Here is a 144,179-nt window from a genome sequence, read left to right as displayed (position 1 = left end):
GCAAAAACAACATTTTTGATGGACAAGCCAGTCTGTTAATATGCATCTTGAGCAGCTTTAATGCTGCTTTGAAGCCGCTCAGTCTTCCTTTCATTATTTCCCCTCTAAACAATACTCATGACTGGGCCTTCACAATCCAACACTTCAATTGCTCCATGGCGTGCATGTTGTGACATAAGTCACAATCTTTATTGTAACACCAGCACAAAGGAAACTAAAGAGGATAGCAACCGTCAAAACACAACGAAAGCTTGGAAACGATTGAGGTTTTTACATAGCGTTGCTTCCTACTGAGAGGAGAAGGAGGGCAGAACTACCCCAACTGTTCAGCGAGTCACACGCAAGGAGATTCTGATGGTGAATAAGGAGCATACCATAAAGGTAACAAGAGTAGGGAGGGCAGAGCAATACAATACATTTATATAGCGCTTTTCACATTGGGAGGACGTCTCAAGGCACTATGATAGTCCTACCTTGGCACCCGAACTGGGAATTGGAGCCAAATGGAGTGGGGAAGGGAAACATAACAAAGGCTTGGATAAGGAAGTAGAAAGTTGATAAAGACCTTGAAAGAGATGAGGAAGAGGAATGTGAGTTGGAGGAACACTGCTTGCCCGTCGATTGTAGGGTAGAAAGAAATTGACAGAAAGAGGCATAGATCATTGCAAAAAAAGAAAGGCAGGTCACTTGGCTGAACTTACAATGGGTGGTGGGGGAGGAGAAAGTTAAGTCACAACCACCTGATCCAATGAAGCACGTTCAAAATACTGTGAGTAATTACAGGTAAAGTGTAGATTATCAACAACTTGAACTTAATCACACCTAACAAGCAGGAAAAAAGCAGGATAGGTTAATGTACTGTCCTATATAAGTCTTTTTAAAATGTATAACCATGCGGCTCTTTGGTTTTAAGATAACTATGTGTTTTTTTAAATAAAAGGTTGGGATTGTTGCATTACCCCCTGCAGGTGACAAGGCATTCATTGTATATCAGCCAGCCATTGGGGCGTGGGTGACAGTGATTGCTATCCACCTGCTTTTTGTATAATCATTGGCTTGTGGTCGCCATCACCCGCGCACTCCATCACACAATCTGCTAGACAAACTGAAACCACTTTCCTACCTGTTCTGAGGACTTTAATTTTACCAGGCTCAAACAGCTGGGTGCATCAAAGGATAACAGATGTGGGTGAAACAGGGTTTGCACTAGGCTGGTTTGTCTGATCCTGAGTGTGCGTGTGTTCTCCTTCTCCAGTTCCCACCGGCTCCTGTGAAAGAGGCACGATTCCCCACACAGAACTGTTGCACGTGAATAGAGTTATGTTGTGAGTTTCTTTTCTTACAAGACCCAGGCATTGATGCCCTCCACTTACTTTTCAATGGAGCCACTCAGTCCAGATTTCCTGACCTGCAGCCACTCGTTTCAAAACATCACTCCGACTTACCAACTCCTTCTGCAAAGTTTCAAGCCCAGAAATTAAATGGAAACAAAAGTAACTTCTCCATACGACTTACCGATCCAGCACCCAAGCTGATTGTTCCTCCTCAGCTGTCAAACTGGATAAACAGGTTGCGTCAGTCGAGTTGCACCGGCGTCCATCCACCTGTAGCTTCTTAAAGGGGACGTGCCACACACCAACCACCTCGCTAAAGGTGCAAGCAGCACAAACACACCTGGCAAAGCTGAGTCCTACTACTTTCTCGTCACAGTTCTGGTTCAAAATTCTAGTGCCCTTAAAAATACACAAACATACATATACAACAATAACAAATTTACATTTGTACAGCGCCTTTCATGTCGGGAGGACATCCCAAGGGGCTGGACCAGTCAGTATTTCGGACCCGAGCTGGGGGTATTGAATGGGGAGGGTGAAGGCCATGGGGTGAAGGAGGGTGATATCGAAAGCACGGTCGAAGAGGAGGGTCTTGAGATGGGTCTTGAAGGAGACAGGGGAGGGGGAGAGGCAGAGGGACTGCGGGATGAAGTTCCAGAGGGTGGAGGCAGAGTGTCAGAAGGCCTGACCACCAATGGTGGGGCGGGAGAGGCGGGGGAGCATGAAGCAGGCCGGAGCCTGCTGAGCGGAGGGAGTGTGCAAGATGGTAGGGGGTTAGGAGAACACATGGAGGTGAGGACTCTATCCTCTGTGTGATGGGAAACCAGTGGAGTTGGGCGGGAATGGGGTTGATAGGATCACATAGCCTGGTGCGGGAGAGGACATGGCTGCAGAATTCTGGATGATCTGCAGCCTATGGAGGGAGAGAGATTTTTATACAGTATAAATATCTTAATAACATTTTTTTGAGTATAAATTTCTATGTGCATTTAAATTTATATACACAAATATCAAATATACACATGACTCAAAATATAGAAATACATATATAATATAAATATATTATATACATGTAAATAGATATATATGTCACAGTAAAGTTATGTAACCAGAGATTTTGTGACATTTTCAGTAAACTTGTGAAACCATTAAATCACTGAAATTATGAGTCAAAAGTGACATTTCATTCACCAATAAGACAAATGTTCATTTATTAACACAGGTGAGGGTCCTATGACACCGGGAGTTACATTTTTGCTTTGCTGTGAAACATTTACAACTCTGCTCACCATTCAGGAATAAATTGCTCCTCTTATGTTGCTATGTTTTGCAATGAGAATTGTATTAAATTCCCCTGGTACATCAGCCACCTCCGATGTCTCAAGGCACAAGTGTGTGCCACGGAACACACCTAGACCAAATCAAACCTAACAGTCCATTGGCAGATCTGGCTAGACCATAGCAAGGCCTACCACTCTGCCCTCGCCTCCGCTAAATCATCTTTCTACTCCAAGATAACCTTGGAGATCAAGGACAACCCCAGGCTTCTCTACTCCACCACTAGCCGGCTCTTCGCCCATCCTCTCCTCCAACTGCGAGGAGATGTTGGACTTACTCTAGTTCAACATCAAAGGGGTTCATCTGAATATCTCTTCTCCATATACCACTACCCCCTCCCTACCTACCCCTCACACTCTGGCCACTACCCGTCCTTCCCTCCGCAACTGCATCCTTGTCTTCCACTCTGCCCTCACCTCCATCATCTTATAAATGAAGACCACTACCTGCTCCCTTGACCCCATCCCCACCCCTCTCTTTACCTCCCAGCTCCACTTCCTGGCCCCTCTCGTTATCCACTGGCACTGTTCCCACCCCTCTAAAAACACCCCTCTTTCACCCCATTTCCAACCTCCCTTTTCTCTCCAAAGCCCTGGAAAGAGTCATCGCGTCCCAGCTTCGCTCTTTCCTCTCCTGCCATTCCCTCCAATTGGATTTTGGGCAGTACGGAAACAGTCCTAATCAAAGTCACTAACAAAATTCTGTCCTTCTGCAATCAGGGCTCGCTCTGGCTCCTTGTTCTCCTTGCCCTCTATGCTGCCTTCGACACTTTGAACCATTCTATTCTCCTCTGCCGCCTCTCTTATCTGCTCAACTCGTATTGACCTGCCCTTCCCTGGTTCAAATCCTACCTTTCCCATCATTTCCACTTTGTTTCCACTAATGGCTTCTCCTCCATGCACCGTCACATGCGGTTTCCTTCAGGGCTCTGTCCTTAGTCCTCTCCTTTTCAAACATTTATATGCTCTCCCTTGGTGACATCATCCGTAGACATGGGGTCAACTTCCTAGTATATGTGGATGACACTCAATCTACCTCTCCGTCTCCACCCTCGACCACAGTTCTGGATGAGAGCTAACTTTCTCCAGTTGAATATCAACAGGACTGATGTCCTGCTGTTTGGCTACCGTCAGCACCTCTAGAACTGACAGCATCACCTTTCATGACCACATTCACGGAGCCAATACAGAACCTTGGGGTCCTGTAAGTGCTCTGGGATGCTATCCTGCGTGAGGGGTGCTATATAAATGCAAGATGTTGTTCGACCCTCAACTATCCTTCACCCCCCGACATCCGTGCCGTGACCCGCTCTATCTTTCCCCACTTCCGCAACATTGCCAGGATCCATCACTGTTTCTCACCGCAGGCCGCCGGGATCCTCATCCATGCTTTCATCACATCAACAACAACAATAACAGCACGTTTCTATAGTGCCATTCACATTGGGAGGACATCCCAAGGCACTGGACAGATAGAGTTTCGGATCTGAGCTGGAGGTCGGGGAGGATGGAGGGCAGGGTGATAGGAAACCAGTGGAGTCGGGTGAGGATGGGGGTGATAGGTTTGCAGAGACTAGTGCGGGAGAGGATGTGGGCTGCAGAGTTCTAGATGATCTGCAGCCTATGGAGGGAGGAGTTGGGGATGCCGACAAGCAATGAGTTTGCATAGTCAAACCTCAATGTAATAATTGCATGTATGAGGGTTTCGGTGGCCTGTGGTGTGAAATAGTGGCGGAACCGGGCAATGTTGCTGAGGTGGGGGAAGGCAGTGGGTCATGGCGCAGATTTGGTGTAGAAAGGATACTGAGGGTTAAACAAGATGTCAAAGTTCTGGACTGACTTAGCAAGGTGGAGTGTGTATCCATGAACGGTGATGCTGTCAGCACCTGAGGTGTGGAGGCGCTGACAGGAGCCAATCAGGAAGGCCTCAGTCTTGTTGACATTCAACTGGAGAAAATTAGCTCTCATTAAGAACTTGATGTCCGACAGACATTCTGTCAGGACAGCAGTGGTCCTGGAGTCAAGGGTAGAGGCAGAGAGTTAGAGTTGGGTGTCATCCTCATAGATGTGGAAGTTGACCCCATGTCTACGGATGATGTCACCAAGTGGGAGGCATATAGATATTGAAGAGGAAGGGACCAAGGACAAAGTCCTGAGAACACTGCATAAGATGGTGTGGGGGCTAGAGGAAAAGCCATTTGTGGAGATGAAGCGAGGCAGTGTGAAATCTGAACCAGTGAAGGACAGAGCCATGAAGGTTGAGGTGAGAGGAGAGGCGGTGGATGAGGATAAAGTGATTGATGGTGTTAAAGGCAGCAGAGAGGTCAAGGAGGACAAGAAGGCAAAGGGAGCTCTGGTTGCAGGTGGGCAGAATATCATTTGTCACTTGTCACCAGTGCTGTTTCTGTGCTGTGGGTGGCACGGAAACTCGATTGGAGGGGTTTGTGAAGAGAGTGGTGGGAGAGAAAGGAGCGAAGCTGAGAAGCAACAACTCATTCCAAGACTTTGGAGAGGAAAGGGAGGTTGGAGATGGGGTGGTAGTTTGGAAGTAGAGATGGGTCCAGCGAGGGTATTTTAAGGATAGGAGTGATGATGGCAGTTTTTAATGGGGTGGGAACAGTACCAGAGGACAGGGAAAGGTTTATGATGTCAGTGAGTAGAGGAGCAAGGAGGTGGAGCTGGGAGGTAAGGATGGAGTTGAGGGAGCAGGTGATCGGTTTCATGCGGGTTATGATGGTGATTAGAAAGGAGGGGAAGACAAGTTCGAAGGTGTGGAGGGAGGGATGGGTAGGGGCATGGGTAGGAGGGGGAGATGGGGAGGAGGCAGCAGATGAAGTGGCAGAGGAAGCTGAGTGGATTCCCTCAACTTCGAGGAAGTCCAGCATCACCTCGCAGTTGGCATTTGAGGTGAGGATGGGTGAGACATGGGAGGAGCTAGTTCATGTTGGAGAAGTGGAGCCTAGGGTTGTCCTAAGCCTCCAAGATTGTCTTGCAGTGGAATGACAATTTACGAAGGCTAGAGCGGAGTGTTAGGATTTGATATGGTTCAGCCAGCTCTGCCAATGGACTGTTAAGTTTGATTTAAGCCAAGTGTGCTCAGCGGCATGCACCTGTTCTTTAAGGGAGCAGAGGTGGCTGGTGTACCATGGTGACTTACTTGAATAGGAGATGGTTTGGGAAGAGAGGGGAGCAAGGGAATCGAGCATGGAGAAGAGTAACCGAGGAGGATAGGTCATTACAGGAGGAAGCCCAGAGGGGAACGAGTTCAGTGACTCCAAGGCAGCCGAGAGGGAGGGGGGGAAGATTTTTTTTCCAGGGGCGGGAGGAGATGGAGGTGAGTTGAGTGGGGGTGGGAGAGGGATTAAATAGTTAACTAACTGTCCATCGGCAAATTTGGTTTCACCACATCAAGACCTACCACTGCACTCTTGCCTCTGCCAAATCCTCCTACTCCAAGGTTATCTTGGAGGTAAAGGACAACCCCAGGCTTCTCCTTTCCACCACAAACTATCTCCTCCATCCACCCTCCCATGCCTTGCCCATCCTCTTCACAAACTCCATCTGTGAGGAGATGCTGGACCTCCTCAAATCCAAAATCGAGGGGATACATTCAGCCACTTCAGCCCCGTTTATAGCCACCCCCACATCATCTCTCGCTCATGACCTACCCCCACCTATCCCCCCCTATACTCCTTCGATCCTATCTCTCCCTCCTCCCTCGTGACGTCTGTCCGCAAACTCAAACCCACCACCTGCTCCTCGATCCCATCCCCACCTCACTCCTCATCTCCCAACTCCATCTTCTGCCCCTCTCCTATCCAATGTCATCAACCTCTCCTTGTCCACTGATTCAGTTCCCACACCCCCTAAAAATAGCCGTCCTCACCCCCATCTTGAAAAATCCTTCCCTGGAACCATTCCTCCTCTCCAGCTACCACCCTATCTCTAACCTTCCATTCCTCTCCAAGGTCCTGGAACAAGTTGTTGCGTCCCAGCTCCCTCCTTTCTTTCTCGCCATTCCCTCTTTGAACCCCTCCAATCCAGCTTCCTCAGCACGGAAACAGCCCTGGTCAAAGTCACTAATGACATTCTGAACATCTGTGATCAGGGCTCCCTCTGCCTCCTTGTCCTCCTCGATCTCTCTGCCGTTTTCGACATTGTCGACCACTCCATCCTCACACACCGCCTCTCCTCTTTACTTAAATCTTCACGGATTTTCCCTTGCCTGGTTCAATTCCTATGTTTCTCACCGTCTCCACTTTGTTGCATTTAACATCTAACCTCCATGGTTGTACACTACAACTCACCAAGCCAGTCAGGAACCTAGGTGTTTTGTTCGACCCTCATCTGTATTTTCTTCCCCACAGCCAAGACATGACCCGCTCTGCCTTCCCTCACCTCCATAACATTGCCCGACTCCGCTACTACTTCACCCCTCAGGCCGCTGAAACTCTTTTTCATGCCTTCATCACCTTCAGGCTCGACTACATAAATGCCCTGCTGTCGGCCTTCCCAACTCCTCCCTCCACAGGCTGCAGATAATCCAGAACTCTGCCCATGTCCTCTCCGGCATAAAACTCTGTGACCCCATCTCCCCCACTCTTGCCTGACTCCATTGGCTCCCTATCCTTCAGAGGATCCAGATCAAGATCCTGGTCCTGACCTACAAAGCCCTCCATGCCCTCACCCCACCCTACCTCTGCGACCTCCTAACCCCCCACCAACCCACCCGTTCCCTCCGCTCAGCTGGCTCTGGCCTGCTCCACATCCCCCAAACCACCCGCCCCACCATTGACGGGAGAGCCTTCAGCCACTCTGTCCCCAACCTCTAGAATTGCATCCCCCAGTCACTCCGCCTCGCCCTCTCCTTAGACTCCTTCAAGTCCCACCTCAAGATCCTCCTCTTCGACCATGCCATTGGCCATCCCTCTTCCCCTTCTCTCCCTTCTCCCCCTTGACCCCAGCTCGGGTCTGAAATGCTGTACACTGTCCAGCGCCTTGGACGTCCTCCCGCTATACAAATGTAATCTTGTTGTTGTTGTTAAGGGAGATGAAGTGATGGTCTGAGATGGCTTTGTCGGTGATGGTGAGGTCCGAGATAATGAAGGCCCAATCACCAGGTCTAGGGGCTGACCATGTACGTGGGTGGTGGAGTGGATGTGGAGGGAGAAATTGAGGGAGCTGATAAAGGAGAAAAAGTCAGCAGAGGTAGAGCAGGAGGGGGTGAAGTGAAGGTTGAAGTCGCCTAGGATGAGGAGACGTTCAGAGTAGAGGGAGAGGGACCACAGGAGGGTGGAGATATCGGGAAATAAGTTGGGGGAGGGCTTGGGGTTGATAGATAAGGAGAATTTTAAGAGAAAGGTTGGAGGTGCGATGAAGGGTAAAGTGCTCAAAGGAGGGGAAGGTTCCAGAGGAGTAAGGGATAGGTTGAGTGGGGACCGGCAGATGAGAGCCACCATGGCAGATAGGTCGTCTACGCAAACTCCCTGCTTGTCGGCGTACCTGACTTCTCCATCTACAGGCTGCAGATCATGCAGAACTCTGCTGGCTTCCCTTCACTCAGAGGATACAGTTCAAGATCCTGGTCCTCATATTCAAAGCCTTCCACGACCATGCTCTTCTCTACCTCTGTAACTTTTAAGCCCTCCTGCCAACCTGTCCGCTCCCTCCACTCAACGGGCTCCGGCCTGCCTCAGTTCCCCACATTGTCTGTCCCACCATTGGCGGGCAGGCCTTTAGCCTCTCTGACCCCACCTGGAACTCCATTTCACAGTCCCTTCGCCTTGCCCCCTCCCTTGCCGCCTTCAAGACCTGTCTCAAGACCCTCATCTTTGACCGTGCCTTTGGTCACCCTCCTACCCCTACTCTCCCTGGCTTCCACCCCTCCTGATCCCAACAACCAGCTCGGGTGCGGATCTCAGACTGGCCAGCGCCTTGGGACCACCTCCTATCGTGAAAGGCGCTATACAAAAATAATTTATTGTTGTTGTTGCGTTGGCCTAACATCTTCATCACTGGCAATAGATGATTTCCACAATGGAAAATGAGCTTGATCTCCTGGCTGTTCTTGCTGGTATGGGGCCAGAAGATATACCAACTGACCTTCTGTGAAGCGCTTTGAGACGTTTAGAAGACGTGAGAAGCACTATATCATATGCAAGGATTACTATTATAATATTATTTATTATTATCAAGTAACTCCGCCACAGAAGCTTTGATCTCACCACTGAGTATGGGGCTAGAACCCACCCCTTTATCATCTGGTACTTCTGCGAGACAACCCGGTCCAATCGACGTCATCGAGACAGACACCCAATACCAGTGCATCTGTTTCCCCAGTTTCTAGTGCCACAGATCCACCACAGCTTAGACCTGTTGTCTCCATGTCCTCAACATAGAGTTGTCCAGTGATCATCCTGTACAGACTCCTATTTCACATATGACCCAGATCAGAAAGTGAAGAGCTGCTGCATAAATGGCAGAGTGGGTGGTAAAGCGGAGTCGGTTGGATCTCCAAGCTGTTACACCTGGAGACAACATGGCTGTCCCCCTCCCAGCAGTGGACAGGGGTAGAGGTGATCCCAGGAATATCCCCGGAATATCCTTGTGTTATCAATAATAAAGATTTAGACACTGACCACTACAGGATAGCAGTGACGGCTGGTATTCTGAGGAGATCTCTATACCAGGAACCAATTTAATTTCCACCCACAACGATTGTTAACAGAGACCTGCATCAACACCAGGAGACACCAGTGTCGCTTTGTGAAGTTGTCATTGCAGTCTGTTTTATGATGGGCAAGGCTTTCTGAAGTGTAACTGCAGGCAGAAGAAATGCCAGAGCCAACTACTGTAAATGTTTCAAAGCAAAGCAAAATTGTAACTCCTGGTGTCATTGAAGCCTCACTTGTGTTAATAAATGAACATTTGACTCATCAGTGAATGAAATGTCACTTTTTGACTTCTCATTTCAGTGATTTAAAATTTCAGGAATTTTACAAAATCCGTGGTTACTTTACTTTATTGTAACATATACATACTGGATATACGTACAAAAATATAAATTTTGTGAAAATACTTGGAAAATCTCCAGATATCTAAAAATATCTGGAACCATCCTGCGATGAACTGGTCAATCCAGTCCTCAACTGAGGGCCTTTGGCAAATAGACGTGCACCATGAAGCCAGATCTGCCTCCAGCAACAGGTCAGTGCAGGTCGGAGCCTTCTTTCGCTCTCTGTAGCCACTTCCGGTGTTTATCAAAAATCTACCTTACTGCTTATTCCGGGACTGCTTGGACACAGATCTTGTACTCCACAAGCTATACTGCATTGGGACCTTGCTGACCTTGAAGAGTGATGAGAATGATCAGAATATCCTTTGCCACTTCTCTGCACAGTTCCTTAGCACAGTCTCCAAGCAAAGGAAGGTGTCCGCCACAACCCCAAGTTACCGATACAAGAGTTTAAGTGGGATGTTAGAGGATTTTACCTTCATTCAGAGGATTAGCAGAATATAGGATGCTTTGCCATAAGTGGCAACTGAGATGAACAGCAGAATATTTAAAGAGAAAACAGCATCAACATTTTAAGAGGTAGAATATGGGAAGGATTGGTAAGGAGCAGTGAATTGGGATTAGACGAGTGTTGATTGCAAGTGGGTCAATCTTACATTACATTTACTTTAAATAAATTCCTTGAAGTTTAACCATTTATGTTTTAAGATTGTGGACACCAAGATAATCAAGCTCACAGATTCAGGTAGTCCTTTGACAACCAATTTTATTAAATAAATCTTTTATTTTTATTTCTTTCCTTTCCACCCATTCTCTTTTCGAACCCCTTCAGTCAGGTTTCCGTGCTGCCCATAGCACAGAAACTGCCCTGGTCAAGGTCACCAATGATATCCTGACCATCTGTGACCAGGGCTCCCTCTGTCTCCTCGTCCTCCTCGACCTATCGGCAGCATTCGATACGGTCGACCACGCTATCCTACTCCACCGCTTGTCCTCCCACCTCAACCTTCAAGGCACTGTCCTTGAATGGTTTAGGTCGTACCTTTCTCACCGCCTTCACTTTGTCTCGACGAATGGCTTCTCCTCCACCCCCCGTACTGTCTCATGTGGTGTCCCTCAGGGCTCTGTCCTTGGTCCCCTCCTCTTCACCCTCTATATGCTCCCCCTTGGTGACATCATCCGCAGACATGGAGTTAACTTCCACATGTATGCGGATGACACCCAACTCTACCTTTCCTCCTCTACTCTCAACTCCACGACCACCGATGTCCTGACAGCTGCCTGTCCGACATCGAGTCCTGGACGAGAGACAACTTTCTTCAGCTCAACGTGCGAAAAACCGAGGCCCTCCTGATTGGCTCACGTCAGCGCCTCCGCACCTCAGGCGCTGACACCATCAGCATCCAAGGCTGCACTCTCCACCTCTCAAAGCCAGTCAGGAACCTCGGCGTTTTGTTCGACCCTGAGCTGTCCTTTCTCCCTCACATCCGCACCACAACTGGCACCGCCTTCCATCACCTCCGGAACATCGCCAGACTACGGCATTACCTCACCCCTCACGCTGCTGAAACCCTGGTTCACGCCTTTGTCACCTCAAGGCTGGACTATGGGAACTCTCTCCTCGCCGGCCTTCCCGCCACCTCCCTCCACAAGCTGCAGGTCATTCAGAACTCTGCAGCTCGTGTACTGTCCCGCACCAGGCTTCGCGACCACATCACTCCCACCCTCGCTCGCCTCCACTGGCTCCCAATCCCCCAGAGGATTGATTTCAAGATCCTCATCCTCACCTACAAGGCCATTCACGGCCTTGCTCCCTCCTACCTCTCTGACCTACTATCCCCCTACCTACCTGCCCGTACCCTCCGTTCCTCTGGCTCCGGTCTGCTCCACGTCCCCCGCCCCAACCGCCCTACCATCGGTGGTCGGGCCTTCAGCCTCTCAGCCCCCAGGCTCTGGAACTCCATCCCCCAGTGCCTTCGCCTTGCTTCCTCCCTTTCCTCCTTCAAGGCCGGTCTCAAAACCTTTCTCTTTGACCGTGCCTTCAGCTCCCCTCTCGACTCTCTTCCCCCTCCTCGCTCCCTCCCTTCCCTCCCCTCACCCTGACCATTTCCCCCCTCCTTGCTCCCTCCCTTCCCTCCCCTCACCCTGACCATTTCCCCCCTCCTCGCTCCCTCCCTTCCCTCCCCTCACCCTGACCATTTCCCCCCTCCTTGCTCCCTCCCTTCCCTCCCCTCACCCTGACCATTTCCCCCTCCTCGCTCCCTCCCTTCCCTCCCCTCACCCTGACCATTTCCCCCCTGCTCGGGTCATGACCCAACTGTGCAGCGCCTTGGGACGTCCTCCTGACGTGAAAGGCGCTTTATAAATGGAATCTTGTTGTTGTTGTTTTATATTGCAAGCTAAATTACAATCTAGGAAACTGTTTGTTCTCACCATTCTTCCCTCCAGAGGCTGTTTGTTAATTAATCTATGACCAATACTTATTTTCCTGATCTTGTGCTTACCCCTCCCCTTTCTAGTCATGTCACAATAGCCACATTTCTCCTAAAGCAGCTATTTTTCATCAAATGTTGGCCTTCGTCCTTATCACAGGCTTTGCTTTATTTCTGACAATTTCTCAGAATTTTGAGACCGGCCCTCCAACACTCGCAAAAGTGCATGTCAATTAGGAGTAGGGAGAGTTCTCCCTCGTCATGAGATAAGGACGCTCAATTTTCTTCAATAATGATCCTAAAGTCATCAGTACCAGGCATTGCAATGACAAAGATAGAGGAATGACTGTGTCAGTTTCTTCGCAAAGTTACAGAGCAGTATAACAGTACAAATGTTTAAAAAAAATTCCATTTTATACAAAATTCATAATAAAATAGTAATCAGATTAAACAGAATATCAAAAGGGTTAAAATATTAAAATGACTACAACTATAGTTCATACCAGAAAATCTTAGCAAAAGCATATATACATATGCTATGACGCATCATTCTTATGTCAGATTAATTCCAGAATGCTTTAGGAGTTAGCTCCAGTGGATGACTTAGCTCCAATTTGGGTTTGATGGACTGAAAGGCCTTTTCCTCTGCTGTAATTTCTATGATGCCCGAAGTTCATGGTGGTTAAACAACAGCAGCCATGTATGTCATCAACAGATCCTTTATGTTTTAAATATGATGGAATTACACAAGACATTCCATAAGTGGTTGTTGTGAATAAATGCAAATGTATATTCTATATGTTTGCATATATTATAAACATATATAAAAACATGTTTATACCTTTGCTTCCAGAGAGCAGGACAGAATAAATAAATCTGCTCTCTTGAACTCCATCCCACAGCCCATCCAACTCTCTCACCTCATTCAAAGTCCATCTTAAGATATAATAATAATCCTTGCATTTGATATAGCGTTTTTCACATCGGGAGGACGTCCCAAAGCGCTTCACAGAACACATTGTAAAGTGAATTGACTGTATATTTATGGGCGAACGCGGTAGCCAATTGCGCACAAAGAGTCGTAGATTGAAAATGACCAACTTATTATTGTTTTTGGTTTTGGAGGGATTATTATTAGGCTCTGTGTGGAGTAAGGAAACTTGCCCAAGGTTTCGCTCTGCCTGGAATTGAACTCCGGTCTCTTGCTTGTAAAACGAGTGCTCTAACCAATGAGCTACAGGACTCCACAATATACCTCTTATCCCATGCTTTTGGTCATCTTTCTCCTCCTTGCCACACCCTTGCGGCTTCCACCCATGCTAAGGTGTTCAGCCAGCAGTGTTAAGCACTTTGAGATGTCTTCCAAAGACTTTGAGACGGGTCGAAATCCTTGAACGGTCCAGTGGGACACTCTCCCAAGATGAAAGGCGCTACACAAATATAATTTGTTGTCTTCCCAACACAAATGATGCTGTATGAACGTAAATTATGTTGCATAGCCCTTTGCAAATGAAACTGCATGAGAGCTGCAAAAAGGGAAGCTGGTGAAGTTGGGGACCGCCATGAATGAGTACCTTTCCAGTACCCAAAGCTGACCTTTACTGATTTTAAAAGGCAAATAAAATGCCACATTGTCACATCATAGCCCACATTGTGTCAGCTCACAAACTGCGATTTATTTCAACAACAAGATTATATTTGTACAGTGTCTTTCACCTCAGGAGGACTTCCCAAGGGCTGGACAGTGTGCAGCATTTCAGACCGAAGCTGGGGTCAGGGAGGGAGAAGGGAGGGGAGATTTTAGTCTGTAATTGACAGCAAGATACACAAAAGATACAAAAATAAATTATCAGTTTATACATTCGGCAAAGTCACAGGGAAGGGACTCAGAATTTTGAGTTAATTGTGAAACAATTGATACCATTTATACCAAAAGGTGCCCTGTCACAGTAAATATATTTGTCCCTCTCAACAGCCCTTTGAAACAGCACTGATCAGACCTCACTTCGAGTATAATGTATACTGTTGGGCACCCAAACTTAGAAAGTATATAGCCTTGGAACTTCTTCCCGATATGAAAGGTGCTATACAAATGTAATTTTGTTGTTGTTTTTAGGCTTATAGTGATAATTCATTAGCTGTGATATGAGGTTGTTTACACTGCAGTTATCTGGCTAACCTATGGAGTTAGACAGCGCTCCAAGATTTTGTACTGCATGAAGGATACGATAAACGTTGCATATTCTTTAGAGCACAAGTGATAGTTGTCAAATTTAAAACCATACAAAATTACGTCTTGATTCGGAAATGGGGTCAGACATGAAACCGAGATCTTGTTCGTCTGGTCAGATGGATGTTAAAGATCTCGTGGCAATCGTCCAAAAGAGATGGCAGTTCCTCATGGTACCCTGGTCAAGAATCCTCCAGATAAACTGCAGCATTCAGTTATAAATAGTCACTACACCTTACAAAAAACCAATATGAAACTCATTGAAATGATTCAATCTTAAAGGCACTGTATCAAATGCAAGTAATATTTATGATTGCTGTTGTGGCTATCAATGACAAAGTATATGTGAAAAGGTAAATCAAAAGCATGAAAGACTCAAACATTCCCACTAATGCAACATTTACCATACTGTTGTACATAATTCACCAAATCCACTGCAACTGATGAGTAGCTACATACCACCACTTCCACATTTTCCACTCAAAATTACTTTATTAATCAAAATAGTTTGAGGTCAAAGAGCATCCAAAAGATTCAATGTTAAGATTCACAGTGATATTTCTGCAGTTTGGATTTAGATTTTGTGGGAACAGACAACGGTTTCAAACTGGAGGTTTATTCATCTGGATTTCCATCCAGAATGGTTTTAAAAGAGAATGGGTTAAACTTGTAGCCAGTTCCACTGTAGAACTTGTTCTGAAACTCAACCCTATATGATGGAGAAACACAGAACAAATTAATGTCTTGCTGAATGTACACTGAACCATCTCACAAGCATTTGTTTGAGGAGAAATAACTGCAATGACGCACAAGATTTGTCAACTGATACAAACTCACCCCATGCAAAGATGGTTTGTGAGGGCCCAGTTAAACGTAAGTGGTACTTTTCTCCATATGAGAGGGTCACCTTGCCATCAGATAAAGTTTGGCTTAAAGACAGACAAACCACAGGCACTTGAAGCCGCACTTTTAACATACAAGGCTGGAATTCAGTTTCTCATTTACTCAGTGAAGCTGTCTCAGCAAATTATTGAAGGACAATGTACATCATAAAGCCTGGATGATGTAAACTACAACCCATGGTGAAAATCAGGTCCATCCACAAGTAAGAGAAATTAAATACCTGAGAGTGAAGACACTCTGGGTTCAAAAGAGGAAAAAGAACTTAAATTGTCCAAACCCAACAACGATGTGTTGCTCTTTCTTAACTTACCAGTGAAGCCGCAGAGCGTGCAAGAAAGCAGACAGTCCTTCCATAACCAACAGGATGGCGACCGTTAGCACAGCAAATATGGCAAAGATAATGAAGACGCCAATGAGCCCAGCCCACGAAGCACTGGACAGTCCGATATGCATTACCATAGTCCACAGGACTTCGGAGAGTTCTGAGGATAAAAGGCACACCACAGATGGAGGACAATTACAATAGATATTAAACAGGGACAGACTTACTGCTTCACATTCTGAAATCATTTTGAATTTTCTATTTAGAATTTTAGCTGTATTTTTCCTTGATTGAGTGAATCATTGACATTTTGCTAAAATAAATACTGCCTGGAGATAAAAGGGTTTATCATATGTAGGGCGTACACAGGAATACTCATTTTACATTTCATCACAGAACAGACAATCCCATTATTAATCTATTTCCCATTGCAAAGGTGTGGTGAGAAGATAGTTATTTTTAGACATCAACACTAATGGAATATTTTATTGGGGTGGAGAAGTATTTAATAGCACCTCCAATGCCCAAATATCTCCAAGTGCTTTACAGTAATTCCTATCATATTGAACACTTGCCTGCGTGGGCCAGGCTGAGAGCCCAGAGGCGAAGGTAGGAGGCAGTGTTGGAGATGCTGCCTAGGCAGAACTCAATGGTGTGGATCGCTTGGTGCACAAAGATATCACCAAAGTTGAACTAAAGTAAGAACAAGGAAACAAATGTTCACTTATAAAGCTAATACACAAAGTGTACAACTTGACTTCTCACCATGCAGCGCAATATGTAGGATTAATAATAATAATAATCCTTGCATTTGATATAGCGCTTTTCACGTCGGGAGGACGTCCCAAAGCGCTTCACAGAACACACTGTAAAGTGAATTGACTGTATATTTGTGGGCGAACGCGGCAGCCAATTGCGCACAGCAATGTCCCACAAACAGTCGTAGATTGAAAATGACCAATTTATTATTGTTTTTTGTTTTTGGAGGGATTATTATTGGGCGTGTGGAGTAAGGAAACTTGCCCAAGGTTTCGCCCTGCCTGGAATTGAACTCAGGTCTCTCGCTTGCAAAGCGAGTGCTCTAACCACTGAGCTACAGGACTCCGCTGTGGGTTCAAGCCTCAAGTTGGGACTTGAGGACTTAAGAATTTGCTAGGCGAAAGAAAACCAAGTTCCATCCAGTTCGCCTTCTACCATCCTGGTAGCCACTTGCCATATCATATCCCAAACTATATATTGGATCCCGAGATATTATTTTCTAACATAAATCCATCTAATTTGTTCTTGAAGGAATCAACACTTCCTGCTTCCACAGTCTCCCTAGGAAGCTTGTTCCATATGTTTACTACTCAATCACTGAAGTAGTATTTCTGAATTTAACCTACAATCATGGTCTACATCATCCACCCACCCACCCACCCACCCAGCCACCCAGCCAGCCAGCCAGCTATCTATCTATCTATCTATCTATCTATCTATCTATCTATCTATCTATCTATCTATCTATCTATCTATCTATCTATCTATCTATCTATCTATCTATCTATCTATCTATCTATCTATCTATCTATCTATCTATCTATCTATCTATCTATCTATTCAATGCACTCAGAAAGTCCAAGCTGGCACTCCAAAGCATTGCTGAGAATGTCTTAATAAAATCACTCTGTACAGGTAATGATGATTAATATCACTGCCAAGTTACATATAAATGGAGGTTTCTTTTATTAGTTTGTTTGAACTCCATAGGATATACTGTAAAGAGCAGTGACTGTGCATTTTATGGGTGAACATGACAGCCATTTCGCTGAGGACGCTACACCGCATGAAGGGCACGATATGAATGCAAGTTGTTGCAGCCAATTTGCAAACAGCAATGTCCCACAGATGGCCATGAAATGAATGGTCAATATTATTTGGGAGATTGTTGGCCAGGATACCAGGATAAAGAAACTCCCTTCTTTTTTCCAATTGTGTCATTGGATCATTAACATCCAGGTGAATATGAACAGACATACTGACTCAGAGACGAGTGTGCTACCAACTGAGACAGGTTGACACTTCATGTTTTGCATTAATATCATAACAATGGTTTGAGGCACCATGAACAACTTAAATAAGAGGGGCACTTCTTGACGTGAAAGGTCCTTTATAAATGTAAGTTATTACATCAAGTCATCAAGTCCTGGATGAGGGCAAATTTCCTAAAGTTGAATGTGAACAAGACTGATGCTGTCCTGATTGGCTCGCGCCAGCGCCTCAGCGCCTCAGGCTGTGGCAGCATCAACCTCCATGGTTGTACACTTCAACTCACCAAGCCAGTCAGGAACCTGGGTGTCTTGTTCGACCCTCAACTGTCTTTTGTTTCCCACATCCAAGCCATGACCCGCTCTACCTTCCCTCACCTCCGTAACGTCACCCGACTCCGCCACTACCTCACCCCTTAGGCCGCTGAAACTCTCGTTCATGCCTTCATCCTCTCCAGGCTCGACTATGCAAATGCCTTGCTTGTCAGCCTTCCCAACTCCTCCCTCCACAGGTTGCAGATAATCCAGAACTCTGCAGCCCGTGTCCTCTCCCACACCAATTCCATGACCCCATCTCCCCAATTCTCGCCCGACTCCATTGGCTCCCTGTCCTTCAGAGGATCCTTTCAAGATCCTGGTCCTCACCTACAAAGCCTTCCACGGCCTTGCTCCACCCTACCTCTGTGACTTCCAAACCCCCACCAACCCGCCCGCTCCCTCCGCTTAGCCAGCTCCAGCCTGCTCCACATCCCCCGACCCACCCGCCCCACCATTGGGAGAGCCTTCAGCCACTCTGCCTCTGGAATTCCATCCCTGAATCACTCCGCCTCGCCCCCTCCTTGGGACATCTTCCCGACGTGAAAGGCGCTATACAATGTAATCTTATTATTGTTGTTTTATTCCCTGAGACTTCAGGATTCCGTAGAGAGGACACTACCTCTTCATCGTGTTCATCCCTATGGCTCTCAGCACTCATCTGGTTGGGCTGCAGAATCTCGACCTCAATATCATCAGAGATAGTGCTGTTGTGTGGAGTAGACTGTAACTGAAGAGGTTGAAGAAAAAGGTAATCAATACTAAAGATGAGGAGGTCACACTCACCTCCCACTGTCAACTGCCAAAATAGTTATAAGTAAATGTAATTAGTTGGATAACAAGTCAACAAGAGAGGTTTGGATGAATAAAGCTCTTCAGCCCATCCTTCCAGAGGCCACTCAACTCCCTCAATCTATGCTGGTGTTAAGATCACACAAGTTTCCATCTACCTTTCTCTTGACTTCTTTATTGTTAAGTGAATTACTTATTCCTACTTTAAATGTCTTACAAGTCTTCTACAAGTCTTCCTGCATTCTTTTGCTCTTCTCTTCACTATTTATCACCCTCCTCCACAGTTTGGTGTTATCTGCAGATTTTGTTACTACACCTCCTATACCTGAATCCAAATCATTATGCATTGACATCGATCTCTGCTGAACACCACTTTTTTCCTCTTGCCAGTCTAAAAAGATGCCTTTAGGAGGTCCTACTCTTTGTTTTCAGTTTTCTAAGTATTCTTTAATCAATTCTGTTACCTCTCCCATGTTTAATTGTACGTTGCGCTCATTCTATATGGAGTGAAGTTCTGAAAGATAGAGGCAGAAGTTTCAATAGAAATGGGAATTGGAATGGCGCAAATTGCAGAGTGGTCAGTGCTGACAATGATCTACTGTGAGGATTTGAAACAGCAAAGGATAAAAAAGTGTTGAGAGAGGGGGAAAGTGAGGACAGAAAAAAAAAAAAGTGACAAATATGGTTATCAGATTTGTGATCATAAAAAGGAAGCAAAATGGATTGAAAATCTTCACTTTATGAAAGTAGCAAAGCTCAATGTAAAGATGTAAGATGTAGAGCAAACTGATTTTGAATTTGAGCTGCACAAGAGGAGCGTCTCCTTATATCATTATCTTACCCTAAGTTGAGCTTTCCTGTGGTTTGAGAGTAAAATGAAGGGTTTGAATAGAAGCATCCAGGGCACAGCGATGAGAGCCAATATCACCAGAAGGCTCTGAACTTCTTTCTGAATAGGGATTTAAAAAGAACCAATGTCAACTATCTCTCGCAAATCATGGAACATGAATATATGTGCCCTTTCACCCACTACTTCAAAAACACTTGAATTCCACTGGGTGTTGAAACCGAGCCTGTAAATTGCATTGAATGAGGAATGGACAGATATAAATAAAAGTAACATTTATTCAACATTGCACCCATCAACGAAACTTTCTTATAGTGCTTCAAGTTGTAAATGAGAAATCATTGTTGGAGCATCTGGTCAATGGTAGTTTATGGATCTGGGGGCAAATGCAGAGCCCATTTTGCACGGAGCAGCAGCTCATAAACAGCTAGGTGTTGGCCTGGGATAAATGGCATTCTCTTTCTGGTCTAAATGTCCTTCTCACAGTCCAGGCTGATACTCTAATACAGTGGGGAGCCCTGCTTTGTCAGAAGTAGGGCCTTCATAGGCACATTCAATGGAGGAACTGCCTGGATGTTGAAGATTCCATAACTCTATTCTCTCCCTGTCTTCTAACCCTCTTTAAAGTCATACATCTTGGAGATATTATGTGAAATGACCATAATGTGAAATAAATAATGTGAAATAAATAAATGACCATTATGTGAAATAAACAAGACATTCTATAGAAGTATAAGTTGTTGATCCCACAATCTCTTAATATTATTTTCTAGTCAACATGATCGTGGAGTCCTGTAGCTCAGTGGTTAGAGCACTCGTTTTGCAAGTGAGAGACCTGAGTTCAATTCCAGACAGGGCGAAACCTTGGGCAAGTTTCCTTACTCCACACGTCTAATAATAATCCCTCCAAAACCAAAAAAAAAATAATAAATTGGTCATTTTCAATCTACGACTGTTTGTGGGACATTGCTGTGCGCAATTGGCTGCCACGTTCGCCCACAAATATACAGTCAATTCATTTTACAGTGTGTTCTGTGAAGCGCTTTGGGACGTCCTCCCGACGTGAAAAGCGCTATATCAATAATAATAATAATAATCCTTGCATTTGATATAGCGCTTTTTCAATTGGAAGGCTGACAAGCAAGGCATTTGCATAGTCGAGCCTGGAGAGGATGAAGGCATGACCGAGAGTTTCAGCGGCCTAAGGGGTGAGTTGAATTGAACTCAGGTCTCTCGCTTGCAAAGCGAGTGCTCTAACCACTGAGCTACAGGACTCCAACAAATGCAAGGATTATTATTATTATTATAAGCAATGGAGCAAGCAGATTCTCATTTATAACAGATTTTTGTTGTTGGCATTTCCATTTAACCTGCACCTGAACTCTCTGGGATGAAGTAACTTTTCTGGGAAAAGATAGTGTGCATTCCGTACAAACACACAGAACCCATATGTACATTTTAGTTTGGAAATTCTCAAACGTGGTGCTTGCATGCTTGCTTACTGAACAAAGTAATAAAATGGCCAATGAACACATGCATTTCATGTCTTGTGAAGTGGTTTCCCTGCAAATTTCTTTTCCTATGCCGAAGACACAAGAAACTTGCCTGATGCTCATATAAAGGTTCAATTGAAGAATCGCTATAATTAAAGAGGAACATATTGATGAAGTGGATCAAAATGCTTGGGGCAAACCGGGAAGTGTGAACGGTGTAGTGGCACCACTTGTAAATAATCATGAAGACCAGGTATCCAAACAAGCACAGGATGAAAATCATCTCAGGTACAAACTGCAGCAGAATATTCATGGTGTTCTTAAAGTAGCTGTAAGACAGAAGCAAAGCAAGACGAGAATGGAATGAAATGGCAAATTGATGTATTTTAATAGCTCCTTTAAAACCAAAGCGCTTCACAGTAATTGCTGTTATGTATTATGGCTTTTTGTTGGCAAATACAGCAACCACAAACAGCCATGAGGTGAATGAATTGGTTCAATGTTCTGTAGTGCCTTTAATGGCGGTATCTGAATACTTACTGCTTTCTTTGTAGCAATGTGCCACCTCCTGGTTTCTTTGGTACATTGCAGAAACACTGGTTCATTCAACTAACAGGTAACAAGTGAGACACGACTTGCATATTTAATTATATCATATTGAAATAGCTCAGATTCTGTTTACAGTAATTACTATCAAATGCATTGATCATTTCTTTGTAGGAAAATATAGCAACAAGGTCAATTAGAAACTAGGTGTGTTAACCTGGTGCATTGGTAGCATTCACCTCTGAGTCATAAGGTTGTGGGTTCAAACCCTACGTTGGGACTTAGAATCACATAGTCTAAGCTGACACTTCAAGGCAGTGGTGGGCTTATGTCAGGGGTGCTGTGCTTTAGATGAGATGTTAAACTAATATCCCGTCTTCAGGTGGGCATTATAGACCCCACGGTACTATTCAAAAAGAGAAAGGAGTTTCTCTCTCCAGTTGGCAAACAATCCCCGAAATAAAACTGGCCATTCATTCTATGGCTGTCTTGAGGGACATTGATGTGTGCAAATTGGTTGCCACAATCACCAAAAATATACAGTCAATCAAATTCACAGTAAATTCTGTAAAGTACTTTGGGACATCCTCCCGATATGAAAGATCCTTCTTATTATCTTATGAGGTTGGTGATCAAATCTAGGATTTGGGCCTGGACTGAGAGAAACTCTGTTCTCTTCTTTTTTGCAAAACACCATTTTGGGCCAATCTGAAACCCATTACCATGCTTAAGAGTATCCAAACCAAGCTGAGATTTCCATGCTTTCCACCTAAAATTGGAAATCCCAGAAATAGATTGTTGGAGAGATACATCCTAATTCCAGAAATTATTGGGCGCAGGTTGGCAAGAGCCAAGGCTTGAGGACTTCAGATTGTGTGTTGCGGTACTGCTGGAGTCTGACCAGCTAAAACCGCATAGTTTGCCTTTGATATTGCTGTCTGGCAAGCTTTCTTTCTACTTGTCCAGCTAGGACCACCCTACCTGGCCTTCCAGATCCTGCAGATGAGCTAGGCTGGCTGTGCTGTCATCAGCAGAGCCCTGCAATACAGCGGACCTGCTTGGCCCAGAAACTGTACTACCAAGATCGCCAAAGAGTGCTCGATTCTGAGATTCCATTGCCCGACATGTCACCTTGGAGCCAAGGAGACCCCATTAACTGAAAGGCTATCCATGAAGGATAGTCACTAGTTGGTAACCTTTCAACAAGCTGTAAGTTGAATCAAACTGAGTCACTCACCATTCCGTGGCCCAGACCAAAGTGTCAATTCTAGGAAGACGCTATCTTCCTGCGATTCTCTTTTAGATAAGACACCCCAATTGTAGTTGACAATTCTGGCCATTCTATGTATACTAGAGAACTATTGAAATGGATGGAGATATCGCCATCTCCTGGTTGTAGAGTGACAATACAAGGGATACAAGAACATCAGCAGACTGGACCTGAGCTGGTTTGACGCTCCAGTGCATTGCTGGCAAAGCGCTAAATTGTCAGAGTTAAGCTGAGATCCCATCAGCCTGTTTAGTTGGGTGGCAAAAATCCTATGACACTATTGTAAAAGAGAAGGGAGTTCCTCCCAGTGTCCTGGCAGACCATCCCCCAGATAAAACTGATCATTCACTTCGCTTCAAGGCTGGTTATGAAACTGGATAAATTGGCTGCCCACGTTCACCTGCAAAAACACAGTGCTTGTACCTGAGAGCAATTCCACAAGAACTATAAAAATAATAACATAATAACAATATAATGAATGCCACGTTTCGCCCACAAAATATGCAGTCAATTCACTTTACAGTATATTCTGTGAAGCACTTTGAGACATATAGAAGTCGTGAAAATGCTATATCAAATTCAAGGATTAATAATATTAATAACATAAGAAATGCTAGACTAAAAAAGACCAGGATCCATCTAGTTTGCCTTGTACCTTCTTGGCTGTCACATGCACATATGTCCCAAACCACCTATGTACTATATCCCATAATGTTATTTCCTAAAAGAAAACTATCTAATCTGTGTTTGAAAGAACCAACACTTCCTACTACAACTGTCACCCTATTCGCTCACTGAAATAGTGTTTGCGTAGATCTGTTCTGAATTTAACCCCCTTCAATCGCAGGCCGTCTCCTCTGGTTTTACTATTCTGTTCTCTGTGAGATACTTTGAGACTCTGACATTCTTGGCACAACATCACACTGCAGATTGTTCTATTATTATGATAAGATTATCATTAGTAAGCACTGTGTGAACTTACATATGATTGAAAAGGCTGAGGGTGATACCAAATGTCATCTGTGTGATGCCTAGAATGACAGACATCTTCATCTTGTAAGAGTTCAGGAAGGTCAGCTTGTTCGATGCAATGTTCCAAATCTTTAAATGAACAATCAAAACAGGGAGTAAACAACAACAACTTGCATTTATATCGCGCCCTTCACGCAAGGTTGCGTCCCGGAGAGTTCGGCAGTGGCGAAGTCTATAGTCACTGGAGTGCTAATGGGGCCATATCATATTTCGCCACAAATACAGTCAATTCACTTTATAATATATTTGAGACATCCAGAAGACGTGAAAAGCGCTATATCAAATGCAACGTTTATTATTTATTATTTATCATATGCAAAATTCAGCCAGGGTTGGAGATAATGTCAGCAGGGCAGGTGATGCTATTTTTGTAAAAAGTATTCCACACGTGTCTGACTCATGGCAACTTATCACCATGCTTCAAGTACCCAAACCAAACTGAGAGTTCCTTACACCTGGAAATTTTGCTGTGTCTGGAATGGAATGCGCACTCTCTCCCTGGAAGGATGCACCCTGCTTACCTAATTCTGAAATGTGCTAGGCAGAGGTTGGCAAGAACCAAGACTTGGGAACCCCAAAGTGTACTTTGGTAACTGCTGGAGTTTAAAAAAAAGCTAAAACCACAAAGTTTTCATTGAGTGTGAGGACTAGCTAGCTTCCTACTGCTTGCCGAGCTAAGACCAGTCTACCCATTAGGGCGATGGCTTGCTGAGGAGGATTTTCAAGCTTCAAGCAAGGTGGAAAAAAAACACCAGTACAGCCTTCAAGCACAGAATAGCCTGATGCAGGGTTGAATCTTGTAGAATTCCAGGAGTCAACAAGTGTGGTTCTCCCCTTTAATGGGAAGTTACTGTAGTCTCTTGCTGCTGAGGCCAACTTTTCATGCTAAAGGAAAGAGGTGCTGCAGACTCCATATGCCTTTTACCAGCTGACATCTACTCCAGCTGCTGCCATGTGCTTAAGTCACCTTCAGATTTTTACCAATTGCACACAGTTCAGTACAGTTCAATTGAAATGCAGAACAGTCTTCCACCAGGTTTTATGCTGAAACTAATCGACTGCAAACAGCCCCTTTGAATCCTTACCGGATCAATGCCGAATGGATACGGATTTCCAGAAAATACTCCAGGCACTGCTGGATCTAACTGCAGCAAAACATTGTTTTCGAGAACATGAGCGCTGTGAAAAAAGCAATAAGAAATTTTAGAAAATCAGAAAACAGCGATGTTTTCACTGATAATATGGCGCCTGTAAAATCAAAAAGAATCTCAAAGAAATTTACAGTAATTATAAAAACAATAATAATGTGAATTTGATATAATACCTTATCATGCCATCAAGACGTCTCAAAGTACTTCATACTATTTATTTTGAAAGTGAGGTAACTGCATATTTTGTAACAGAATGCCGCAACTAATTTGAGCATAGCAATCAACAAGAGACTGTGAAAACATTCAACTCAGCAACAGATGCTGAGCTGAATGTTTGCACAGCCTCTCACTGTTCCACCACAGTTGGATTAGAATGGTGCAAAGTGGTTACAAGAATACTCCTTACATTTGATTGAGTGCCTTATGTCAAAATGTCTCAAAGCATTCAGTGTAGTGACTCTGTCCTCAGTGATTGTAGGCTAACGCAGAAGCCAATTTTTGCAAAGCAATATCCACAAACAGCCATGAAGATAATGACCAATATTCTGGTGGATTGTCAGCCAGGACACTGAGAAAAACTCCTTCTTTTTTCAAATAGTGTCATGAGATCTTTAACATCCACTTGAACAGGCCACAGGATTTTTAATATCCACTTGAAAAAGCAAACAGGACCACCGCTTAACATTTTTCAAAGGATGGACCTTTAATGAGTTCAAATGCATCTCATCCCAGTGAACAAAAATCGACAGGATGTTTCAAAAGGGAAATAGATACATCTTGGAAAAGCGAAAAGGGATATTGAGAAAGGGTGGAGAAATCAGCCAAATATAATCTTTCATGATCTAACAATATGGTAGGGCAGGTTTGACAGGCCAGATACCGTCTTCTTGTTTCTAATTTCCTCACAGCAAAGCTCACAGAATTTGCATAATTGTTACAGAACATAGACATATAGACGGACAACGGAGATGGAGAAAGGAAAGGAAAGCAACTGAACCACGCTGACATAAGATGGACTTGTTTGATTAATGTTACTCACTCCCAGGTTCCGTTGTGAAACATGGCGTGGACGTGCCATGATGATCCAAATATGTTGAAGGCCTTGGCAAAGCAATCATTGTAAATGAAGCCGGTATAAATGGAAAAGATGCTCATCAAGAGGGTAAGGTACCGCCCATTGAAGAATGTATCCCAAATCTAAAATGGGAGGAACATAAAAGCTTTTAGGTATAATATGTGGCTTTTGGCAAAACAAAGCACTGCCAACCTGCAGAACAGGAACAGGAAGTGACCTAGATACGATCTGAGGTATTCAGAGAATAGAGGAGGAAGAGGCACAAGAGACAGAGGAGAGAAGGAACCAAGGCATTGGTATTGATGAGAGGAAGAGGTAAGTTGCTTGAGAGGGTTTGCATAGTAGTGAGGAGACGAAGTATTGAGGAGAGAAGTGGAGAAGTTAGAGTCCGGTCACTGAGAGGAGGAGGCAAGCTTTGAGGAGAGGTGGAGGAGCCAACGTATTCCAGGAGGTATTGAGAAGCCAAGAAGCCAAAGCAATTTTAAAAATGGTGGTAATACTGCACATGAGTTCACAATCATTTATTTTAAGATAAATGCAGAATGATTTTTTTTATTAATATCCTCTCCATATTAGCATTCAACAACATGGGTTGGAGTTGTAAATGACTAGAGAATGTTCACCCACCTCATTACTTCCTCTTTGGGCACCAAGGTTCTTCTCATGAATGATCATATACAGCGAGAAGCCAAGCAAAATCGCTCCATGACCACAATCCCCAAACATGACGGCGAACAGGAATGGAAAGGTGATGATCGTGTAAGGAGCTGGATCGTGTGAGAAATTAGAAAGGAACATTCTCTGCATCAAGTCTGCTCCTTCAACTGATAATAATAATAATCCTTGCATTTGATATCGTGCTTTTGATGTCTTCTAGATGTCTCAAAGTGCTTCACAGAATATACTGTAAAGTGAATTGACTGTATATTTGTGGGCGAAATGCGGCAGCCAAATTGCGCACAGCAGTGTTTCACAAACAGTCATGGATTGAAGTGACCAATTTATTATTGTTTTTTCTTGAAGGATTATTATCAGGCGTGTGGAATAAGGAAACTTGCCCAAGGTTTCGCCCTGCCGAGAATCGAACTCAGGTCTCTCGTTTGAGAGGCAAGTGCTCTAACCAATGACCTACAGGACTCCACATAGGGAGGAATCAGTAGATGCGATGCATTTGGATTTCCAGAAGGCATTTGACAAGGTGCCACATAAAAGGCCGTTGCATAAGATTAGAGCCCATGGAATTGAAGGTAATATATTAGCATGGATTGGAGAGTGGCTAACAGGAAGAAAACTGAGAGTAGGGATAAACGGGTCCTTCTCGGATTGGCAGGATGTGCTGAAACACAGCAAAGTACTATTGTATGTCTCAGACTTCAGAACTGACCACAAGATTTTTCTTGGGACGAACCCGCAGACGCACAACTCGAGTTCACATCCGTTCTGCACAATAATTATGTCCTACTAGCTATTCATTTGCTATCCTCCTGAACTTACACAAGCAGGTCGTATCTCAGTTTAATGTCTCAGCTAAACAAGGCCATGTGAAACTGTTATGTTATCAGAGGTTGATGTTACTATGAACTGTCCTGGCTATGTATCTAGTCTAAGCACCATTTCTTGTGATTCCATTTATTGAAAGAAACTATCTGAAACTAGAAACTGATCTGATTTTTTTTTATAATTTCATTTAACAGTATAAACATTGACAGTTACTGATTGTGTGCTCCATCACACAGATTTATCCAAGCCAGCGTTCCCATCGAGTGCCCCCAGTGCTCAGTATATAGACAATGCTCTTGAGATTCCTCAAGCAGAGAGTTTACCGGGATTGACTTCCCTGTACGCCCCAACGCCATACGCATCTACAATGTTCTGGAAGCCTGCCGTGAACCGGTTTGTTCGATTGAAGGTGGGGGGAGCCATGTTAGTCTGCACCATGGTCATGATGGGAGCGACGCTGGAACCACTTCTCTCCTAAAAGGGTGAAAAGGATTGCATTTTCTTCATTGAACTCACAACTTTTAAAATTCAATTAAAATTACACCCACTGTCTGCAAGGCAAATTCACCACAGCTAATCTAGTTCAGACAACAACTTTGCAGTACTGAGAGCAATGCTGATCTTTCATGTTCTTTATTTTTGTTCTTCAGTTAGCGGCGCTGAAGGAATTTGCTTCTCGATAAGACTAAACCATTGGAAGCTGCAGCCTTGCATGGCTGTGAGCTACAGGGGTCAGACCTTGCCTTTCTTCCTTTCCCATTATAAACGGCAAATTTTCAATGAAGATCAAAGCAACCGGCAAGCTGACTGCAGAGATCTGAAATTTCATGGTATGTGTTTTTTAAAAATATATATTTTAATATAATACAGCCAGTAGTAGATCTAATAGGGAGATCAGGAAGAACTTCTTCACACAGAGTGTGGAATTCACTACTGGAAACTGTGGTTGAAACTAAATTTATTTAAGAAAAAAAGTTGATGTAGAAGAGGGCAATGCAGGGGTGTAGGAGAGAATAGAGGAGTATAGGAGAGCAGAAGAGAGGAGTTCGGGAGAGGGGAAGAGAAGTATATTCTATGCCGTATCTCTCTATGTAATTATTTTCCATGCCATATCACTCTTTATCATTTAAGGCAAGATTTGCCATCTTGGTGTTGCTCAGTATTTTAGCACGGGAGAGATCTTCATGGAACTCCAATAGGAAAGTGAGTTTAAAACATTGACTTAACAGGTTGATGATTTGATTAGTTTTGTTGAGGGAGAAAGCAGCAGAAGTGTCACACTCTAAGCAGTGTTTCTTGCTGAGCTCACCAAGAACAATATGATTTCCCAGCACAGCTCTCAATGCTTGCTTGACCGCTCACCTTTCCTCGGTTGAGTGCCTTCTTGATCCTGCCTACATCAGCCACGGGACACCACATCTCTGCAATGAGGCACTGCTGTGTCACATCAATATTGCACAGATTCAGAGTGTGATAGATGGCTTTTATTTTCTTCACCTTCACCTGCCAGTTCCTCAGGTTCTTGGCTGCTTCCTGCAGAACCCGACGGCGATGGCTTTCCGTCTGGTTCAATACCTGGCAACGAAAGTCAATTTGATTGGAGCCTGAAGGAAAAATCTATCATAAGTGGGTGGTGTTTCTTTTAAAATAAGGAAACAAATCAAGTTTAGATCCATGGAAGAAATGCTCACAGCGTAATATGCTCTGGTCAGGCTGCATTTGAACACGGTGTACAATCCTGTTCATCTCAAAGGGACCCAGAGGAAATGCGGTGGAGAGCAACAAGGTTGATCCTCAGTATAAGAGGAATGAGCTGTGATAACTGATTAGGGCACATCTGATGATAGACCAGCCACCCTGGCTCATGAGCAGGGCTTGGGGCAGACTGGGGGGCTTCACACTCAGATCCTGTTGACCCTCCTGAGCTAAACAAGCAATTGGAAGCAGTGTTTTCAATAGCAAGGCTACGATATGGTTTTAACTGGTTAAAGTCCAACAGTACCTCAATGCACACTCTAGGGTCCCTTGCTTGGATCATGATAATCTGCACCTTATACTCTGGGATTAGGTAAGCGAGGTGTGTCCCTTCAGGGAGAGAATGCACATTTCATTCCAGACACAGAAATTTTAATGTGCTGGTGACATGCATGGAACTCTCAGTCTAGTTTGCTTATTTTTCAGCAAGGTGATGGTTGCTACATGTAGATTACACCTGATCGACCCAAAAATACATCAGTCTCGAAAGGAGACATCACACAGGGGATCTTACAAATCTGTACAAGATTCTAAATCGAGCTGAGAAAATATAACCAGAACAATTCTCTCAGATGCACAAAAGGACACAGGTTCAGGATTGTAAAGGGGAATTTTAGCAGAAATAACAGGAAATATTTCTTTACCCAGAGGATAATCAATGACTGGAACTGGTTTCAAGGAAGAGTGTTTGAAGATATGCTACCTCCACCCAGCTTGGTGTCGTGCTCCACCACTGTCAAGCGCTCTGGGATGCTACCCTGGATGAGGGGCACTATATAAATGAAAGTTGTTTTTAAGATGTTGGGCTCGTTTGAAAAACAGCTTGATATTCTAATATGAGTAGAGTGAGGAATCTTGAAAGATGAGATGAAATGGGCAAAAGAGCTTTCATCCGATCCAAATTTGCGTGATACACTGTAAAAAGTATTTTAGTTTTAGCATCATAGTCTTGAAATTTTAGTTTCTGATGAATACTGGAAAATTCAAATATTTAATTCTTAAGGTTCAGGCTGAGAAATTTCTGACTTCAAATTCCACCGTAAGATATTTTTTACAACCAACATCTAAAGCAAAGTGAAACAAATTTGCTTTTTTAAAAAAAACAATGCAACATCTTCCCCAAGACTTTGAATCATTTGGAGATACACCGTGCCCTGAATCAACCCAGCAGAACTTCAGTTGTTGAGATGGTAGGATTCCTCAGCAACAGAAATCAGTCATTGGCACAGTATTCTTCCCGGAAAAAGTATTTACCGTAGTTAGATCATCGATGCGTGACTTTACAACAGCTTCCATTTCACGTCGCTCGACAGCAGATTCAGGGCAGGGGTACATTGTGGCGTGGAACCTGAGGTGAAGCACATTTTAGCTGCTGTTCTAAAAAAGTACCAATTTCCTTAACGTCAAGCACAGAATTGATTTAATTTCACCTAAAAGTGTTAAGTGGATAAGCTGTGAGAAACGACTGATAAAACACGGCTCTTGAAAACAGATACAGTTCAGCTAACCTAATGCTAAATAAAGATTTACGAAGGCATTTAGCAAACTGTTACATGTACACTGTGAGGCGAGAGACAAGGAATCAGAAACAGGTAGAGAAGAGAAATTCTGACAAAAAAAGAAAAAGACAGAAATGGAGAAAGTCAGAAAGGGCTCACTGTCAATCATGACAGTATAACTCGAGATTGACAAAGTTTTGGTTGGCACTCTAGCCAATTTATGTTTTATAATAATAATAATAATAATAATCCTTGCATTTGGTATAGCGCTTTTCACGTCGGGAGGACGTCCCAAAGCGCTTCACAGAACACACTGTAAAGTGAATTGACTGTATATTTGTGGGCGAACGCGGCAGCCAATTGCGCACAGCAATGTCCCACAAACAGTCGTAGATTGAAAATGACCAATTTATTATTGTTTTGTTTTGGAGGGATTATTATTCCTGATGCATGGTTTCCTTATAATAATTGGATCTTTAACTGAACAGCAAGCAGCAGGAAGATAGGGCACAGAATTGAGGGGGCAATTTCAGGAGGGACACCAGGAAGTATTTCTTCACATCATAGTGAGATTGATCAACAAGGTGGAACAGATTATCATGAAGTAGAGAACAAGATTCTGGGCACATTAAAGAAACAGCTTGATGCTGTCAAGGAAATACAGTAGGATTTGCATTCTGGAACAGAAGGTCCAATGGCCAAATAACCTTTTCATTTGAATTGGTCATATGATTGTGTGTGGAGATAAGGAGAAATGAGGGGATGGGGTGGAAGGGAGAAGACATGCTACTTGGTGTTTGCATAAATTCAAGAGGTCCAGGGCTGAATGTACAAGTGCATCCAGTTGAGTTTATGGTCCAAGCGCTCGTGTTTAGATGACAGGCACTGGTTCATGGACGCTTTCAGGAAGATGTCTCAAAGCTCTATATAAATCCTCAATTGTATTATTGTAATTGAGCATCAAAGTCAATGTTCTGCTTAGCTGTTTTTATGTGCTGCTGCAGAATTTGTTTGAGGTTAGTTTCACTCTGTCAAAGCAAATTCATCCAAGAATTTCCCAGTGAAGAACTTTTAGAAGAACTACATGTGCGAGAACTGCCCAGTGCATCTGTGGCCTCCTCGGGTCAGCCCTCAAGAGCTACTTGCATATTCAAGGCATTAATGAGAACGTGCTGACACAAACTCCCCTCACTATCTAAGGGACAGCATCAGGAATATAGGTCAGAAATATGTGTACCTTGCACTTAACTTTGCTGCTTCCGTGTATATGAAAATTTAGTGCGGCTTCTTATAATAAAATCCAGTCGAACCTATATGATAATGCATTCATAGAATTGAAACAATCAGCTCACCCGTTACATATCTTCTTCACCTTGTGTCTCAGTTGCTCCCCTTGGAAGAAGACAATGAACATACTCTTCTGAACGGGCTCAAGCTGTGAAACAGTCATGCATTAACATCCGATGTACAGGCTCATCGCTGTCACTCTATTGCAAGATATTCTCCAAGCTGTTCTGATTGAGGAATTACATCCATTTAGTTAGACTTGTAGGGGTGAGTGCCAAATTAGAATGAAAAACAACAAATTGCAATAATAATCCTTGCATTTGATACAGTGCCTTATCACGCCTTAGACTTCCCAAAGAGTTTCCCAGAATATTTTGTAAAGTGGATTACTGTATATTTTTGTGTGGGAAACTCGGTCACCAATTGCACGTAGCAGTGTCCTAAAAACAGTCGTGGATTGAATGATCCAATTTTTTTTGAGGGATTATTACCCCCAGAAAGTGATCCACCAATCGACCAACAACCCATTCCTACTTACTGCTAGGTAAACAGAGGCATATGGAGTAAGAAAACGTGCCTAATGTTTCACCCCGCCCGGTAATCGAACCCGGGTCCACTCACTTATGAAGCGAGTGTGCTAACCACTATGCTACGAGATTACATGTAATGCAATTGTAACATTACCCAATTATATGCAATTATAATCATGTCGCTTGCAATTATAAACACTCCCAGCTCGGGAGGAAACCTTAGAGTGTCCAGCGTTTTGGGATGTCCTTTCCAACATGAAAGGTGTGTATTTTATGGTCCTTTTTGCGATAATGAACATCTTTAAAACTACAGCAGTCATTGAGGAACTGAACAAACACTGAGTAGCAGGAAAGGAGGGAATTTGAAGGGATTAACCAATGGCATGGGTAATCATCTGAGATTTTGCAGGAAGAGAGAAAAGGCGTAAAGAGATTTTGGGTGAGTTGAAGAGAGGTGGATCATTCCTTGGCCACGAATGGTGGGATGAAAGAAGTAAGGGAAAAGCAGCTGATGGGAGTAAGAAGAATACAGCCAGGAAGAAAGAGCTGGGAGAGATTACTCCAGTCACAATTACACACTAGTGTAGAAGTCACAGAACATTCCATTTTATCTGTCCCTTCAGAAAGTATCTCAATGATTCAGACAGAGTTTTTGAGTTTACATGTGCATTGGACAGTTGATTCATACCACTTGTTAACAGCTGTCTGAACCAACACTACAGGCTGGCAAACCTTAGTTTAATAGCAAAGCTGAACAATGCCCATGTGACATTGCTAAGTTATCAGAAGCTAAAGATTCATCATCGAATCTTCCAGCTGTGGATAGGAAACATGGTCGAGGCAGTTTGTTACATTTTTCCGAAAGCTAGGTGAAAGCAGCTGAAGCAAGAAGCAGATAGATCTTGGGGAGAATAAGAAATGTTTGACATGCAGTCAATGAATCAATCGGTGATTCACCGAGCTGGAAGGAGAAGATTCCACATCAAGGGTTAGAAATTAATGTGTACATCCCTTGCTAAATAAAGAATTCCTTACAGTGGTTGGATCTTCCAGCAGTACATCCATGTCCGACTGCTTCATGTACACATTTCCTCTGCAGGCTCTCCACAGCAATCGCTCAAAGGCAGCTATTCTCTCCCTTCGAATCACACCAGCTATAAACCTGAAACAACCAGACAAACAGATAACTTGCATATCTTTCAATGCAGCATCAGAGCTGGGCCACACAAGATTTTCAATCTTGTGTGCAGTTTTTAAGGGCGCTGCTGATGCAATTTGCCTGCTGCATTTGTCCACTTGTTCACCTCATTCTATGAAGCTTTACGAGATTTTCCTTTAAGTGTGAAGCGAGACAACAAAAACAAAATTACATTTGTATAGCACCTTTCACGTCAGGAGGACATTCCAAGGTGCTACACAGTCAGAGTTTCCGGCCTGAGCTGGGGGTCGGGATCGGGGAGGGTGGAGGGCAGTGGGGGTGAAGTAGGGTGATTGAAAGTACGGTCAAAGAGGAGAATCTTGAGATGGGTCTTGAAGGAGGCAAGGGAGGGGGCGAGGTAGAGGGTCTGCGGGATGAAGTAGGGGCAAAGTGACCTATGGTGGGGAGAGCGAGGCTGGGGACGTAAAGCAGGCCGGAACCCGCTGAATGGAGGGAGCGGGCAGGATATTAGGAGGTCGCAGAGATGGGGGAAGCAAGTCCATGGAGAACTTTGAAGGTGAGAACCAGGATCTTGAACTGTATCCTCTGTGTGATGGGAAGCCGATGGAATCGGGCAAGGATGGGGGTGATAGGACCACAGAGCCTGGTGCGGGAGAGGACATGGGCTGCAGAGTTCTGGATGATCTGCAACCTATGGAGGGAGGAGTTGGGGAGGCCAACAAGCAAGGAGTTTGCATAGCCAAGCCTTGATGTAATGAAAGTATGTATGAGGGTTTCAGCGGTCTGCGGTGTGAGACAGTGGCAGAGCCGTGTGATGTTGTGGAGATGGGAGAAGGCAGAGTGGGTCATGGCACAGATGTGGGTAAACAGAACTGTAATATGATTCAGTTTCTGCCTTTATCATTTAGTAGTGATACTCTGTATTTATAATCATTAACAAAGCAACCGTTTGAGTTGAATTCAGTGTCTTCTCAACATGCCCCCATTTAATAGAACTTAGATAGCTCTGCGTGAGGTGACTGTGAAGCTCTCTTACACTCAAGGCTCCCATCTGTCCACATGGAACAGCATACAGCAAGTTTTGCTGGTGCATTTGTGGTCAGATCTTTGAGATAACATGAACCCAAAGAACTGAGGGATGAATTTTATTGTGAGACAGCAACAGTGGAAATACTGCATTATTTGCTAATTATTTGTTGCTTCCTCCCTTTCCTCCTTCAAGGCTGGTCTCAAGACCTTTCTCTTCGACCGTGCCTTCAGCGCCCCTCTCGACTCTCTACCCCCTCCTCACTCCCTCCCTTCCCTCCCCTCACCTTGACCATTTGCCCCCTGCTCGGGTCCCGATCCAACTGTCCAGCGCCTTGGGACGTCCTCCCGACGTGAAAGGCGCTCTATAAATGAAATCTTGCTGTTGTTGTTGTTAGGATGAGGGAAACAGGTTGGTTCCAAGCAAGCTAGGCTTGAGCGGAGCACAAAAATGTGAAGTAAACTGGCATCAGGATTGACAACCTATTTCGCTCCTTCAAACTTAAATACATGATAACACCAGCTTCATTTCTAAATAATCTCATTCTATAAAGCGTTTCAAGGTGTCTGCTTTGTGGATAAAATACAACAACCACAAAATTACATTTGAATAGTGCCTTTCCATTGCGAAGCTGTCCCAAGGCGCTGGGCAGTCAGGATTTGAACCCGAGCAGGGGGTTAGGATCGGGAGATATGGGGCAGGTAGGAGTTGGAGGGTGACTGAAAGAGTGGTCGAAGAGGAGGATCTTGAGACAGGTCTTTGAAGTTTCAAAGGGTAGGTGCAGAAGGGATGAAGGCCTGACTGACATTGATGGGGTTGGCCGGGTGGGAGATGTGCAGCAGGCCGGATCCCGCTGAGTGGAGGAAGTGGTTAGATGTGTATGCAGTTAGCAGGTCACAGAGGTAGGAGGGAGGAAGAGCATGGAGGGCTTTGAAAGCAAGCACAATAATTTTGAACGCTCTCCCCTGGGGAATGGGGAGTCAGTGGAGCCGGGCGAGAGTAGGGGTGGTGGGGTCACAGAGCCTGGTGCGGTATAGCGAGCTGCAGAGTTTTGAATGATCTGCAACTTGTGGAGGGAAGAGTTGTGAATTAGCATAGTTAAGCCTGTATGCAATGAATGTATGAATGAGGATCTCAGCAGCCTGAGGGGAGAAGCAGTGGCGGAGCCAGGCGATGTTGCAGAGTTGGGGGAAGGCAGAGAGGGTCATGGCACGGACGTGGGGTAGAAAGGACAGTTGAGAATCAAACAAGATGCCTAGGTTCCATAATGGTTCAGAGAGGTGAAGAGCGCATCCATGGATCGTGATGCTGCCAGCGTCCGAGGTGTTGAGGCACCGATAGGAGCCAAGCAGGAGGGCCTCAGAATTATTATCGGATGTAGCTTTTGTCTTGTTCCTCATCAATAAGAAATATTTATCAACCTTGAATAAGTGGAATGTCACAGATCTAGAGCAAAAAGGATGTGATGGATGAGGCTTACCCGAGTCTGCCAGGAGCGATGGCTACAGTCTCGTGCTGCAGTTCCAGCAGATGTACGGTATCTTCACTGAAGAAATCATTGGATACATTTGCTCCTGTCTGTGGAGTACAAACCCTTTGACACTCAGGGCAAATCTAATCTCAAACAAATGCTGCAGCAATTCATAACAGTTCCACGGAAAGACCTTTAATGAGCTGGCTCCTTCACTGGCTGTTTCACTGATCAAGGTTAGAACCAAAAGGATGAACACAGATCCTTCTCAATTCTAGCAGACTTTTCTGCAGCTACAACAAAATTACAGTTAATACACATCAATAGAAGAGACAACTTGAACAGGCAGCCATTGTAGCACTTGGTTTGAACCTGATTGTGTTCCACAGTGTACACTATATGGCTTGGTAGCAGTGAGCATATCCTACTGACAATGAGCACTTTTCTATATCCACGGATGATAAAGAGCTTACCAAGGGGGAAGCTGAAAGAGATTTAGGGGCGTCACCAACACGAACAATAAAATTAAATTTATGTGACATCTTTCATAAAGATGTCCCAAGGCACCTGACAGTTAAGGGTTTGCACCTGAGTTGGGGTTTGGAATCAAGACGGATATAGGGTAGGGTGGATGGGAGGGTGGCCAAAGGCACAGTCATAGAGGAAGGTCATAGAGGAAGGCCTTTATCACTTCAAGGCTAGGCTATGGGAACTCTCTCCTCGCCGGCCTTCCCGGCACCTCCCTCCACAAGCTGCAGGTCATTCAGTACTCTGCAGCTCGTGTACTGTCCCACACCAGGCTTCGCGACCACATCACTCCCACCCTCGCTCGCCTCCACTGGCTCCCCATCCCCCAGAGGATCGAATTCAAGATCCTCATCCTCACCTACAAGGCCCTTCACGGCCTTGCTCCCTCCTACCTACTATCCCCCTACCTACTTGCCCTACCCTCCGTTCCTCTGGCTCCGGTCTGCTCCACATCCCCCGCCCAACCGCCCTACCATCGGTGGCCGGGCCTTCAGCCTCTCAGCCCCTAGGCTCTGGAACTTTATCCCCCAGTGCCTTCGCCGCTTCCTCCCTTTCCTCCTTCAAGGCCGGTCTCAAGACCTTTCTCTTTGACCGTGCCTTCAGCTCCCCTCTCGACTCTCTACCCCCTCCTCGCTCCCTCCGTTCCCTCCCCTCACCCTGACTATTTCCCCCCTGCTCGGGTCCTGACCCAACTGTACAGCGCCTTGGGACGTCCTCCCGACGTGAAAGGCGCTCTATAAATTGAATCTTGTTATTGCTGTTGTTGTTTAGCTGAGCGTTGAAGGAAGCAAGGGGCAGACATTTCGGGATGGAGTTCCAGATGGGAGGGAGGTGGGGGGAGAGGGGTAGAAAAGGTGAAGGTCTGACCACCAAGCTTCTCTTCATAGAAACAGAAGTAGGCTATTTAGCCCCTCAAGTCTGTTCTGTCATTATATAAGATCAAGGCTGATCTGTACATCAAGTCAGTTACCCGCCTTTGCTCCATATCCCTTAATACCCTGACCAAACAAATATCTATCTACTTCCATCTTGAAAATGTGAATGGATCCAGCATCTACAGTCTTTTGTGGAAGAGACTTACTCTTTGGGTGAAAAACTGCTCCTAATTTCACTCCTAAATGGCGTAGCTCTAATTTTAAGATTATTCCCCCTGTTCTGGATTCCCCTTACCAGAGGAAATAGTTTCTCTGTATCTACCCCATCGAAATCCTTTATTATTAGTTTAAAGCCCTCAATCAGATCCCCCTCAACCTTCTAAACTCAAGCTTTATGTTCATGTCCCTTTTCACTGAGACACAGGTTACCTGAAAGAAGTCCTGGGTTTTCTTCAGCAAGTGCTTGAGTTCGCTGAACTCCAAAAAGTTCTGTTTGAGTGTTTTCTGGTTCCGATTCACCTCATTCAGGTCATTTTCCAGCTTCTCCAGAACCACCTGTATGCAGATGGCACAACATTGTATGAATACCTCATCCATAAGACCAATCTCCTTGCAGATCGAGTTCAGGATCCTTGTTACTATACTTAAATCCCTTCAAGGTCTTGCCCCACCTTACGTGTGTAACCTCCTTCAACATCATCCTGCCAACCGTTCGTATCGTGAGCAATAACCTGCTTCATGTGCCCCATCTGTGCCAACATCTCCAGAGCAACATTCAGACATCCACCCTTGCTAACTGGAACTCCATCCCAGAATCCCACTGACGAGCTCCCCACCACCCTCTCCTTGTTTAAGGGATGTCTCAAAACGTATCTCTCTGACCAGCCCGGACTGTGAAGTCCTCAGCAGAAAGAGGAGGTTTTCATCTATCATCTTAGACTAGATTAAAATAAACATCTCAACTGTTCCCTGAAAAGTCTACTTTCCGATTCCCCATCGCTTTGGGACGTCCTCCTGACGTGAAAGGCGCTCTATAAATATAATTTTGTTGTTATTGTTGCCTTCCCATCACTCAGAGGATTGAGTTCAAGATCCCTCTCCTCACTTCAACAAGTCTGATATTTCCTTATTGTCCATTAGTCTCTCCTACATCTGTCTTTAATGGGCCCACGTTCCCCTTTACTACTCTCTTTCTCTTAATATATTTATAAAAACGTTTACTGTTGCCCTTGATATCCCTTGCAGATATTTTTTCACATTTCTTTTTGCACCTCTTTGTAACTGTTTGTTGCTTTTTATAAGTCTTCCAGTGTGCTGGATTTCCACTGTTTCTTGCATTAGTGTAAGCCTTTTCTTTTAGTTTGATGCTGCCTCTTACCTCATTTGTTGACCATGATTGTTACATGGAGCTTTTGTGTTTTAGGGGTATGTACTCGATTTGCATTGCACCAGTTTTTTTTTTGAATACTTACCATTGTATGTCTGTGGGTTTACGCATTAACAGTTCGGCCCAGTTTAGCGTAGTTAATTTATTACTCATCCCTTTGATTTGTCTTGCTTAAATTTAAAACCTTGGTCTGTAACTCTCCCTTCTCCCTTTCAAACCTTATATCAAATTCAATCATATTATGGTCATTATTTGCAAGATGATCCCTTACCATCAGATTGTTAACTAATTCCGGATCGTTAATCATCGTTAACCAAATCGAGTATGGCATGTTCGGTTGTCGGCTCTAAAACATATTGCTCCAGAAAACTGTCCTGAATACATTCCAGAAATTTGTTGCCTTGCTTATTTGAGCTATTCTATTTCTGCCAATCTATGTGATATTGCTTCTCCCAGTCTCACTATTAAAGCCCGCTACATTCATGCCCAACCCTACCTCCATGACCTTCCTAAACCCGACCAGCCCACCTGGTCCCTTTCCCCTGGCACACACTGGCCTGCTTTATTTGCTCCACCCTGCCCGACCCAGGATCAGTGGTCAGAGGTTTGACCCATGTGCCCCCACTCCCTGGAACTCAATCCCAGAGTCCCTTCACCTTGCTCCTTCCTTCACCTCCTCCATCTCAAGCCCTTCCACCTTGACCACGCTTTCAATCATCTTTCCCTCCCCTATCCCCCACCCTTTGGCCCATACGCCCCGAATCTAACCCCCAACTCAGGTACAAACCCTCGACTGTCCAGCAACTTGGGCGTCCTCCCGACGTGAAAGGCATTGTTGTTCCACTCTCAATCCCTTTATTTATTTCTGAGCTGTTCCTCTTACCTCCAGGTCAATCATATTCTTTGGAAGAGGAGCTGGGCAATTTTCCCCATTATCCTGGACTACAATGTCAGCCTTCTCCATTTCAGTCTCGAGAAAGCCTGTCAAACAAGCAGAAATTAATATAAGTAAAAGGATTTGGCAGTCACTTGTCAATAGCTCAGGCTCTGCACTTCTGCAGTAAATCCGAACCAGAATAATTTGGGGGGAATAAAACACTGTCCTGAATAACACATTGACCTGCGGAAATTCCCTGACACAACTGACATTCAGAGGATAGAACAAGGAACGTGAATAAGGAAGGGAGCTTCTCTGTCAGATACCATAGTGGTGAATGGAAGCTCTCAAGTGCTTGTCCTTGGCAGGATTTTGGTTCATATCCCTTGATTGAGCCACTCCACAGTGCACACAACACACATCTCCAAACCATAGCTGGTATTCTTGGCTTTCGCACCACTGCTGTACAGGGGAAGAATTGAATTACTGATGAGATGAGAAACAGGTAACTATCTGCCTGTTCAGGTATAAGTCAAAGATTCCAAGACAAGATGTGTCAGGCGAAAGGAGTTTCTTCTGGTATCTTGGCCAACACACTTCAAGAAAAATTAGTTGTTCGCTTGATAGCTCTATGTGCTTTGTTATAAGGTAGCACCTCCAACTATTGAGCATCACTATAAATCTTATCCAATTTCATATACTTTAATTGGAAATACACCCATCATATACAATCACACCACACACAAATACAACCGGAATCTATGTAATGACCTTCATGCAGGATAGCGTCTCAGAATGCTGATACCAAATAATAATAAAGACGCAAATATTGCAGATGTTGGAAATCTGAAAGAAAAACAGAAGTCGCTGGGAACACTCATCAGGTCGGGAAGCATCTGTGGAGAAAGGAAAGTGAGTCAACGTTTTGGGTCCACGACCCTTCGTCAGAACTGCATTTGTGTTTGCATTTGATATAGCCCCTTATCACATCTTCGGACATCTCACAGCGCTTCACAGAAATACTGTAAAGTGAACTGATTGTATATTCTGTGGGCGAAACGTGGCAGCCAATTGTGCAAAGCAGTGTCTCACAAACAGTCGTGGTTTGAAGTGACCAATTTATTATTGTACTTTTTTTGAAGGAATTATTACCTCCGGAACAGCGATCCGCTGCCAATCGACTAACAACTGGGTTCCTACTTACTGCTAGGTAAACAGAGGCATGTGGAGTAAGGAAACTTGCCCAACATTTCGTCCTACCGGGGATCAAACCCAGGTTACTCGTTTGCGAGGCGAGTGCTCTAACCACTGAGCTACAGGACTCCACATAAATAACACACATTCCACATTGTTACATAATTGCTAAATTGAAAATAAACATTACATCACTGTTGATCAAATGCAGTTTTCAGACACTTACGAAGAATCCTCTCCATCACTTCGCACCGTCTAATTTCATTCACAAATTTCCGTAGGAAGGAGCTGACACTTTGATTCAACTGAAATGACAGAAAATTCAACTTATTTTATTCTCCTGGCACTTTTTACAAAATATTAGGACTGCAACACTGATGTATATCTAGTAGTTGCTGCTCAATACTGCCCTCCAACTGGTTGAACCATCGCTCAATGGGTAGGGATGCATGTCCAAGCTTTGAACTGGAGGATGGTGGCAAGATGCGTGATTTTAGCTGGTTAAACACCAACAGCTCTACAACACACACTCTGTGGTGCCTGCCCTTGCTCTTGCCAAGCTACACCTAATACTTCGTAGAAGTAGGTAAGCAGGGCGCTTCCGTCTTGCAAAAAAGTGCATATTGAAGAGAAGGTTTAGAAGGGACCTGATAGAGGTACACAATGTTATGAGGGGTTTTGACAGGTTAACAGGGTGAAGCTATTTTCACTGGTCAGGGAGTGAGTGACTAAGATAATCACTGGAAGAGCTAAAGGAGACACTTTTTTCAAGGCTGTTTGGATGTTGAATCAGGCAAGTAAGGTGGGTATCAAAAGGGAAGCGGACAAGTCTATGAAGGATAGAGGATTGAAGAGATATGAGAATAGGGCAGGGCAGTGGGATTAAATGAGTAGCTTGCTCTGAGAATGGCCTCCTTCTGAGCTGTAAATGTGTACGATTTGCGAGTGAACAGTGACAGACTTACATCTCGAAGCTGCACAAGGCCAAGCTCTCCCAGCTCAGCGATGCAGCAATAGGCAGCCTCCACCTGCAGAAACAGCTGCGTCAGGCACATTTCCTCACTTCGGAAGAGCGACGCCATCCTCCCTCGCTGAACAGAAACGTTAAAGGATATCACTATCTTCAGGTTAATAAAGGTTAATAGATGTCATTTCAGAGCAACACAATACAACAGAGCTTATTTACAGCAAACATTTCTTGTCTTTGGTTCAGGTACCCACTTTCTACTTATTTTATTCTCCTGGCACTTTTTACAAAATATTAGGACTTCAACATGAATGTATATACAGTAGCTGCTTCTCAATACTGCCCTCCACTATTGGTGGAACCATCACTCAATGGGTAGGGATGCATGTCTAAGCTTTGGACTGGAGGATGGTAGCAAGATGCATGAACTTAGCTGGTAAATAATACTATCATTGCCTTTAAAGGTAATAATAAAATAATCGTTAAATTTGATATAGCGTCTTATCACATCAAGATGTCTAAGCGCTTCACAATATACTGTAAAATGTAGTGACTGCGTGTTTTGTGGACTGTGTTACCTTTAACTAAGCCTCATTGAGGACATCCTTCAGTCAATACCGCCTGAAAATAAAGGCTACACCAGGCGACTCTTAGTGTTCTTCAGTTTCAGCACATTTTTCATACAGAGGGAAGAATATTCATGAACCAGTGTGCCCTGAAGGAGATGAACGATTTATCTGGACTTGTTGGCTAGGGTGTACCGAGGGCATGGGGTGTGGTGGGGCGGTAGGGGCAAGAGGCACCCTAGAGCGCGAGAGGTAGGGGGGAAAAAGAAATACATCGAGGGCACAAAATTGTTGCACTGCACTTGAACTAAACTATACACCTGAAGTGCTCACACCATTAAACATGCGCAGTGTTAACCTCACTCTCACCTCTCGTGAAGAACTCACTACCTCACACAGTTAAAACTCAAATATGCTGAAAGATACCTGTCCTTACCTCACAAAACCTTAACCAGCCGCAGCCACAAATATGCTACAAGTTACAAAATTCCTGTGAAGCTGTTCTGATGATACGAAAAGCTGAGCAACTGCAAATGATTGAAAAGTAAGCTTCTAAAGAAAACGTATACTTGTTAGGACTTACTGTTGTGAAGAGGGTCTTTTAGTTCAGTTTGCCTGTAACCATCGGCAATAAGAGGAAGCTGCACTGTTTGTTGGCTACAAAGCGCTTGGAACGAGCTCAGGCGAGTGGAGTGCGGAGTTAATAGTGAGCAGAGGTGCAACGAGTCAGCAAGAGGGAGCTGGAGATGCCTGCCTGGTACCAAGGTTCTGTGTGCTCCCATTCAAATGAGATTGCTATGCTGGGCATGATCACTGTTTTGCCTTATTTCGTTTGCTTCCACACACATCTACTTGACAGCCACACCTCCCTGATCTGTAAGGAAGGGACTTGTGAAATGCAGAGTTAACCTTTTGACTGCTGGAATCATCACACTAGTCACAGAAAGTGTTAATCATATTGGAATCTGTTTGCGAGATCTGCAAAGGGAAGTGCAAAGAGGACAAAAGAGGGGTTGGACTGAGAGTTCAAGAAGAACACTGAGTGATGCAGTGAGGGTGTGAGATAGATGCACTGAGGTTAAGTGATCGGTAAATTGGGGTGAGAAGATATGCATAGAGTTCAAGAAGAGAATATACTAGAATACAATAAATGCATTGAGGGTACGAGAGAGGTGCATTTAGGGTATGGGAGAGATCACTGAGGGTATGAGAAAGGTCACTGAGGGTATTGGTATTCTACCTGATCCCTATCTTGACTCCTCCCAACTACAATTTTAACTGTGTTTTGGCCTGATCTTAACTCTTCTCCAACCTCGGCATTAACATAGTCTGGGCCGGATCTTAACCTCGCCTGAACTACAATCCTAACTGCTTGTAATTTGATCTGATCTCTGATTTGACACAATGGCATTGAGGCACCAGAATTAATTGCATGGCTCAGCACTGCCAATCCGCTCACACAAGACAAAAGCAAAGGTTGACTGAACATTTGTGAGGCCATGATGGTTCAGGCAGTATTTTTCTCCCTTCACAACAATAAATTACATTTGCAGAGTGCCTTTCATGTCAGGAGGATGTCCAAAGGCGCCAGACACTTAGGGATCCACACCCGAACTGGTGGTTTGGAATCAAGAGGGATGCAGGGTGGGGAGGGTAGGGGTAGGAGGATGATCGAAGGCATGGTCAAAGAGGGAGGTCTTGGGATAGACCTTGAAGGATGCAAGGGAGGGGGCGAGGCAGAGGGACTGTGAGATTGAGTTTCAGAGGATGGGGGCAGAGAGCTGAAGGCCTGTCTGCCAATGGGTGAGCAAGGACATGAAGCAGGCTGGAGCCCGCTGAGCAGAGGGAGCAGATAGGTTCGTGGTGGGGGGGCGGGGGGTTGTTCATAGGAAGTCACAGAGGTAGGGAGGAGCAAGGGCGTTGAGGGCTTTGAAGGTGAGAATCAGGATCTTGAACTGTATCCTCTGAGTGATGGGGAGCCAGCAGAGTTCTGGATGATCTTCAGCCATGGAGGGAGAAGTTGGGGAGGCTGACAAGCATGGAGTTTGTGTAGTGAAGCCTAGATGTGATGAACATGAGAATGAGCGTCTCGGCAGCCTGTGAGAGTAAGTGGCGGAGCCAGGCAATGTTGTGGAGGTGGGGAAAAGCAGAGCAGGTCATGGCATGGATGTGGGGTGTGAAAGTCATTTGAGGGTCCAACTGGATGCCAAGGGACCATATTGGCTCTGTGAGACGTAGAGTGCATTCATGGAGGGCGATGCTGTCAACACCTGAGGAGGCACTGATGGGAGCCAAGCAAGAGGGCCTCAGTCTTGTTAATATTCAACTGGAGAAAGTTAGCTCTCATCCAAGATTTGATGTCTGACGGGCAGTCTGTGAGGAGAGCTCCTGAAGTAGAGGGTGGCAGCAGAGAGGTAGAGTTGGGTGTCATCCACATACACGTGGAAGTTGATCCCATGTCTATGGATGATGTCACCAAGGAGGAGCATGCAGATATTGAAAAGGAGAGGACCAAGGACAGAGCCCTGAGAGACACGACACAATGGTGTGGGGCTGGAGGAGAAAGAAGCCTTTAGTGGAAACAAAAGTGGAGACAAAAGTGGAGACGGTGGGAGAGGTAAGATTTGAACCAGACAAGGGCAGATCCGTGAAGGTTGAGCTGAGAGGAGAGGTGATGGAATAGGATAGAATGATCAACATGTCGAAGGCAGCAGAGAGGTCGAGGAGGAGAGAGAATCATGGTCGCAGATGGACAGAATTTGTTTAGTGACTTTGACCAGGACTGTTTCTGTGCTGTGGGTAACACGGAAACCTAATTAGAGGTTTCCGTGTTCACAGGAAACTATGGTTAATCTTTTGCAGTTATTCAGCTTTATTGAATCACGTTTCCTCTCTCGGTTTCCCTTTTTAGGTTTGCTCCATAAAACTGAAGTTGACCAAATACAAACCTTATTAACATATTTCATACAAAAACACAAATGCTTGATTATACTTGTATGATACAGTATAAATCATTCCAAACAATAATAATTCGTGCATTTGATATTGCATCTTTCACACTGTCTCAGGATTTTAATGCAGTGAATGAGTATTTTTGTAGCCAAATGTGCCAACTGATATCCTACAAACAGCCATGAAGTGAATGACCAATTTTATTTGAGAGATTGTTGGTTAGGACACCAATAGGAGAGCTACCTAAAAGTGCTTCCTCCTGCCCAAGGGAAATAAGAATCGGTAACCCTGACAAAGAACACAGTGCTTATCTGATATTTTGTAAACCACAGAGTATAAATACTCACTGTGAGGTGTGTGGGAGGTGAAGTTGCAACATGCACACGATAAAGAACCACATTCTTTCAGAATTCCCTTGGCTAGCACGTTTGCCTACAAAATACAGTTACATTTACAATATGTATTGTGAAACACTTTTGAGACATTCTCCTAACAGGAAAGGCACTATAAATCAAACGTAAAGAATATTACTTAAGACTCAAATGAGAAAGGCCACATTTAACAAAGAACAAAGTAACGCTTTCATCATGAAACTGAAGGGAAACTCTATACTACAGATTGTTGTCATGGTATCATGATATTTTGTAAACTACAGTGTATAAACACTGACTGTGAGGAATTTGGGAGGTGAGGTTGAGACTTTCACAAGATGGTAAAGCACCACATTATTTCAGAATTCCCTTTGTCCTGAACACTGCTTGTATTATTAGTAGTATTAAAGCAACCTGGATGATTAAACAAGAATGAATCTGGATTAGTAAAAGTAAACTTGCCTAATCATTATTGACTTTTCCAAGATTGAGCAATTCTGAAGTTTCTCGCCATTTCCCTGTATTCAATTTGCTCACACTGAGCGTGATGTGAACATTCAGAAGGGAGTTTATCAACTTAGTGTGTCTAATGCCTGGCAGAGTCACACACCAATGGTCATCACATTAAGGGCAAGAGAAGTCATTCAGCAGAACATTACAAAACACAATAAATATTCACTGAGATGTTCTCTTTTGATAGTGTGTGTCCCCCCCAAGGCTCTTTCACTCTTTGACAATGACATTTCAGTGGTGATGGGATGTGAAAGACAATTTTAGGACAGAGGACAGAAGTATTTCTTTACCCTAAGGGCAATCAAGAGTGGGACTGGCTAATCTGGCAGCGGTGTTGGAGCCAGGATGCTGGACTCACTTAACCGCACAGGATTATAAAATTAGTTTGGTTAAAGAGGGCACTTTGGTCCATCTAATCTCATCCTTCCAGAACATCCATCCTACAGCTTGGCTATCGTGTGTCAGCTTGGCTCAGTGTAGCCAGAACGTTGTGTGAATGGTTATAGAAGAGGTGGAGGAGGGAGGCAAAGCTGAGAGAAGATAGGAGCTTCGGACCTTAAAAACAGTTCCCATCTTCTTAGCCTCCCCCCACCCTCCCCCTCTTCTATTACCATTCACACATCCTCTGTGTCTTAGATGCATCTTTCCTTTCTATAATCTCCCACTATTGCCTTTTTTTGTCTTGCACCATCAACACCTCTGATCTCATCATCTTCTGTCCTCCACCTAAATATTTCCTTTGTCTTTCTCACCTGTCCCCTTCTCTGCTTGTCCCTATAATCTGGTCTCTTCCAACATCCCCCAGTTCTGATGAAAGGTCCTCAACCTGAAACATTAACAACTCTCCTCTCTCCACGTGGATGTAGTGCACACAGGGGCTATTCCCGATTCTCTTAAAGGGAGCATCCCCGTGTATGCATCCTGTGTGCTATCCACACTCCCCACTAAGAAGGGTGAGGAAAGGGAGGGGGGTACAACACCCCATTTGTAACTGCATTCTACAAAGGGTGCAGAACCCCGCGGCGGGGAAGCCTAGATCCCTTCATCATAGTGGAGTGTGCAGAGGCAACCCCCCCTGCCACAAGGGGCCGGGTCTGTTGCATCCTGTAATGGGATAATAACATGTTGTTTTTGTCTGTAACAGGTTTGATACTGTCTGAGATGAGCCTAAATATATATCAACAAATAAATGTATATTTTGTAAAAAAAAAAATCCTCTCTCTATAGATGCTGCCTGACCTGCTGCGTGATCCCAGCGACTTCTGTTTTTATTTCAGATTTTCAGGATTTTCCCTTTTTTATCCAAAAATAAAATTGGGTCATTCACTCCCAGGCTGTTTGTGCTGCAATGAGAAATCTGTTTAGCAGGGGAAACTGGAAGGAATACTGGTAAGAAACTGGACAATAGAATTCTGAAATAAATAGACTATACAATTGCAACACCACAAGTTGTGGGTTTTTGACCAGCAGTTCAATCACTGGGTGCTGGTGACTGGGTTCAGTGTCACACCACAGGTAATTTGTCAGATGCAGCCAGGCCAGGCCCAGACAATGAGAAATTTCTTTTCTAAACAGACATAAACAGCTGCTGCAAATGTGTTGTGTGAGCATGGCCACACATGTGTGTTTGTGTGTGTCGGCAAATCAGCAGCCATGTTCACAAGTATGAAATCTGCAGCTTTACCGATAAATAAAACGGAAAGAGAATGAACTTGCAGAATTGAACTCTCAAAATATCTGAAGCTGGAAAAGAAAGCAGCAGAGAGTCAGTGGACAAATCAGAATTAAGACACTGATATTTTAGCAGTGTGTGTGTGTGTGTATATATACCCAGCGTTCTGCAGTGGCCATTATGGCTGGAAGATATTTGGAGGACATTGTTTTTCAAAATAATCATAGTTAGGTGTAAATCTGTGGAATTTCAATGTTCATTTTTCTGAGTCTGAAGGTTGGGGGTTCAAATACCCACTTCGTAACTTGGAATCACAAAGTCTGTTAATGCTCCAAAGCAGTGCTGGGGGTGGGATGTTGCATTACTGGAGGTGCCGTCCTTTGCATGAGACATTAAAACTGAGGTCCTATTTGCCTGTTCCGGTGGATGTTAAAGATCTCACGGGACTATTCGAAAAAAGAAGGGAGTTTCCCCACCCAGTTTCCTGGTCAACAATCCACCAAAATAAAAAATTGGTCACTCACTCCATAGTTGTTTGTGGGATATTGCTGTGCGCAACTGGCTGCCCCCTACCTACCCGCCCGTACCATCCGTTCCTCTGGCTCCGGTCTGCTCCATATCCCCCGCCCAACCGCCCTACCATCGGTGGCCGGGCCTTCAGCCTCTCAGCCCTTAGGCTCTGGAACTCCATCCCCCAATGCCTTCGCCGCCTCCTCCCTTTCCTCCTTCAAGGCCGGTCTCAAGACCTTTCTCTTTGACCGTACCTTCAGCTCCCCTCTTGACTCTCTACCCCCTCCTCGCTCCCTCCCTTCCCTCCCCTCACCCTGACCATTTCCCCCCTCCTCGTTCCCTCCCTTCCCTCCCCTCACCCTGACCATTTTCCCCCCAAGGCTCGGGTCCTGACCCAACTGTACAGCGCCTTGGGACGTCCTCCCGACGTGAAAGGCACTCTATAAATGGAATCTTGTTGTTGTTGTGTTTCGCTCACAAAGTACACAGTCAGTCCACTTTACAGTATATTCTGTGAAGCGCTTTGAGATGTCTCAACAACATGATAAGACGCTATATCAAATGCAAGGATTATTATTATTTCTACTACATTTTGCTCACAAAACACTTAAGGTTACAATTTTGAACAAGAACACAACAGAGCGTCATTTGGACAAACAGCTCCTCTGGATATTTGTAATGCGTGGGTACCCTTGATCTGCAATAACCTCTGACACGCCTGAATGATCAGCTAATTCATTTCCACTCTGTGGCTGGGCATGGAAACGGCTCCTGGAGGCAAGTTTAAAGGAGGAGTCAAATATGAACTTTTTAAAGAAATGGTGTGAAGGGCAGGACACTGGAAAGTCAGACCTGAAGCAGTGCTTTGGACTCCTCCACACCATGATTCTCAGACCTGCCTGCAACATGCTCGCAGTTGCTTGGCTGTTGATTTGCCTGCGCCTGGATTCTGCTTGTGCTGGTAAGTGCACGGACACTCTCACAAACCACGTTTTAATCAGTTCTCAAACACGTCTCAGGAAATTGAAGGAATTTCTAATTATTTACAGAACCTGTCTCTGTATCTGATCTTCAATCCACCTCAACAGAGTCCAGTCACCGCAGCCAAGATCTCTGTCAGCAATGTGAGTACATCCACTAATCATATCAGAAGATCTTCCTTAAATACTTTATCATAGATAATTATTTGTGGAGGACAAGTTTACAGGGCTAAGGGGAGAGAGCGGGGGAGTGGGAATGATTTGGAAGCTCAGCTGGCACAGACACGATGGGCCGAATGGCCTCCTTCTGCACTGTATAATTCCATGATTCTAAGCAATTAGATTTCTCTGAATAGTGCTTGTCTTGATCAATTACTGTGAGCTTTGTGCTTCTGGAATGACAAGAGCTGCCAGACAGCGATGAGGGTGTGTGCTGGGTGGAAACGAAGAGGGATATGGATGGGCCTCACCCTCCACAGGTTAAGGTTTATCTGTACATCTCATGCCAATATTCACGCAAATAATAAGGACATGCACAGGCTCAACAAACTAGCTGTTCCCAATGGGACATCACAGCCCAAACCTGCCCTCACCCTCTGCACATCTTCCAGCAATTGGAGAGAGCCATTTACCTGGGGAAGATTCCACTTGTAACCCCAGTGGCCACTACTTACATATGATGCTTGAGAACAAGTCATGCTATAGAATTGGGGGGAACGACAGCTCGATTTTATCCTCATACCATGTCCACATTGGAGCATGTTGAAGTGGGGGAGGGGATCTATGGAGAGTGAGCAGCTGGTCAATAGAAAAGTATGGCTGGAATTTTTCTGCGGAATCCACCACAAACACCCCCATCCGCTACAAACCTATAAATACAGTGAGCTCGGCCCCGGGCCTCTGCACGCTGTTGATGGCTGTTTGTTCGACGCCGATTCTGTGAGTTATTGACGCTTATGCGCAATGCGAGCAGGGAAATGGGCTTCGCTCATCCCGAGGCCTCTCTGTTGAGATTGTCTGTGTGTCTTCCTCTCTCCTCTGTATTTTGTGAGTCTCTCTCTGTCTGTTAGTGTCTGAATGTGTCTTGTGAGTGAGCGAATCTGTGTGTGTGTCTCTCTCTGTGAGTGTGTGTCTGCGAGTGAGTGTGTGTCTCACCCTCTGTCTAGGAGTGTGTGTGTGTCTCACCCTCAGTCTGGGAGTCTGTGTGGTGTCTCACCCTCTATCTGGGAGTGTGTGTGTGTGTCTCACCCTCTGTCTGGGAGTGTGTATGTATGTGTCTCTGTCTGTGAGACACAGACAGCTGGGTCTCCTCCTCCAGCTGCAACTCCAGGTCCACCAATTCTGTCAGACATCAGTGCCTGGAATGAGCGCAAACTTCTTACAACTAAATATTGACAAGATGGAAGCCATACTTCTTGGCTCCCATGAACATCTTCTATCCTGCGGCTCTGACCTCCTCAACCACCCCAACCTATCCATCAGGCTAACTGAGGTGCGCCACCTAGGCGGCGGGTTCGAACCGTTCCTTCCCCCAACATCCAGTCCCCTGACTAGGACCTCCTTCCTCCACCTCTGCCACATTGCCTGCGGTTGATCGTATCTTACACCAGATGCAGCCGAAACACTCAACCATCTTTCGTCACCTCCCAACTTGACTTTTCAAATGCCGTCTTCACTGGTCTCCCCAGCTCCATGCACTGGATCCACCTAAAACTCCACCGCCCTCACACTCACCCATGCTAAACTCCGTACCTCCATCAACCAGTTCTTGCCAGGCTCCACTGGCTCCCTGTTGCCAAACGGATCGATTTCAAGATCCTCACACTTTTCAAATCCTTTCATGCCCTGGCATCTCACTACCTCTCCGATCTGCTTACTCCCCAACCCACTACCCGCTGCCTCAGCTATGGCCTTCTGCATGTCCCTTGTGCCTTCTGTCCCATAGGTAGCCGCACTTTCAGAAGACTCTTCCTCTATCCCTCTGCCTTGCCCTTTCCAATCTTCAGGTCGCACCTGAAGACCTTCGTCTTCGACCGTGCCACATCCCCCTACGCCCAGTTAGGTGTTGTGCTCCACCACTGTCAAAGCACTCGGGGATGCTATCCTGCTTAAGGGGGTGTTGTTTAAATGCTAGTTGTTTTCTTGGGTCTTGGTTGTCTCTCTGTCTGTGAATGTATGCGCGTGTGTGTCTGTGTATCTGTCTGTAAGTGAATAGCGGTGTGTTTATGTATGTCTCTCTGTCTGTGAGTGTATACATTTGTGTGTGCGTGGAAATGGATCATTCAGCCCTTCGGGATCCACTGAGACCTAAACTGCTGTGTGGGTGAGCTCAGCTATCACAGCACAGACCTGCAACTGGCACCTTTACTCATGCAGTTTCCCTTCCTTTGATTGAGCTGGTCTGAGTCATGTAAGTGCTCATTCTTTCATAGAATCATAGAATCATAGAATGTTACGGCACAGAAGGAGGCCATTCGGCCCCTCGAGTCTGTGCCGGCTCTTTGACAGAGCAACTGACTTTTATTAACCCCACTCACCAGCTTTCTCCCCATAACCCTGCAAACCTGTCTTCTCCAGATACCTACTCAGTTCTCTCTTAAAAGCTGTTATGGAATCGGACTTCACTGCCCTTTCAGGCAGATCATTCCAAATTCTAACAACTCGCTGAGTGAAAAAAATTCTTCGAACCTCCCCTCTGCTCCTCTTGGTAGATATCTTAAGACTGTGACCACGAATCACAGACACACCTACTAGCGGAAACAGCGTTTCCTTATCTAGCCTGTCGAAACTTTTAATGATCTTGAAGACCTCTATCAGGTGCCTGCGTAACCTTCTCTGCTCTAATGGGAAAAGTCCTAACTTTTCCAGCCTGTCCTCATAGCTAAGCTTCCCCATTCCTGGTATCATTCTCATGAATCTCCTGTGCACACTTTCCAGTGCCTTAATATCCTTCCTGAGGTAAGGTGCCCAGAACTGACGCAGTACTCCAGCTGAGGACTAACCAGTGTTTTGTACAGATTAAGCATAACCTCCCTACTCTTATACTCTATGCCCCTACTAATGAAGCTCAGTATACCAAATGCCCTTTTTACTGCCCTATCTACCGGCTCTGCCACCTTCAATGAATCGCTTACTTGAACGCCCAGATCTCTCTGTACGTTCACCCCCCTAAGATTGAGCTACCAAGCCTATATTGCCTCCTATCATTTTTCCTACCTAAGTGTATCACCTCGCACTTATCTACATTGAAATCCATCTGCCACATGTCGGCCCATTCCACCATTCTGTTATGTCTGCTTGCAGTCCATCACAATCTTCTTCACTATTTACTACCCTACTTAACTTGGTATCACTTTAGAATGAGTTGCCATGGAACAGGTGCCCTTCTCTTGGACTGATCTGGCCTAAGATTTGCAGATACTCTTCTCTTGGAGTGACAGTAGAAATAAGGCAAATTGTCTACCTCGTCCCCTCACCAACATGCACTTCATAGATAAAATCCAAAACTCATATAGAACATACATTGCAATGCACAGTGACAATTAATTGTTCATCCCCACATCTAGCTCTGTTGGTAACTCATCACAGTTGATTGTATGACTCAGTCACATACAAAAATATACAGCGACTGGATTATATACCAAAACATACAGTGACTGGATTAACACTGCTATTAAGTTTTAGACACAATGCTAGATGTGCTCATGTGCGCAGTACGACACCAGTTATACTGTTGGCAAGTCACTCTGGCAGTGAGGATGGGGTAGAGACTTGTGCAGGATGGAGTTCTGTGTAGTGTATAGCATCTATCATGTTGAAACATCACAAAGTGCTTCACAGATAAATACTGCGAGAAAATACAGCCAGTTTGCACACAGCAAGGTTTCACAATATCCCTGAAGCGAATGACAATTTCAGCAGGATTGTTGGCTAGTGTAGGCCATGGATCTCTGACATCACTTGATAATGTGGCATTCCATCAATAATAATAATTATACTTGCATTTGATATGACGCCTTATTACATTGTGAGACATCTCAAAGCGCTTCACAGAATATATTGTAAAGTGGATTGACCGTGCATTTCGTGGGCAAAACGTGCAATACTGAAAGTGAAATACTGCACTGAAGTGTGGTATTCACTTACAGGGCTCCAGCACACATCTGTTGACGCATGCTTTTACCTCTAAGAAAGTTTGCAAATCATTTACTGGAAACATTTCAAGTAGCAGAGCACGTAAGTTCATTTTGAAATGCTTGGTGGGAGTATTTCAGTGTATTGGTTGTTTTGTTCACTACAATTTTGAAATAATGTAAATTTACGGGAAATGTCACAGAAATATGTGTGCATGAATTCTTTATCACAATGTTCTTAACCAAAGGAAAAGGCAGTTACTAACCTACTCCTAAAGTTGTTTTAACAAAAAGGATTATTTTTACAATGCTACCCATTTATCTCAAACCTATTTATATCGACAACCTACGTAAGTCGACAAAAAATTGCATTTTTTTCCAAGTCGTCAACAATTTTTTCCATGATGGAATGGATTCCTGAATCTTATTGCTCTCTGCCAGAATAAATTCAACCTTGTTTCAGCTAATTCTCTCCCCAGGTCATACTAAACCTAACCCGTCATCAATCTTCAGTCTGCCTTCCCCATGCTGGAAAATAGACACTCCCTCAACACCCTATCTTACAAAAATTCCCCAAACTCATCTCCAGTTTGAATGTAACAACTTTCCTCGATAGACAACATTTTCCCCCACATACCCACACCAACATACAAGATTAGCTTCCCCCGCTTGCCAAGATTTTCCTGAAAGGAGAATTTTGTAAAAAGAGGAGAGAAAAAAATTGAACTAGAATCAATATGAACGTCAGTCTATCAAACTGTCAATCTCATATTGATTCTAGTTCAATTTTTTTTTGATCCAGCTCCTGGCTTTCTCTCCTCAAATGGTCCAAAGACTTCACTCAGTTTTTCCATTTACCTGTCCCATCGACTCAAGACAGACGTGGCATAATTTGAGACATGAAAAAAACACACACTCTGAACAGCCTCCATCCACTAGTTGAGATGTATCCTTTCCATTATAGACACAGAATTTTAAAGCAATCTTTTGCTGAAGGGCCTAAAAGACAAACAGCATTATGAAATAATCAGTGGTTATTATGTTGGCATGTTCATCGTACTGAACATCTTCTTCCTCCCCTCCCCACATAAAATAAATCAGCATAAATTCACAAATCCTCTTTGACCATAACTTGTTTTCAGTGGCAGCAGTGTCACTTCAACCTCTTGGGAAAAAATGGGAAATGGATTGTAACAATGCAGTAAGCCTCTGTTCTTTGGACATATATTAATAGTTTATAGATTGGGACTGAATAAAATGCTTCTGTGCTACCGAATTCTGTGGTTAAAAAGTCTCAATGTGGATCAGTCAATATTCACCTAAATTCAATCATATTGAACTGCTTTAATAAGGGAAGCTATAATTACATTTCCTTCTGCTCAGATGCTGAGAATGGTCTGGACATGTGCACGAGGGCACACTTCTGCTGCCAGTCAGGGATGGATGAAAATGGTTGGATCCTCGCTGCTATTGGTTGGAGCCTCTGGTTCCTCACACTTATTCTCATCTGTGCGAATAAAGTATCGAAACTGAAACCTGAGGACAGAGAGAAGCAGATCCCATCTTGAGACACAGAACACAAGAGAGAAACGACAAAGTGGGAGGGAGTAAAAGATGCCAATCCATGATTAAAGTCAGGGGGTTCAGACCGCCACCCACATCCTCAGCTCTCTTGCCTGTATTACAACAGAGCAGCGATTTGAGTGGTCACAGGCAACAGAAACTAAGTGAAATAGAACCACGACAAGAACAGTTTCTTGAAATACAACAGAAAAATGGGTGGCAGATTTTCAGCATTCCTATGCTTGCTTACCTTCAAACCGGACAGTGCATATTACGGGGAAGGTCACCAAATAGTAATTAATAATTAAATGATGCCCTATTGTTATGAACATTCCTACAAGTGCCAATAATGTAAATGCTTTTGCTATTGTACCCATTCATACTTTTTAACACCTTAATCAGGTCTCCTCTCATCTCCATGGTCTGTCCATCATGGACAAGGCCATCTCTGACCACTTCTTTATCTCCTTCTCCTCCCATATCCTCCTGCCCTCCCCCAAGCCCTATTCCATCTTTTTCTGACCATGGAAAAAGCTTCCGCCCGAGTCCCTCACAAATGCCCTCTCATCTTCAGATCTTCTCTCCCGCTGGCCTTCCACTCACAGCGATCCTGATGCAGCCGTCAAGTTCCTAAACGATTGCCTCTCCTAATTCCTTTGTTCCCCTGAAATCCAGAATCATCTTCAAACCTACCCACTCCCCCGGTACAATAGTCATCTCCGTTCCCTCAAATCCTATTCTCCACCACCAACCACCTCCTCCACGCTCCCCATCAAGCATGCTCAATCCTAACATCTAATGCCAAGTGCAAAGAGGTCTTGAATTTCTTTATCTCGAAGATAGACAACATCCACCTGACCACTTCCTCCTCCTGCCCCATATCCCCCCAGCCCCCCACCCACTTTCCTTCCCCATCACACTTCTGCTCCCACGGCTCCTACAAAGGCCTATCTCTCTTTCCTCCCTCTCATCCTCCATCACCCACATGAAATCCATCATCTGCTGCCATGACCCCCACCCCACCCAGCTGCTGCCCCAACTCCCCTCCTCTGCCCACTGCTGACAGACACGATAAATTAGCCTCTCCTCAGGCTCAGGCCCACTCCCTCTCAAAACAACTGTCATCACACCCTTCAAAAAAGCAACTCTCGATCTCTTCAACCTCGTGCACTACCGTCCCATTTCAAACCTGCCCTTCCTGGCCAAAGCCCACACTTCGCTCACACCTCGCCCTCCACTCCCTACTTGAACCCCTCCAGTCCAGTTACTGCCCAGCACACAGCACAGAGACAGCGCACGTCAAAGTAACAAATAATGTCCTCTGTCTGTGAGCAGGACTCCCTCTGCCTCCTTGTCCTCCTGGACTTCTCCGTTTCGTTCGATACAGTCCTCCACCACCTCTCCTCCCTCCTCCACCTTAGTGGGACCGCACTCGCATTGCTGTGTCCAACTTAACCAACCGCCAGCAATTCATCTCAGCCAATGATTTTTCCTCTCATCCCTGCCTGGTGACCTGCGGTGCATCCCAACTCTATCCTTGGCCCCCTTCTTTTCTTCATCTACATGCTCCTCTCAGCCAAGTCATCCACAGACATGGAGTCAACTTCCATATGAATGCGAATGATACCCAAATCTACTTATCTTCCTCCAGCTGTGACTCCCAATCCGCTGATGGTCTGTCATCCTATCTGACAGGCATCAAGTCCTGGATTAGTGCAAACTTCCTTCGGCTGAATGTTGACAAGACGAAAGCCATACTGTTTGGCCCTCGTCAACATCTTCTCTCGGTTCAGACCTCCTCACCCTCCCCTATCGCTCCCTAACTCAGACCGCCTCGCCCTCCCTGATCCCCAGCTATCCTTCATGCCTCACAACCAGTCCGTGGCCAGGACCTGCACTCCCAGCTCCACCACATTGCCCTGGCCAGGACCTCCACCACTTTGCCCTGGTCAGGACCTCCGCTGCCACTACATTTCCCTGGTCAGCACTGGTTTCCTCCACCTCTGCCAAATTGCCTGTCTACGTCCGTAACTCAAACGCTTCCGAAATCCTCATACACACCTTTGGCACCTCCCACCTCAACTACTCAAATGCCCTCCTCATTGGTCTCCCCTGCTCCACTATTCACAAATTTCAACTAATTCAAAACTCTACCGCCCACATTCTCACAACGCAATGAACTCCGTAGCTCCATTACCCCCAGTCCTTTTCCAACTCCATTGGTCCTGTCACAGAGCAGATTTATTTTAAGATCCTCACATTTGTATATAAATCCCTCCACATCCTGGCAAATAGAGTTCAGGACTCGGTTTGTATTTTTAATAGCTTTATCCATATTTACGATTATTATATGCAACAATCATTCTCCCTATAAATTTTAATGTTGGCAATAAAAGATGTAAATGCTTTGGCTTGACTGGTTATCTTTAGTTGCTTAGATTCAGTCCTCAAAACTGCATTCATTTAATTTAGTCCAGTTCTCATTGTTATTTCAGTCTGAAAGCGAGCTCCACATCGTTCCTTTTAAACTTCACCTGTTGTCCACTGCTTCCTCACTGATCCTTACAGCTGTTCCTGTACATCCATCTGCAGCTCTCCCAACACCATATCTATGTGCATTGATAACGCTCTGAGTGAAGGAATTTCACTCACAATCTTTCTGCTGACAAACCTATGACTGTGCCACCAAACACAGAAAACGAAGAACTGATTTAGCAATGTTGTAGAATTGTAGACGCCAGGGATTTATTTGGTATATTGTAGAATTTAGTGTAGTGGAAAAATAGTGCAACTATCCAGCCAATGTCACGGTAAACTAAAAATGATTTTTAAAAATTTGGTTTGTACAAAAAGTCTGTTCGGAATCTTACTCTTTGTTCTTCCCCTTGAAACTCTTGAAATTTAGGTGCCAAAGGATTTGTGTCGTGGTCACAATCATCTATATTGTACCATACACATATAATTTTCCACTCCATAATAGCCTCACCTAATCAGTAGTACCCATCTCAACCCATTGGCTCAGTACTCAAGCCTCAGACTGCCACACTATCTCCAATAAATCTCCTGATGAAAGTGTGTCACTCTCCTTGGTATGATCAAGCATTACTATAACCGGGGGTTGGGAAGTGAATGGGTTGGTGTTATCTGCTTCTTTCACCAATCCTGTGAGCTGCGTCATCAAAAAATCCCACTCCTGGCACCAACATTACAGGACGTGGTGTTGTGGGAAAACAGTAGCATTATCAAACATATGGGAAACACCAACAATAAGGGATGTGCAGATCCAAATCTGTTCCATTTAAATTCTAATCTAAGCCCATGGAATTTAGTCCTGATGCTCACTCGCCAGCAGGACAGCTGATACACAGTCCTTGTCAGACTCCACTGGCTCCCAATTACCTAACAGATTGATTTCAAGATCCTCTAACTCGTTTTCAAATCACTTAATACCCTCGCACCTCCTTATCTATCCAATCTGCTTACACCCCACTCCACCACCCATTGCCTCTAGCCTATTTGTCCCTCGTCCCCTCCGTTCTACCATCAGTAGCCATGCCTTCAGCCACTATGCTCCAAAACTCTGGAACTCTCTCCCTCAATCATTCTGCCTATATAAATGTAATCTTGTTGTTGTTGCCCCTTCACTCCCCACCTTCAAATCCTGTCTAAAGACTTTCCTTTCTTGATCGTGCTGACGGTCACCTCCGCCCCTTCCTCTCCCCCTGGCTCGCCAGACTCCGTCACTGTGAAGCTTTACAGGACATTAGCCTGTGTGAAGGACACTATATAAATGCAATTTGTTGTTGTCTTCAACTTCCTTGTGGGGGGGCTACTTGATTGAGCCACTGTTGGGGAGATGTTGCTTCTGGCCACGGTGCTGGAAGGCATCCCTGCTCCTCGACAACAACAACTTGGACTTATATAGTGCCTTCCACTCCGGAAGGCGTCTCAAGAGCGCTTTACAGTAATGGATCCTGGGACCGAGCCAGGGGGACGGGGAGATATGTGACCAAAGGCGCGGTCGAAAAGAAAGGTCTTCAGTAGAGATCTGAAAATGGGAAGGGAGTGAGTGAGGTAGTTCCAGAGCCTCGGGGCATAGTGGCTGAAGGCACGGCCGCCGAGGGTGGAGCGGAGGACTCGGGAGATAAGGAGGCCAGACCCGGAGGAACGAAGGCAACGGGTACTGTTTTGAGGAGAGAGATCAGAGAGGTAGGGGGGTACAGAAGAGTGCAGGGACTTGAATACAAGGGTGAGGATCTTGAAATCGATCCTCTCTGGGACAGGCAGCCAGTGCAGTCTGGCAAGGACTGGGGTGATCGGGGAGCGGAGTTTCGTACGGGTGAAAATGCAGGCAGCAGAGTTTTGAATGATTTGGATTTTATTGATGGTAGTGGATGGGAGACTGGTGAGCAGGGCGTTAGAGAAGTCCAGCCGAGAGGTGACAAAGGCATGGATCAGTGTTTCAGCAGCTTTTGGGGAGAGGTATTGGCGGAGACGGGCGATGCGTTGGAGGTGGAAGAAAGCGGTGCTGGTGAGGGACCGGATGTGGGGGAGGAAGGATAATGGGGGTCGAACCTGATGCCGAGGTTGCGTAGGGGTTCGGAGTTTTAGGGAGAGGTCGGGTAGGTGGAGGAGGTGAGAGCCATGAGATTTTAGACGTTGACGAGAGCCAAAGAGTATGGCTTCCATCTCGTCAACGTTCAGCTGAAGGAAGTTTGCGCTCATCCAGCCCCTGAGATCTGACAGGCAGACTGACAGAACATCAGGGGACTGAGGGTGCACTCCTCGCCCTTGGTAAGGCCACTGCTTATTTAAAGCTCTCTCCACCCCAGCTCCCCACATCTTGTTAGGATTGTACTCCCCCAATGGGCGCAGACCCCATGTGTCAAACTATATACCATGGAAAAATTTATATTTCTCACAAAGTAAAACAAGACAGGACCATGGTACAAAAAGACAGCTCCCTTTTTATTTCACAATTTAATAAATTCTGAAATCACAAAGATGAAATAACAAGTTTATCACAAAAATGGAAGCATTTTCATTGTCAGAAAATGCAAATACACACTCAGATCAGCATAAAAAATAATGCCTGTGTAAAATACAAAATCATTTATATCACTGTCATTTCTCGTCAGAATCAACTGCATTAATTCGAGAAGTAGCTCAGATCTGACAGAACAATGAAGGGATGCACAAGTTAAAGAAAGCTGCTGCATGGTATCCCACCTTATCCCCAACAAAGTTGCTCACCTTAACCTGCAGCTTGCCCCCTTGCTTGATGTGTACTTTGTTGAAAGTCAACTACACTTACACAGCACACTTTATTGCTAGATGAACAGTGAGGACTGATCTGATAATCTTTTGGGATATTCATCTTTATCAGTGATGGAAGTCTACAATCACCACCTTTCCGAGTTTCTGTGGATTCCATGATCTCCGCTAAGTCCAGTATAAAAGCTTCATCATTACACTGGATATGATGATGTGGTGGCTGGCAATAGTGAGGTGTGCAGGGTGGATTAGTGGAGAAAAGAGAGCTCCACGATCACCAAAACCTTTCACTTCCCTTTCCATCAATTGTCAATTCAAAAGTCTTGAGCAACAGCACTGACACAACCACCTCCACAATAAAACAAGAAACAGCTGCAAATGAACATAGAGTCAGCCCAAAATGTGATGTGTTGATTTGTTTGTATTAATCCGCTTTGGGGATCCCTTCATTCTCTATATAAAAACATAGAAAATTTCATATCCTGTAGATTAACTAAAGTATTTTAAAAAACAAAATCTACGTTGGTGAAAGGTACTTGTAGGATGAGGTCGTTGGCACATTGATCCTACTTCACTTGCTGATGTGAAATTTAAATTCAGTTATCCAAATCACCGAGTTCTTGCTCAACCGGGCAGTATAAAGCTACAGAATATGCAAATGACCTTTCTGATCAACAAAAAAACTCTCCTTGTAAAAGGATCTGTGATTCTAAAATTCGTATCTGCTTGTACAAACAGTATTTGGTGTGAAAATATTTTGGCCAAAAGATCAACTTAATAGGCAATTATTTCACCAAAAGATGTTTCTCGCTGTCCACAATCCCTTCTTTAATCATGGCTATGGTAGTCGTAGCTGCTGCCTTGCCTGGTTCCCTGGTTCAAATTACAGGCAAGAGGTGATAAGCCCTACCTTTGGACAGATCCTGCAAACCTTGATTCAATCTGCCTCCCCAAGGCAGCACTTCAACCCATCTCTTGAAAGCCTTTGCAACTTCCGCTCCCCTCCAAGTGAAGTCGTACTCTTCGCTGTTACACATACTCAAGAGGTTAATAGCAATGCATAATTTAAGGATTCACACATTTCACACTGACATAATCATCTGGTCAGTGTTCTGACTTAGCTGCAGGCAGTTACAGTACATGCTCTTTAAAACGCTGCTTCTTTGGATAATGTGTAGCCCTGTGGTCCATTTTCAAAGGAGACCTATTCATAACAAGCCAGAAGGCATGGCATTGTTGCTACAAATTTAATTTGGGATATTCCACAAAATGACTGCCACACTCGACTGTAAAATAGTCACAACACTTTTTCAGTAAATCTTGTGAAGCACTTTGAAATGTTCACCCAACGTTGACAGACATTATAACAAATGCAAGGATTCTTATTTCCTCACAATGTAAGGGTGCAACACCGGGCGGGAAAGTCAATTCACTTTACAGCATATTCTGTGAAGCAATTTGAGACGTCTAGAAGACGTGAAAAGCGCTAAATCAAATGCAAGGATTATTATTATTATTTAGGATTCTGAGCAAGCTTTTAAACGTTTACATCTTCTGTTTAAAAAGTTGAGTGCCACGTCTATAAATCGATCAATAAAAAAAGCAGCCATTTTATGTTACGTGTTAAAACCTGCCGTGATCTAATTTCAGTGCAGCGCAATACAACTTCCAGTAAATAAAATGAATTCAAAAATTGTTCTTTTTACCGGTTACAATGGTGTGTTTTTGCAGTCTGGTAAAACTGCAGGAGTCACTAAGTTATTGTGACAGTTCACAAGGATTGTAGTGCAGAGCACCATAGTTGGGAAAAGTAGTAAAGAGCATGGGAGTAACAGAGAAGTAGTGTTCTTCAAACTCAGATTCTGAAAGCCTTGACTGTAAAGAGGAGTTTGACAATATTTACTTTCTGGATATTAAAGAGTTAAGAGAAGAGAGGAAGAGTGCATTAAAGTTTGATATCAATGCAGAGGGAAAAGAAGGCATGAGGGATGTCTTATTTGGCATTGAGGAGCAATAGAATTGCTTATTATTTTTTTAAAATAATTTTTTCAGAGTGTTGAAAGCTCATTCTACAGTCAGGAGAACTGTGTGGCAGACAAATGTTTCTAAAAATGAATTCAACAACATTTTTGTTTGGTGTGAATTCTAAACATGCATTGGCTGAAAGATGGGGGGGAAGAGAGGAGTACTTGTGTCTTCCAGTTTGCACTCGAAAGTCCAAGTTAATGCTTATATCAACATAGACCTGTGTCACGTCTGCTACCTTTTTATCTCTAGGCTGTTGTTTGGTGACCAGAATTACAACTCATGTTTGTTTTGGAATTCATTACCACAAGTGGCTGTCGAGACCGGATCAGAAGCTTGTTCAAAAAACAACTGGACAAGCAACAGAGCACCAAAAATATTAAGGGATATGGGGAAATGGAAAATGGGATTAATTTAAAAACAGGTAGGTATGGCATAGATACAATGGGCCAAATGGCCCCCTTCTGAAGAGGCAATTTCCATCTCCTTGTAATTAAAGTCATAGAGGGAGGCCATTGGATTCATAGAAATGTAAGAAAATGGAGGACAAGCCCATTCAGCCCACTGAGGCCTTTCGCCATACCCTTAAGACTTCTGCTATCCAAGCCTCGTCTAACTTTATTTTAAACAACCCCTTTGATTCTGCCTCTACAGCTTTCTGGGGCAAAGTGTTCTATATCTTCCCAATCCTGTGTATGAAGAAATAGTTTCCGACCTTATTTCTAATTATCTTTGTTCTAAATTTGCAGCTTATGCGTTGTTATGGATTCTTCTGCCAAACAACCATCCAAACAAATCACCTCCTAAATTACTCCTGTCATTTTGCACTAAACTCTACAGTGTAATCCATTCAAGATAAGATGTCCAAAACTGTAGAAAATGTTCCAAATGTTCCTTTACCAACAATGACTGGTCAATGCAATACAATACCTTTGGATATATCTAAGATAAACTTTACCCCATTGATGTTTTGGATTGAATTAAATGGACGATTAATCTCTTTTTGGTGAGCCAAAATCCCATCTCCATGCTTAAGAATTTCCATACAAGTGAGAGATTCACAAACCTATGGAAATTTCTGTTTGTCTGATATGGAATATGTACTCTGCACCAAGGAAGCACCATGCTCATAAATTCTGGAGAGTTTTGGTGTACGTTGGCAAGAACCAAGGCTTGGGGATCATAGTGTTCATTGATCTAAAGATCAGGATAAGTCTTGGCAGACTAGAAGGAAACATTTAAGAAAGGTAACAGCCTTTCCTAGAAACTGCAGACCCATGAGTCTGACCTCTAATCGTTGGAAAACTATTAAAAAGCATTTGTTTGAAGTGGAAGGTTACCTTTATGAAAATAACCTAATAAATGACAATGAACACTAGGAATTAGGAATAAGACATGGACATAGATTTGTAACTGCTAGAGGGAAGAAAACTGAAGATCTTTGTGACTGGGTCAAAATGAAAGAGAAGGCACTGAGTTGGGTGCCTTGGGGATAGATCACACTGACACAGACAAATGATTAATGCCCTGGATTCACTGCCTCAACTGGTATAGTTGCTAAATGCATGTTACCAGTTGTGGAAACTAGAGGTAGCAGTTCAGAAATAACACAGAAAACACAACAGAGTATTACATGGATTAATGACTGGTAAATTAAAGTTATATACTTACAAATCAACGTTCTTCACATGAGAAGTAAAAATAAAAGGCAAGGCACTCCATGGAATGGATAGAACCTGCAAAGGGGAAGGGGAAAGAGACCAACAAATGTTTTCCTAAAGGGACTTGAGTACAAAGTACAAAGTTATTAAATGTTTAGCAAGTCCACTGCATTGGAGATGAGGGACAAGTTGAATGCTTGTCTCAAAACCGACTCTTTTTGAATTGCAACAGAAGAGAGCACCGGATTGGTACTGCAAGAACTCGATTCAGTCCTAATGTTATAAAAAATACAAATCTGCATTTAAAGTGAACCTTTCAGGTTGGGAGGACGTTCCATAGGACTTAACAGAACATCGTAAGCAGAAAGAGCTCAGGCTGCTGCATTCTATTCTTTCCTAAAAATATTTGCAGAATTTTGGAGATGTGGAGTTGAAATCTGTAGTAGAGCAATGTATCCATTGATCGTGACAAAGAAGCCCAAAGCAAGTGATAACATGAAATTCACAAGGTGCTGTGTTAAAACGATGGTATCCAAAGGCCAAAGAAGGAAAAAGATCACAAGAGGTTTGGATGAGAAGATGCCATTCAGCTCATTTGACATTACCCTTTGAGAACATCTACGCTTTGAGAACTGTCCTCCCATTACAGTCTCAAACTGCTTTTTCAATGAGTCCAGAATCCTGGCTTCAACCAACCTTTCTGGTAACATGTTCCAATTGTTAATTACCATCTGGGTAAAAAAATTCCTAATTTCTCTCCTGAAAATGCAGCGTTGCACCCCTGAATCTGTGCACGCCGGTTCTGCCGCCCTGGTGTATCTCAGTGCATTGTTTTCAGTTTACTTAATCAAAAAAAATTGGATTAACACCTATTGAAACATTTCTCCCTTGTGCAGGAATTTAATACTTTACCAGGCTGAGAAAAGAAGCTGAGCTCCAGACAGGACATTGTGGTAGGGAATGGGAAGGGAGACAAAGAGTATGAAGCAAAGCCAGAAACAGTGAATTGTAGGCCTCTGAACTGCTCGTGTGATTTCAATTTTCAGTTCCTGCACCTAACTACTGAAATAAATGGAGAATATTGCTAAAAGCAAAAATATTTTGACAAGTTACTGAACATTTAGCTTGAGAAACTCTGCTGGGAAGCTTGAACTTCAGCTACCACCATATAAAATCCGGGAGGGAATAAGAAGCTAAATTAGGTGTACAGATCAGCTTCACATTAACCCAAGAATGCAGGTGATATTTTATATGGTTTTAACGAAGAGGATTTTTTATCCTAAGAGTCAGTACACTCACTGGTTGAGTTGCTTGTGTTCAATTTCTCTTCCCTACAACTCCTTAACAACATCTAAGGACACGCAACAACAAGAATATTCACCTCCACAATGTTTGAAAAAGGCACGTCTCATTTGAAAGTGTCCATTTGATGAGTCAAGATAGAAAGATGCAGCAAATGTGTGGACATCTGAAGCAGAACATGATGAAATATGGATTATCACAAATATCATTGTCGTTTTACCATAGGGTAAAACTACAATTGGATGTTTTACCTTTCACCAATGAAACCTACAACCATAGACCACAATACGAACGAGGTGTGTTGAACCAACAATACTGCATGGTGCAATTTTGTGCTTCTGATATTCAGAAAAAAATCCTGAAATTTTTCTCCCCATTTGTGAACACAGTTGGAGAAACCGTACATTAAACTTGTGCTTTAAAGGATACAGCCTTTTAAAGTCATTCTCCTTTCCAAGACCTGACAATTGGGAACCATTAGACTATTCAGTGATTCAAAACTGCTCCTGATATAACAATATAAATGCCTACTTTTCCCACAACACCAACTTGCATTTATATAGAGCCCTTCCTCTGGGGTAGGTCCCGGAGCACTTGACAGTGGCTGAGTCTGACCCCAAGCCATTATTTCCAAATGATGGCTTCGCATAATGCAGCAGTCATCCCTATAATGGAGTTTAATACACAAAGCGCAAATTACCCAATTGATTGCTGTCAAGGTGACTCATTCATTGGCTGGCAACAGCAAGCATTACAGTGACCCTCCAGCCTTTAGTCTGAAATGTTTTGGTTAAATGACCAGGTCCACCTGTCAGGAACTGGAGACATTCAACAAAATGAGCCCGGTTATAATCAAGCACCCCTTAACCCTGGAATACAAGCTATGAATTTTACATTGTCCAGTAAGCATGCCACCAATATTAAGCTATCTTACTAAAAGCGAGGGTATGACATGTTGCTTTCAATGTGTCGTGTTATTCAGATTTCTGTGAGCAATAATGGTATAAAGTCAAAGACAAACCGGTGTTTTCTGAGGCAAAGATTATTTTAAAACAATTTCACAACCCACCCTGAATGTCACATCTGCCTTGATTGGAATTATAACAATCATGTTACATAAAAATTTGATTCACCTTAACCAACATTAGCTTCACAAAGCAGGTCAGTGCGAAAGACAATGATGTGGTTTGGTGCAAGTGAACCCAGGCTGTCCTGACATTGAGTCTTGTTGCTGACAATCACAACTTGGAAACTTAAAAACACACTGAAAAACAATTTACGTTTCATTTCAAAATTGTGCAGGAAACCCTGACAGTAGAAAAACATGCAAAATAAATACAACAGAAACACACAATTATATACACACACATATATACACACAAATATTTACACATATTAATATTCTGCTGGGCCTGCCAGCACACATTGTCAAAAATATTAAATGCAAACTCACTTACAAAAAAAATGGAATGTTTGTTCACCAGACTGAATTTTCTTGAAAGTGTGGGGAAAATCTCCTGGACCTTGGAGCTTTCTTGGACCACAACTGATTTGCCATACACATATAGTTAGTTCTGTAAGACGGTCTGCATTGCAAGGCAGACGGTGTGATGGCCCTGCCTGTTCAAGGCTGTGCCAAGAAGCACAACAATATTCAAGACATTCAGAAACCATGGTTCATAGTTAGAATTAATGATGTACATAGACCTCCCAATTCAGGCTATATTTCCACAATGAAGTGGAATCATTACCCGTGACAGAAAATTCTTGTGAACTGATTTGAGACATTGAGCTAGGATTATTATTTTTAAGACTCTGGCTTGACAGTGCATATTTCTGACTCACGCAGCAGGGACATGACTCTAGATATGATTTCACTGTTGCTTCAGCTGCAAAGACACCAATAAAACAATGCGAATCAAATCAACTCGCCCTTCAATATTGTTATTCAGCGTCAGGGTAAATTCATCTCACTCTGGGAATTAAACATTGGGAATGCAACAGTGGTATAAAACGTAGAACAGATTCCAATCGCTGAGTTTAGCAATGATTGGCCATTTATTCTGTTCACTTCTATCAAGAGAGATTTCAGTTCCATTCATTGTAGATGGAGGATGGAGTTCAGCAGAGAATACACAACAAAAAATAACCATGCATTCACTTCTTTGCACCTATATGAAGTTCTTCAAATACAATTTTCTTATCAGTCTCAATTTGCCAGCCAGTTATTTCCAGCGCCTTGGGACATCCTCCCGACATGAAAGGCACTATACAAATGTAATTTGTTGTTATTTAAAACCTGCAAAAAACACTTCCAAAATGAGATTATATTGAGGGATTTTCCACAGTTTTTAAACAAAACAGGTTCAAAGGCTAAAAGGGGGTGGAATTTAGGGGTTGGAAATGATCAATCTCAGTTCACTGAGACAAGGTTTCGAAAAAAATTCAACTTCATTGCCCAAAACAGTCACAACTTGACAAGCAATCCTTGCTATTGGAGCAGGGTGAGGGGAAGAGATGGCTGGCATTGCCAGCGTTTCTCAGTTAAGATTTGGCAAGTATTCTCTCCACAATTGTTACTTGATTTACATTTGTCTGAGTCAGTGAGGGGAAGGGGATCAGGTGAGGGAAGTGGTGAGAAATTCTACTCAAGTTTAATACTTCCTTTTTAGCATTTCACAGCAAGTAAAATTAGGCAAATTCAGTCTTAATTTTCAAATTAGTTTTCTGCAGTTCAATGGTCAACCTATGCAAAAGGCTTAAGAACTAATTATGAATTTAAGAATTTTCCAATATAACTGATAAATGACCTTGACAGTAGGGGCTTTGAAATGTCGCCCTGAAAGGTGCTGTATTGGTGAAAGTTATTTTCCTTTCACAAGATGGTCAATCTATTTGATCCACCAAATGGAAAGTGTTCTAAGTGTACTAAGATTTAGTTGGAATTTAAATGCTTAACTGGACTCTATTTGTATTGAACACTATACAATATAATATATATTATATACAATATATATTATATAATATATATATTATAATGCTGTACTCTGTCCAGTGCCTTGGAACGTCCTCCCGATGTGAAAGGTGCTACATAAATATAATCTTGTTGTTGTTGTGTTCAAGTAACGTTCGCTTTGTCCTGAATATCACTTGCCTATCTTGTCTTCTCTAACAGCTTGCTTCACTTTGCAGTGCACTCTGTCTCGGTCGCTCCTGCTATCCTCTCCTCCTCCTCCTATTTATTTCTCTTAACTTTTTGTGCCACTCTGCTCCCCTGTTCCAATCCAATTTTTGAAGTTGGGAAGGAGGACTGGCTTGCGCTCAGTGAAAGAAACAAAGCAAGGTTAGAGATCGGAGATTCCAGGTTCCCTCATCAGCTTCTTTCTTGCTGCCCTCAACTGGTTTTCTGGTTTACCGCACTGGCTTGGGTGAAATGACTTCAAAAAGACTTTGAAAACTAATGCAGCACAATTACTTCTTCCTCTCTCTCTCTTCCTCTTGTTGGGAAGACAGTATATAATTTTGTTAGGGAAGACAATATTTCAGCTGGTAAAGTAGCACCAGCTGAACACAAATGTAAAAACAATTTAGTTTGGAAGTACTTAAGACCAAATGAAAACCAACTTGTGACAAACTTTTCTTACACGTCAAGAATACTTTACACAGCTCCCTCTTCAGGGAAATATTCAAGAATTCCTTACTTGACTTCCACAGGAAGCAGATAGCTCTGATTTTGCAAATACTGAGATCAACTGTGGAAACTCTGAAAGGCTGACTGTTTCTGGGAGAGTCTGAGGAGCTCTTCACGGATCGCTTTGATGAGAGACGTGGATGAATGGCTGGGTACCAGATCATCTTTGTAGTTAGAATCACAGTTGGCACCAGGATGCAGAGCAGTGGTGTGCTGCAGGTGTAAGGATGGCACTGAGGGCTCTACAAGGCAAGTCCTGGGTACCTGTAAGAGAGGAGAGCTATGGTCAAAATAACCCCGAGCACCTGACTAAAACAAACACAACAGCATAACAATATTGTGGATAAATTCTAGGCATGCCTCTCCCCCAATCTTTCAGCTAACAATCCTGAAACTATGCCCCATATTGACTGATTGCCCAACTAAAGAAAATTGTTTTCCTCCATTTATCCTCCTCTGACTATTCAATAACCAAGATCATCAAATCTGGGTGCTACGTTTTAGACATAGATACTTTTTTGGATACATGCAGAAAGCCATTCCCATGCTCGAGAGTCTCCAAACTACTAAAAATTCCACGAATGCATGACTGTTGGTTTGCAGTGCGCTATCCCAGAGGGATAAACCTTTGTTATCACATCCAGGAGCTTTTACGCACAAGTCGGCAAGAGACAAGGTTTGAGGGCTCCAGAGTGTGCATTGAGGTTCTGCTGGAGTTTGACTAGCTAATACTTCGCTGTCAATGTGTGAACCCTGGCAAGATGCTCTGCTTGGCAGGGAGGACCACCCTAGCTACCCACAAGGGTTTTATCTTACATGGTTAATAGAAGCCACATGCGAAGGATCTCAGCACTCAGTGATTGTTTTTCTCCTCCTGTCAATAAGCCAGGCTGGCTGACCCATCATCAAGAGTGCTTTAGAGTACTGCAGTCCTGCCTGACTCAGGAAACGCACAACCAAGATCACAAATGGACCAAAGGAAACCTTTCTTGTTGCAGGCCCAGGATCTCTGAACAACAAAGGACAACAGTTTGGAAAATGGGTATCTTTGAATCAGAGTTTGTTAAAAGAAATGTATTGCCTTTGAAGCCAGTTAGACCTGACTTACGTGTTCTCTGTTGGATGCAGACCACGTAGACTCATCTTCCACTCCATATGGAGACCAACCTGCAGCTCCCTGCTGCGTTGTTCCAGGCCTGCCGACACGGAGCTTTCCCGTCTGCCTCCCCACTCTGCCTTCCTGTGGCATTGGATACGCTTTGACACCTGTGAATATAGTGGAATAAGAACTGGGTGAGATTAAATGGAAATAAAAGGTTTGTGCATGTAGGGAAAAATCAGTAAGCTTGTATGTCACTCCGCTGCCAGGGCACATGCCGTTCCCCAGGGCAAATACCACTCTGTACTGGTCAGCAATCAAGAAAAGCTAAAGCACAACTGGCATGATTGAGCGACTGCTTTAAAAACAGAAAATCAGCCTGATCTCTCACTGTGTAAATCCTTTTATCAAAGGAGCATCCAGAAAAGCATCTAAAATGTTGAGATATTTTCTAAACACATCTTTTTCAGGTACCCCTTTTCACAAACATGCCATCAGTACCTCAACAGATTAATTGCCTTTCTGGTAACATAAATCATCAGCTGGTTATTAAACCTATAAAATGTAACTTGGAAAACACAAGAAAGATAAAGGGAAACAAGACTCATTCATTCAGTGGGAGTCACGTAACAGCTCAGTGTATTATGCTAAGCCGTGCAAAAGCCCATTTGATGAATGATATTACCGACTGCCCTGCTTATAAATATTTATCCTCTGGGTCTAGACTTGGCTAACTTTATCATATGCAGTCAGTTTGGTCTCACCCCATTAAACTCAGGTTACACAAGGTCACTTCCACAAAGAAACCGAGAAAAAACATATTCCCAAAGACTCAAAATGTAATACAGAGTAGCAGCTTAAGGCAGGAGAGAAGCTTTCTCAGTGAGGGATCCCAGCTAATGAGACCTGGAGCTCGAGATCTATCAGGAAAAGCCATTTTGTTCCGTTACGAAGAGATAGCTGAGGCCATAAATTTCTTGTTGGAAGGTTAAGAAGCGGGCTCTGGTGGTACATAAATGTCAAGGCTGGTAGGTTTAGATGGGCACAAGGGTCATTACTGAAAACGTAGGTTATTGGCACTGCTGTATTTTTCTAAATAGTACAGAAAAAGATTCAAAATCCCACCTTAATCTCACCTTGTCTTAACAACCATACCATTTTGTCTTCAATTTTAAGATGACTCAAAATTGCAGTGAATTTTGAAATTCAATCTCAATTTTGAAATCTCGGTTTTCCTCAGTTTTTTCAAAGAGCCGGCAACCAAATTAAGAGTGAAATTTTGGAATTTTCCTCAATTTTTACATTTTAAGAGAACATCGTCTTACAGGCAAAGACCAGATGGAATTTGGGCCGCTGAGCCCTGAATTTTCTCTAATGGCATAGCCTCAAAATGTAAAAACAAAGAAACAAGTTAGAAAATTCTTAAACCCGTTTTGCTGCAGGATGTTTTATTAAGGATAGCAAAATAACTTCCAAACAGCTGAGATGTACAAGCTGGTACACTCCACACTGCGAAGGGATTGATTCTCCATAAACTTGGTACCTGAACTGTGTCCTGTGGGTCGCGACCATGCATTTGACTGAGTATCGTCAGTATATGTTGATCTGTTTGAATACAGTGATTCTTGGTGTCCATGTTCCTGCTTCACCATCTGCTGTCCTGACTGCATGTGACCAGGTCCATGGCTGGATCTAATGAACAATGGGGAAGGAGAAAAAGCGTTAAGGCCAGAAAACTGCTAAAAGATTAGTGGAAGAAAATTCTGTACTTAGACTCAGCACCTCCAAGACCCAACAGTATTCTGTTTACATAAATTAATTCCAACCTGACAGCTGGAGAAAACTCCAACATGCCTCCTGATATCAAAGCAAATGAAGGCAATGCATTGAGCAGCTTAATATAAAGGAGATGTCATGCTTGTGCAGACATGGTGGGGTGAGGGTGTACTGGCTGACGTAACTATATCAATGGTCAATACAGCCTTTCCATGTGTGAAGTTTGAAACTGAATTGAGCTTCACAAACGAGACACTCACCACACGGACGGTTTAAATTACCTGTGAAAATATGATAAGGTAACCTCTTTTCAGAGATTGTGCAATTAACAGGCCCTCAACTCATCGTGTTTCAACAGTACTGGTTCTTGTATATTTTGTTACCACAAGCAAAGAACCAATGTACGGATCTGTAACCGAGCTGGCATTTCACCTTTGGCATTCAGGATACCGCTACATCATCGAGCAAGTCTTCAGCCACCCTATCCCATGGAATATTCTCCCTAAATACTTCCACCTTGCATGTGACCTCTCTGATTTTAAATCCCTTCTAAAACCTACCTCAGACTAGTATATCCTTGTTCTCTTACCCTCCTTTCTTACCCTGCTTCATCTCGCATTTCACCTCTGTAAATCGCTTTGAACCATTTACTTTCTTGAAAGGAGCCATCCAAGTGCAAGTTGTTGTTTGCTCTGGTGCATGGTGGTACAGAAGAATATCAACATGTTGAACTATTGAACTGGGAAACAAACTATTTGTGCTTTTCAGCTATTAAAAAGTCCATCTAAATTTGGAAAATTCCACTTGGTATAATTTTGTTTTGTGCTTGAGGGCAGAAATGCCTCAGACGGAAAAGGATTAAAGTTTATTAAATGGAAAGCTGCATTTAAACAGCCTGCTCAAATGGGCTAGGCTGGAGGATAAAACCTACACTCTTTTCAAACAATGTATGTATTCATTTAAATTTACCCTTAATTTCAAAAGAACTGACTGCTCATTTCATTGTTGGTTTCGCACTTTAGCTAACATGTTTGTCTACACAGCAACTTTCATATTTGTTTCAAATTGATTTTGTTTTGTAAAGTGCTTCAAAACGTCAGTTTTTATATGAAAGGAGCTGTATAAAAGATCATATTCCAGTAAAATTTAAAATGATAGCTTCACATAAAACTCAAATGGCATAGTAATTTCCGAGCAATAAACACAAAATTACATACTTCCTTAGATTTGAAACATGAACAAAGTATTGCGGAAATGTGTCTGCAACTTGGTCCTTCAAGCTCTCCAACTCACCAACCATCAAAACCTTTCATATCCAATATTGACCAAGAATCAAAATACACATCGAAATACACATCTCACTTCCACAGTGCTTTCCTTTCTCCCCTCCCCCCCCCCTCCATATATTATCCATCTCTCCTCTACCTATTCGGCATAAGAGGAAGTATATTTAATCTGAAGCCCCCCCACACACTGCTAATACCAAACTGAGGAATTTATGTTTTTTTTGATGTTTTGTTTCCCCAACCGAGATCATATCTTTTGAGCAATTATTTTTCTTCCATCTAATTTTTGGTTTCTGCTTCCCTGACCACTTAGGCACTTCAAGCAAATGAATGACGGCCGTAAATATTTTTTGTGCAACAAAATTTTTCCATGAACGAGAGGGATGGAGCTGATTCCAGCCAATGCTGGAATACATTGCCTGAAAGGGTGGTGGAAGCTGATTCAATAATAACTATTAAGAGAGAAGAAGATAATTATTTGGGGAGGACAGGTTAGGAGGGCTATGGGGAGCGAGTGGGAGAGTGGGATTGATTTGGATAGTTCTTTTCAAAGAGCTAACACAGATACGATGGGCCAAATAGCCTCCTTTTGTGCTGTATAATTCTATGATTAGACTGTGATTTTGGCTCTCTGTAGCTTAGACTATGAGAGTGTCTGCAACACAAGTCTTACCTTTGTAGATGCGATCCTCCAGAAGATGGTGCCATTGCTACTTCTCCATACCTCTGAGAAAACAAGAAAGATTTTTTTCTCTCTTTTAAGCAATCTGTACATTCACACTCTGACTTATTAGCCTCAAAACATGAATGTCTTTGAAAATGACAGGTCCATGAAAATGCAAGAGAGGACCAGTCTACAATTATTTGATTTCCATTTTAATCTATGTAATCACATCACATGTCACATTTTTCATATGACCTATTGTGATATATATATATAGCCTGTTCATATCATACAACATCATTTTTACTCATCACATTGTTTACCGTGTATATAGTGATGTACATATTTAGGAGGCTGTCTACCATATAAACACAGAAACAGGAGTAGGCCATTCAACTCCAATTCAGCCCGTGCCCCATATTCCCTGATCCTCTGACCTAACAAATAGTTATCCAGCTCAGTCTTGAAAATGTGAATGGATCCAGCATCCACAACCTTCTGGGGGAGAGAGTTTCAGATTTGATTTACCGTTATATATGGGTTGCTGAGACCCTGGGCTTGTTCATATACCGGTGTCCAGAGGTTGCCTGCTGGTGTTCTGGTTGCCCTGATAGGAGTGCTGGTTACTGGCTGACCAAGGCTGACCGCTGGAGTAACCTTCACTGGACTACCCGTGCCTGCCAGAGCAAACGCATCATCCAGGAGAGAATGCATCTGTTGCCTCGCCTCTTCGATAGATGGCTGTGGGGGAACATAAGGTGGGGGGACTGAAGGGTGAGAGTGGTTGTGCGGTGGAGAACTGGGACGAAATCCTGATAGTGGTGTGGGGTGAGATCGGGACTCCAGAGGCAGGTCAGGATCCGACTGCAACACACACAAAAACAATGAATGGTTTCCATGAACTCCATCACTTCATTTCAAAGTGAATCAGATGCTTCAAAATAGAGGAATGTTCAGATATATACAGCAAGCGAGATGGAGAGTGGGACAATAAAATATTACTCATGTTGAGAAAAACAGACTTAATGAGTCAAAAAGGCAACTTCGGCGCAGTAACTTTTATGAAGATGACACAAAAACTGAGTGTTCATTTACTGTGTGGAGGGGCCAGGAGCAGTCAGAACTATAAAATATATGAGTATGGAAAAAGGGCAGGAGAACAAGACTAGAGGGAATGCTTTCTGTATTGTGAAGTCCTATGGATTGCTCTTGTGCTCTTGAACACAGGTTATCTCTCACAAGATGAAACCAACTAGAAGGATGAAAGTAAATAAGGTAAATATATTCAGGACGACTATAATTTTCTATGCTTACAAGGTACGCTGCATTGTTCACTCCAGGTTTCTTATAGGTCCCATCGCTGTCTGTAGTGATCAGACGATCTTTCTCTGCGTCTGTCATGCTGCCGTTGACCTGGTGCCTCCGTCGCTGTCGTGGAGACCTCTTGGCACGTGAACTAGAGAGGAAGTAAGGAAGAACAGAGTAGGAGACATTTTGCATCTTGAATTATCTGGAGTTGTCTCACATTCCTTGTTGCACAGACTAAAACCATTTAGGGGCTGTTGGTTAGACATAACGAGAAACTCTTCTTTTCTAATCATGCCATGGGATTTGAAACAACTACCTGAACAGGCAGATGGGGCTTCAGCTTACCTTCCATCCAAAGGATTGCACCTCCAAAAATGCTGCACCCCAGCAGCACAGCACTAGAGCATCATCTTCGACAATATGAGTTCCAAATCCCGATGTGGGGCTCGAACGCACAACTCAGAGATAAGTGTAACCAACTGAGCCAGGCTGGTACACAAACTTGAATTTAATAAGTTGTAACCAAGGGTTAGGGTTAGGGTAACTGAGACGCCGTCCGGCGTGGAGGGGGCTATATAAATCCAAGTTGTTGTTGTTAATTTAATGCTACACAAAAAAACTTGAATGTCTTGCATCAAAATGAGCCTTTTGCCAGTTCAGTGAAGAGACAAGCTGCACATATTTTCAATATCCAAGGAACCACTTCATGTATTGGCTTAACGTTGGCTGATCCTTAAATACAACACAGCTTTTGCTTACATTGAAGTGCTTCTCCTGTGCCACCAGCATAGGCTGCCATTGGTCTGCCCTCATCCACCCATTCTATATCCTGACACATTCACAACTTGGAGCTGGGAAAAGGAGCTTCAGGAATTCCTTCACACAGCAGAAGTGCTGTTCCTTATCAGTTATAGATGAATAAGAGCAACATTGCAGTGAACCGTTTATTTTGAAATTTGTAATGCACCCAATTTCCAACTGTTTCTACTCTCCCCACCCACTATCCCGAGCCCCAGGACCCCTGCTTCCCGCCCCACCCCACCACCATGCCCAATGATCAAGCCAAGCTATTCAGTCAACTTTAATTCTTGTGTTATATCTCAGGACGTTTAGCATGCTGACCTTTTCCTTTGTTCCAAAAGAGCAGAAGGGAGAACGGCAGGATCAAGGATCCTGTCGATCTGGATCTGCGCCCGGCGGTACACTCTGCGTCGCTCCTTGGTGTCACTAATAGGAACATCATCCATCAGAGGGAATTCGTAATGTCCTTTCCTCTTGGCTCGTAGTCGGATCTTATTACGGTGATGCTCAATCTCAGACTTCTGTCTCAGAGCCCTCTGAACCTGAGGAGAAGAGACAGAAAGTAACAATACTGAGACTTCCACCTCCTGTTACAGGAAAAGCCCCTCTGCTGCGAGCACGTACCAGACGGAAAAAGAAGCAGTGCACAAAGTTACAGCCAGATACTTTCAGAATCCAAGTTACACGTTTTTAAATCAATTCTACTTTCCAGCTCGTTTCTCCATTATTTACTTCACTGAAGCTTATCTTGTTCTACATTGAACAATTCTAATGACCCGGTCATATCAATCAGATGACAACCCTTTAAATGAAGAAATTCCTTCCAACATCTCCTCCCAATTATTCTGCTATCTTGAGACTATGCCCACTTGTCATCAATTTCCCAAATCAATAGTTTTTTTCCTTATTTACCCTATCATGTCCTTTTTTGGGGAAATTTGAGTGAACACTTCAAAAACATAGGAAACTTGAAATAGATGGTTCTTTCGGACAGCCAGCATGACAGTATGATAGACCTCCTTTTCTCCTTTCTATGGTTGTATGGGAAAAAAAGAGAGGATTTACTTGGGCCCTGGACATTTATTTCGCCATAGAATTATCTTCATTTTTCTACAGTGGGGAATATCGGGAGGGAGAGTTTTGTTTTAAAATACCAGAACAAGCAGAATTTGTCCCAAGTATGAGGTAATCTCAATGGTACAGTGCAGCAAGCTTCCTCACCTCTTTATTTATGCTGTTGGTTTCCACAACCCTTTCAGGAAGCAACGGATTCTGCAAAGGAGGTGCTGGAATGGGCTGCATGGCGATGAGTTGGATTTTGCTGGGAAGGCGCTTGCCGGTTTCCATTGGGCGGGATAGCCTGTCCACATGATCAAAGATAGACGCTGAGGAAGGCTGCTCGTCAAGCAGGACACTGATCTGAGGAGCTCCTGCAAAGAGAAAGCAGAAACAAGCAATCATAAGACAGGCAAAGAGGCAAACCTGACAACTTTAGAATGCGAGGCTGAGTCAAAACCAGATGAACAATAGCTGGAGCAAGCAAGAGTTTATTTCATTTTGATCATGCTTATTCAGACTCTGCCACTGTCAAGCGCTCCAGGACACTATCTATATAAATGCAAGCTGTTGTTGTTGTATTTCCACTGGTTGATGATTCAAAGAATGAGATGGCAAAATAATAATTGTTCAAAATAAATTTTGTACCCTACTTTGGTGTTGGTCTCACAGCAACCCACCCAGCTGGCGATGATGGGCTAATGTGCAGAGACCAGGACATTTATTATGCCACAGAATTATCTTCGTTTTTCTGCAGTGGAGAAATATCTGGATTTCAATCATAATTTGGTAAATAACAATGGATTGTTCCTACTGGCTGGTCAATTTGTAGTGCGTGGGCACAAATTTAGGATAATCAAAAAAACAAATTAAAAGGGAGGTTAGAAAAATAAACATTTTCCCAGAGTGTCTGGAATGTGGAAGTTCTGCCACAATCCGTAGTTGAAGGTGTTCTGTGATTGTTTTAAAAGGAAATCAACAAGCTACTTGGAAGAAGAGGAATATTTAAGAGTTTATGGGAGAGAGCAGGAGAATAACAGGATTCGGTTTGGTTTATGTCAAAAACACCAGCAAGGATTTGATGGGTTAAATATCCTGTTTCTGTCCTGCAACATTCTGCGATTCTCTAATAAGCCAAGTTTTCAGTGAGCCAAAGTGCACAAATTGAGAAAGCTGTAAAAGACTGTAAATCAGACAATGCCCTATATACATGTATTTTAATATAGTAGTCAGTAGAAAAATGTCATGTTGAGGACATTCACTCCCATTGGTGCATAGCATCTGTGAAGAGAGCCCTCCAGTGACAAAGGCATAGGTACAAAGGCATTTTTCATTGCAACGTGTCAAGTTGAAAGACTAAGCAATCTCACACTTACTATTTTAGATTACTGGTCGCCTACAGTAATGTCACCCAAGGTTGATCTAACATGAGCTCAGCAGGTCCATTAACCAGATGTCAATGGCAAAAAGTAAAAATGTAGTCACTTAGCTGCTTCAACTTCAAATGCTTCACCAGTAACTCTTTTCCTCAAGAGCGTGACCTCTGTACCCGAAACTTATCCCTCAACCCCAAATCTCTAAAATATTTTGTTTAGTCTCCTTCTCGAACTACACCAGTAGCAATTTCACTCTCTAAAATTGCTGTTCTCTTGACCCATTTGTCTAAAAGTTAAAATGTAGCCATACTGAAAATAGCTCATGCATTATAGTTGGATGGATTCCATACCCCCCATCTCATCTGTCCTTGGCAGGCTCCACTGGCTCCCAATCACTGAACGGATTGACTTCAAGATCCTCTCACTCATTTTCAAATCACTTCATACCCTCGCACCTCACTACATATCTGACCTGCTTAGTCGCCACTCCCTCACCCACTGCCTCCACTCGGCTGGCTCCGGTCTCCTATTTGTCCCTCGTACCCTCCATTTTACTATCAGTGGCCGTGCTTTCAGCCACTATGCCCCGAGTCCTCCCTCAATCCATCTGCCTTGCACCCTCCCTTCCCACTTTCAAATCCTGCCTAAAGACGTTCTTTATTAATCATATTCACGATCACCTCCCTCTTCCCTGGCTGGTTGTCAGACTCAGCCACTGCGAAGCGCTCCAGGAAATTACCCCACATGAAGGGCGCTACATAACGCAAGTTGTTGAATATGTGTGTGCTTACTCTTACTGCTCCTTTGATCCACTGTTCAGCTGAATGGTGATGATCTTGAATGAGAGAAGTAAGGAATCTCCATGAGGCCAGGAGATTGCAACAATGCCTCTTATGGAGCAGGCATCCACAACTGCAGCAAGACTCTCCCACAATATTTCCATCTTTTCAACAATTAATTTATTTTCAAGATACATCAGTGAGGCTTTTCAGAATTGTTTTCTGGATTTAATTTGTGTGAGAATGGAGATCAATCTAAAATAAACAACCAGTTCCCAACAGATCAACAAAATGTAATATAGTGCTGAGCGGGCTTCTTCCCAAGAGATGTAAAACAGAGGCAATGCTCGCCTATTCAGATCCCGTGGTACAATTCATATTCCTCCATCATCAAAAATTCATCAAAAAATATAGTATCATTGCACTTGTGGGATGTTGCTGGTGCAGGTTAAAAGGGAGCAGTCAAAGATCTGCAAGATGCAGTTATTCATGAGAGATGTGAGAATATGTTCACTTAAAAGGTAGAGAGAATTGCCACAAATAATGAGTACCAGTGATAGACAGTGAGTGAGAAGAGAGAATGAAAGAAATAGAATAAGAAACAGAGATGAAGACACAGAAAGATACCTTTACAACTTTTTCATAGAACTTTGTCACATAGTATATCGCTGGTGCAGTTTAACTGCTGTGTTTGTCTTCCTAGCAATTATTGCAATGTTTGATGCTTCAGGAGGTCTGATAGGATCAAGTTGTATTTAATAATGCGCCCTCCACACAGGATAGCATCTTGGAGCACTTTACAGAGACAGGCTTGGATGCCGAGCAAAGGAGAAGGGGAAGGGGGATACTCGGGAGTGTCTTTAGGTAAGCTTTGAAGATCGATAAAGAAAGGCGAGGCAGAGGGATTGAGGTAAGGAGTTCCAGAAGTTAGTGACCGAAGGTTCATCACTCATGATGGTGCAGGTGGGTCTGGGGAGTCAGAGAGGTAGGGAGGTGCTACGGCTAGAGCTGAAGGGAACTGTACGTGAGACTGAGGATGAGGATTTGATGGTGAGTATATTTAAATCAATCTGTGTGAAGTACAATTTTAAGAACCACTGGAAATGAGTTAAGGGGTTACTAACCATTTTTGTTTACACTTTGCTGTTTGCCATCACTGGGAGTTGAAGGTGATCTTGGGAGATCTTCGATAGACTCCCTCCCACTGGACTGCTCACTGACAGTGGATTCAGCTTCTGAAGGCGAAACTCTGCACAAACACATTGGCTTTTAGAGTCCTATGTTAATTTGCAATTTGAGTACCCTCAGTTGTAAACCTTCCAGAAGATGGCCATTAACCAAACTACACAGTAAACCTCCAAACTCAGGGCTGGGCGATCCCCAAGGGAAAAGGCACCAGGCTGAGCAGCATGTCGTAATCTCATACAAACAAATAGCACAAAGTCAACATAATTAAAATGGAACTAAACAGAACATTCATTGTTTTGAAAAGAAACTGAATACATTATTGAGAAATATTAATATTAAAGGGCATTCATTCCCATCAGGAAAGACTAGCATAGTCTTAACAGGCCAAATGGCCTGTTTTTCTGCTGTAACATTCTGAGATTCTAAAAATATTACAATAATTTTACTGAAATTCAGTACATATCTGAATGTCACCAACAATTTGTGAGATTGGCAAAATGAGTGATAGCACAAATCCAAACTTCCTCAATTCCCTCCAAGGTGGGAGATCCGAAAGTTGTCAGAGGACATAGCGAAAAGCAAGCCTTTGGGTACACTTTCGTCTATTAGAAATCACTGACCTCCATTATCCCACCCCCACCTCGAAATCCAACAGCTCAGGTTGTCAAACAGACAAGTGACAGACCTCAAGTGAAGGTGGCTTTTGTGCATATTTGCATCCTGTGCATCTATTAACTCAAAGGTCCGGTTGGAAACCCCTGTATAAACTTATCAACTCCTCACCTGGTTCTCTGACGGAGCCCCTTGGAGAGTCTGGCCGCCTTGGGCTGAGGGCTGGGCATGTCACCATTCTCAGATGGTGTGCTGTCTTTGGCAGGGGCTGGTGGAGGTGCTTCGTGAATAACCAGTATGTCCTCTTTACCGTGCTGTCCAATGTGCTGCTTGGCAAAATCAAAGCCTTTAACACATGGGGCCTGAAGCTGAGGAGCCAAATGTAAATATCATTATGCTCTAGGTTAGTACTATTGCACCTAAATCACGACGAATCTACAACAAACTATATCGCTCCACACACAGCAGAGATACTGCCTTCACCTAAACGAGATGTGCACAAAAACACAAACCGGGATCCAAACTCAAAAATCCAGTCTGATGGTCAGTGCCCAATAGATGGAGCTGTACTACCTGTACGACTGAATTTCACCAATTGCTTTCCTAATTCGACAGAATTATGGTGAAGGAGATTTTCAGCAGTCTGCTGAATAAGGTCAGTGCTGCTCCTTGAGTAGGTTCAAAACTGTACCTTTGTTTTCAGCAGGAACTCTTTTCTGGACCTTAATACCTTAGGATATTTAGATTTGTTGTTTGCCTCTTACTCTCAAAATAAAGCTCAGCATTGAAGGAGATGAACCCAGCAAGTGCACCTCCAGTATTTGTCTGCTCAAAACATTCCTTTCCCCATCAACGTTACACCCTCTGCAAACATTCCTTTCTTCTCTGTTTCTCAATAGTGCCTTCCTGTCAGTTTATTTTCAGGGAGGTTATATTTGAGATCAGTTTCTGGCTGCCGGTTCTATGAAAACTCTTACTTTTATTTCTCAGACTTATTTCGTTTAGGACGTCCTCCCGACGTGAAAGATGCTATAACAAATGTCATTTTATTATTGTTGTTGTTGTAGGAGAGAGGAATGCTTTCCATCCCCTTTCCACACAAAGAAGGAGGCACCTTACACCACTTCTCAGAGCGGATGGGTGCACAGCTTTCAAAACATAATTTGCTTGCCAAAATCTGATTACCTTCAAGTATAATTTGGAGGAAGTGAGCTCAGACAGTTGACAGATTATATAAAAATTGCTGAGGCAGTCTGCAACTCAAAGGCTTTGCAGGCTGATCCGTTCCAGGCACGGATTCTCAATTGCCTATTTTTCAATTCAAATCATGGGTGAATCTCTTTCCCCCAGCAGCTTAAAGAAGCTGATGATCCACTTTCTGAATTATTTTCAACATTCCTTTACTTGCACATACTGAGCGAGGTAAAGAGAGGAATAAACAGGACAAAGCACCTTATTGCAGAGGAAGGGGAGAATTTTTTTTCCAGGTTAAATTACTTTAATATTCTGCTCAGATTCTGAATGTGAACTGGTAGTCTATTATTCATTTTGAACATAAAAACAAGCTGCATTTGAAAAGCCATAATATTGCCTGTAACAACTTCTTTATACACACATGTATTTTATCTGGTGTATTTCTCTTTGTCAACATACAATCATTCCTGGCCACAAGCCCACACTCCATTTCTTTTCAGGAACTGCATTTCAAAGAAACGCAAAGTCTTTCTTCTGGTTTTATCCCTGGTAATATTCTGAGTCTCATCCAAATTTACCACCAAATTCAAATTCAATGTTGTGCATGAAACGTTGCTCGCAATAATATGCTGCTCTGCTATGTAATATTCGTTTCTAATTAATAATTTATTAGTTAAGCAATTTTTGACATTTATTTAATGTGAAAGGAACTAATTGTATAAATGCATGTTACTATTAATATTTGTACAGAAAGATATGACACTATTTCAAACCCAAGGATTAAAATAAATCTAGGGAATAAGGCAGTATCGAATGAACCCCATCTACCCACATGCATATTCAAGTCCCAGTGCTTATTGCTTCCCAGCTTCTGGACTCCACAACCATCAAGTGCCTTCACTCACCTGATTTATTGCTGGCAGCAACAGTATTCAACTACGTACAAGAAAATCGCAACATGAATTCATGCAACGTGGTAAATGCATTTGCTGTTAACTAATAGATTTCCTCTACAGCTACCACAAGCTCACACTTGTCTATTCTATTACACGTCATTGAAAAGCGTACTGCCACAGCCCTTATAATTGCTGCTATGTTATTGCTTGCTGCAAGTTTACACTGATCGCTGTTGCTCTGGTTTCTGTTTCAGAGCTTCAATTTATTACATTTGATGAAAGAACATACTTTACAACAAAGCTGCACACAACTTGCTCTATGTATCAGATTCAATTACCTTGCGCTGAGCACTCATCGCCCAAAGGAAACTCAACCTTGTAATATTACAGGGGGTATTTCACCAAGAAGCCACAACATCTGCTAATATCCTACAAAGCAGTACTCTTTCAGACCATGGAGTTGTAATTCATGTCATCTCAGGGATTGTGGCACTGAAACTTTCTCTTCAATAGCATGTGTCTTTGCCTGCAGTTCTTTTCTTCCTAACACTTCATGGGTCCTCATCATTGTCCCCTGAGTTTTCTTCAGTGAATAGACTTCTGTTGCCACTGGCATCATATTTCTCCTTTTCTGCGATCTATTTGTCACCATCTCTTGTTTATATTGTCCATCCTCTAGGATCATATCTTCCTTAAGCTCCTCTTGTTTTCCCTCTACTTCAGCCTCCTTTCGGTCACCTTCTTAATCCTCATCCTCCTTTCGTTTCTTGTCTTCCTCCATTTCCTCAGGTTCCTTTTCCTCCACTTCAGTCTCCTCTGGATCATCCTCCTCTTCATGAGATTTCTCCAGGTCATCCTCCTCTTCCTCTGCCTCATCTTCCTCAGCCTCCACTGGCTCGTTCACTTCCTCAATCTCCTCCAGCTCAGATTCCTCTGGATCATCTTCACTTGGACCTCTCTCCTTTTCATCCTCCTCTGACTCATTCTCAGTGTCTCACTATCCTCATGAACCTGCTCTGCATTTTCCTCACCCTGTACTTCCTGTTACATTTGCTCTTCCTTCTCATATCCATAGGGAAGGGAGTTTGAGAGATAAAAAGTATCAAGATAAATTACACCAGTCCAGGACACATCAGCAAAGGTGAAGACATCAACAAAGAGATAAGAGAAGGCTGAGATATGCATTTAGAACAGTGACTGACAAATTTCACTTAATTACTCGTGTTTATGAGAGCATCAGCACATACAAGACAACAAAACCCCTTCCTAAACTAACATTCTGTCAACTCCATACAACACTCGCTCAGGTCAAAGCAGTTGAGCAAAATATATTACAGAGAGACTCCAAAATTAAGTAGTATGGTTTAGCGCTAGTCTGCTCATTGTCGCCCTCCAAACTGAGTCTTCCCATCTTTTGGTCTGAATAGCCAGCTACCCCCCCTCAAAATGATTGCTACTGATAACACTTTTTGTGCTACGCATATGCGCAGGAACCATCGCTGATACTGGAGAGTCCAGGTTCATGGTCCCTGACCACTGCATTGTCATGAACTAAAGAGACATTCATTATACTACAGTAATATCAGTGTGCCTCAACACACTTTCCATTCCCAAATTGTCATCATAAACACTGCTTAAAACCTTAACCTTCTTTCTATATTTTCAATCACACAGTACTAACGATTTATTATACTTGACTTGGATTTTTCAATATTTTAATTTTAAAAAATGAATTATGGCAGTTGGGAATCGAGATAATCTCCTTTATCATAAATAATTTTCTGAGAAAATATCAGTAAATCCTTTAAAACGTGAAATTCAGAACTAAACTAAATTTGTGAAGTTCCTGTAGTTTTTAGTGATTTAAAATGTATTTTAAACTTTCATTTGCAATTTTTCAAGGTGTTTTTTGTTTTGTTTGGCAAGGAGCAGAAAGCCCAACGGAGGGAGCTGGGAACGGAGTGAGGTGGGAACAGAGTGAGGCCTCCACAATAGGAATTTGGTGAGAGTGGGAATTTGGTATAGAGGGAAAAGGAGGTGCAGTCTTGACGCCTTTCACATCGGGAGTATGTCCCAAAGCGCTTCACATCTTCTCTCTGAAATCTCCCTCCTTCTCTCATTCTCTCTCCTCTCTCTCAAAGCCCTATTTATTAGGCTGGGGCTTTGTCTGATCTAATAAATAAGAATATGACTGCTATCCCCTCGCTCTCCCTTCGGCGCTGTCTCCTCATGCCCCCTACATGCCCCAGTGATCCCTTGCTCCAGGTCTCGGTGTGCGCATTTTGGCTGCCCCTGGTCTGAGCCAACCCCCCTCAAAATGCCCCCATTTCTACTCCCCACCCTCCGCTATTTGACCTCTATCCTTCTCTCCCACCGCCCTCCTCGCCTTCTCTCCCTCCCTGCTTTCCTCTGCTCCAGCTTGGGTATCCTCCATCATGCTCATCGCGGCACTTGGCGATGGTTGTCTCACCACCCCAACTGCCCAATCACCCACTCTCCACAAGACCCTCCCCCACCTCCAGGAGGCAAACCTCTTCCTCCACATCCTTCCTAATTCTCCTCCCCCCTCAAACCCGACGATCACCTGCCCCCACAATCTGCAACCCCCCTCAGACCCTTCCACACTCAGCCCCTCCAGCCTCTCCCATCAGGGCCCCTACCCCCGGCCTCCAAAATATCCGCTGCCTCTCAAACAAAGCCCTCACCATCTACAACCTCATCCTGGATCAGCATATTGACATCCTAGTGCTCACAGAAATCTGGCTCTCTCCCGATGACCTCATCCCCCTCATCAAAGCCTCCCCCATCCCGGCTACACATGCCACCCACAACACGCCCCAACCGTTGCGGTGGTGGGGTGACCCTCATCTCCCAAACCTCCCTTGGTCTATCCCCCTACTCCTGTGGGTGTTTCACCTCGCCCTGTACCATCACTCCTCTCTCTCCCTCAACATCCTCCAAGTCTAGCTGCCCCCAAATCTCCTGGCTCCTTCCTTAAGGATATTATCTCCTATCTCCTCTAATCCGTCCCTCTGCACTGAAAGCCTGTTCATCATGGGCGACTTCAATCTTCACCTCAACGTCTCCTGCTCCATTCTGACTTCTCTTCCCTCCTCTCCATCCTAAACCTCACCCTCCATATTAATTCCCTGAACCACAACCGTGGCCTCCCCAAATTCCGAATCTGCTATTTTGCATCTCCACCGCATTGCCCTCCTCCGTCTGTACCTCACAACTGATGCAGCTGAAACTCTTGTCTACACCTTCGTCACTTCCCGGCTGTACTGTTCAAATTCCCTCCTTACTGGTCTCGCCAGCTACACCATACACAAAATCCAATTAATTAAAAACTACTCCGCCGGGATACACACCCACACGAAACTCTGTATCCCCATCACACCAGTCCTTGTCAGGCTCCACTGACTCCCAATCACCGAATGGATTGATTTCAAGATCCTCTCACTGGTTTTCAAATCACTTCATGCGCTTACACTTCTCTACCTATCTGACCTGCTTACTCCCCACTCCACCACCCGCTGCCTCCACTCGGCTGGCTCCTGTTTGTCCCTTGTGTCCTCCATTCCACCATCAGTGCTGTGCCTTCAGCCAAGACACCCCAAACTCTGGAACTCTCTCCCTCAATCCCTCTGCCTTGTCCCCTCACTCCCCACCTTCAAATCATGCCTAAATACCTTCCTTTTTGATCGTGCTTACAATCACCTTTCCTCTCGCCTGGTTCATTGTCAGACTCAGCCTCTGTGAATTGCTCCGGGACACTACCCAGCGTGAAAGGTGTTATATAAATGCAAGTTGTTGTTATCTGAACTTCTATTAAATGTGTTTTCTACATTTATTTGAATATCCCCAGATTATGACCAAATCATGATGGTTTGCAATGACTTTCAGCTTAATAATCTTCGTTGAAGCATTCGTGCAACAATGAGTTCCTCAAACCACCACATTAATAGCTGCTCCACATTAATAGCTGCTTTTTTGAGAGCAACTTATAAAACATAAACATAATAATGCTGAAGTTCAGTGACTATCTGTGGGCAAACAAATACCATCTGTACTTGTAACTCTTTTGCAATCAAAGCCATGCCTCAGGACATGCTCAGCATCTCTTCCTTCACAAATGAATCTTCCTTTCTTCGTCTTCCTCTAGCCATGGAACCAATCTGTCTCTGATTGTTGTAGGCCACTCTGCTCGGTGAGTTGGTGGCATTCAAGTGAGGACTGCCGCTTGAGGACATTATTTAACAGCACCTGATCTGCAACGGTGCACACTTGCAAGGTGCACCCCTCCAAAAATCCAGAGCCTTTGGACGTCCTCCCGACTTGAAAGATGCTATACAAATTTAATTTTGTATTGTATTTCAATACCCTTTTCCCCCGCCTCATTTTAAATGCCTACTTTTTGCTAACCCTACGCAACTACACTACAATCATTGTTACGACTGCCATTTTTGCAGCTATAAATCAGCCTAAATCTGTCAACAGCCAGAATATGGCATCTAGCCTTCAGCTCTCCATAGCCTTATTCAGAGATCTAAATGGACATTCAGTGTTGAAAATCGAGTTGGTCAGTTTCATGAACATGATATCAAGTCGAAACAGAAGCACGTCTGTAACCAACAGCACTCAGAACTCACGGTTCGAAGAGTGAAAGTACAAAGGCTTCAAGCACAAAGAGACCAAATTTGNAAAAAGACAAAACCTTCACTATTCAGTCTGTACTGGCATCCAGGCCAACAATCGTCCAGCCAAATCGGTCATTCATTTCATGGCTTTTTGTGAGAATTTAATATGCACAAATTGTCTGCGGCATTTGTATACAATCACAGTCACTGCACTTGACTGCAATTACATACAAAACACGTGGATATGTTTCACTTATGAAAATAATAATCACCACATTTGACTTAGCGCCTTTCATATTGGAAAGACTTCTCACTGCGCTTCACAGTAAAATGTAACCTTCCATGTCTGAAACATCAAACAAGAAATAAATCTCTGCTTAGTAAGAGAGAAGCTCCCAGAAGGAACCAGGAGCAAGAACCAAATAGAAGGAAAGTAAATCTGTTGCACTTTCATTTACACTTCCGGCTTCCTCCCATCACACTCGTTGCTAGGAATTGCAGTTGTTGAGATCTTCTGAATGAGGCAGGACTTCACATTTCATTGCAGCCATTTATATAACATTTGCCTAATCACATCATCAAGACAACTCAAAATACTTCACAGGATACATTGCATCGTTAAGTGGATTGACTGTGTATTTTGTGGGCAAAACATGTAGTGAGTGATCAATTTTATTTGGGGATTTGTTGGCCAGGGCACAGGGAGAAACTCCCTTCTCCTTTTGAATAGTCCCACAGGATCTTTCACTCAAACAGGCAAACAAGATTTTTGCATGAGATGATTCTTTCAAAGAACCAAATCAAATTGCTTAGAATATCTTGTAATTTACCGCATCACTTATTGAAATGAACTAATGTCATTTATCATGTTTGACCCCAAGTGCTTGGCTTAGGAGGCTGCACTCTCGCCTCGGATCAGAGCTCAGTCTCGGCTGATGCTCTAATGCAGTATTGGGGAGCGCTAATTTGTCAGATGTGCCATCCTTCGGATTATGTTAAACTGAGGTCGTCAGTCTACTCTGGTGGATATTAAAGATATCCACCAGAGTGAAAAAGAAAAAGGAATTGCTCCTGCTGTCCTGGCCAACAATCTTCCAGATGAATCAACTCATGGCTGTTTTATGGCTATAAGCAAAATGGTTGCCTTACCTGCTTACACTATGCTTGAGGATTTGCTGCAAAGCATTTTGAGTCACTTCAAGTTTCTTTCTTACCTTCTGGCGTTGCTGGATGTTGCTCATGGTATCAGGCTGAAACTCCAGCTTGTCTGTTCGGCAGAACTTCCAGTATAAGAGGACAATGACGACAATGACCACAATCAGGGGCACCAGCACAGCCACGATGATCCACAGGTTCTTGTTCTCCTCTGTGGGCAAGGAGGCACCAATTCTCTCTACAGCTGCAAACAACACAAAAACCACAGTGCATGTTTTAAACTCCTAAGACAGATCCCATTATGCATCTGCTCCCTAACACAACTCTACTCCTATCACCAGCAGGACTGTAATATTGTCACATCATAACAAAGGAGCAGGAGGAACCTTTCAAGGTTATCCCACCAGTTTATTAGATCACATCTTGTGTTTCCCCATTATTCCCTTACTTCCTAAGTATCTATCCATCTCCAACCGTAAAACCTACCTCTTTGTTCGCGCTTATGGTAACCTCCCCTCTTCCCTTTGCTCAGCTTCCAAAACCTGCCACTTTGAAACGCTCCGAGAAATTTTGTTACGGGAAGGATGCAATATAAATGCAACTTGTTGTTAAAATGGAACACGTCCTCCTGAGGCAGGTCTACTATACACATGTAATTTGTTGTTGTACTAAGTTTTCACAGCTCTCTGTATGAAAAACATATTTCTTTCATATTTGTTTTTATATTGTATTATTGTTTACATCTTGTTTATATCTGTATAAAAACATTGTTTTACATTGTTTCACCCACAAAATAAAACAAGTCAATTCATTTTATAGTATGTTCTCTGAAGCACTTTGAGACATCTAGAAGACGTGATAAGGCGCTATATAAAATGCAAGAAATATAATTTTTATGTCAAATGCAAGATAATAATTATTATTATTATACTCTCATTCTAGCTCACAGGCACTGCCCCCTACGATATGTGCAGAATTCTACAGGGTGGACAAAAGAAACAAAAATCCAAGAAGAAACTCAGCTCCAATGTAACTGTTATGTCTAACTATCAGCTGGGATGCATTCATTTTACCAGGTCTAATCCAGTAGAAATATTCAATCAAAGAAATTTACAGCAAAGGCTATGTGTCCCATTGTATCTCTTCTGACTTTTTGAAATCTCAATCAATTCAGTCTCATCCACCTGCCTCTCCAACTCGCATATTCCAGCAAATTTTAACCTTTCAGGTACCATCTCAGCCCATACAGCTGGAATTGACTTACGTTGTGCCAGTGCACCTTGTATGCGGTAGCCCAAGACAATGGCGGCTCTCTGAATGTCCACCTTGTTCATGAGGTTGGCAGCATCTTCAGCACTGAGGCGTTGTCCACTCTGCTGCTCCACAAAGTAGATCAGCTCGGCTGGGTTCCCATCCCCATCAATTTTAGTCATGTTCACAACCTGCAGAGACAAGAGGGCAAGAGTATGAACTGGGAGAGCACAGGCATACAACCAGCTAAAACTGCACAGCCAGCCATTGCAGAGCATTGGCAGATTCCCCTCTACTTTACATAGAATTATATAGACTATCCAGCACCGAAACAGGCTATGCCCGTCTATACTACACATGAGTATGTATATATATATATATATACACACACACACACATACTCCTCATCCCCATTCCTTTACTCAATTCCCTTTCACTCATGTATGCATAAAGTTTCCTCTAAAATTCATTACTGCTTTTCTCTTTCTTGGCAGATCTTTTAGTCCCAATGACCTGTCCTTTACAAGCCCTGAATATCTCTACTACCATTCAAATTGTAGGTTTTAGAATGTTTGAGAGACCTGGAGTTTTTACGGTTGAGATCTTAATAGGGACGTTCAATGCTAAGAAGGTGGTGACTCACAACAAGCTGACAGGGGAGCTCCATTCTTTCACTTGGCCAAAGGGCACACACTTAAGAGATATTTAGCATCCTGGATAAGAAGAGGAAGGAAGGATTGGGTTCTCACCGATCTGCTCAGGGCAGACAGACAAAATGAAATTGTGAAATTTATGGATCATTTAGTCTGACAGAGAACAAGGCTGGTTCCGAAATTAAACCTGTTTCATATTAAAGGGCATAGAATGGACGATTCCCCTGTCCCAGTTCTGCAGAATAAGTCTGCCGTTGAGTTTCTATCAGGTCATAGAACTCTGTCACCTTAACAAGCAATGCGTCACACAGAAAGGTAATGATTCATTCATTTTTTGAAAATAATGATGTATCAGGCAAAAGCTGTAAACTCCAACAAACTATTTGTGGGACTTTGCTGTGCACAACTGGCTGCCATGTTTCGTTCACAAAATATACAGTCATTCCACTTTACAGTATATCCTGCAAAGCATGGATACAATCACCAGATCACACCCCATATAATCACCAGATCACACCTCAGACAATCAACAGATCACACCCAGACAATTACTAGATCACACCCGCCACATAACATGAAGCAGCTATGTGGTCAAGATTAATCACAAAAAAAGGTTCCAAGTGATGACCTAATACTAGTGCCTAAACTCTATAAAAGACAAGCAATATGAGACTGAGAATTGTAATGTGTGTTTCTAATATGCATTTTTCCCTGGGTAACAGTACAAAGTCACTCAGTCTGCCTGGAGACAGATCAGCATTGGCAGGGAAACTGCTCACAGATACCTCCATTGCTGCTTGTCTGAACCCATTGCCACAGAGTGCCAGCACCCAGAGATATTTTTCCCTTTACACCACCTTCAACAGCACCAACAAGCTCTGCCATGGCAACGCAGCTACCTTCAACAGCTCTAATGTCTGCCTCTGCCATTCTCCAATGTCCATGGATAAAGTTGCACCTGTAAGCTTACTTCATTTTGATACACGGCACAGATGAAGAAATCTCTCATTGATTTTCAAGTCAGAATTCAGGATTGGTAATGTTCCATTGAAATTTTGCTCAGTTACTTATTCTTGCAAAGAAAAGCAGTTCACACTGAAGAAGGCACCAACTGATCCCTCAATTAGCTGGTGCGCAAATGCAGCAACGATACACTCACACCAGCTTTGTATTTGTTTCTCCCCCTCTCGCAAAGTGATCCAATTTCACCCTGGCTCAGTTGGTGGATACTCAGCTCGGTATGTGGTGGGGGGATGAGGAGGGAGGCAGGAACGAATAAGAGACAGAGTATGAGAAACAGGGTGAAAAACAACCAGCAACAGAAAAAGAGTGAGGAAAAAGGAAAAGATAATTGGGCAAGGAGTGAGGCAGAGATATCAAGAGAGTGAGAAAAAGAGAGCTCAAGAATGAGCACTGATACACTGAAAGAGAAATATGACTAGAAATCAAGAATGAGAGAAAAAGCAAATGATTTATGAGCCAATTAAAATTTCCACACAGGAAAACAGTCACAGAATGATGAACTGTACTAAATCCACTATGTAGTTTTGAAACTACATAGTGCTGACTGTGAAAAATGGTTCACAAGGTCCATTGCTCAATGGGGAACTTTCAAAAGCACAGATTCTTCCCTTTTTTTATGCAGGAAAAAAAAGAGAAAATAATGGTTAATCAAAACACCCAAGTGACACAGAGAAAGGCTTAGCAGCAAGCCCATATCGCTGATCGATGTCGTATAATTTACTTTGTGCAATGCTGCCTGCCAACCATTTATCAGCTTCTTAAAAAACAGCGGCTCCCCAAGCTGCCGAGACCCTCAACCATTTCATCATGCTCACCGGACTCCATGGCACCTCCCAACCCAAGCCACAGACCATCCTGAGCTCTGCAGCTTCTGTCCTGCACCAGGCTCTGCAAGCCCATTAGCGCCATCCTCACTGGCTCCCCATCTCCCAACAATAACAACAAGATTTCATTTACAGAGCGCCTTTCACGTCGGGAGGACATCCCAAGGCGCTGGACAGTTGGGTCGGGACCCGAGCAGGGGGGAAATGGTCAGGGTGAGGGGAGGGAAGAGAGGGAGCGAGGAGGGGGTAGAGAGTCGGGAGGGGAGCTGAAGGCATGGTCGAAGAGAAAGGTCTTGAGACCAGCCTTGAAAGAGGAAAGGGAGGAAGCAAGGGGAAGGCACTGGGGGATGGAGTTCCAGAGCCTAGGGGCTTAGAGGCTGAAGGCCTGGCCACCGATGGTAGGGCAGTTAGGGCGGGGGATGTGGAGCAGACCAGACCCAGAGGAATGGAGGGTACGGGCAGGTAAGTAGGGGGATAGTAAGTCGGAGAGGTAGGAGGGAGCAAGGCCGTGAATGGCCTTGTAGGTGAGGATGAGGATCTTGAATTCGATCCTCTGGGGAATGGGGAGCCAGTGGAAGCGAGCGAGGGTGGGAGTGATGTGGTCCCGAAGCCTGGTGCAGGACAGTACACGAGCTGCAGAGTTCTGAATGACCTGCAGCTTGTGGAGGGAGGTGCCGGGAAGGCCGGCGAGGAGAGAGTTCCCATAATCCAGCCTTGAGGTGATAAAGGCATAGACCAGAGTTTCGGCAGCGTGAGGGGTGAGGTAGTGCCGTAGTCTGGCGATATTCCGGAGGTGATGGAAGGTGGTGCCAGTTGTGGCGCGGATATGAGGAAGAAAGGACAACTCAGAGTCGAACAGAACACCGAGGTTCCTGACTGGCTTTGAGAGGTGGAGAGTGCAGCCTTGGATGCTGATGCTGTCAGCGCCTGAGGTGCGGAGGCGCTAACGTGAGCCAATCAGGAGGGCCTCAGTTTTGCGCACGTTGAGCTGAAGAACGTTGTCTCTCGTCCAGGAATCGATGTCAGACAGGCAGATTCCATATCATTGTCCTGTCTTTCAAATCCTCCAGAGGACCTCCAAACTTCCTCTGCAACATCCTGTGACATCCTCTTGCTCCGGCTGCTCCTTCTTCCAAGTCCTGCTTTATGTCCCCTGCCCAATCTGTACTACTGTGAGTGAGTGAGCTTTCAGGCAGTTTGCACTGTCCACCTCGGCCTTCCCTCTCTGCCTTCAAAACCTGCCTATGATCGATCGATCACCTGTATATCACTGTATTTTTCATTCCAAATACTTAACATCCTACATAAAGGTATTGTGGCCAAACATTAGAGCTAATTTTCTAATGGACCAAACAGAACTACGCAGGCACAGTTTCTCAATCTACTACTCAGCCAAAGCAATCAACATGCTAGAAACTGACATCAATGTCAGCATCCTGCATAGTACAACTTCCCTTCAACAATGATGCCTACCTGGACGGTGTTATTTCCAGAGGTGCTTGCCCTCTTCCATCGTCTTGCTGGCCTAGTCACTTCGCTGAGGAGTTGGGCCAGTTTCCGCTCCATATCAGCTTGAAATGTGTTGTCCTGAATGCGGTGGTCATGCACGCCTAAAAGAACTGAGGAAGGACCATAACAAAGGTCACCGAATTTTAATAAAAAGCTGTGAGCTTACCATACTAATATAGGTCAATGAAACTAAAGCAGATTCTCATAACCAAGAAGCATCAAGCTGCTGTTCAAGGGGCTGTTACTGGACTCCACAGTGACGCCTGTATTTTATAAATAGGGCTTCTGGTTTTCGAGGTTTAAAACATGTAATTTTTTGAGTTTATTTTTAGCATTTTTTGGCTTTCTAATTTTTTCGATGGATTTCAGGGCTTTAACTTACTTTAGTCAAAAGATTTAGATTTGCCAGTGCCCCCGGAGGTGGGAGAGTCGCCCTCACACATTCACAATGCCTCCCTTCTCTCACTTACGTTTGCATAAGAACATCTAATGCCGTGATTGTGAGAGAGTGAGGGTGCCTCTCTCCCCTCCAGATGCGCAGACATGTCTGAGTTCCAGACGAGTAATAACAACATTACTTGCATTTGATATCGCATCTTTCACATCAAGAGGATGTCTCACAGCGCTTCACATAATATAGTGTAAGGTGTGGTGAAAGTATTTTGCAAGCACATGTAACAGCTAACTTGCGCGCAGCAATATCCCACAGATCACACCTTGGTTTAACCTCTATAATGAAGGACAGGCAGCAGGTCCAAAAATGAAGTACGTACCCAGCACTGCACTGCCTAAGAGTTCCAAGTCCCAATGTGGTATTTGAACCCCCAACCTTCCGACTCAGAGGTAACGTAGCCAAGGGTAGATGGTTCCAACTAACTATTATTATAATCCCAACTGACTATATTATTATAATCATAACTTTACCCCATTGCTCACTAGGAATGAGCACAATTTTTAAGCCAGACCCTCAGCGCAAGCAGTTGGTTGGTTAGTCGTGCTTTATACTCTGGAATAAGAAGCTTCTCACAACTGGGCACCTTTTTAATGTAGGGAAGCTAGGAGGAGTGGATCTATTCCCACTTAGAAAAAGCATCATTTTTAAAAAATCGAATAAAGCCACTGTATTTGTATACAGCATTTAATCATTGAATACAGCATTCAATCATTGTGTAAACAATCAACACAACTGTGAAATGATGAAGACAGCAGACAAATTTTTTTGAAGACCAATGTTACTCAGCTTTAAAGAGGGAATAGAGAAACTCAGCAATTGCTCAGTTAATTTAAAGTACTTTCCCAGTAAAACTTTATTAAGAATATGCCTAGGTCCTCTCAGTGGAATTTGCATCACTAAAGGTCGTTTTACAACTGTTGGCAGAGCAGAACGCACAATATCTTCTCCGAGATGACAATCCAAGCAATGCAACACACGCTCACCACCAGCTGAGACACCAGCCTCCTTATATTTCAGAACTACAGAAGAATTTGTTAATAGTGGGAGTGGGGGGTCAGTGGTTATCTGATGACTTCCATAATTCTATGTGAAGCTGCTGTGCAGTGAGAAGTGTTGAAATACTGGATATCAACTGCTGCACTACTCATAGGTTAACAAACTAGATCGTTGTGAGGATGCCTCAAAGCGAGTTATGGAATTTACTGCCAAGTGTAGTATATGCGTGTTTTGTTGGTGAACGCGGCAGTCAATTTGTGCCCAGTAACGTCCCACAAACAGCCATGAAGTGAGTGACCAATTTTTATATGAGGGTTTGTTGGCGTGAACACCAGGAGGAACTCCTACTCTTTTTGAAATGTGGCACGGGGATCTTTAATGTCCATGAAGCCTGAACCCAACATATACCAAGCCAAGGAGGAACGTACCTGTTCTCACCCACGATGCCTTCAACAGGTGTGATCGGTTAAGTTCAGGGTAATAGATGGCTGTGAAAATAGGAAGTAAATATCTTGATTTAATGGTTTCAAAGTAGGCGTAGCACCAACACGAAAGATAAACACTTAATTTATTTACTTCACAAATGACAGGAAATCCACCGTTTTCCAATACGTAACCGCAGCAATAAGCAGATAAAACACACTTGAGAAATTACAGTTCTCTTATAATAATAATAATAATCCTTGCATTTGATATAGCGCTTTTCACGTCGGGAGGACGTCCCAAAGCGCTTCACAGAACACACTATAAAGTGAATTGACTGTATATTTGTGGGCGAACGCGGCAGCCAATTGCGCACAGCAATGTCCCACAAACAGTCGTAGATTGAAAATGACCAATTATTTATTGTTTTTGGTTTTGGAGGGATTACTATTAGACGTGTGGAGTAAGGAAACTTGCCCAAGGTTTTGACCTGCTTTATTGTGCGTATTAACATGTGCAGCATTAAGATTCTCCTCATGAGTGGACAAGCTGCAACGGTGATCTGCATTACCACAAGCTAAGCATTAAAAAATGCCTCTGTTTACTTTGATATGGTACGAAATAGAATCCAGAGCCTCCCACCCAAGGTACTTAAGAATGTTTGCTGGATGCTGATGAATATCCCCCGGAACTCAACAACCAGATGGGTCAAAATTAGCTGTGCCCCCATTATATCAAAATGAAGCACTCCAGGATGAAGGCAGCTGTTTATATCACAATCACACTCTTAGAGCAGCCCAGCAGCTGCGAAGTCGGGTCCCAAAGTTCATTTTTTTTTTACAGATATAGGTTCAGCATTAAGCTTGGCACATTGCTTCAAACAGAAAGCAATCCCACAAGACCGCATCTACCACCTGCAAGTGACAGACTGCAGAAATAGCAGTTGTGATCAGAGCAGTTGCTGAGGGGCAAAGCTTAAGTGATGACAGTTCCACCATGAACAAGCTGTATCAAGGAGCTATTGGATCAAGGACTTGCCCTCTCTGATTCGCTCCACACACTTACACACTGGAGAGTATGGAGGCAGTGCAGAGGTATGCGAGTGAAACAACTGCCCATGTCCTTATGGGATCTAGAAACATAAATGTGCCATTCCCAGTGACAGAGTGGGCAACTGCAGAGCATCCAAGAGCTGGATGCATTCGCTACCACAGTCCATCACACCCTCGTCTTACAGTATAGTAATAGATTATTTCCACCTGCCAGGAAGTCTATTAGAAGAGCACAAATGTAATCCCAAAAGCAATTAATGTGGAGATGTGGAAATAATTTCTCGACCAAGAGGGTGACTGGAATATAGAATGCTTTGTTGTCATTTGTTGTTTAAGCAGAATCTGGCACATCTTTTAAAAGAGCAGATCAATGGTTTAAGAGCAGTATTAATTCGGTACGGAAAAGCGAGTCAGAGTGTGGAATTTCATAAGATGACTCAAGTGAAGAAAAACACTGGAGGAGATTTTATGGGCCAGATTCTGTGCTAACACTGATTCTACCTTTGTGGAGTCCTGTAGCTCAGTGGTTAGAGCACTCGCTTTGCAAGTGAGAGACCTGAGTTCAATCCCAGGCAGGGCGAAACCTTGGGCAAGTTTCCTTACTCCACACACCTAATAATAATCCCTCCAAAAAAAACAAATACAATAATAAATTGGTCATTTTCAATCCATGATTGTTTGTGGCACATTGCTGTGCGCAATTGGCTGCCGCGTTCGCCCACAAATATACAGTCAATTCACTTTACAGTATGTTCTGTGAAGCGCTTTGGGACGTCTAGAAGACGTGAAAAGCGCTATATCAAATGCAAGGATTATTATTATTATTATCTGTCACCTCATAGAGCTGTTTTCAGTGAAGGAACTATCTCTGCTGCTTTCTAAGTGTATCAATGAACATTGCACTTTCAGGAAGTACCTCCGCTTAAAATGCATAATTGCACATATCAGCAGCAAGGAGAAAATGAACCTCATCCAATCGTTTCCTTCAGATTTTGAGCAGAAGAGCAAAAAAAAAGTTACAGCTTCATTTTTCCGATACATTTTTCGGAAAAGGTCAAATGAAACTTACGCTCTGCCGACTTCAGAACTGGAAATCCCAGATAGAAGCTGAACTCTACCAGACTCAGAATCCTCAGGAGGTCACTGACATCCGAGCCATTCAGGAATCCATGCTCGCCGCTCACTGCAAAGGTCACATTGACAGGTCCCTGCCGGAGCCCTCCAGCACGCTTGACTGTGTAGGTCACGTTTATCACCTGAGTGCGACATTAAATCAATACATTCACTGGAGATCAAAGGAAGGAGCATCTCGCTGATGCTGTGAAAACTAATGTAACGTTATGTGGATCTCAGTACTACTGAGGTACAATTAGCTTTTACATAGCTTGATTTCTTTAGACTAACAATATTCCAAACCCTTGACCTTATTGAAATAGCTGAACAAATCCAGAGACTTCAGTGTGCAGCAGACTACCCTGTATAGATCCCAGCTCTCATCCAGCTTTAATTAAAGTTGGCTTCAGACAATCTACTTCAAACTGCTGCCGTTACCCTTTATATTCGGTGTCTAATAGTTGATGAATAGGAAGGAACATGAGAGGTGTGTGCGCAACAGAAAACACAAATGAACATCACTTCTACTCCATTGGAAATGTATGTGTATATGACCCACAATTTTAGACACTTGACCAGCACATCACAAGAATGATCGTGCAGAGTGATGGTTGTATAAAACGAACACTGGACCATTTGGTGAAGCCCCATAACCTATAAGCACAAGTCAGTGATGGCCTGAAAATTCTGTTGGAATCATCCGTCCTCCTCTTCGGGTCATGTGTAAGTTAACATCTGTGCTGTTATTTCTATCATTTGATTAAGAACAAGGTACATTAGAGATGGGGCCGATAAATTTAAATCAGCACACTCTACAACTTTACTGAACACTGAGAACTGACCTCTGTATATATTCCAGCATAGTAAAGATAAGGGCAATCTTCATGGCATCCACAGGAAGAAGAAATTGTTCAGAAACATTATGTGAAGAATGCAGAACAAATACATACCCAAATGAAACAGGGAAAAATTTAACACACATCTTCCAAAATAGATCATGGAAATAATAGAGAAAAGAGATTTGTGAAGCATTGATGGAGATCTTGAGAAGTCAATCCACACTAGTAAGATTTTTCATTCAGAGGGATAATTTGATGTGGAATGCCCTTCCAATTAAGGTAGTCATGCCATTGTGAGTTTCAAGATTAAAAAGGGGAGAAAAAAAGGGATAGAGGCTTGAAGGGTTATGGGGATAAAACATTGCATTGAGACTGAATGAACACCTTGCTCTGAGAGCCATACAGAATGGATGGGCCAAATCACCTCCTGTGTGCTTTAAATTTCTAGGATTCCATGAACAAGAGTGGAACAAGCAAGTTCCCATATTCAAGAAAGTACCAAAATACAGACCCAATACCCTAACCTCCAAAGGTATTGAGTCAATTTGAAGAACTGGAAAATTAATTGTTAAAGTAACCTAATCAATGAAAGCCATGCCTTCAGAAGATTTATTTCATCTGACCAACCTCAGACTACTATCAGAAGGTGACATCCCAATATAATTGAAAGCAATATAACACAGCACACCTGAATTTCAAAGACATTTTGACAATGTATCACCTGACAGATTCCTTTACAAACTGATGACACAGGGTATCGAGGGTAACATACGGATATGGATCAGTAACTGCTAAAGCTAAAGGGAGTTCAGCTGAAATGAGAAATCAACAGATCATTCAGGGCTCTCTGCTGGGAGAATGCTCCAAGCCATAGTTCCTCTATCAAGTCCCAGAACACATTGTTTCCTTCCTTTGCCAATCTGTCTTCTGTCCTACTCTGCATTAACACAGCCCTGGCCAAAGTCGCAAATGGCATCCTCTGTCTGCAACCATGACACGCTCTGCTTCCTTATCTTTTTACATCTCTCCGCAGCGCCCATCCTCTGTCTCTGCATAATACACTTCTGTGGCTCTGTACTTTTCTGGTTCTATTCCTACCTGTCTTCACCATGTCTCTGCTCACGGCCCTTATATGGTCATTTGTGGTGTTCCTCAAGGCTCTATTCTTGGTCCTCTCCTTTTTGTCTTCATGCCTTTCCCCCCCCACCTCCCCCCATGTATCTTGCAGGCACAGAGTTCACTTGCAAGGAGTTCACTTCCACATTTACCTGAAATAAATCCAACTCTACCTTTCTGGTTCCAGAAGGTAATGGGCTAGCAGGAAGGATTGTGGAGTCCTGGAGACTAGATTAATTTACCATCAAGTCCAATGCTGTTGGGTTGATATTATGGAAGGATAAGATCCGATGTTTTTAAGCACCTTCATCTAAATTTCTTATGATCTTGTGTCGAATGTACTTTGATGCATCAATCCCCTGTTCTTTGATATATACGGTCAAAATGCTGGAATAACACAGACCTGCTTTTACATTGTTTATATTTGAACCCTCAGAATCTTATGCACAATTGTTCTCATCATCAGAGAGTGCAAAAGACAGACTCTGTTATGTGATAAAAGCTTGATTGCTATTTCCTTTAGTTAGACGTTTGGTTTTCCGAAATAATTTGTCACGTACAAAATCAAACTCCGACTTCTCCATTCATTGAACTTGAGCAGCAAATGGAGACAAGTTTAGGTAAAATGTGCTCCATCAGCCATGGACACAATTTTTATATCCAAACAACAACCATTCTCAAATACAGATCATTGCAGACTTGGATCGGAGGGGGGAAGAGAAAGGATGGGTAGCTCTTCCTGGTTTGCTACTGTGATTATAAAAGGAAATATCCCAGGCATGTAGATTTCGCAGCTTGGTTTTTCATTATCTCAGAATAATTCTTGTGTTTAAAATAGTGTCAACAGTTCCAAACATTTCAAACTACTTCACAAGTCATTGTCAGGTGCAGTAACTGTATTCATCGAAGCCACCAATTTGTGCACATCAAGGACCCAGAAGTGAATGGTGAATTTATCTGGAAAACTGTTAGCCATGACAGTGGAGGAAACTCACTTCTCTTCATAAACACTTCCATGGACCTTAAACTTCCATCCAAAGTATTGGTAGAGAGCCAAGTTTAACTAGTCATCTGAAGGACAGCTTTTGAAGTTCCTTTAACTTCAAATTCTAGAGGTACATCAGAAGTTCTACGTGCGGGCAATCAAGTAAGCGAAGTATCTTGATATTCCATCTGCTGGAACCAAGATGTTTAGCAATACTGTCTTTCATCAGCTGAAGAAAGTCGTCCTCTTCAAGTCTATCCACCATTTGCTTGGATTCAAATTCAGTCACACCACTTCACAATAAATCTTGTGAAACTCTTTGAGAAGCCTCAATGATCTGGTAAGGAACGTTGTCAAATGCAAGTATTATTCTTATTCTTATTTTCAACTCAAAAACTCATCCTCTGCTGATAATTCATCCTCCTATGTTCCTGGATACAATGCTATTGGTTATGTTATACTTGTATCACAATGAGTTCCTATATTTCATTGTGAGGGGAGCTCAGGTCAGATGGGGAAGAAGAGAAGAGAGAAATTTGGAAGGTTTTGAGTGGTGTGACTCATATCTGTGCTATTCCTCAGGGAAGTCAAAATTCACAATGAATTTAAATAGTTAACGCCATCCTTGTGAGTCATAAAATGAAGATTGAGTGATTAACTCTACTTGGCTCACCAAGCCCTGTTCTATAACAAAGCTGTCCTGGGGGGGGAAAAGACTACACATAGACTCTCTGATAAACAAGAACAGATTCAAGAATATTGACATTACCTCCAGGTGGCCTTCATGCAACACCCCAGGGTAAGATGGGAACAAGCTACAACGCTTTCCCTACATTGTGGGTGATTGGCTACAAGATAACGTTGCTCTGCAAGTCAGCAACTTGTCCATCTATGAAATCTCTCGCTCACCTGGAAATCCAGTTTTAAAGCATTTGAGTGAGTAATTCCTCTTCATGCTCGAAAGCTTACAGACAGAGAGCACGGCTATCTACTCTAATCACTGGCAGCAGCTGACCCACACATCTGAAGATAACAGAAGTGCAATAAATCATGTCACATTCAAATTGCTGGACATTAAAAATAGGGCTAGTTTCTTTGAAAAATGGCAGAGGAATTCTTAGCAGGATAATGTTACCTAAATTACATACAAATCACCATTCAAGATGCTCACTTTACAGTCAGCCTATTTGTCTGACTGTAAAGTGAGCATCTTGATGCCATAATGATTATACTAATCCTTGCATTTGATATAGGGCTTTAACACGTAGTCAAAGCACTTCACAGGATGTACTGTAAAGTGGTTTGACTGTATATTTTGAGGTCAGCATCCAGTTGCACACAGCAATATCCAACAAAGAGCCATGAAGTGTCAAAAGCTCATCCCCTGCTGATAATTCATCCTTCTATGTTACTGGACACAATGCTATTGGTTATGTCATACTTGCAGCACAATGAGTTCCTATATTTCATTGTGAGGGGAGCTCAGGTCAGGTGGGGAGGAGAAGAGAGAAATCTGGAATGTTTTGAGTGGTGTGACTCATATCTGTGATATTCCTCAGGGAAGTCAAAATTCACAGCGAATTTAAATAATTCTATTTGATGTTCTATTGGACCGCGCAACAAGCTCCCTTCTCTCTTTGAATAATGCCATGGGATCTTTAACCTCCATCTAAACAGGAAGGTGGGATGAGGAGGGAAAAAGATAACCGAAAAACAATTAGGTGTTGATGTACCTTGAAAGAGGGCAAGGATAGGAGATGGAGGGACTCCAGGATTGGAGCTCCAGGGAGTGGGGGCAAAATGGCACTGGTGAGGCAGATGGGTTGGAAGGACATGAAGCAAGCTGGTGTTTGCTGGGCAAGGGGAATGTCTGATCGGGAGGTTGTAGAAGTAGGGTGGGGATGGGAGGTGTTTGGCGAGGGGGGATGGTGGGGTGGGGGATGAAGGATGTAGATGAGTTTTTCCACTGGGGAAAGAGGGAGCTTTCTGTGACAAAACTGCACGGCTCTCACTCAGTGTCTGTTCTCGGTCCTGCTGTGACAGCCAAGGGAGTCTCTGAATGTTTGTCCAGAGAGTGAACCACAAAGCACTGCCATCACTTCTCCTCTCTCTCTCACACTCTTCGCTGGGGGAAGGAGCGATGGACCAGAAGTTGGAAGTTGTCTTGGGCCGGATGAAATCATCCGCCAGGTCAGATGCGGCCCTGAGCCGCCTGATGGATCACTCTGACTTAGACAGCGGCTTCTGACCTGCGGACCACAAGGAGTCAAGAAACGACCTCCTGAACATTGGCACCAGTCTAGCAAGTCCGTGTTCGATTGGTAGTGCGTTTTCAGTTTTTTCTTGCTTGAATATTTCTTCAAAATGCGATAAACCAAGAAATATTCAATCAGGAAATTGTACTTTGTTGGCCGATCATAAAGCTTGGCCACCATTGGGTTAGACTATGTTATTTCAAGACCCGACATTGGCTTGAACCCACAAGCAAGTTATTTTGTTTATTATTAATATTTTATTTTTATATTGATTTTGTTTTATTTCTTTTATTATAATTTTATTATTTGATATTATTTTATTTATTGTTATGTTATTTATTTTATTGGCCAACTAAAGATATTCTGAGAATTGATTTTATTTGTTGCACTGTGAGTGGGTGAAGTGTCAAGCCCAACCCAGTCCTACCTGAACAGTGATGTTTCCCAGCTCTTCCCTTCTTCGAAGCACTTCTGCAATAGCCATTTTCATGCCTCTCTCAATCCTCTGCGTAAAGTTACAAAATCTCACGTCGACGTAACGAGGGACAAACTGCAGTACTGGAGAGAGGAAGAGAGGAGATTGGGCACATCTTCTGCGTGCAAATTGGCTTCCGTGTTTCACCCGCAAAATATACAAAATATACAAAATTCACTTTGCAGTATATTCTGTGAAGTGCTTTGAGACATCTCAACCACGTGATAAGGCACTGTATCAAATGCAAGAATTATTATTATTATCTGAGGCAAGTGATGAATGGGCTCAGCTGACAATATCCAAGGTTTAAACCATGGCCAAACGTGAATGATAAATAGAAACAAAACAATCACCAAGTTGGCTGGATAACACACTCAGGGCTAAGTAAATATTTAACATATTACAAGGATGCAAGTGACATTGACTAATAATTTCTGTAGATTTTCCAACTTATTAAAGCAGAATTGATGCGTATATATAAAAGGGAGATTGGCATCAAAAGAGGTTTGAAGAACCATACTACCCAATATGGTTAGTATGGACAACTAAAAAATGATTACACACACATTCTCGTTACGTTATCCTGGCACTCACACACACCACACTGCAGTCACCCTGGCACATACACACATCAGTCACCCTGGCACACACACATACACCACACTGCAGTCACCCTGGCACACACATACACTACATTGCACACCACTACAGTTATCCTGACACACACACACAACACACTGCAGTTACCTGGACACACACAGATACACCACACTGCAGTCACCCCGGCACACACACCACGCTGCAGTTACCTTAGCACACACACACACCACACTGCAGTTACCTTGGCACACATACACACATACACCACACTGCAGTCACACTGGCACACACACCACGCTGCAGTTATCTTAGCACACACACACACACACCACAATACAGTTACCTTGGCACACATATACATATACACAATACAGTTACCCTGGAACACATACAAAACATTGCAATTGCCCTAGCACACATAGACTGCAGTTACCCTGGCACATACACACACACACACCACACTGCAGTCGCCCTGGCACACACATACAAATACTCCATCCTGCAGTGACCCTGCGCTCGCACACACCACAATGCACAATCCTTACCAACGTGAACCTGGGCCCTGTGATCTGGTACGAGTGAAGCTGGTCTCAGAGATAGAATGAGTGGAGTCTTGTCACGGACGGGGGCAGTGATAGCCAGAGACTGGAGTACAGCCGGTGCAGAAAAGACAATGGAGCCTGATGTCACCATGAATGTCAGCTCTTGACCAGCTTTCTGAACCTGAAATTAGGCAGATTAGATAAACACGGTTAAGATTGGTGTCAGAGTCAATGGCTACACTTAATAAAGCAGCACATCAAAATTAATATAACAGGTTTGTTAGTACTGACTACAACCACTTAAAATCACAGCACATCGCAGCTTATACGACTTGACTAGGTAAGCACAAACATCTTCCTTCACTATCTAAGTAGATCTTGCAGATAAGAATACACACTAAAAGGCACAGAAAGAGCAGCCCTGCACAACTGCCAGGAGGGAACAAGTAAGAATGTAGCTGAGTGAAAGAATATAATGAAAAGTGCACAACAACAATAAAATGGCAGCACGGAGCCCCAAAGCACCATGGTCTTGCATACCACCAGCTCCAGACACTTCTCAGCCTCGATGATAGTCAGGAAAGAAGTGAGACTGAAACCAAGTGAGCCAGACAGATAAAGATAAAACAGATATGCAGATAATGAATAACAGAGAGATCAAGAGAAAGAGAGAAAGAAAGACAGAAAGAGAAGAACCAGATTGACACCAATCTTTTTTTGCGTGAGTACTGCACAGATATGGCTAAGTGTGCTTGGCTTTCAAATTACTGTTTACATCAAAATGCTGGACAAACCTTCCTTCCCACTAAAAACCACAACTTTAGCCAATCTCAAAAAATCATTTCTCTCCCCTCCCCCTCACACACCCAGCTCCAGTTAGATTTCCAGTTCTGGTTATACCTGCAGTTCTACCGAGTGCTGGAACTGATGACTCAAGACTTTTTTAATGAATGCGACCACGTTCTTGAGCTCTGCTGTCTTATTGGAGAGTACTATACATAAGAAACAACATGTTATTTGCAGCCTGCAGATAGGACAGTCAATCTGGAGATCATGGATTTAGACTTACAACATTGGCACTTGGAAAGAATATGTAAACCCACAACAGCAGTGATCATAACAGCATCCATAAATAGAAACAGAAGGTTGTAACAGAGCACAAAGAATTGAGGTGAGAGGTGAGGTTTGATCACTTATCTAACCTCAGTCTCTCAAAGGACTTCTGATTGAAATAATTCTAGTTATACAGTTTGCTGAGCATGCACAGAATCATATTTCAAAGTTACAGCAAATAATGATGATCTTTATGAGACTGTTTTCATGAAATTGTTAGACAAAAACTTTAACAGGACCTTTGCCCGACAATAAACTGAAGCCCCGCCAGGTGGACATTTAAGATCCCTTGACACTCTTCGAAACGAGAAGAGAATTTTTCATTAGTCTTTCTGCAAAAGTTTCAGCAAGGATACAGATAAAAATAAAAGCCTTCACAGGGACACGAATATACTCAGTATATTTGGAATAAAATTGAATTTGCCTAGAAAGATCGCTCTAACCATGCAAATCTGAATACACTGCAGTATCATTTTGGAGTTGATCCTTTTTATTTTGTGCACATTTCTTCCCAGATTTAAACCCAATAAATATACAGGTGTCAGTCTAACTCAGCAGGATCAGAAGGTTGTCATTTCAAGCCCTACTTCAGGACTAGGAACTCACAGCTTGGGATGACACTCCAAAGCAGCACTTGAGGAGTGTTGCATTGTCAGACATGTTATCCTTCTGATGACGCATTAAACCAAGCTCTCAACAGATGGACATTTAAGATCCCTTGATACTCTTAGAAAAAAGGGAGTTCCTCCTTGGTCTTTCATTTTATGGCTGTTTGTCGGTATTTTCTGCGTGCAATTGGCAGCTAGTATTTGCCTACAAATAAAGATTCACTACAGTTCTAAAGCACTGTCAAGCACTGAGAAGTTGACACCATAGGTGCGATATCAGAGGAAATGACCAGATGCATTAAAAAATGCAGAGTTGGCATGGGGAGAAGAGCCGGGCTCAACTTAGCCAATAATCCTCCAGATAAAATCAGTCATTCACTTTGTTGCGCACAAACTCGCTGCCGCATTCGCCTACAAAACAGTCATAGTGAATCTTGTGAAGTGCTTTGAGATGTCAAGACAACATGATGGTGTGTTAAATTAAAGGATTATTAAGAGTCAAACCCAAAAACTGTAAGTAAAATAGCTTACCTACTGTTACCAAGTATGAATTAGGGTCACTAACATCACACAGAAACGTCTGTACGGTTGTTGGAGCCACAGTTGTTCTTGTGGTAGTGGTGGTGGGGGCAGCAACAGTTTTTGAAGCCATGGTACTGGACGTGGCAGAGTTTGTAACAGTGAGAGCTGTTGTAGCATGATCAACAAGTGGGGTTGTGATGGTGTTGGTGGGAACAGCAGAGAACATGACAGATGAGGAAGTTGGGCTCGGCAGAAAGGAAGCGGCTCTTGAAACGGAATCAGTCAGTGATGAGGAAATGGATAAATGCAGAGTTGACATGGGGGAAAGAGAAGAAGAAATGATAGGGAGACGTGATGATGATGTGAATGTAATATCTGTGGTCAGGTTAACGGTGAAGGGTATAGAAGTGGTACCAAATGTGGTTAAACCTGGCAAAGCAAATGGCAAAGTTGTAGCTTTGCCTTCATTCATTGCACTGCTGCTGTCCACAACACTGGGTTCGGAAATTAGCACCACTGTTGGTTTTATAGTTTCAGAAGAAGGCACTGCCTCAGAGGAAGAGATACCTCCGAAGCTACTGGAACTCTCAGGAACAACTTCTGCAGTCAGTGTTGAGTAATCTGTAAACATATCAGTTACTCCTAAAGTTTTGCCTTCCAGTTCAACAAGCATGGTCGATTTGAGGCTTGTTAAAATGTCATCTTCTGATTCTCTGAAAGTGACAGTATCAGCCACAGATAAAGTTTCAGAATTCGGTCCAAAAGAGGTTGTGTTTTGTGCAGATAGGATACTAAACTGCTGTGGTGCAAAAGGATAAACCGTTTGTGATATCAAGACACTAAATGATGAGACTGAACTTATAGGCGAGAAGGTAACAAGTTCACTTGGAGGCACACTGATTGATTCTGCTGGCAGTAAGCCAGGAATTGCTGTAGTTGCTGTCACATGCACCATTTGATCTTGAATCGTTGGTTGCAGAAACACACTTGATGCAACAAATTCCAAATCCCTTGTAATTGCAGGCGTAGAACCCAGAATTTTACGGTCATGCAGCGAAGGACTCGCCATTGAATAACTCACGGATGATAAATCCGGCAACTCGTTTGCAGATGGGTGTATAAAATCCTCACTACTCCTGCTATAGCTATGTGAGGTAGTCACAGATGGCATAGGCAAAGATATGAATGGTGTAGAGACTGAAGCAACATACCTCGTAGGAAAATCTGAGTCATAAACTTCAGAAACCGAGAGTTCGGGGTCAAATAAATCAACAACCAAACTGGATGCTAAAGCAAACTGGTCCGTCTCCAATGCGGAAATGGTCTTGGTCCCCAGGTAATCACCAGATCCAAAATCATCTCCAGACAACTCTGTGGGAATAGGGGCTGATGGGTAGAGCACAGTTTCAGTTGTAGAGAGGGTAAGGAGGTCAGGAGAAGACAGCTGCTCATTGAACTTAGTCTGTTCCTCCTCACGGCTCAGTTTCACTGAAGGATTTATAGCACCAGTCACTGAAGCAGCAGAGTTAGGCGAAGAAAGTGCTGGAGATAAAGTAATACTGGTCGATGGCATTCTTATTCTAGGTAACTTGGATGTTGAGCTCATTTGCAATACTACACCTGGAATAGCGAGGCTCGAAGTTTCAACAAACTCTAGCAATCTTGTTGTGGCTTCATAATCCCTGCCATGATCCAGAAACGGAATGTCTTCTGCTATTGCAAACATCGCATCTGACCCACTAAAAGTCTCAGTATAATCTGGAGAGATGCTCTTCACACTCACTTGGTCAGTTAAAACACTCTGGCCATCACTCAGCAAAGAACGTTTAACAAACTTCTGTGTCACTTGTGTGCCAGAGGTTCGTATTGCGCTGGCAGTAGTTTGCAGTGAGACATGGTGACTGGAATCAGTTGAAAGTAAAGGAAGCAATGGTCCAAGGGGTTGTTTGCTTGATGCAAGAAAGTTCTGCTCACTGACAGTTGTCAAGGATGCTGGAGGAACCAGAAAGGAATTGTGCAGCAAACCTGAGCTGTGTTGAGCTGATGGCTGCGTACTGGTTCCATTCAGCGCAGACTCTGACAATAATGGAATTATCGATGCAGTCAATCCATGTGCAGTCAATGTGAGTTGTTTCTGCCTCTCCGTTCCAGTGGATTGTAAAGATTGTAGTGGTTCCAACAAAACGATGGCCGCCAGTTGCATATTACTACCTGAAGGTGATGTGTGACCTGATGGCACAACCTCCGTTAACAAACTGAAATCTTTCAATTGTCCAGTGGCTGTTTGTGAAAGTGTTTCTTCCAAATGCAACTCCGTTTGAACAGACGTGCTACTCACTAAGGTTCTACTTTCATGTTCTCTTAAGGCTACAGAAGCTGTCTCACTTAGTCCTGGGCTGATAGATGACAATAACTGAAGCTGTGTCGAACTCTTTTCTGCAAGACAAAAGNAAAAAGTATCAAAATCCATGAAAATCATCACAGTAGACCCAAAAATGGCATTTCATTAGTGTTGGACCACTTTCTGCTACATTTATTGAAGAAACAAAGTGAACAGATACTTGTACAAAACAAAATTATATTTGTATAGCGCCTTTCATTCAGGGATGTCCCAAGGTACGAGACAGTCAGAGAGTTGGACCTGAACTGAGGGTCAGGATCGGAGATGGCACGGAGGTTATGAGGGTGGCCGAAGGCTCGGTCAAAGAGGAGGGTTTCGAGAACATCCTTGAAGGAGACAGCGGAGGGAGAGAGGTGAAGGGAATGTGGGAGAAGAAAGGCTGAAGCCCTGACCGCCAATGGTGGGGCGGGCCGGCCTGCTGAGTGGAGGGAGCGGATAGGTTGATATAGGGTCGGCAGGTCGTAGAGGTAGGGAGGAGCAAGGCCATGGAGGGCTTTGAAGGCGAAGACAAGGATTTTGAATCTGTCCTCTGGGGAATGGGGAGTCTGTGGAGCTGGGCAAGGGTGGGAGTGATGGGGTCATGGTGCCTGGTGCGGGAGAGGACACAAGCTGTAGAGTTATGGATGATCCCCAACTTGTGGAAGGAAGAGTTGGGAAAATCAACAGGAAGGGAGTTGGCGTAGTCAAGCCTAGATGCGATGAATGCGTGGATGAGGGTTTTGGTAGCCTGAGCAGTGAGGCAGTGGCGGAGCCAGGCGATGTTGCAAAGATGGGAGAAGGTAGAGCGAGTCATGGCATGGATGTGGGGCAGAAAGGACAGTTGAGGGTCAAACATGATGCCAAGGTTCCGGACTGGCTTAATAAGGTGGGGTGTCCATTCTTGGATGGTGATTCTGTCAGTACCTGAGGTGCGGAGATACTGATGGGAGGCAATCAGGAGAGCCTCGGTTTTGTTGACGTTCAACTGTAGAAAGTTAGCTCTCATCCAGGACTTGATATCTGACAGACTTTCTGTCAGGACAGCAGTGGTCCTGGAGTTGAGGGTGGAGGCAGAGAGGTAGAGTTAGGTGTCACCCGCATATATGTGGAAGTTCACCCCATATCTGCGGATAATGTCACCAAGAAGGAGCATGTAGCTCTGACTGCAGTTGTTCAAGTTCAACTGCGGCTCTCTTTGCACAGAGTTGCTACTCACTAAGACTCCAGTTTCACTTTCCCTCTTACTTAGTCCGCTTGGTTCTCTCATGCCCTAAAAAATAATGCCCTAAGCTGGTTCTTCTGCAAGAAAAAGGAAAAAAGCATCTTAACACACATGCCGCTAATTCTCAACCTTATTCTCAACATATCTGAGGTCAATTGGCATGTTTAGTACATGTTGGTGTATGATTATTGTCCAGCAATACTACTTTTCACTGCCTTTATAAATGAAATATAAATAATGTAGGATAACATCTCAGAGTACTTCAAAGGGACATGGTTGGACGTCCATGGAAGCAGGAGGAGGGAAAGGGGAGGTTACTGTAATAATAAGAATAATAAATGATCAATTAGGTTTTTTTATAATTGAAAAGCCATGTATGTAAAACAATAACCCTTCCAGCAATAACAAAGTACAGTGTTGTGCATCCAGGAGGGTGTTACTTTTTGCGTTCAAGTGTGAATGACTTTAGGTGAAGATGTTCTATGTCACTATCATAAAGACAAAGGCCATGTTGTTTCACAAATTGAATCAACGCTTTCTCCGAAACACTTAGATCAAAGAGGTTTTGCTGGTGAGGGGAGACGGCCAAAACGGTTCATCTCAAGAGGCCCTTGAGAGGGAGAACAGCAAGTCTGAAGCAAAACAACATTGAGAGAGAGAGAAGACACCGGACCCGATTATTTTTGTGAAGAAAAGGTATTGTTTTGCAAAGCAAATTATAGATAAAAATTTCCATTTTTCTATTATTCTCAATTCTTTTATCAAGTACTTTTAAAGTCTGTGTGTACATTTTTTTATCTAAACATATGATAGTCATATACACATACCCACTACACACACACTTGTACATACATACTAACCCAAATGCCAGCAATTTTCATTTTGGCTTCGGAGGAGGGAAAATTTGACTCAAGCTAGCTCAGAACGTAGACACAGGCTGCTGGGCATTTCATTGTTATGGCTCAGTGATTTTGCTGAATTAGTGAAAACCTCTTTTAAAATCAATTAAGGCAAAGCCTAGCTATCCTTCCACAGGAACACAACAATGCGGAGATTAGTTGATGCTATCTTACCATCAGAACTCATCAGTTATTTTCCAGCAGCACGCATTTCTCTCCCTCTCTCTCGCAGAAGGAAACCATCCATCATTAATCATACTAAACCATTTTAATCACAAACATATTGTCTGGCCATAGGGATGATAAAAGCGACACACAACACACATCACAGAAAAACAGCTATTTTTATAGCAACCCACAGTATCCAATGCAGGAAGTGTTGTGCACGTAAGGGTCACATATTAGGATTTATTGAAAATTTCTAGATATTTTGATTTCTTGTACATATTGCATCAGAGCACAAGCAACGTACATTATTATAGTTGGTCAAAGTGCTAATTTGCAATTTATACCAACTCAGTTCCCCAGACAATGCGTTTCCGGTGAGGTGGACTTACTCTTATTACAACAAACAATATAACCTTGTGCTAAATTCTCTGCCTCAACGAGGGATGTTCAAGTCCAGTTATTTGCCCTTATAGACCATCCAGGCCAGGTCTGATTTGTTCCACACTCAATATTTTAAGCTGGGGAAGAGAACATTTAGTTCAACATAGAATGTTGCTCTGTTATCCTGTAGCTCAGTAGTTAAGCACTCGCTTTGCAAGTGAGACACCCGAGTTCAATTCCAGGCAGGGCGAAACCTTGGGCAACTTTCCTTACGCCACACGCCTAATAATAATCCCTCCAAAAACAAAAACAATAATAAATTGGTGATTTTCAATCTACGACTGTTTGTGGGACATTGCTGTGCGCAATTGGCTGCAGCGTTCGCCCACAAATATACAGTGAATTCACTTTACAGTATATTCTGTGAAGCGCTTTGGGACGTCCTCCCGACATGAAAAGCGCTATATCAAATGCAAGGATTATTATTATTATTGTTGTCAGAGGTGCTGTCCTTTGGATGAGACGTTAAACCAAGGCGTCTATCTACCTGTTTGGGTGTATGTTAAAGATCTCATGGTACTATTCAATAAAAAAAAGGGAGTTTCAATAATCCCCAAATAATATTGGTCATTCATTTCATGGGTGTTTGTGGGATACTGCTTTGTCTACAAATATAGTGTCAATTATTTCACAGTAAATCCTGTGAAGCGCTTTGAGACTTACACAATAAAGCGCTATGCCAAATGTAAAGATTATTATAGTTATTAACAAATAAAAACCAAAAGTCTACAACTTATAATATGATATATAGCACCTTATCTTGTCCCAAAGCACATGTTAAATTAATATAAAATCTTGCACTAGTTATTTCGCCATTCACATTAGAAGGATGTTTCAAAGCGCCTCACAGGATATTCTGTAAAGTTTTTTCATTGTATATTTTGTAGGCGAACATGGCAGCCAATTTGTACACAGAAATGTCGCACAAATATCCGTATTTTCATAGAGATTGTTGACACTGGGAAAAATTGCCTTTTTTCAAACAGTACCATAGGATCTTTTAATATTCACCTGGACAGGGGGACAGGGCCACAGTTTAACGTCTCATCTGAAGGGCAACACCTTTGAGAATACAACGCTAGCCAAGCACTGCAATGTCAGCCAAGACTGTGAATTCAAAGTCCCAACACGGGACTTGAATCCACAATATTCTGCCTTGGAGGCGAGAATGAGGCAGACTGACACAGAGGCTTTGGTTGATTTCCTCATAATATTCTGTGGATCGGTCCAAAATGTGTGAAATGCACCAAATATTCCACATAAATATTTTCGCCTCTCCACAACTAAAACTTACACAGCTTGCATCCCCTCCAAACACAAACAATTCCTCTTGAAAAATGTGCTACATTTTCCAAAATTTGCTACATTGGCCAGGCTGCCAGATATACAGAGCAATTGATCAGACCTGTTTATACAACTACTAAATGAGGCTTCACTGTGCTGCACACTTATTTGATAGAGCATTAACGTATTTAGAGGACTAGGATACGAGCACAACAAACATGTAGCACAGGCCAATTTTGTCTTGGGAAAGTACTACAGCTACATCCTGCTCTTTTTAAGAAATTGTTGCCTGCAGACAACAGAGTCTCTGCTGCCTTTGTTTGCAAATAGATCCTTATTGGGACAGCAGGGTGCAAGGTCACCTCACAGCTCATTTGTAACCGGCGCCGAGGCATGGTGCTCGGTCCCCCTGTCGAGATTTGAAAGCGCGCATTCAGAGCTGTGACTCTCCGTTAATGTGTTTATATCTGCAACCATCTCAATAGCTGCTCCAGACCATCACAATTCGGGCCACGAGCAGCTGCAATCACGTTGCTATGGCAATATGAATGACCAAATCCATCAATTCAATCGCAACTCTCAAGCTGCCCTCGCTGCGTGTGATTTCCATAACATCAGACTAGATCCTCAGCAGTTGTTTTTTTGTGTGTGGGGGGGGAGGGGAGGGGAAGAAATAAACAGTAGCCCAGTAAAGAATTTGTTCATCCCTTTAAGTTTTGATGCAAGCCTTGGTCAGGCTGCCAGATATGCAGAGCAATGTTACGAATTTGGCTTATCAACAGTTTGCACCTGGAAAGTGCCTCACAGCTGGAACAATTCACAAAGAGAAAACAGCAGCATCAGAGAGGCAATGAGGGGACAGGAAGTTTGAAGCTGCTGACCAAAGCCTCTGTCTACAAGGTGGAGATTGTACCAGACGGTGTTGAAGGTAGAGAAGGAAGACACAAGACAAGTTCATTTCAGGAAAATTGCTGAAGGCTCAGACTGCTAGTGGGAAGCAGAGAATGAGGAACGAGCAGTTGTTGGATCATCACCTAAGCCACCTCAAATCTCACTTTTCACATCTTTGACCCCATCTACCCGATCTCTCACATGAATGTAAATTGTGTTGTATAAAGCGCACCAGCTCCCCCTTTCATGCAACCCCACCCATCTCCAATCCCACCAGCTGCTGCTCTGACTAACTCAATCTCCACATCACCTACCACCATGACCTCACACCAACACAGAAAAAACCCCAACCATCTATCTCCGGACTAGACTTCTGTAATATCCTGCTCACTTGCCTCTCCAGCGTCAACCTATCCACAACTCTGCAGGCTGAGTCATCATCCTGTAGCTCAGTGGTTAGAGCAGAAGTAACTTTCGTATATGGTTGTATAAATTAAGCTCATTTACAAAGGACGCTTCACTCAAGCCAGGCAAAATGTTGCATGAAAAGCCAGGGTGTGAGCGCAATCCGTAATTTTACGTGACTCACATCCGTTCTCCGTTAATTCCTGAGATCATAGGATAACAGATATTGTGCATTGTTCAACTTCACACAAAAACACTAATTCCTGGCACACTATTACTTTGCAATAACACAGAGGGTTGACATCATTCGCAGGACCTGGGACAATTCTATTCTCGTATTCTTTCCAATGTACCCTGAATGTACTTCCCTTTCCACTTCGTCCAACTCTGTACAGCACTCCGAGATGTTATCCAACGTGAAGGGCACTATACAAATACAAATATGGTTGTTGTTTATGCTGTAATTTTTATGATTCAGTGATTCTGGTATAACAAAGAAAAGCAGATAGGCAAGCTGTTTGCCTGAGGAATGATCTATATAAACAGTGCTCTTTTCCAATAGTCTAATACCCGAGACTGATGTGTAATCTTACCTCACTAGCCATGCATAATTTATTGGATTACTCAAGCGAAATTTCAGCCCAATCTCAAAAAGTTGGCTTTCCTTTAAAAAAATTATTTGAAATGAATGTTAAGAAAAGTATATGAACAGACAAGCGGTGTTTCAGTTCATGTCCGGAGAAGGCGTCAGCTTATCAAACAAGGATCTCAGATTTTCTTCCTTGCTCTGCTCCACCGCCCATCTGGTCCTTTTGACAATGCTCTTACACAACAGGGTTTAAAATAACTTGCAGACTAAGTTACACTCCTTCATGACACCAAATCTAAAAGACTAGCGTTTCACAGCCTGCGTTGCTTGCCATGCAAAGTTACATCTGTCGAAGGCTCCCAGAGATCCATTCATTCTTTTAGTTGTGAAATCTGCACTCTCTGCTCGCTCAATCTCTCCCTCCTCCCTGCTCCCACTCAGAGAGGAGAGGAGGAACAACATCCCCCTTTGAAGTGAAGCCCAGGCCTGCTGAAGCAAAGGCATTACAATCACCCAATAGAGTCAAATTAGTCATTAAACAGTGCAGCTCAAACTACACTACTCTTTAAGTGGATAACGGATATTATCTAGAAGTCAACACCCAACTCCCCTATAACATTTTCTTCTCCGAGTCGCATGAAAATCAGGTGCCACGATCAGCAGTGCATAGCCTGGCCCAGTTGACAGCAGTATCTCTGTAGTCAAAAGGTTATGGGTTCAAGCCCCTTATCGGAACGTGGAACTCATATCATTTTGGCTGAGACTCGTATGCAGCACTATTGTGCCGGGGGGGGGGGGGGGGGGGGAGGTTAGGTGGGGAGAGATCAACTGAGTAGCAGACAGAGCTCTCAAATCTTTGGTAATCCATTCAGCAGCTGCAGCGTGTCGAGAAAATCCCACATTGATACAGACACTAAAGTCGGTTTAATTTCTTCAGTTATTAATCCTGGTTTTGCATCACAGTATCAAGTTGTGTCTTAAATGAGTCCAGGATTCGTCCCTTAACATCACTCCTAGTAACTTGTTCCAGTTGTTAATTAAATAAATACTGCTTGGTGCCTTTCCTGAAATTGTCACTTTACTCCTGAATCTGTGCTCCTTTGTTCTGTTGCCTTGAGACTTGCTAAAGCACTTTGAGACGCCTCGAAGACGTGATAAGAAGCTATATCAAATGCCAGGATTATTATTATTATTGCCTCGGGTATCATAAAGGATAGTGTTCAGTGTATTTTCTCAATACTGTTAGAAATCTAATATACATCCAGAAGGTCCCCTCCTAGTCATTACTTTTGAAGACGCCCAGGAGTCTAATTCTTGCTCATAGTTCATTCCTCCATCCCTAGGGATCAGCCTCATTGCTCTCCACTGCCTGCAATGATCTGACGCCTCCTTTATGTCAGTGAGCAGAACTGTATGCAGTACTCTAGGTGAAGCCTGATGGAGCACTGACTTGAACATGACACCTGGAGATCTAAACTCAATTAATTTGGCAATATAGCCCAGCATCCTGTTTGCCTTGTTTACTGCTGCCTCATACAATCTTCACATAGTGACCGACACATGAGTCAACGAACAGCTCTCTTTCCCAACATTGTATGTCTGTCTCGCCATAAAGGGGAGAGCAACAGATATAAAGGCAGCAGAACCCCTTGGTGGGAACACGTAGGTACCCCCAACTCATCCTGCTACTGTATAAATCATTAGGGAGACTATACTTAGAGTACTGTGTGCAGTTCTGGTCGCCACAGTACAAAAAGGATTTTGGAGAAATCAAGAGGGTACAGAGGAGGGCAACCAGAATTTTTGAGGGAATGGAGAGTCTGGACTATGGAGAGCAACTAAGTAAATTGGGCATGTTCACGCTGGAAAAGAGAAGATTGAGAGGTGATATGATTGCTGACTTTAAAATTCTAAAGGGACAAGACAATATAGATCATGACAGGTTGTTTCAACTTGTCCAGAATACTAAAACCAAAGGATACAGCCTGCGATTGAAGGGGGGTAAATTCAGAGCAAATCAAGTATTTCAGTGAGAGAATAGTAAACCTGTGGAACAGGCTCCGTAAGGAGACAGTTGAAGAAGGAATGTTGATTCCTTCAAATGCTGATTAGTTTTCTTTTAGAAAATAACATTATGGGATACAGTACATAGTTAGTTCGGTACATATGTGCATTCTACCGCCAGGAAGGTGGAAGGCGAACTAGAAGGGCCTCGGTCTTTTTTTCGTCCAGTATCTCTTATGTTCTTATGTTAATGGAGGTGCGAAGGCTCTTAAACAACAAATTAACTTATATAGCGCCCTTCATGTTGGAAAGATGTCCCACCAGCATGGGGTCTGGGTTGTTTTGTATTGTATGTTATACGTCATGATTTGTAGTGCACATAGGAATATGCTGTAAAGTGCAATGACTGCATTTTGTTGGCGAACTTAAGAGTGCCCCACAAATGTGTGCATATTGTGCATGTTGAAATCCGTCCATGTCCCACTATAAAGGTGGTGGGTGGGGGGCGGTGTCAAAGCCCATCCTGTAACTGCGCCTTGAGGTAGGGGACGCCTTGGTGCACAGAGATAACACACTGCCACAGGTATTACCATGTTGTGTTTTTCTTTTCTGTGACAGTAATTTTGAGATGCAAATCCAAATATCTAATCCATTTATTTGTTTTGTTTTTAAAGCAAACATAGCTCTCTTTCAGCTTCCTTGGAAGCTCATCAATAGAGCACACGTAGCTCCTATTTTTACTTTGTATATGCAGTATCTTCAGCCCATACGCGTCCCCCATCAAGTTCTTTCTAAAACATTTACTACCTTTTCTGATTGCGTGGTATACAGGTTACAGTGGCAGGGCCTTGATTCCATGCTGCCAAGAGCGGTTACCTGTGATCAGCTTACAATATAAGCAGTCAAGGTGCTCAAAGCTGGTGCGAGTCAGCAGCACTGCAATGCTGCAAGTGTATGGGGGAAATTCTTAATGTGCTGAAATTCACATTTTTTTGTGTGGTTTGTAGAGGCACATCCAAAAAAATGTCAATTTTTAAACCCTTTATTTTGTACACTGTGAATCCAATTTGAGTTTCTGAGCCTTACACTAGCATCTTCAAAATATTAAAATAAATCATGGAGGTTGACAGGAGCAGTCTTGTGCAGTCCTCAATTGCACTGCCCACACTTATCTTTTGCATCAGGTAGTTTCAATGCCTGCCTCACTGCTTCACTCCAATTAGCACCTTGACTCCTTTTAATGTAACCTGATCGCAGGCAACATCTCTTGACAGTATGGGATCGAGGTCCTGTTGCTTCAGGTTAACCCACTTACTCTGATAAAGCCTTGTTGTGTTTGTGCAATGAAGTGGCTCATAACTTGGTTCTCTGTGAACGGGGTTGTCACTTAGGGATCTACATTTCATTAGTTAGGTGCCCATCAATATTTACAAGCAGTTAACGCTTTACCAAATATAAAATGCACTCTTTATGGGTCATTTTACTATTTCATTTTCGGTTGATAGTTGATATGGTTGAATCCATCCTGTGGATCTTTAATAAATTCAAAGATATAAATTTGATTGTTGTTTTCATTCACACCTCTTCTGAGTCGAAGCTCACCTCATAGCTTGGTCCGTGTCCCCACTGAACAACCTGCCTGCTTGTTCCTGGATTGGCAGTGGGCAGGAGCAGATTCACTATTTTTCATCACCTGGTGGTTCCTGATCTTTCTGCCAGCACTGATCTTCCTACTGCTCTTTTACTTCCTTGAGCCTTCTTTGCTGGATCTCATATGACTTTCTTCTATATTCATTGCTTCCTCTTTTTCTGCATTTTTTTTCTTCTGATAATTTTTTCCAACTTTGATCTGAAGTTCTTTACTTGACTCGACCCACTTCATTTCATCCACTCTTCATACACTGAACTCAAAACTTCAGGACTCTCATTGACTTCATCCTCTCCCATTTCCTATTGCTTTGTTCAAATTCTAGTTTTGCATCTCCAGTTCAACAAGATCAATTTCATCACTTGGAAATTTAGCTTCTGTGAGGGTGAGATTCTTTTTATACACTTCTATAACTTTTTTCACTATGCAATCTCCTTTTTCAAATCTTCAATCTTTTACTCAATACTTTTTTGGCTTCCATTGATCTGTTTCCTTTCAGTGCCGAGGAATGTCCTTCTGACGTGAAAGGTGCTAAACAAATGTAAGTTGTTGTTGTTTGACTGCTTTGTCTTTGTGCCCAAATCTTCCTTTTTGGTCTCTTTCTTCTACTCTTTCTGTCTGTTTTCGAGCTCTCTTTTCCCTTGCTCATCATGTTTCTTCCAGTCACTGATCTTGTTTTCTCCATCGGTGTCACTACCCTCTTGGGCTTCAGGTTTCTCCCTTGAAGCTTTGGAACCTTCTTCTCGGCCACTGATTTCTTGCTTCTGGGAATTTTCTTCATGTAATTAGAATCTAAGACTGAAATTGATAGATTTCTAAAGGATAGAGGGATTAAGGGATATGGGATAAGATGGGCAGATGGAGTTAAGTTAGAAGATCAGCCATAATCTTATTAAATGGCAGGGTAGGTTCGAGGGGCCAAATGGCCTACTCCTAATTCCTATGTTCTTAATTATTTCTTGGAATCATCATCATCTTCTTCCTCTTCTGTACTGTACTGCCTTGCCTTTCTGTCTGAATGCCATTGCATCAATAAGGTCTGAGTACCATCGCATCACTGCTCGTGGATTCTACCTCTGAGCTGTTTGATTCCTGATCCAAGCTGTCCAATATTCCACGTTGCCTTGATCTGGTTCTCTGCTGCCTCCTTGTCTTTCTGTAATCTTTCCATAATGTCATCTTTTACTCCTGTATTCCTTTGGCATAATTCTACTTCTGCATTGTCTTGCATAAAGCCCATACTGTCCATATACAAAACACTCCTTCTGCTGGACATCGCTGCAAAGGATGTGGTAATCCACATGTTGGGATAGATTTTGACCATTCGGGAACTTTAGCCAGAATAAATCTGATTCATTTTAAATATAAGGCAAACAAACCAAATCAATTTAAATGGAATGAGACTGAAAAATTCAAACCACAAAGGTCCCATTATAAGGTAGTAGTCTGGGTCAGGTATCATCGCGGTTCAATGCTTCCTCATTCACTGTGCCTGTGCAATGTGCAAGAAACAACCTAAGCAACAACCTGATAAAAATCCTTGCTTTTGATATTGCACCTCAGCACCATGTAAGTGCTTCACAAGGTTAACTTTAAAATGCAGGACTATTTGTGCCAAAGATGCAGGTCAGCATTTAAAGCACTCCTTGAGCTGACACCTGTATTTTGGATTTTTCTGGTTATGTAAATTTGGGGTTCTCACCCTTTAAGTGAATCCGCACTATAACGAAACAACAACAACAAAATTACATTTGTATAGTGCCTTTCATGTCAAAAGGACATCTCGAGGTGCTGGACAATCAATTTTTCACACCCGGGGACGGAGGAGGGCGGGGGGGGGAGGGGAGGGAAAGGAGGATGATCAAAGGTACGATCGAAGAGGAGGGTCTTGAAGAAGGCAAGGGAGGGGGTGAGGAGGAGGGACTGCGGAATGGTGTTCCAGAGGGTGGCTGAAGGCCCGCCTGTCAATGGTGGGGCGCATTATAGTGGAGTTCTAATAATGGAGTTCTACTGTAACTATTTCTAACTCTGTGTCTTTGGTTTCCATAAGCTGTGTCCATAGGCTGCAGATCATCCAGAACATCCAGGGCCTCGTTGCCTCCATGACAGTTTCTGAAGAGACAAACTATAATCCTGTGGTCTCTTTTATCCCATTTGACTGTCTTCAAATTCCATGAACTGTCCAAATAGTTAAAATGAAGACGGACAGCTCTTTCAACAAATAGTTAAGGCATTGCTTGCACATGAAGTAACCTCACAAAAAACTCATCCCAACCACAAAACATGTTGCTCACACTCAAATCACCATCAGCCAGAGGTTAAGAGGATGCAAGTTCAATACTCTTAAGTCAGCGCCAGAGAGAATACATTACAATACAATATAATTTACATTTATCATACCGCATTTAATGTCGGGAGGATGACTGAAAGCACTTGACACTGTTGACACTGCCTCCAAGCTGAAGGTGGGAGCAGAAAGTGGTGAGTAGGGGAAAGATGACTGAAATTGCAGTCAACGTGTTAAGGCGGGTCGAGGTAAGGCAAGTGAGTTGGATGGATGCCAAGATGGAGTTCCAGAGAGCGGGGTCAGAATAACACAAAGCTCACCTGCCGATGATGGTGCGTATTAAAGTTTTGTGTACAGTTCTGGTTGCCATGACATCAAGGGGCTTGCCTGACCTTACACAGTTTAAAGAGCCATGAAAGATTGGACAAGCTCTTCACTCTTGAAAAGACATGTCTTACAGAAGCACATAAGATTTTAAATGAGATTGTGAAACTAAACCCAAAAGAACATTTTTTTGGATTCACCAAGATATTAATTAGAACAAGAAGAGGCAGATTTAGGATGCTGAGAAGAAATTCAGGAGACAAGTAATTAATGATACAAGCGGGATACGAGGAATGGGGCTAGAGGCCTGGATACTCATATACAACAACAACAAATTGTATTTATATAGCATCCTTCATGTCAGGAGGATATCCCAAGACGCTGGACAGTCGAGGTTTACCCTGGTGGTTGAATTCAGGAGATGTGGAGGCCAAGGTGGGTGGGAGTGGGAGAAGCTTACTTGAAGCCACAGTCTTCAAGAAGGTTTTCAGGCAGCCTTGAAGGAAACCAGGTAAGGGGCGAGGCGAAGTGACACCGGGATAGAGTTCCAGAGAGTGGAGGCAGATGAGCTGAAAGCCCATTCGCCAACAATGGGACAGTCGGGGTGGGGGACATGAAGCAGCCCAGTGCCTGCTAAGTGGGCAGGGTGGTAGGGTTTAAGAAGGTTGCAGAGGTTGGGTGGGGCAAGACCGTGGAGTGATTTAAAAGTTAGGACAAGGATCCTGAACTTTTTTAAAAAAAAGCTTGATGCTGCGACGCAAAGACAGTGGAGTGAATCTTAAAGGATGAGATCAAACAAGCCAAAGGGCTTTCTTCATCTTGTAATCCTGTCATTACAGCCGTGTGGCAGAAACAAAGAGAACATGAAGGATAAAAAAAAATCAAACTCACTCAGGGGGTTATAATGCACATCAGAACATTTCCCTAAACGAAACTAAATTTCGGGCAAACTATTTCAGTTCAAATCTGCATTGCTGTAGGTTATTAAAAATTAAAAATGTAATTATGTTACTGCAATAATTAAGCTACTAGCAAGGAATTGATATACCTCATCTATGAATGCGTTGTGTTAACTATACAATGACTAAAGAGCTTTTTTAAAAAATTGATTCTCCCGTTACTGTTAAACGTGTGCAGAGGTCCTTCACATCATGGTATCTTTAAAGACCAATTTCGCCTTTACAGGTCCTCTTCAGTTCCAGACAATAAGTGATGCAGCAGTTCTTGAAGGTAATTGAGGGGCAGATTAATAGGTTCGCGGGACATCAAAATTGACATCAAAGCATTTGAATGGATTTTTATTTTTAAAGCAATTGATAAATTAATGACTCAGATGCATTCATTCACATCCACTTCACCTTGAACAGCAGAAATTTTCAAGCGGCACTGATGTGTTAGCAGGAAAATGCAATCCTTTCTGTAGCTTTGCTCGTCTCTGAGGATCTTTTGCCTCTTCAAGTAAACATTAAATATCCTATAGTTCTATTTGAAAAGAGAAGGAAATTTCTCCTGGTATTTTGGCTGCCATCTTTTCAGATCAATTAATCATTCACTTCATTGTGGGAGTTGGGAGGAGGGGTAAGCGGGGTCTCCTTGGAGCTGAGCTGACTCCAAGGTGATGTGCTTGAAAACAAAATGTTAGAATTTTGTCAATTCTCTGCAGCAGCCTCAGCAGCTCAGGTTGGTAAGCCAGGAGGGTCTGCAGTATTCCAAGGGACTGCAAATGATAGAAAAGCCAGCTGAGCTTGTTGGCATTGTCGGAAGGGACAGACTGGGAGCAGGGATTCTTCACACTCGGCTGCTGTATCCCGTTTTGTTTTGGTCGGCCGGGTATCTGACACATGTGTAAACCCATCACCATGTTTAAAGTATCCAAACCAAGCTGAAAATTTCACCTACACATGGAAATTCCAGATATAGATTGTTGGAATGGAATGCGCACTCTCTCCCTGGAGGGACACATCCTGCTTACCTAATTTCGGAAGGTCTTAGGCACAGGTTGGCAAGAGCCAAGGCTTGGGGATCCCAGAATGACTAACCAGCTCAAATCGCATTGCTTGCCATCAAAAGCACTATCTGGCAAGCTTTCCCGCTGCTTGTCCAGCTAGTACCACCCTACCTGTTAGGGCTTTAGCTTGCAGGTTAACAAGAGGATTCCAGCCCCAGTGAAGGGTCTGCACTTCCAAGTCCTGCCAAGAAGCAGCTTTGCCTGCCTCTCTGTAACTCCTGCACCCCCTGCAATGTAGACATTGAAACACTACGTACTGGGCTTCCGCAGTGTGAATGTACCTGCACCCTTGACACATCCAATGAAGTTTACAAGGTGGGACCACCCTGGTAAGAATTTGGGTCCCCAGTCATACTCTTGCCAGTTTACTCCCACTGGCTTTGTTTAGTGATTATCTGGGGGGGGGGGGGGGGGGGGCGCGGCGAGGTAAGCGAGGTCTCTTTGAAGCTGAACTGGCTTCAGGGTGACATGACTGGCATTGGAATGCTGGAATCGAACCAGCCCCGTCTACAGCAGTTCTCGGTAGTCCAGTTCCTGAGCCGCAGTATTCCATGGCACTACTCTGCAAGCGAAAGCCCTAACAGGTAGAGTGGTCCCAGCTGCACAACTAGTAAGAAAGCTTGCCAGACAACAATATCAATGGCAAGCTATACAGTTTAGCTGGTTAGGCTTCAGCAGTACCCCAACACACACTCTGGGGTCACCAAACCTTGGCTCTTGCCAACATCTGCCTAATACCTTCCGGAATTAGGTAAGTAGGACCCATCTCTCCAGGGAGAGAGAGCACATTCCATTCCAACAATCTACCTCTGGGATTTCCATGTATAAATGAGATGCATGGAAATCTCATCTTGGTTTGAATACTCTTAATCATGATGATGGGTTTCCACACGTGTCAGACAGCTGACTGGCAGCCCCCCACCATCCCCAAAAAATCGTCGAGACCTCGTTCTCTGACACCTTCTTCCTTGCGACCTCACGCCCGCCAGTGGAGTCCTGTAGCTCAGTGGTTAGAGCACTCGCTTTGCAAGTGAGAGACCTGAATTCCAGGCAGGGCGAAACCTTGGGTAAGTTTCCTTACTCCACACAGAGCCTAATGATTATCCCTCCAAAAAACAAAACAATAATAAATTGGTCATTTTCAAGCCGTGACTGTTTGTGAGACATTGCTGTGCGCAATTGGCTGCCGCGTTCGCCCACAAATATACAGTCAATTCACTTTACAGTGTGTTCTGTGAAGCGCTTTGCGACGTCCTCCCGACGTGAAAAGCGCTATATCAAATGCAAGGATTATTATTATCACTCTCCAAGACCTCGCTCCCGCTATCCCACGGCGCTGGGATTTGGACCAGAGTCGGGATCAGGGAGGGTGGAGGACAAGGAGGGTAGGAGGGTAGCTGAAGGCTCAGTCTAAGAAGAGAGTTTTGAGACGTGACTTGAAGGAGGCAAAGGGAATGTGGGATGGAGTTCCATCGGGTGGGTGCAGAGAGTCTGAAGGCCCAACTGCCGATGGTGGTCCTGCTTGTTCCCGGAGACAACGCTCCCGCTGACCTTGCTCCCCAACACCTCGATCCCCAAGATCTCGCTCCTACGGACCTCGCTCACCGAGACCTGAAATCCAAAGTCCGAACAGAAGTAGTCCTCCTTGCACAATCGACAAGATAGTTTTCTCAAGGACAAGTTATGCACTTTTAGCTGGTTAAATTCCAGCAGTTACCCCAATGCACCCTCTGGGTGGGTTCCTCATGTGTGTCTAATTTTTTTTCTAGAATTAGGTAAGCACGGTACTCCAGACATGAAAGGTGCTATAAAAATGTAATTTTGTTGTTGATGTTTCACTTTAGGGAGAGTGAGAATTCCATTCCGGACACAAAGAAATTTTCAGGTAGAATTCTCAGGCTCAGTTTGGATACACAGCGAGTTTCTGCATGTGTCAGATATGTGTGACTAAACAAATTAGTAGGACTTGCACATGTGCAAAATTGCAATCATATTGACCTATGAATGCAGTCACTCCATTTGAAAACAAAGCCTGTGAAGCATTTGGAAACGTTTGGCCATCGTAGGTTGTAATCACAAGCTGTTAATTTTTCACAGTGGGTTGGAAAATAAGCTGGAAAAAGAAAATTGACTGATCTCATCATAGAAACACAGGTATGTACAGGTCAGAAAATGAATACTAAAATCAATCTGTCTACTCTGAAACCTCACTGCTCTATCTCATCGCTTTATCCCCCTCAAATCTTTATCAAACAGATATCCAATTTCCTCTTGAATTTGGTGACAGTTTGCCTCCAGAACCAGACGAGTCCATTCTGTGTAGTTACCATTCTCTTGTCACAATTCAAAATTTGCATTCTATTGAATAGAGGTTTCTCCCAGTATCCGGGCCAACAATCCCCCAAAATATAATTGGTCATTCTCTTCATGGTTATTTGTGGGACATCGCTGTGCTTAAATTGGTTGCAGAGTTCATCCACAATACCGTCAGTCACTCCACTTTACAGACAGTGGGGGAAGGGATGAAGAGTGAAAAAGAGAAACAAAAGGCTGATCAGTTATCTTAGAACAACTGATGGGAGATAAATAGTCTGGTGCAACACAGCAAACATGGCTGAGATCTGTCTATAAAGAGGAACGAGACTGAGACTACAATCAGTGGTGTACCCTCAAAATGTCATGAAGAGTTTTACATCTCATATCTTCGTGATTTTGGATCATTGCCTTTAAGAGTCTTGTAGACTCAGACCACTACAAACTCTTTTCCCCACCCCCTGTCCAAGTTTAGCTTCATCAGCTGAGGTTTTGTTTGTCCTGTTTTGTTTGCAAAACCTGCGAGATACCAGAGACCATATCCAACTGACTAACATGAATACAATACAATACCTGGGACTTGAGGATCACAGTAAGTTATAATGTTACACACAAACTAGCCAATAACAACCCTCTTAGCACCAAGGTTGTATATCCTGTGTTGCGCTTTGGAACATCATCCTGACATACAAATTACTATACTAAATGTAAGGAATAGTATACATTATACAATTATTATCATGTATTTATATCATTTAGGAAACTTTTTGAAGCAATTTCTATGTACACGATCCATGTCATCCTTATTGCTGTGATCAAGGCATGTAACTGATTAATATTTTTGAAACTTTGTCGAGCAGTCTCTTTATAATTCTGCTCGCTGAACAAGCAAGTATATCTAATGCACTTCCTACCCAATTTGTTAGTGTACATTGTGACCTGAAGATGGGCACAGTTATCTTTTTTTAAAAAAAGCAACGGTTGAACATTAAATCAGCAGAAAAGGTGCACGTTTCTCAGTCTAACCCTGACAACACATTAGTCCTGTTGATTCAGCTCTGACCTTTTGAGAACACCCCATTCTCAAATTTCAGCATGGTCTGTTCAAGCAGATACATGCATCTGAAAACGCATTAGAAAGCCCTCTCCAGGGACCAGGCACTTCTCACCAATTTCCAAGGAGTGCTCAAGGTATTCCCAATAAGTCGAGGAGATCATTGGAGGGTAATTCAAGGACTTCACAGCAAGAAGTTCATAGGTCAATAAGAATTAAATTCATGGATTACTTGCACTCAAACTCAAGAAACAAATCCAGAGATTATCCTGTATTCAAACTCGGCAACATGGAAAATATAGAAATAACTCAAAATATTCAACCACACCAACTCACATTCATACAGTACCTGTGACATATGCACATCTCTGACTGCAATACAAGATGAATATTAAACATTGTACCAAGCATTATCCTAATTTATTACTTCAATGCTGCAAAACGATATCAAGCGTGGCTTCACCTTCATCAAATATCTCTGCAACCATAATGATAAAACAGAACCGTTGGATGAAGGAAGTGGTTTCTGTCTGTCTCACGGTGGCTGCAATCTTCAGCAATAAGCCCCACACACAACCTTTGTCAGAATCATGTCAACTGCAGTGCACATAAGTCTCATTGCAGACACAAAGGGGCAAAGGTAGGGTACTTTGTGCTGATTGATGCCTCCAGCTTCAGAGATTTCAGAAGCAGAAAACTGAATGTGACATTAATGACATGACAAGAAGGAATGATAAAATTCAGCACTTGCAGAGCTGTAAGGATTCTTTTATGTTACAGGTCTCCTGAAAGTGAAGAAACGTGAACAGATTTGAAGACACAAGAAACACTACACCTGCTGGATGTACATCTCCTGATTTCTTGCCAAATAGAAAACACCTATGTCGACTGCCAAAAATCGTATGCTATGCAGGCTACATATCCAGGCACTCAGATGGGAAATTAAAGAGCTGAAGAAAATTCATTTCCATCCCTCAAGCTGCAGCATCTGAAAAAACAAGCTCCCAACCTACAAAACATTTCTTCAGTTTTCTATAAAGTGCAGCGACTATAATTGTAGGTGAACCATTTATCTCATTCTCTTTCTTGAGTCATGTCAGGATTAAACTAATGGATGGGACCTTGGTTTAAAGGTCTCATCAGAAGCATTGCGACTCCAATAACACTGTGCTAGTGGGTCAACCTTGAGAATAAGCTCAATGTGTAGACAGCATGAAGGGGCTTGAAATCTGTTGGTTGATTGAAGCAGTCAGTGGGATGGAAGGTTTACAACTTTTACATTCGGTCCCATAACTTGCATGGTATTACCAGCAGTGCATTACCCCATTTGCTCACGCTTCACTTATTGTTGCCAAAAATGAAAGTCTGCAACACCCTCTTCAAAGTCAACCATCTGTATTTTCTACACAAGACTCACCAACAATTTGAACACTTCCAGAGCAACAACAACCAATAAGGCCCAAATATTGGTGCAGTACAAGACCTACCATAATTTTACTTCAATAGAGTTCCAGCCATTGAGTATTTTTGATATAGTAAACATATTATAATAAATTATTACTGAAATCCAATTAGTAATAAAATATTCCTTCATTCCTCCCCCATCAGGATTTCATCGGGTGGTGACACCACGCTGCCCTTATACAAATCGGACCCAGGTCCTCTCACTTGCAGAAATTTAGGTACCAAGTTATTTATAACAGCATCCAAGTGCGTGTTTGGGGTTGGTTATACGCCTGTCAGCTGTTATCCCAACAGCATTTTGTGCTTCTGTGAGCTGCAGCAAACACAATCTTTCATTTCAGAGACAATCAAGTGTACATTAGCCATTTATGAGGCACCTGAAACCCTTGATACATACTTCCCACCCACCCCAACCTAATTGTTACCCTTTGTATGCAACGCTCTGCAGCAGAAATCCATCTCAAAGCGACTTCAACCTCCAAAATATTCAGCGAATGGCATGTCAGTTTGAAAAATAAGATTGTAGTATGTTAAGCAAAATTCTTCACTGTACTTCCACCAGTTGGAAGCATCTGAAACGTATAGATTGACTATTCCGAACAGAAAACTAAAAATATTCCTTTGGAATAAAGAGCCAGAAGTTTCTCGTGATCCCCTTTGATGAAAGCGATGATGAACCATTGAAAATTACCAGGGCACAGCTACACTCCCTTAAAGCTAAAAATACCAAACAGATTAAGGTCAGCAAACAATGAAGAAGCAAAACCTTCTTGTAAACTCAATTCCACCACATGGAGCTTGTTAACAGTGCTTCAACACTTCAATGCCTTACAAGCCAGCAATTATTTTAAAGAAATGGGAATGAAAATGAAGATCCCCTGAATATAAGATCTAAATGGGATTGAGAAACCAAATCCAGAAGAATAGGTTGACAAGAGGGCAGTGTCGGGGTTGAAAAGGGCAAAGTACATTTTTGCACAAATAGTAATCGACAGCTAGATCAGGTTACCATGAGGAGTGGTTGAAGCCAAAATACTGGACTCATTTAATAAACAGCTCCACACTTGGTGATTGGAGAATTGTTTGCTGGTCTTTTGTAAAAATAAGGAGTGAAAAGGCCTTCTTCATCTTGTGACAGTTATAAGTAGATAAATATTGGAAGCACAACTGAGACAGTTTGAACGCAATTTAACTGCAAGAGTAAAACTACCACAAAGCTATCAAGTTGGACTAATACCTCAAGGCCTAAATTCCTTTCCCACCCTAAAGAGTGACATAATAGATTCCAAATGCGAGCCCAGTTTTAAATCGTCTGCTCCAGATCTTTCATTTCAACACTGGCGTAGGCAGCAATTTCAAAGTGTCAGAGGCTTCAAACCATCTAAATTGTACAATGAGATAATAATGAATGCATTTGATACATTAAATGATAATAATCCTTACATTTGGTCTTTCACGTCAGGAGGATGTCTAAAGTACTTCATGAATATACTGTTAAGTGCAGAGACTGTGTATTTTAGTGGTGAATGTGGCAGCCAATTGGCCCACAGAAATGTCCCACAAACAAGCCTGAAGTGAGTGACGAATTTTATTTGGGGGATTGTTGGCCAGGGCAGTGGAAGAAACTTCCTTCCCTTTTTGAATAGTACCGTGAGATCTTTAACATCCACTTGATTGGTTGGCAGATGGGGCCGCAGCTTAACATTTCATGCAAAGGACAACACCTGCAACAATGCAACACCACCCAACACCGCTCCCCCCACAACTGCATTGGAGTGTCAGCTTAGGCTATGTGATTCCAAGTCCCGATGTGGGACACAACCTTGACTCAGCGCACAGTGGCCACCTGAGCTCCTGTGGCCAATTCTTGGTAACTGCTGTAAAATGCAACGGAAGTAGTTGTCTTTCAACAACACTGTAGTTATTAACTACAGACAACACTGTAGTGTAGTCTCCAGCTGTGGCAGAGCCTGCACCTACAATGGCCAAGCGACCTTCCACTCCAGAAGAAACAAGGACCTGTTCTTGTCCACCAAAAGGGGACAAAACACAACTTAAACACCGTGAAAGAGAGCGTGAGAGAGCGGAGTTAACCAAAAACAGTGAAGGCAAATATCATAGACACTTATGCTGATGCACTGGGCATTTTAATAATAATCCTTGCATTTGATATAGCGCTTTTCACGTCTTCTACACGTCCCAAAGAGCTTCACAGAATATATAAAGTGAATTCACTGTATATTTTGGGACAAGTGAAGGACTTTTGCCTTGATCGTGGACTTGACGTGTGGCAGACTTTGGCTCATGCTGAGGGTCAGTTGCAGGCCAAGGCAGTGCAGGTTAAATCAGCAGCCAGGCAAGCAACACTGGACAGTTTCTTCAAGAAATGAACATTTTGTGCGATTTTAACTTCTCATATGAACTTTAAACAATGAAACCTAAAATCTGTTTCAAATGTCACAATGAGATTGCAAAATATGGTTGTTGAATGTTCATCAGCCCATTACATCAGTGACCTGAATCATCCGACCTGTTTCAATAATCAGGTCACCTCACTAAGTAGGTCACTTGTGCCCAGTCTCTTGAATGACCAGAGTAGTGAGGTTCTACTGTACAGTGACTGTGCAATTGTCCGCAAACACAGCAGTCGATATGCAGACAACAATGTCCAACAACCATGACATGAATGACCGATTTAACCTGAATGACTGTTGGTCTGATGGGGGAGAAACTCCCTTACAAAGATTTACAAGTTACACTTCTCTTTCAAATTACACTTCTCTTTCAAATAAACTCGCAATTGATATAGCACCTTATCATGTCTTCAAGACATCTCAAAGCGCTTCACAGAATATATTCACTGTTTATTTTGTGGGCGAAATGCAGCGGCTAATTGAGTGACTACATTTTTTAAAAAAATTTCTTTCTTTTTGAAGAGATTATTACTCCTGGAAAATCAATCCACCAATCGACTGTATTCCTACGTACTGCTTGGTAAACAGTGGCGTGCGGAATAAGGAAGCCTAAAGTTTCGCCCTGCCCAGGAATCGAGTTCTCTAACCACTAAGCTACAAGACTTAAGCTACGACACCTTAACATCCATCTGAACCGGCAGTTGGGACCTTGATTTAACATCCCACTGAAGCACCTCAAACAATGCTGTGCTCATCTTGATTCGGGAGCTCAAAGTCAAGCCCCAACTTTGGACTTGAACACACAAGTTCGAAAGCAGGAGTGCTATCAATTGAGTCAGACTGACACCCACTCGCAAGTCATGTTGTACCATGTTTGCAGAAACCTACATTGAAGAAGTTATAACAATTACATTGCAGCAGGGTTCCCAAAGGACCAGGGCAACCCTGGGTGTGTAAGAGGCTTGGAGAGTTCTGAATGAGGGTACCCAGCACTGGTTAACTCCCAAGTTTCATTTAGCTGAAAGAATTGTTCCTCTTCTGGGAGGATTCTTACCAAACACTTGATGAACCGTTGTACAAGTAATATTTTCATTTTCATGCATGATATCCAATGCTATGGGCCTGTGGGGAAATTGCCCCAAANTTTTTTTCTACACCATACCTCATCCCATGAAACCCAATACTATTATCATCAACCTTCAGCTCCATCTCACAACCTCCAGGGGAACAAACAGTATTATTTAATGGACACTTAGTGAACACAGAGCAGGGAATATTTTATGGAGATTTGCTTAAAGGTAACAATTTGATATTTCAAGAACATTTCTGTTTCAGGAGCTAATACAAGGGGGGAAATGGTGCTCCTAATTGCTGCAGGCTACACCATTTCTCATTTAATTTGAAGACCCACAATTTGATGAATAATTTGGAAACATCTTAACATTTGAAATTCATAAAAGAATAAATGAAAGCTCATTAGTGTCAGACGCAGCATAATTATGTCTTGAGAGAGTCACAAATCCAGTGGTTTCAATTTCCTGTCATAGATTATTTAAACACTTCACATCTTCTGAAGTCAGGTAATAGTCTCCAGCTGTGGCAGAGCCTGCACCTACAATGGCCAAGCGACCTTCCACTCCAGAAGAAACAAGGACCTGTTCTTGTCCACCAAAAGGGGACAAAACACAACTTAAACACCTGCCCTGCAAAAGCATAAAGGTTATCTGGTTGTGTTCTCCCTCCATAAATGAGTCCCTCAATCTCCCTGAACCACAGAAGAGGACGTGTTAGCCAAGGACATGTCTGTAAAGACATCTGCACCATCTGTGCAGTCTTAGTGAAGAAAGGAGAGCGATGCTGCTGATGGAAAGTGTGTGATCAATGAATTAACAATGACAGCTGCCTCGTTCGTGATGAGCAAAAGCACCTCTGCCAGGATGTTGAAAGGACAGTGGTTTCCACACGATTCCACAAGAGGCAGTGCACAGTAAATCTCACTCAACTTTAACCATTCCATTTTACAGGATAACTTTTGAGGTAATAATCATAAGCTGATTCAGCTTCCCATGCCAGAGCACAAGACCAATTATTCTTGAAGCAATTTTTGAAAAGCACAAAGTAACATGACAATATTTCTCCTGCAACAGGAGCTCACGTTTAACATGCTCTTTCACCACAATGTGTGATCATTCATGAAATATCAAAATGTGTCTTGTTGTGTTGCAAATAGTACAGTACGTTCCTCAATCTGTATTTTATACAAGTTAGAACATAAATACTCTTAAAAAAATGTTGAATAGTTTTGCCAAGCATCTGAAGGTCAGCTTGTTGAGGCCATTTATCAAAGCTTCAGCTTGATTCCTCTCGAGTTCTCCCACTGAATTGTTCACATTCCAGGTCTCTGCTTGAGTTAACAGATCTCCTCATAGACATATTTGAGTTGTGCCTTTTGTAACTCTGATTCAGTCTTTTTAACTGCAGATTTTTCTCTCTATCTCCTTAAATCGCAAGCTTGCTTTTCCACCTGCTGCCTATCACAGTTCATGTCACAATTATTAGTGTCTCTCTGATATCTTGAGTAAGCGGCCTTGTGAGCCTTGATCATGTCAACTGATGGATTGCAGCCGAGCTGAATTATAATAATCCTTGCATTTGATTATTACATCATTGAGAAGTCTCAAAAGCACTTCACAGGATATATTGTAAAATTAATTGACTATTTTGTGGGGGAAACGCAGCAGCCAGTAGCGCACAGCAATGTCCCACAAACATGAAGTTGTATTTGGGGGAGTTGTTGGCCAGGACATGGGGAGAAACTTTTCTCTTTTCAAATTGTGCCACTGGATCTTTAACATCCACCTGAAGAAGTAGAGGAGACCTCAGTTTAGTGTTTCATCAGAAGGACGAGACATTAATCGTCAAAAAAATCCCCCTAGTGGTGCCTATACCATCCGCTGGGATCGCTGGTGAATAAGCAGAAACAAAGTCTGATTCTGCCCTTTTATAACTGGAAATAAGTCATCTGAGCACAGAATGGATCCAAACCTGCAAACTTCTAGTCTGTACTTGCTGCACCAGGGCAGCCAACACCTGAGCTTAAAAGATGATTATAGGAGCCAAGGGCATTGCAGCGTCTTAACCGGCTTAGCCAAGGCCAGAGAGGTCTGGGCCGGCTGATTCAAACTGCTGCATCTTACCTGCCATTCACTCTGCCAACTGAGAAAGTGTTACAGCTGCCAGTGCCTTTATCTGCCAATTTGTCTGGTGGTCCAATGCGTACAGGCAGGTCCAGTGTAGTGCCATACGAATTGTGGTTCAGACAGACTTGACCAACTCTCAACTATAGTTACACTCATCAAGATTTACAAAGAGATTTCTTATAACAAAGCGTTTTTTCCGGCCGTGAAAACACTTGAATGTAATAGGCTCAAAACCTAATTCCAGAAGAGAAACTGTGTGTGAAGTGGTTGAGAACACTGCAATCCTTTTTCATATTCAATTTAAGTGATAATTTATTGGTACCAAGGTTTCCTTTGATACCTAAAAACAAAAGTTCCATGACTATAATCTTGTAACTCCAAATTCTTGTGCGCTCTTTGCTCATAACATTTTAGATGGTGCAAAACTGTGGAAACTTCAGTCTTTGGAAGTCATTTTTTTTCCAGTCATTAAAAAGAACCAGCTTTTAAAATTGAATTAGATTTACAACTGTTATGCAATTTGCGCAATCTTGAATCTTAAGACAAACTAGTTTTACAGACGAAGATGAGTGAAATTTCAGGCCTCAGGAATAGAACTGTATACAGATTATTGCCACAATATTTTTTTTGAAGTCTGCAAACAGTGCAGGACCAACATTGCAGAACCACTGTTAGAACCAAACAGTGGTTCTAACTGCAGCAAGTGTAGCAGTGAAAATCTAAATTAAATCCCAGCTGCAGTCTGTGTATAAGCAGAAAGACAAAAAATATCACTTTTCTCTTCTTAAGAGAAGCCACACTCCCTGCAGTTTAAAGTGAGAAAGTAAACTTACTACCCCCCCTCATCACCCCAGGGAGCCAAAATGATTCTAATGAGTAACAACATTCAAACCTCTAACATTACGTAACCACAATCCTTGGGGAAGTCAGCAGTTTACTGCTCCAATCCTTACAGTCAGTGCAAAGCACACTGCTCCTCTACAGAATTGCTCAATGAAGAGTCCAATGAGAATCCCTATCGACCTGGGGGAACTCCTCTGTAGAAAGTACTGGTCAAAGCAGAGCTCCTGCTCATCTCTGGTTACTATATAGGTCCCATTTAGAGAGGGATTTCCTATATTTCCTTAAGAGATACAGTGGAGACCCCAATGTTAGCAATTTTTATGTTATGAAATACAGTAAAACCTCACTAATCCGATCACTCAAGTGACTGGGCAAAAGTGACCTACTTCGTGAGGTGACCAGATTACTGAAACAGGATTACATAGGATGAACAAAGTGACCTTTAAAATTACAAAGGATGAACATTCAACAACCACAATATGCAATCCCACTAAAATAAAGGCATAGGCACATTGAAAACTGATCTTAGGTTTAATTATTCAAAGTTCACATGAGAAGTTAAAATCATACAAAATGTTCATTTCTTGAAAAGTCCAGTGTTGTTTGGCTGGCTGCTGATTCAACCTGCACTTTCTTGGCCTGCAGTTGACCCTCAGCAAGTCTGCCAGGCGTCAAGTCCACGATCAAGGCAAAAGTCCTTCACTTGTCCCAACATACCCAGTGCTTTAGCATAAATGAGAGGAGTCTTTGATGTTTTAGGTTGCTCTTCATGCTCCTTCTCCTGTGGGTCCTGTTCCTCAGGGTACCCCAGCCTCTGGTAGAAACGCCTCCACTAGATGCTCCTTCCCACCAGTGCAGTCATCACCACAAACTGAAAGGCTCCCGTTAGGGAGAGCCCTGAAAACAAGACCAGATCTGTCCATGATAAAGATGCCCCTGGGTGCGTAGCCAGCTGGAAACGCAGGCAGTTTCTCTTTCCGGTTGTCAACAATTGCAGGCCAAACGCTGTCTATGCACCAGATACGATTGCAGACCCAATGCTGTCTATGGACTTGAAACAAAAACAAAGAATACATTTGTTTGCGCCTTTCACGTCGGGATGACATCCCAAGCCAGCCATTTGATGCCTTGTAGCCCGTCTTGCCAAGTGATGCTGCAAAACTGAGTGCTTTCTCCTGTATCTTAGGACCAGACATGTTGATCATGTTGAGACCACTCCCATGTTAGTTTATCAATATCCTCAGACTGAGAGTTCATAACACACCCATTTTCTATCAGGTTGTTGATTTTCTTCAAAAGCTGTTATGTATTCAGAGTTCCTTTTGGGAATGCACCCAACTTGGATCACAGCTAACACTCTATGACTTTTGCCTTCACTGTTTTTGATTAAGTCCACTCTCACGTAAAGATAACTCCTCCTGTGGTGGCATGTTACAGCACTTACCAAAAATTAGCCGCGGGAGCTCAGGTTAGGCTGCGGAATATCGAGTAAAGTTGATTTTCCCCTCGCTCTGCTATCCCAACACTCCCAAATTGATTTCCTGCTCACGCAGGTTCCACGATCCCAACACTCCCCGCGACCCACATGGACTCCACACCGGAGCCCACTCCGGCCACAGTAGCAGGGTCGAAGAAACATATCACGTCTTTGAGACGTCTCAAAGTGGTTCACAGAATATAGTGTAAAGTGGATTGACTGTATATTTTGTGGGCAAAATGCAGCAAGAAGCCCAAGGCCTAGCGCAGGGTGTACAGGTTAGTAGAGGGGGGGAGAGTTTGGGACGTCCTCCTGAAGTGAAAGGCGCTCTATAAGTGTAATTTTGTTGTTGGTGTTGATGTTGTTTGTACCGGAGGAGGGTACTTGTAGCAGCCGCAATCAATGACCGCTGTCTTGAATAGTGATACGCTTGGTTTACTGAAGCAGACAGTCTATCTTTTAACATAAACCATGAAAGAGACTGAAAATGTGCTAGCAATTGTGAGGTGGCTGGATTACTGAGGTGACCACAAACCGGATTTCTGCTGTATACCTTTCTCTTTTGTTCCTACAATGAATGTTTTAACACAATTCATTGTAATCACATAGCAGACAGAGGTTACCATGCGTGGGTGACTGTCTATGTAACACAATCATTGGTCTTGGAATCCACTGAATTGACCTCAGGCTTCAAGGAAACCCACAACAGACATTGTGGCATCAATAGCAGACACTCTGTGGACCAGTAAGTCAGGTCGTGAGTATGAATAATCACATTTTATCCCCTCCATGCTGCTGTTACCTCCTATCAGTTTACTATCACAACCAATAATAACTTGTATTTATATAGCACGTTTCACGTGTGTCGAAGCATTTAACCAGAGCTCAATCCAGCCAACAGAAAGATGATGTCCTGGTATTTGGAATGCTTCCCTCAACCTCCACCTCAATGAGCAGCCTGTCAATCATCAGGCACACATGCACAAGCTTAACCCATAAAGGTCACATTTCTGTTTGCCACAACTGTTTGTGGGACACTGCTGCATTTTGCCCACAAAATATACAGTCAATCCACTTTACACTATATTCTGTGAACCGCTTTGAGACGTCTCAAAGACGTGATATGTAATTGGTGAACCGTGGAACAGAAGCAGAGAGCACTGCTGTCGAAGAGTCTTACTCCACCTTTGAAGTTTTGACATGTTCCAATCTCCCATAAGGAGCAATGGACATTGAGAACCATTGTGCGAGGTTATCCAGTGAGGTGCCCATTGCGTTAAGGATCCCCGACGCTCAGCACCATGCAGCTTTTGGGAAATAATACCACACACCAGGGCGCAGATCCCCGAAAGAGTATCTTCGCCCAGACAAGGTTAGTGGAGCATACTCGGACTTCCACTGCCAGCAAACATAATCACAATACATCAGCAATTTCCTGTGAACCGCTGGGAGGTCTATGCTGAAGTCACTAAATGCAGGAACTAAACAAAAGAGGTGATGCATTCAAACAAGATTTTTTTATTATATATACATACTGTTCCAATCAACAAGTTCCAGTGTGGCACTATTCCGTACAAATGATCTGCGTACTTCATAACCTGCCTTCTCTCTCCGTCATGATACTTCAGCATTACTCTGCGCCTGCAGCTTTTATTCAATTGCAGCGAACAAACTACATTATTCCCCAAGACGATCCGACTCGATAAGCAGCTAGAGAATTGATTTGCATGTCATTCTATTGATTGGTAGTGCTATGGCGAAACTGTAAGATGTGGCATCTTGCACAGAGACAAAAAGCAGCAGCCTTTGCAGACGTCAACAATGAGGCGTTGACCGTTTCAAGGATTTAACTGCTCAAAGTGGCCCTTGGGACCTTTGCTGAGTCAGCCAGATTTTACTGAAGTCTCGCCCAGTGTGTAAACAATAAATTGGATTAAAAACAGGGTCAAAGCAGGCTGTGAGAAATGCAGAGCTAGGATTATTTCAGCACCTCATAATATCAAACCCTTCACTAAGTTTAAGAATATCCAAAACCAAAACGAGAGTTCCATGAATCCCACCTATACGTGAAAACTCCTAGTATAGTTTTGCTCAGCAAAACAGATTGTCCATAAAACTTTCCATTTTTCTATTGTTTAGTTCTATTACTTGCTACTTTTAAAGTCTAGGTATAAATAGCTATAAGGTACAACATACCTATCTATATATATAAATTTATAAGTTTCATGTAGCATTTAAAATTAAAAGCTTAATTCATTAATTGGAAAAGTGATAAATGATATATTCCAGCTTTATTTTGCAAACTAAAGATTGCTTTCTTGTTTGCCCGGGTAATTCTGTTTGGGTATTTGCACCCATGTAGTGCAAAGCAGAAAGAGCGAAGCCGGGTACAGCTGAGATTTGCAATAACCAAGTAAGGGGCGAAGTTTGATAGCCAGATGATCATTAATTGGTAACAAGAGGTTGTGGGAGACACTAAAGGACACTTGATGTTTCTAATCTCTCTTCAGAACAGAAAAGATCTTAATTAGATTAAAATTGCGACATATAAAACCTTCATGGGCAGGGAGCAGGTAGGTACACTTCGGCCATTTTTGTGAAGTCCAGGACCAAGCAATGTATGTATGTCTAGTAAACAGGAAGCGGATGAAGGGAAGCTTACACTGATCTAGTGTACCATTTTCATAAGGGTCAATTTCCCCAGATGAGGGCTTGGATTAAGCAGTTGGTGCTGAGCAAGCCTAGTTCGCGACATTGGATTTAAGATGTAAAGAACATTAGTGAGTGAAATGTTACAAGCTGTCCTTCCATCAAACTGAAGGCACCTGTCCGTCAAATAACTGATGACTAAATTCGTGAGAGCTGCTGAAGGAGTTACCTGGAAGTCCGGATTCATCAATAGATACTCATATCCAGGGTTTGGTACCAACCTCCTGCTACTTAAGAGAGGTAAGTATCTGCTACTCAAGCCTTACACCTCCAACTGGTGTTGCATGGGTTGGGGGAAATACCTTGCATTATTCCTGCAAGGCAAAGATCTAACATGTAGAGTGAGCAGACTGGACAATCATGTTCAGCTTGCCAGACAGTGACCTCAAAAGCAAACTCTGCCGTTTTAGCTGGTTAATCTCCAGCAACTCCTCCAAGGCACTCTCGGATATTGCTAAGCCTTGGCTCTTGATAACTTGCAGCAAATACTCTTCAGAATTAAGTAAGCAAGTGCATCCGAAAAGGGAGTGTGCGCATTTGATTCCAGACAAAGGGAATTTTCACATTTGTGGCATACAAATGTGGAACTGTTTCATTTGGAGACTTAAAAATCTTTACAATAGATATCAATAATAATACTTGCATTTGAAATAGCGTCTTATCACATCGGTGAGATGTCTCAAAGTGCTTCACAAAATATACTATAAAATGGATTGACTGTATTTTGTGGGCGAAACGCAGCACTCCTTTCATGCTAGTTGGATGCCTCGAAGTTCTTCAAGGTGTACTGTAAAGTGTGGTGACTGTATTTTGTTGGTGAATATGCATAATGTCCCCAAACTGCCATGAAGTGAATGACCACTTTGATTTTAGCTAGAGTGATAGCATGGTGCATGTGTGAAAGATACTCAGTTGACTAAAAAAAAGGGAAAATTTTATGTTCAGGTTTCTAACAGACATTGGCTGGTTGGGGATGTAAAATTCAAATTTGAGTGTTCGGAATTTGTTCATCTCCAAAAGTGTTTTTGAATTTCCAAGATTGATAGCAGCACATAAAGATTTTAATTTTTTTTGGGTGCTCATTCCTGCTTCAACAAACACCATCATCAACATTTGCTCCCATCAACATGAAACTGCAGCTTCCACCACACTAGTGTTTATGATTAATTAGGTTGCTCCTGAAACAAGAGCAGGAAGCACAGGATTTATCACACTCCTGCTAGTTCAATAGAAAAATAATTTAACGCTTTATTAACATTCAGCTTTAGAGTGACATTTATGCTTGGGAACATTCATGTCTTTGATATGGGCCATTTGCAAAATAAAAAGGGCACTGGCTTAAGTGGCACCATTGTAATTTTATTTTAATTACTTTCCAGTTTATTGGCAGGATTTACTGTTCAGCATAAATTGCAGTGAAAATACAGAGTTTATGTGGTAATGAATACAGACTGACTCAATTGACTTGAGGAGCTGTGTGACCTTACAGATATATAGAAAATGCAAAATAGGATTGAGAAAGTAAAACCAGAACATATGTTTTAGCATAAATGCAGAAAAACAAAAGCACCTAAATGCAGGGTTGTTGAAATCAATTTCTGAGCTGTCACCAGAAACTGGTTTTGCCCAAATTCACATAGGATGGCAAACAGATGCTATTTTTGATATCTCCCACACACAATGGCACTCCAATGCAGCATTCCCCTGTTGGAGCAAGCATCAGCACCGATTCCAAGGTTAAATCGTGGTATGGCTCTTGAATCATTTACACTATGACACACAAGAAATATAAATGTATGGACTGTTGTCTGAAAGCTACAGTATTTAAATTGTAATTATCTGAATAAATGTGCAGACCATTTGAAAGGCTTTCCCTGCGGGGCACATCCAGCATGCAAACTAGCATACGCACAATCAGTAAAATTATCCAAAGCTCAAATCATTGCAAGCTGCAGAATGCAAGGAGCAGAGCAAGCTGAGCTTGCTTCAGCAAAATGGAGGGCAAGGTTCAAATTGGAAGCAAACGTCTGCCCAAAATATTTCAAGCTGCATACTTCTGACCTGCTGTTTTGCTTTAAAGGATGATAATCAAGTGAAAACAAAAATCTGACAATCTGTTTTGGGCAACAGCTGATAACACACATCAGCATAGCTGGAAAATCTCTAAAAATAACACTTGCTTTGTTTGTATCAAGTAACTTGTGGAGAGAGCTAGACCCTCATGTGAGTTAGACAGAAAAAAAGTTTGCTGAATGCTTTGACGGATGATTTGGGAGAGAAATAGGGAATAAACCAATTAGTGACAATCCTTCCGGGGCTCAGGAGGGTAAGTGGGGTCTCCTTGGAGCTGAACTGGCTCCAGAGTGATACGTTTGGCAATAGAATGTCAGAATCGAGCCAATCCTCTGTGGTAGTCCAGTTTCTGAGCCAGGCGGGTCCACGGAACAGTGCTGCCATTGAGCACTTGAATAGGCAGACCAGTCACTGGAACCAGGACCTCTTCTCATCCAGTTTCTGCAAGCCAAAGTCCTAACAGGTACGATGGTCCTAGCTGGACAAGTAGTGGGAAAGCTTGCCAGACAGCAGTATCAATGGCAAACTATGAGATTACATTCCAGCAGTACCCCAACACACACTCTGGGACTCTAAGCCTTGGCTCTTGCCAACCTGTACCTTGTACTCTCCAGAATCAAATAAGCAGGATGCATCCCTTAGTGTGCATTCCATTCCAATAATTGTATGAAATTTTGATTATAGATGGAACTGTTTGGTTTGGATATTCTTGAGCACGGTGATGGGTTTCTGCATTTGGCACCAGACTGACCCAAAAAACTGTTACAATGGTAAACTAGAGCTGCAAGTTAACAGTCACATTGGTGACAAAAAAAATCTTTGCGCATGAAAGGATCCCTTGCTTGACCAGCTAAAGTTTCTGGGTTTCTTCAATTTTTAATGGGGAGTGTAAAAGATAAGGATGTGAAAGAGCTGTAGCAAGGCAACTAGTGAAAAGCAAGAATAAGAAAGGAGGATAATTTGCAAATCAGCTGCTGAAGAAGGGAACAACATCCCACTGTTTGGATAGGTAATATTGCTTCCTGCATCATCAATGTTTCAAAAAATGGTAACTGTAAGCATGATTTTTAAGATACAACTGGCTCCAAGTAATTCTGAATTCCTTGCTCAGAGTGTGCAGGCAATACAACTTGGAATCTGTAAGCAAGAAAACAATTATAAAATTCTCCTCAATGAATTTTTCAAAAGATGCAAGAAATAACGGTTTATTCTTATTTAGATTAAGGGTTTATTCTTATTTTTTTAGCATCCCATTGAAAGAATTCCATTTCAGCAACAAAACACTGGTGCTAACCTTGGTGCTAACCTTGGACACAGTTTCATAGCCAACATTAACACTCTTTGTTGAGATGGGGTCGGTATTTTGTGCAAAAACAAGCTGCAGTGGGTTATGGCAAAAGATTATGGCAGTTCTGCAGGAGAAAAAGCTAATAATCTTCATTTGATACCTAAAGTTTAAAGGCTGCAAAGTGTCCTGATTGTAACATAGCAGTCAATTTGCAATGTCCCACAAACAGCCAGGAGGTGAATGACCAATTACATCTGGAGGATTGTTGACCAGGACATTGGTAGAATCTATCTTTTAGCACCACAGGATCTTTTACCATCCATATGAACAAGTAATGGGGTCTCAATTCAATGTCTCACCTGAGACAATAAGGTGCTCCCCCAACATTGCACTGAATTTTTTGACCCATAGCCAAGAATGCTGCCAACTGTACCAGGCTGAGGCCAGCGTGCACCACTGAAGCACGCTCGATTTCCTGACCTGTATTCTGGCCCACCTCGGACTCCAAAGGGGATTTTCAGGAGCAGTTACAAGGCTGTAATAACATTCAGAAGGAATCCGGAGACATGCATGTGGCACTCAAACAGTAAACCAACAACTACCTGAACCAAACCCAAGCCTGAAATGTATTTTTTTTCTGTAGAGTTTGTGCAGCCATTTCTTGGTTTCCTTTTGCTGACAGCAGACTGCAGCAGAAGGGAAGCCTCACCAATAAATTTAATGTCTCTGGTACGTTCACTGCCAGTTCACAGGGTGTCATGCAGATTGTTACCAGAATGCCACAGTGAAGATTACAACCGGGGAACTTTTCCATGACCAGTTCAGAACAAACAAAAAAAGTTCAACAATGAGCCATAATCTAAACCTGCAGATTCCCTCCGCATTTTCCTTTCATATTTTCACTGCAGTTCACACAGAGGTTTATAGATCAGTTTTATTTTAGCCTCAGGCTGTGCTCCACTAGAGTTCACTGTGCACTTTTTCAAAATCAGGTTTTACTCGGTTTGCCTAACAAAGTACAGTACTACACCTTGAACCTATTAACAATCCTTTAATTTGATGCACCATTAAGCTTCTCAAAGGACTGAAGAGTTTTTTTCTCAGATGTGTATATTTGAAAGGAAACATCAATCAAGCAAACTCCCACAAACAGCCATAATATAATAATAATCCTTGCATTTGATATAGCGCTTTTCACGTCTTCTAGACGTCTCAAAGCGC

At 43.1% G+C, this 144,179-nt stretch overlaps 3 protein-coding genes across 3 annotated transcripts; 1 reads left to right on the top strand and 2 right to left on the bottom strand.

Annotated features, from left to right (window-relative positions):
• Window positions 1-14,820: 14,820 nt before the first annotated feature.
• On the bottom strand, window positions 14,821-43,413 carry LOC103189838 (V-type proton ATPase 116 kDa subunit a). Its single transcript, XM_007910370.2, has 21 exons — window positions 43,327-43,413; window positions 42,176-42,301; window positions 41,437-41,515; window positions 40,023-40,120; window positions 38,182-38,307; window positions 36,359-36,456; window positions 33,728-33,854; window positions 32,228-32,310; window positions 30,631-30,724; window positions 28,984-29,196; window positions 27,945-28,095; window positions 26,749-26,888; window positions 26,086-26,243; window positions 24,981-25,074; window positions 23,846-23,964; window positions 21,160-21,376; window positions 19,549-19,656; window positions 18,538-18,645; window positions 16,149-16,266; window positions 15,562-15,733; window positions 14,821-15,057 (listed from the first exon to the last, which is right to left on the bottom strand). Exons 2-21 carry the CDS (start codon window positions 42,290-42,292, stop codon window positions 14,964-14,966), a joined length of 2,514 nt encoding a protein of 837 aa, XP_007908561.1. The 5' UTR covers window positions 42,293-42,301; window positions 43,327-43,413; the 3' UTR covers window positions 14,821-14,963.
• Window positions 43,414-49,624: 6,211 nt separating this feature from the next.
• On the top strand, window positions 49,625-56,665 carry LOC103189837 (transmembrane protein 213). Its single transcript, XM_007910369.2, has 3 exons — window positions 49,625-49,722; window positions 49,811-49,885; window positions 55,258-56,665. Exons 1-3 carry the CDS (start codon window positions 49,644-49,646, stop codon window positions 55,440-55,442), a joined length of 339 nt encoding a protein of 112 aa, XP_007908560.1. The 5' UTR covers window positions 49,625-49,643; the 3' UTR covers window positions 55,443-56,665.
• A 7,492-nt stretch (window positions 56,666-64,157) lies between these two features.
• Window positions 64,158-120,780, bottom strand: si:ch211-1e14.1 (UPF0606 protein KIAA1549). Its single transcript, XM_007910374.2, has 24 exons — window positions 120,579-120,780; window positions 120,114-120,279; window positions 111,199-111,252; window positions 109,959-110,009; window positions 107,583-109,474; window positions 106,231-106,322; window positions 105,334-105,511; window positions 104,141-104,271; window positions 98,475-98,661; window positions 96,359-96,418; window positions 94,445-94,590; window positions 90,485-90,662; window positions 89,280-89,464; window positions 81,507-81,703; window positions 80,660-80,784; window positions 77,546-77,754; window positions 76,646-76,866; window positions 75,530-75,671; window positions 74,744-75,079; window positions 74,225-74,277; window positions 72,033-72,181; window positions 70,499-70,656; window positions 69,401-69,654; window positions 64,158-64,472 (listed from the first exon to the last, which is right to left on the bottom strand). Exons 1-23 carry the CDS (start codon window positions 120,778-120,780, stop codon window positions 69,448-69,450), a joined length of 5,319 nt encoding a protein of 1,772 aa, XP_007908565.2. The 3' UTR covers window positions 64,158-64,472; window positions 69,401-69,447.
• Window positions 120,781-144,179: the final 23,399 nt, after the last annotated feature.

Source organism: Callorhinchus milii, unplaced genomic scaffold (genome assembly GCF_018977255.1).
Source record: "Callorhinchus milii isolate IMCB2004 unplaced genomic scaffold, IMCB_Cmil_1.0 Scaffold5, whole genome shotgun sequence".
Lineage (NCBI taxonomy): Eukaryota > Metazoa > Chordata > Chondrichthyes > Chimaeriformes > Callorhinchidae > Callorhinchus > Callorhinchus milii.
The sequence above is the reverse complement of the archived record's forward strand: the minus strand, read 5'-3'. Positions and strand labels throughout refer to the sequence as shown.

What these genes read in the sequence shown, in the direction of transcription:
- LOC103189838 (XM_007910370.2), bottom strand. Translation starts at nt 42,292, where the DNA reads ATGGCGTCGCTCTTCCGAAGTGAGGAAATGTGCCTGACGCAGCTGTTT. An exon ending in AGTGATGGAGAGGATTCTTC is followed by an intron (nt 40,121 to 41,436) that starts GTAAGTGTCTGA and finishes CTTGTTTGACAG; the next exon opens with GCTTTCTCGAGACTGAAATG. An exon ending in ACAGGAAAGCTCAACTTAGG is followed by an intron (nt 18,646 to 19,548) that starts GTAAGATAATGA and finishes CAACCTCTTCAG; the next exon opens with TTACAGTCTACTCCACACAA.
- LOC103189837 (XM_007910369.2), top strand. Translation starts at nt 49,644, where the DNA reads ATGATTCTCAGACCTGCCTGCAACATGCTCGCAGTTGCTTGGCTGTTG. An exon ending in CCTGGATTCTGCTTGTGCTG is followed by an intron (nt 49,723 to 49,810) that starts GTAAGTGCACGG and finishes AATTATTTACAG; the next exon opens with AACCTGTCTCTGTATCTGAT. An exon ending in CCAAGATCTCTGTCAGCAAT is followed by an intron (nt 49,886 to 55,257) that starts GTGAGTACATCC and finishes CCTTCTGCTCAG; the next exon opens with ATGCTGAGAATGGTCTGGAC.
- si:ch211-1e14.1 (XM_007910374.2), bottom strand. Translation starts at nt 120,780, where the DNA reads ATGTCCAGCAGAAGGAGTGTTTTGTATATGGACAGTATGGGCTTTATG. An exon ending in ACAAGGTGCACTGGCACAAC is followed by an intron (nt 89,465 to 90,484) that starts GTAAGTCAATTC and finishes TGTTGTTTGCAG; the next exon opens with CTGTAGAGAGAATTGGTGCC. An exon ending in ACCCACAGGACACAGTTCAG is followed by an intron (nt 70,657 to 72,032) that starts GTACCAAGTTTA and finishes CTATATTCACAG; the next exon opens with GTGTCAAAGCGTATCCAATG.